General features: G+C 40.6%; 5 protein-coding genes across 7 annotated transcripts; 1 reads left to right on the top strand and 4 right to left on the bottom strand.

The window, feature by feature from the left end:
- Positions 1-29,244: 29,244 nt before the first annotated feature.
- Positions 29,245-42,205, bottom strand: dalrd3 (DALR anticodon binding domain containing 3). Its single transcript, XM_085261067.1, has 13 exons — positions 41,754-42,205; positions 38,963-39,270; positions 38,350-38,660; positions 37,251-37,309; positions 37,036-37,137; positions 36,891-36,955; positions 36,522-36,580; positions 36,352-36,434; positions 36,140-36,266; positions 34,988-35,046; positions 34,721-34,837; positions 34,571-34,639; positions 29,245-32,751 (listed from the first exon to the last, which is right to left on the bottom strand). Exons 1-13 carry the CDS (start codon positions 41,988-41,990, stop codon positions 32,632-32,634), a joined length of 1,716 nt encoding a protein of 571 aa, XP_085117193.1. The 5' UTR covers positions 41,991-42,205; the 3' UTR covers positions 29,245-32,631.
- A 3,573-nt stretch (positions 42,206-45,778) lies between these two features.
- LOC146550345 (uncharacterized) lies at positions 45,779-55,986 on the top strand. The gene is made up of 4 exons (XM_085261070.1): positions 45,779-46,113; positions 47,192-47,271; positions 48,620-48,702; positions 53,659-55,986. The coding sequence occupies exons 1-4, from the start codon at positions 45,925-45,927 to the stop codon at positions 53,676-53,678; spliced, it is 372 nt and encodes a 123-aa protein (XP_085117196.1). The 5' UTR covers positions 45,779-45,924; the 3' UTR covers positions 53,679-55,986.
- On the bottom strand, positions 54,883-75,654 carry impdh2 (IMP (inosine 5'-monophosphate) dehydrogenase 2). 2 transcript variants are annotated; one of them, XM_085261068.1, is made up of 15 exons: positions 75,157-75,654; positions 73,495-73,543; positions 70,969-71,070; positions 70,806-70,880; positions 70,344-70,550; positions 70,161-70,248; positions 67,752-67,951; positions 67,294-67,384; positions 66,887-66,982; positions 62,197-62,268; positions 58,812-58,955; positions 56,737-56,881; positions 56,200-56,343; positions 55,480-55,563; positions 54,883-55,261 (listed from the first exon to the last, which is right to left on the bottom strand). In XM_085261068.1, the coding sequence occupies exons 1-15, from the start codon at positions 75,252-75,254 to the stop codon at positions 55,240-55,242; spliced, it is 1,617 nt and encodes a 538-aa protein (XP_085117194.1). In that variant the 5' UTR covers positions 75,255-75,654; the 3' UTR covers positions 54,883-55,239. The 2 variants fall into 2 exon arrangements, with proteins under 2 accessions (XP_085117194.1, XP_085117195.1); XM_085261069.1 differs by lacking the exon at positions 62,197-62,268.
- A 3,452-nt stretch (positions 75,655-79,106) lies between these two features.
- On the bottom strand, positions 79,107-99,679 carry arih2 (ariadne homolog 2 (Drosophila)). The gene is made up of 15 exons (XM_085259515.1): positions 99,532-99,679; positions 93,013-93,557; positions 90,734-90,801; positions 90,192-90,264; positions 89,683-89,824; positions 88,275-88,396; positions 84,333-84,442; positions 83,568-83,685; positions 83,316-83,366; positions 82,975-82,996; positions 82,401-82,552; positions 81,965-82,108; positions 81,386-81,454; positions 81,083-81,199; positions 79,107-80,665 (listed from the first exon to the last, which is right to left on the bottom strand). Exons 2-15 carry the CDS (start codon positions 93,274-93,276, stop codon positions 80,594-80,596), a joined length of 1,524 nt encoding a protein of 507 aa, XP_085115641.1. The 5' UTR covers positions 93,277-93,557; positions 99,532-99,679; the 3' UTR covers positions 79,107-80,593.
- Positions 99,680-101,470: 1,791 nt separating this feature from the next.
- xpc (xeroderma pigmentosum, complementation group C) lies at positions 101,471-111,989 on the bottom strand. Of its 2 annotated transcripts, XM_085260265.1 has the most exons (14): positions 111,697-111,989; positions 110,251-110,550; positions 110,033-110,129; positions 109,410-109,494; positions 109,166-109,320; positions 108,861-108,981; positions 108,669-108,758; positions 106,578-107,444; positions 106,112-106,272; positions 105,812-105,893; positions 104,350-104,481; positions 104,056-104,225; positions 103,395-103,488; positions 101,471-103,225 (listed from the first exon to the last, which is right to left on the bottom strand). In XM_085260265.1, the coding sequence occupies exons 1-14, from the start codon at positions 111,806-111,808 to the stop codon at positions 102,893-102,895; spliced, it is 2,799 nt and encodes a 932-aa protein (XP_085116391.1). In that variant the 5' UTR covers positions 111,809-111,989; the 3' UTR covers positions 101,471-102,892. The 2 variants fall into 2 exon arrangements, with proteins under 2 accessions (XP_085116391.1, XP_085116392.1); XM_085260266.1 differs by lacking the exon at positions 106,578-107,444.
- Between the last annotated feature and the right edge of the window lie 9,907 nt (positions 111,990-121,896).

Raw genomic sequence — 121,896 nt, forward strand, 5'->3', positions numbered from 1 at the left:
TCTGCTGCCGTCTGCTCTGCAACCCATTAATAGCTGCATTAATGCACACATGAACTGAATATCTAACAGTATTCTCTAAACAGGAAAGTAACGTGTCTTTCACGCAGTTTCATCTGATTGTTTGATGGGTTTGAAATGGCCTGATGTTTTGTTAACTCCTACAAAACAAAAGGCTGCTGACAGAAACTATTTTATGCTGAAAAAAGCGCAAGTGTGCAATGAGAGACGTGCTATGAACCCACATTCAAATTGAATCAGTAGAGGCAGAGAGCAGGCGTTCATTTGCGTTTCAAAAATCGCTCTGCTTGGGGGGAAGCAGTGCTGCATTTCCTGTATGTTACGCACAACAACAAGAAATTTCATGAACTGGAATTTTCACATGACTTCGGGGACTTTTCTTTCATTACTCAGCTGTAACATTTTCCCGCATTTCCTGGGAGATTTTGTTGGAATGATCATTATGAAAGCTTTGCGGTTTTGTTTTGTTTTTTTCCTCCACCCATACATGGGCTGGGAAAGTGACATCCAACACTTAAAATACTGTATCTCTAAACAGCTTAGAGACGCAGCTGGTGGGATGTTACTGCTTATCAGTGATGACTCCTGACATGATGTTTTGTTTTTCCAAAGTGCGACTTTTTACTGCTCTTAAACTCTGGTAAAGCTATAACTGAGGACTGTTTACGTGGATCTCTTCTTCTGGCCAAAGTAGAGCAGTGTGTGTGTGTGTGTGTGTGTGTGTGTGTGTGTGTGTGTGTGTGTGTGTGTGTGTGCGTGCGAGCGAGCGATGCAAGTAGGCTGGTCTCCATGTGGTGATGGATCAATAACCGTCTGACTCCTCATGGGAAGTCTCCTCGCTGCCTCGAGCCTCCAGGCAGAGGCCAGCGTTCTTTCTGTCGGTGTGGGTTTCCATGGGAACAGCCAGTGAAACTGTGCGCGCACTGTGCATGTGTGTGAGGATGCACAGATTGGAGAATTACTGCTCTTGTGTGCATGCGTGCATGCATATGGGTGTGTGTGTGTGTGTGTGTGTGCGTGTGTGTGTGTGTGTGTGTGTGTGTGTGTGTGTGTGTGTGTGTGTGTGTGTGTGTGTGTGACTGAAACAGAGAAAGAAAGAGAGACAGGAAAGATGAAAAGGTGAGCACGGAGGTCAGGAGAGATGACAAAAAAAGAAAGCTAAAAAAAGAGGAAACACGAGTACAGAAAAACATGAGCCCAGACTCACACACACAGTCATGCATAGACACGCACAAAGAGAGAGACAGATAAGCATCAGACAGGAACAAAAAAAAGAAAGGGACAGTCTTAAGGTCGTCTGGCGTCCTCATTGCTTTTTTTCCCGCTCGCATACACTCTGATTGCCTGCTGCCCTCGGCCTTTTGCTTTTCCGTCGATCCATTCCACAGAGAGAGTATGAAGGGGGGGTTGTGAATGTGGTGGGGCAGGCCATAGGCTGTTTATAACCCTGCCTCCGCCTCCCAGCAACCCCCCCCCCCCCCCCCCCTCAAAAACCCTACGAGATCCTGAGGAGGCCAGCAGGTGGCCACTGGCCGGCTGCTCATCTGTCCAGTTTGGAAGTGATGCAGTAGTGATGCATATTTAACACAGGGTGGAGGTGACAGAGGTGGCACAGTGTGTGTGTGTGTGTGTGTGTGTGTGTGTGTGAGAGAGAGAGAGAGAGCGAGAGAGAGAGAGAAAGAGAGAGAGACAGAGGGAGTGCGAGGTGAACAGGTCCTGCTATTCAGACAGGCAGTCAATGACAGAAGAGCCACTTGCTGGAAAAGCCCCCCTCTAACATCCTTCACACACACACACACACACACACACACACACACACACACACACACACACACACACACACACACACACACACACACACACTTTACATGGCATATGGCAGCAGCTGCCCAGTGTGTGTTGCGATTGTATGAATTAGAAGCAGAGTCGAGCACATGAATAATGAGCCTCGTCTCTTTTCGGGGACGCGCCTCTCATAATGAAAAGAAGAAAGAATGATGGGAAGGAAAGAGGTGAAAGCCTCCCGTGGAGCTTCTCCTGTGATCCATAACTGTGATTTACCAGCTGGCTACTCGTTTCTCTCTGTTCTCAGTTCATCTTTTCTCATTCTCTGCCTTGTTCCCATTCAGTTTAAATGAGCTCACTTTACTCAGTGTGGATGTAGTATCAGGTGTCCTCTCAGCCAGAAGCAATTAGGTTGCAAAACTCGTTGTCATTGCAAAAGCGGTCATCTTTTTTAACTGCTCCATAACCTTGTCAAACTAATGTTTTGTCCACTAGTTCCCAGTGTAGGCACTTATCTGCACTGGGAAAAGTAACTCTTCATATTCGTAATTACTTGCCTGTATAACAAATTAGTTTTGTCCTCTAAAAAAAATTACTCACAGTCTTATTAGATTTCTACAGAGGTGTACACTGCATATGGCACTCCTCCACACGCTGTCTGTTCAGTGATGCATTACCTGAACTGGGACTTACCTTAACATGAATCTGCTATAATAGTGTTTAATATTAATTTAATGAAGCCACCCTACAGCACACAACTTATTTTAAGTATAATCAATAATAAAAGTTTGTATTATTTAAATGAAAAATCCAGTTTTTGTAATAGCTCTGCTTTGTTATCGCCCCTTTCTAACATTGCTCAATCATTTGGCAAGATCAGAGTTAAAATACAAAAGAACGCATCTATGATTGTGAGGGTTACTGTTAATATTCCATTTATAAATTCCCAGTTTCTTCTGTAATTGGCTGTAAAAATCGAACATGATCAGATGCTCCGACATCCTTTATGTTTAAATTAGCTACCATGCTAATCCATGCTAATTAAACTCCAGGCACTAGCTAACTGCTAGCTAACATTATGTCAATTTCTCTCATGTATGTTGCTATTATTTTGATGGTATGGTGTATATTCTGATATAAAACACCCTGAAATGACTTGATGGGTATGAGAGGAAAAAAATAGTTTTAATCAAACAGTTCAAGTAATAGATTTTCCACAGGCAGCATATCTCTGCAACAGACTGTGTGGTGCACCAAAGTAATAAAAAACAGTAAGGAATATCTAAAAAGCCAGACATTTTATTGTTGCTGCAGAAAAAAAACACTGAATGTACTAACAGGTGATGAGACTAAAGAAAGCTGCTCAGTTGCTGGATGTGTGAGTAGTAGTACCTTAATGTAAGTCATTCATTTGACTATGACAAACTACATTCAGGCTTAGCTGTCGCAATATTGTTTTCTGTTCCTTTTCTGCTTGTCAGAATTAATTTATTGCAGCTACTGCAACTGCATAAGTTGATTTTCTATTTCTGATTATGTGCTGTTTTTTCTCTATTTTTTTCCGAGTTTTTTTCTCGTATATGAATTTTTATTCATTTTACATATGTCATAGGTTTACACCACACTTCCTGCCTTACCTGGTCCTTTCCTCGCTTCACCCTCTCTCTGTAATTTTAATTTTCAGACATGCTTCCTTTGTTCCCATTTTCATCCTCTGTCTCTCACTCTCGCTCTTTCTTTATTACCTCTGGCGTCCAACTGGCCGCCATTGTACTGGCTCCAACCAAAAATGATGTCATTAATTATTCTGGTAGAGATTATGTGATTAAGTGTGTGTTTGTGCGCCTGTGCCTGCGCCCTTGCCTGCAACCGAATGTGTGAGTGTGTATGTGTGTTGTATCTGGCTAACAAGTTATTGGATTTAAATGAGGGTGGAGAGTCTGCATGTACGGGCATGTATGAACAATGTAACTGCTGAAAAGACGCTGAGTAAATAAAAAAATAAAGACTCAAAAAGCACTGGCATCCAAAGATCAAACCTCCAGACCACCAGCTGAGATCTTTTAGAGGGGAAAAAACAACACTACAAGAACAACAAGCACACACTCACAGAATTTCTATACACTTGTATTCAGGTCATAAAGTTTTGTTCATGAAAAGAGAGATAAGGAGAAATCTAAGGGAGTATAAGAGGAGAGGACAGAAAGACATGAAACATTGAAGTGGGGAAGAAAAGTAAGTGGAATGACAGGAGAAATGAATGCAGATTGAGGGTGTGAGGTTGAGAACACATGGCTGAACAGATAAACAAATGTGTTTCAGGACCCCGTCAGTGTCAGAGGAAGACTGTGATTCATCATCCCGTGTGTGAGAGACAGAAAGGAGGGGAGGGGACGGAAAGGAGGGTTTATAGGCCAGCTGTGTGTAGTCTTTTAGTCAGTCGGTGACCTAAATCACAGAATAAAAAGAGAGAGAGGGAATAATAGGAGACTGGGTGAGAGGGAGAGTGAGAAGAGGACAGGTTATGGATACATCAATATGGGAAAGAGGTAACTTAACAGGGAGTGAATCAAATGAAAGAAGGAGGGGAAAAAGGGATATGACATACAGGTTTTTTTAAAAAGGTGTGTTGACAGAGAAGGAAGGAAGATTTGGATGGGGGGGTGAGAATGAGAGAAGAGAGTGAGAGAGAGATGACATTTATGCAGCTGAAATTATGCAGTGTAGATATAAATATCTGGGCTTGTTATTCATTCTTTGCCTCTTTTACATTTCCAGAGCACAAAAAACTTTCTAACCAGCTCACAACACAAACACACAACTGCTCCCTGCAGCCAAAGCTCTCTGTTTCTGTCAACGCAGCATCACAACATAATATGCATAAAGAAAGAACAAATATTTAAAGCATGCCAGGCTGTAAATTGAAGCCATACAGAGAGATAATTAGTTACATTAGGATAGTAAAGTGCCCTTGACACAAAATGCCATATTAACTATTTATCACCGCGTTGCAAATTAAAGAAATTCATCTTTTTAAATAAATAAATTGCTGGGATAGTGTTGGGGCTCATTATACAGAAGCATTTGTACACATACACAACCTACACAGATGAAAAGAGACAGAATCAGTGTTTTTCTCCATGTAAATAGCGCCATGGTCGAATAATTATATTTGTGATTCAGAGCAGGGAAGCTAAGAGGAATCAGAAACAAGGGCAGAATCCATTAGCATCACTTTGAGGCTTCGTATCTTCTCGTTGCCCCACAAGCTCAATACAGCATCAGTGCCTATAGGCGCCAGTTCTCTAAGGCGATAATTCAGCTTGGGCCACGCAGAGATTTTGCTCTGATGATAGTAGAAAAAAAGAAAATGTGAATTACGTTTGTTTGACTGAGATGTACTCACACACTTGAAAGCTGGTTGGTTGTTGAGATCAGAAGTTGTCAGCTTTAATGGACTTTTAATAGCTGAATACAAGGTTATTGTATTTATATGTAGACTGTATAATTGAATTCAAAATCCTGCTCCTCACATTTAAGGTCTTAAATAATCAGCCCCATCTTATATTAATGACCTTATAATACAATATCACCCAATTAGAGCACTTCGTAGAACAGGAGGGAGAGCCTTCAGTTTTCAGGCCCCTCTTCTGTGAAACCAGCTTCCAGTTTGGATTTGGGAGACAGACACTATCTCTAAGAGTAAGATTAAGCTTAAAACTTTTCTTTTTGAAAGCATATAGTTAGGGCTGGATCAAGTAACTGAATCCTCCCTTAGTTATGCTGCAATAGACGTAGACTCCTGTGAGACTGCCATGATGCATTAAGTATTTCTTCTTCAGTCACCTTTCTCACTCACTATGTGTTAATAGACCTCTCTGCATTAAATCGTACCTGTTATTAATCTCTGTCTATCTTCCACAGCATATCTTCTATCCTGTCTTCCTTCTCTCACCCCAACCGGTCGCAGCAGATGGCCCCGCCCCTCCCCGAGCCTGGTTCTGCCAGAGGTTTCTTCCTGTTTTCTTTCCCACTCTCGTCAAAGTGCTTGCTCATAGGGGGTCATATGATTGTTGGGTTTTTCTCTGTATGTTTTATTGTAGGGTCTACCTTACCACATAAAGGATATACAGGAAATATACATGAAGTGGACTTGATCCATTAAATTCTGATATTTGCCAACTTACTTAATTTTATTTTATTGTTGGTCCCCTGCACTAAATTTAGCTATGGTAGGTTCACTTTCCAATAAACGAAAAGTGTTGTTGCATTAAAAAAAAAATAATAATAATAATAATATTAATAATAATAATAATAATAAAGTGAGAAACATTACTTTTATTAATGTAGTTTTTGAAAGAAGTAAGCTGCAAAATGGGGTTGTGTAAATAAAAAATAGGAATTTTTACATTATTTTCTTATTTTTGCTTTTAAGGATCATTTCTCATGTAAATTTGGTGATAGTGGACAATCAGTGAGTGTTTTATATAATTTCTCTCAAAGGAAAAAAAGTGTTCATGGTCACACGTGAGAGATGGCAGGGTGTTCTGCTTTTCATGCAGAAAAAGAGATTACAGACAACAACCTTAGTCATTCTCCACACCCACGTGTGCTGCTTTCTGCCATATTTCCAGCTGAGCATTCAGGCGCAGTCCAACGGTTTGGGGAGCAGACCAAAATCTGAGGAACCTTCTTCCCTGTTTCTGCGCTCAGGTTGGAAGAGCTTGTGAAGTCTGTGACATGTAAGGCTTCGTGTTATTAAAGTTTGATATTCATATAAAGTGTTATTAGCTTTTTCAGACAGGTCAGATGATGCAAACTTATGTCATCAGATAGATTTCAGTGCCAAGTGAGGACATGGGCAGCTTGTGTAATGTGTTAACTGGAATTAGTCCAAAACAGCCTGTAAACACAGATGGATTTTTAACAGTTCGAGCCAAATCAAATTTTCATTTAATGGCTTCACTCGTGTGATTACTCAAAGGTGAGGGGGTTCGATTGTTATAATAAAGCCTCTTTAAAACAAATGAAATCATTTGTAATTAAATGTTTTCAACAGGATCACATACAGCAGTGGCACACCTCACTTAATATTCAGCAGTAATTTGACCTCCAGGCAGTGGATGACATTTTATTGTCTAAAAAGGAGAGCAGCAGAGATCTTTTAACTTTTTCTCTTTCAAGCTAAAATCCAATAAATATTCATACTGAGACTGTTTTAAATATTTCAAATTTAAACCCCTTTTTAACCAGTACAGGTCTTTACTTTCTTTGTTCTTGCTTTTTGCACAGGTTTTAGTAATGACAGATAATGAGATGTAAAACCAACAGATTCATGTCATATTTATTTTTCCTTTCATTTCATGATGCATCAAATCTTTTGAACACATGGTCCATTTTGAGCTTATGTGGCCTAGACAAATACAACTACCCTTCTGCCAGTGTACAGAGGTTTAACTAAACATTCAAAACCCGAGATATTTTATTTTATAAAAAAAATGAAGTATTACCACAACTCTTTGGGCTTAAATTTTAAGAAGTGTGTAAAATTACAGAAATCTATAGCTTAATTACTTTGGTGTAGCATTAATGAGGAGGTCTTTATCAGCACAAAAACCTGTAAAACTTATGAATTACAATTAAAAAGTCCCAAATTTCTGTTCTCCTTTGCCGGCCCATTCTGGCCCCCAGGCCTTGTGTTTTACAGTGTTGCTATATATACACCCTTCAGTATTGGTGGTGCCTTTACAGATGTAAAGTTCCTAATTCCATAGGCACTAATGCACCTCCATACCTCCAAACCTTTGAGCTGAGCACTGATAACAAGCTGGATGGTTCCTCTCCTCTTTCGTCCAGATGAACGCAATGTTCATGTTTTCCAAAAAGGAATTTCCAATTTCCATTGGCCCAGAGAAGATGATGGTGTTTCTGGATTATGTTCAAACGTTGCTTCTTGTTTGTATAATAACCTGTATTTTTGGCTGTGATGGCAAACTGTGTTCACAGGCAGTGATTTCTGAGAGCGTTCCTGAGCCCATGCACTGATTTCCATGATTGAATCATGCCTGTTTTTTTAATGGAGTGCTTCCCGAGGGCCTGAACATCACAGGCATCCACTATTGATTTCACACCTTGTCCCTTGTGCAAAGAGATTTCTCCTGATTCTCAGACTTTTAGATGGAGATGAGAGATTTAAGGTGCTGGCGATTTTACATTGTGGAAGAATTTCAGAATAATGTTTCTCAATTTGCAGATGCAGGTTTTTGCTGCCCATCTTTACTTCTCAGAGGCTCAGAAATTAACCAAATTTTTAGCTGTAAAATGTTTCCCCTGTTCCCCTGTTTTTTTTTTTTAGCATCACCTCCTTTCCCAGACTTTTTTCACTCCTGACCTAATTGTTTTGAGACATGTTGCTGCCAGCTAATTCAAAATGACCTAACAGTTTTCATGACATAGTAAAATGTCTCAGTTTTAACATGTGTTTTGTTTGTTTTTTTCTCTGTGATCTATTATGAATAAAATGAGGCTTTATGATATTTGCAAACATTTTTTGGTTTTATTTAACAAAGTGTCCCCATTTTGGGGGAATTGCACATCTTACCTGCAAATGCAGACTGAAGTTACCTTCCTGTCACATACTAATAATTATTGAAATAGATGCGTTTTTGTTTTTTTTTAAATCAACTTTCATCTTTTCCTATCAATAGTCTAAGCTTGACTAAAGTGGTGTCAGTATTCTCTCTGTTCTCACTGTTGGTTGATCAAGCCTGAAGTCCAATGATTCCACAAGAAACAGGGGAAGCGAGTCTTTGGAAGGAACCTGACATTTTTCCATGAAACTGGTTCCAATCTGTGATTAGGTGGCAGGCCTCATATCCCACTGAGCAAGCGTGACATTCAGGAACCCAGATTGGTTGTAAATTAATTACACATGGTTACAGGGACAGCGCTGTATGATGGACAGAGCAAGAGCTCTCTACAAGGAATCTATGTTTGCAAAGATTATGCATATGACAGTAATGCAATGACACTGTGCAAACAGTTTTTTTCTGAAACTAGAAAATAAAACACCTTCAGAGGATTATCTATTCAGTAGTTCATTAGTAATTACCTCTTTTATTAAATTCCAAATAAATGTAAGTCAAGAATGTATAAAAACTAAAGCTGAAATGCTTCTTCAATAAATTATATATTTTGGCTGAAAATTAACAATCAATAGTTACAACTGTATTAGAAATATAATATATACCTATTATAATCTACAACAGCAATATATAACCATTAGTTATTTTATTTCATTTCGTTTTATTTTATTCTCTGTTCCATCTCCTCCCTTTAAAGCACACAAAATAGATATGGTTTCTGCATTTCACTGGTCATTTATGGAACAATAGTCCACAAAAGCTTTCTTAAGACTGTTCTGATTTTCTCTCAATTTATTTAAAACTGCAGATCACAGGAAATCCTCTCTCTAACACATATCCCCTTTTGGATTGGTGGATAATTTCCTTACTGCTTTACTCGCTCCTGATTTCACCCAGCATTGCTTCACATCCCTCCTGCACTCAGAGAGAGAGAGAGACACTCACAGAGAGAGAGAGACACTCACATCAGACAACCAAACTGGTAATCAACCTCTAAACTAGATCTGTAATCTGAGTCTAAGTACCACTCATCACTGGATTCCATTCAATTTCAATTTGTTTCAGTCTGGACTTGAGTCAAATATCATACATATTCAGATAAGCTTAGCTTTGTGCAGCCCTGGCTCTGTTTCCATCACCCAGGCTGTCTGTTTGGCATCAGCCGAGTCGGTCTGCAGCCAGAGCTCAGATGGAAATCACACAAAATTGGATCAATAGTGAATCCAAGAGGGAGAGCTGTGTCTTATTACATCACAGTATTGGAAAGTTAGGCTCTTGATTACCTGCAACAGGATTACAGTCGTGCACAGGGGAAAGAGCTAACTACACTTTTAGCAATTTATTTTTGCTCTCATGGTTAGATACAGAGCAGTAGGTGGTATTGCACCGGACTGGATTCGATCACTATTTACTCCAGCTGCAGGAATATGTATTTTTAGCTGTAAAGAATTGGGAAGTTACTCCTCATGAGTAATAGGATTACAACATTTAAGGTTACAAAAATAGTTGAATACATGATCTTTGTTTTTTTTTTTTTTCCAATACTGCTCTCGCTGCCTTTAAACTTGGTGTAACATCAGTGAGTCTAAGTTGTGCTTTGTCAGCAGTGATGATTTATGGAAATGTTATCATCAAAGGGTCTATGCTGGCCCTGTGCTGACTTTCATGTATCTGCCAATTTTTTGGCCACCGAGCAGCAACTGCTAATCACATATGCTTTGGAAAGCCAAAATGGATGCTGATATGGAGAAGAGCCTGTGTGAAAAAAACAAAGGCTCTTATACACAGACACGCACATATGATTGAATGTAAAAGCTGTACGATGTCAGCACATAGAATATACACACTAAATCAAGGTGAGCTTGTGGTGGTGAAGCCCAACTCACTTGGCTAAGCAGGTGACGCATGTTTCAGAAGGCTGCAGATCTGATGTTGTTTCTGTGGTTTTTTATGTCTAATAAATTTGGAAAATAGACTGTGGTCACCTAGGTTTATATAAGATGTTATATAGTGAATAAAGAAACTACTCAGCCACTCTATCCAATCCTTTTTGTCCATTTCAGATTTCTTTATAGAACTGTGATTTGTTGCAATGTCTTAGAAAAACACAGAAAAACACAGAAAACACATCTCTCTCTATATATATATTTGACACGTCATTTGCAACAGTTTAAATATCAGAGATCACTTTTGGGCCCAGTTCTGCCCTGGGCCATTTACTGAATGCCATTCTGTCTGCTAATAAAGACTAAAAGGGGGGGGGGGGTCTAAATTAGTGGGATAAACCATGACTTAAATCACACAACCTTGCTTTATCAGCTTTTGATGTTTTCCATGTGAAATATTTATCTTTAAAGTTTTATGGTCCTTTAAATGCCCTCTAATAGCTTACCTTCACAGCTCAGTGAGAAGTCTCTTTCTCCAAAGACAAGCTGCCATTCAGCAGAGCACTTATGAACCACCAATTCAGCATTAGCGGCTTCCAATTTTGAAAATAAAAGACACAGTAATAGACATCCCATTATACTTTTTTACAGTAGACCACTTACATATAGAATATTCCAATCATTCACTTGACAGTATAATTGAAGCCAATAGCAGTGTTCTTGTTATGGCAGAACAGCAGCCCCCCCCCCCATAGGGATATACAAGGAATAAACTTCACTTTTTAACATGATCACTGGATGAGTGGGCATGGTTAGGCCTTGAGACATGCATTAGAGCAGAACAGAAACGAGTATTCAACAAGAGTTGGGGAACGGCTCATCATGTATTCTTTATAGGTATCCCTAGACTGCAAGGCATCACAGTGCATTTACATTTCCACATTTACATTTTAGCCCCATTACCACACACAGCAACTTAAGATAAGTGTATTCAACAGGACTTTGGTGAGACTCCAAAGATTGCTGTGTTACTGTAAAACCTTTCAGAGAAATAATTGAGGTTTTCATGCAAAAAGGGAGCTTTCCTCAAAAAAAGAAAAAATACGGGTGTAAAGTGGACTCATTTACCTGGAATTTACCATCTATCATCTCAGTGTCAGAGTTAAAGAGCCTTACCACCTCTCTGGTTATCTCCATAACAGAGGGTTGTCTTGGTAACAATATCCTTGCCATCATTTGGTCCAGCAATTCAGCACAATTTTAGTTAATTCAACCAAATAATGACAACTCAAATGGCATATGACAATCCACTTTGATCAGCTATTTCTTGAGCAAGGATGAACGTCTTGCTTCCTTGCAGTGCACTCATCTGCTTTTACGCTACAGCTGTCACAGAGTCATAGTTGACTGTCTGCAGCTTACAGACTACTTCTGTTTTAGAGGTTTCCGACAGTCCTTGTCTTACTCTTTTCTTAGCAGGAGGAGTTATTGAAAGAGCAGTCTTATGGTCACATTATAAAAGTCCAGTGTTTTTTTCCTGACATTTTGAGTTTGCATTGTCTTTTTTTTTTTTTAAGCTGAAAAGTGTAACAGGTATTACAATTAAATAATATGAGATACGCATTAAATTATTGTCTCGACAACTTTGGACTAGTATCAGAAAGTTCTAGGTAAGACTATGGAGCCTTGAAAGGATCAGCAGAGAAGGAACCACACAATTATAGATAAGATGTGATTTGAATAGAAACTGTATTGAAAGTTGTAAATTTTACAAACCCTGCCTCTCTAAAGCCGGCGTCCTACAGTGCACAAACGCACATTAAAGGGCTCAAAAATAAAATCAAAACCAAACATCCTCTTTAAGGAAATTCTCCAAAGAGTTTCAATTAAAGAGCTCCTTGTGTGTGTTTCTGTCCACTGGTTCTAACACTACCCGGGTAGATTTTTAAAGTGTTAGTCTTATCTGTGTCAAGGAATGTAGTTATAGTCCTGAGGTTCGCTGAAGATGGATCCCACTGCTGGCCACACTCTGGTCCGTCTACAGTCACTCTCTTGGGATTGGCTCGCCACTGAACCCACAGGGTTGTAGTTGATACTAGAAAGTAATATTAAATAAATTATAACAACATCTTATCAAGCTTAAACGTGCTGCTGTTGTTTAGCGCCACGATAAACAAACGAGACGGGACTTAGGACAGCAAAGCCGATCAGCTGATCATTGATCAGTTTCATGATTGAAGTAGCAACAGGAGATGGAGGGAGAGAGAATGAGAGAAGAAGAGGCAGCTGCAGCGTAAATTTTTGCTGAAGTTCGGGACAATTCGCGTTTCTTTACACCTAAATACGGAACTTTAAAGTTCGACCTCATCGGCTGTAATTGGTCCTGCCCAGAGTCGATCATGACCAATTGGCCAATCCACCACCTTTCATTGTTTATACCGTTACAAAAAAACAAACAAACAAAAAGACGTCGGCCCATAAAAACGAAAAATCACCATTGGCCCACTGGGCAAATGCCCGGTATGCCCGATGGCCAGTCCAGCTATGGCTGGCACGTATCCTTGTGTTTTAGGAAGGTGATTTGAGGAGGTCCAATGATCATCTGAACACAGTTGCTGTGCAAGGCAACACCTGTGAGTGCATCTATGTTCACGAATCAGTGAAGGACAGATATCCTTGACATGGGTGATTTCTGTGTGTGTACATGTTTAGACATCTTTGAGAGGACAGAAAATTAGCATGCTACTATTTTTGCGGGGACCAACTGTCACTTATGGGGACAAAATGCCCGTCTCCAGGAGTATGAAAGCATTTTGAGACCCAAAATGTGGTTTTGTGTCAGGGTTGTAATTAGGTTATGGTTAGGGTAAGCAGCTAGATATGAAAACGTGTGTGTGTGTGTGTGTGTGTGTGTGTGTGTGTGTGTGTGTGTGTGTGTGTGTGTGTGTGTGTGTGTGTGTGTGTGTCACAGAGATTTACCAATGATACAAATGTTAACATTGTTTAAATCATACGGGCTTAACTGATTACTTGTACTATCCTGCTGCTGATTTTTCTATATGGCCTACATACACGTAGCCAGCGGTCAGCTGTCCTATAAATAACTGCAGAAACTAGGTGACTGTAGAGAATCTGCGCGTGTTTTTTCCAGTAAAGAGCCCCGTGTGCCTCACTGCTTGCTATAAGTGGCTGAACATATGACAAAGTGTTTACAGTTTGATTCACACTTAAGAGACAGCTCTGTGTAAATGGCTGCGTATGATCTGTGGCAGGTGTAATCAGATCCCTGTGCCCCAGTCCAAAAGAGGAAATTACTCTATGCCCTCAATAAATCTTCAGACATTAGTTGGGCTGTAATAGAAGCCAGAGGAAGGTGTGTGGAGACCGTTTTACATGCGTCAATGATAACAGTGTCCATTAGACCTGAAACCTTTTGTTGATTGGTTGATTAGTGAAGCCAGAAATGATTTACACAGTAAAATACAGCAAACGGCGAGCAGCTCCATCTGCAGATTTGCTGTTTTTGTGTTGCGTGTACTGACAAACCATTTTAATCTGTTTTCCTGTGAAGAGGATTTACAGGACTATCTGATGTTAAACTAAAAAAAATATCACCAGATGATAACAGTGTTTGTATGCTCAAGTGTGTGTGAGAGAAAAGAGGGCAGAAGTCCATTAAATAAAACAAGGCGCGTTCAAGCTGAGTCCATGCTGAACCTGCCAGTCAAATTGTCAGGACATCAAATCTAGCACCGACTTGCCTCCACCCTGCTGTTAGAGTTGCTCTCCTGCTGTTCCTGAGTGATGTGGCCAAGACTTGAGGAAGTCCTGTCCTAACAAAACACAGTACACATTTACAAGAGGTCTCACTGACTCTGTGACTCCGGATCTTCATTTTTCATTCACCTGTCGAAATGATATCTACACCTGATTTGATTTTATTAGGTCAACACAAAGGAAATGGGTTTTTGCTGTTCTGTTGTTATTTATTACTCACGCTATTTTCCCCTCTGGTTGCATCTAATAAGAAACGAGAAATGCCGTTTACATGGCAAGTTTGGGGAGAAATTGGGTTCACAGGCATGCATGCACAAGGTTTCTGGACTGATTGTTTGTGCTCTGATCTCAGGAGTTAGTTTAAATAAATAAAAAATCAATTCTTTGTGGTTAATTGAACTGTAATTATTCAATAGAGCTGATAAAAATGTAAATGAACCAGGGATCTCTTCAACTTCCCTGGTAAAATCTGGTTTAAACTTTAATGAGATTTTCTTGTACAATTCACTTTCACTGGTAAATGGCCTATACTTGAATAGCGCTTTACTAGTCCCTAAGGACCCCAAAGTGCTTTACACATCCAGTCATCCACCCATTCACCCATTCACACACTGGTGATGGCAAGCTGCATTGTAGCCACAGCCGCCCTGGGGCGCACTGACAGAGGCGAGGCTGCCAAACACTGGCGCCACCGGGCCCTCTGACCACCACCAGTAGGCAACGGGTGAAGTGTCTTGCCCAAGGACACAACGACCGAGACTGTCCAAACCAGGGCTCGAACCGGCAACCTTCCGATTACAAGGCGACCACCCAACTCTTCCGCCACGATCGCCCCCACTGCATCGACAATAAATCTAAACCAGCTGTTGCTATGCTCACACTGGAGAAAACAGTGGTTGAGACCACACTGTGACCAAAATTATTGCAATTGCAATGGTTTCTTCAAAGATGGGGTCTGGTGACTGTGATGACTCACAGTTGCCACTTTTAAAAGGACTTTGTTAAGACAGTGATAGCAATATGTAATGGCAATAAGAGGGAAAGGGTCTGCTGTCTCTGTACAGTTCACTTGGGTCAAGTTGGCAATTACATGTAATCTGTTTGTGACAATATAGTGATTAACTGTGATAAACTGCTAATCTGTTGTCATCTCTATACACAGAAACTGATATTAACTACTGACAGTCCGAGTTCATGGCTTTGCAGCAGAAATGCAAAAATTCCACAACAAACTAACACCAAAGTAACGCAGGCACCCTCTGCTTGCTTTGTATAGCAATATAACCAAAGTTCAATACATCATCAGTGCAGACTGACTCTGACTGATTGCAACATGTCTGCATTTATAAATTAATGACATTATTTGTTAAACCTTTAATCAGTCAGTCCACAACGGCAACAAAAATTTCAGTGCAGCCACTGATTATTTCTCAAGTTACAAAGAGGTTTCTGTTCGATTTTTTTTACTGACTAATGTGATACAATATTACTATTTTAACCAAAACTGCTATTTAAATTAAATATTTTACCAAAAATTATTTTTAGCAAACTGAACTGCACCATAGTACAGCCATAACCTTTAATTACTTAACCTTTGAATCTTTCGCACTCTCAATTAATCCAAATACCCTTAAACACTTCACCAATAACGATAATCATCTTACTCAGTATGTGTGTAAATAAAGTCTACTTTCTTACCTGGCTGGATCTTATTAATTATGCTGGACACAGTAACTCTGTCCTATTGAGAGCAGTCTGAAAGTGGATACTGGAGTGAAGTCTGTGTGCATGTGTGTGAGTGTGTAGAAGCCTAGTGAGAACTGTTGTATCGCACTGTTTCAGGCCAGGTTTCTGAAGCCTTCCATGCATTCACACACGCACACACAAAAACAAACTGCAGAGCACTTTAAGCTCGATGGGACTTCATTACATACTCGTGCACACCCCTCGACTCCCCACTGTTAGTTCCCAAATTGCTAAAGCTGGATATACTCTTTGATAGAGTTAGTGTGCGTGTTGTATGTGAGGGAATAGGAGCTGGAAAACCGTGTTCATTAGCATACATGCGTGCCAGTGAGCACGCGTTAGCTGGCAGGAAGCTTAGATGTTCAGTTCTAGAGACACATCATAATCAAAGGAACTGAAGAGACAAATTGAAGATGAGTTGGGACACTGAGAAAAAAAATAGGCTAAATGCAATTTCATAGCTTAATGGCATGTAATTCTAGGCTAAATGGTATTTCAAAGTCAAGGACGTCCAATAAAAGTAGTGAATTTTTAAATAAGTTGCCCCAAATTTCCCTGAAATGACCTCTTCTGTTTTTTGTTTTTTTAACTGAGTCACTGATTTCAGTGATGCTTCTCCCTTGTTGTTTAGAATCAGACTTCATGTTTTCATGTGCCCAGCTTCTCTAAATGAGCTCCTTGGTGTGGAAAACAGATGTCTGTAGTTTTGCATTGGCACTTGGAAGCTTCTGCATCTGAGTGTGTGGAGTAAACTCAGTAGAAATACTAGAAAAAATTGCATTTCCTGCGAAAATGCTGTGTGGATGCCTTACGCTGAAGATTTCTGCTGAAAAAAGCAGAAAAAGTTGAAAAAACAAAAAACATTGCCCTGAGCGAGATTCGAACCTGGCCTTTCTGATCTATAGGCGGCGTCTCACCTTACTGGACCAAACTGATTCTTACAAAGAAGAGGTGGAGAGACTGACAATTCTGGTGAAATTAGCAGAAGCTGCTTAGTATTGTGCTAATAAGAGGTGAAAAGGCTAAACATTTAGCAGAAAAGAGGTGAATCAGAAGAAGTTCTGCTGAAAAGAGGTAAAGAAGCAAAAAGATGAGTTGAAAAGAGGTGTAGAAGTGCTTGCTGAAGATGGCTGTATGTGTAATGACACACTGGAGAGTGTCAAGAAAGCAGAGCGCATGCAAGCAGGGAACATGTGTAGCAACTGTCACAGGTAGGATTCGAAACTCTGCCCCCGGGTCTCACGGCAGCTGCCCTACCCTCTGAGCCAAATGAGTTCTGGTCTCAAGCAAATTTATGATGAGAGAGAAAATGTGCACTGTGGAGCAGAAGCTCAAATTAGCAGAAAAGAGGTGAAGAGGAAGAACTTTGTTGTGAAATGAGGTAAAGAAACTGAAATTTGTGCTTAAAACAAGTGAAAAAGCTGAACTCTGAAATCCTGCTAAAACAGTAGTAGAGGCTGATATTTTTCAGCTACTCACTGAGCCAAACTGGTTCTCACGTAACTGAAAAAAGGTGGAAAAGCTTAGAATTCTAATGAAAACAGCAGAAGAGGCTAAGTGCACTGTGGAGCAGGAGCTCTAATTAGCAGAAAAGAGGTGAAGAGGAATAATTTCTGCTGAAAAGAGGTAAAGAAGCAAAAAGCCGAGTTGAAAAGAAGTGTAGAAGCAGAAGTGCTTGCTGAAGATGGCTGTATGTGTAATGACACACTGGAGAGTGTCAAGAAAGCAGAGCGCATGCAAGCAGTGAACATGTGTAGCAGCTGTCACAGGTAGGATTCGAACCTCTGCCACCGGGTCTCACGACAGATGCCCTACCCTCTGAGCCAAATGAGTTCTGGTCACAAGCAAAGATATGATGAGAGGGAAAATGTGCACTGTGGAGCAGCAGCTCAAATTAGCAGAAAAGAGGTGAAGAGGAAGAACTTTGTTGTGAAATGAGGTAAAGAAACTGAAATTTGTGCTTAAAACAAGTGAAAAAGCTGAACTCTGAAATCCTGCTAAAACAGCAGAAGAGGCTGATATTTTTCAGCTACTCATTGAGCCAAACTGGTTCTCACGTAACTGAAAAAAGGTGGAAAAGCTTAAAATTCTAATGAAAACAGCAGAAGAGGCTGAGTGCACTGTGGAACAGAAGCTCAAATTAGCAGAAAAGAGGTGAAAACAGCAGAAGAGGGTGAGATTTGTGCTGATAAGAGGTGAAACTGCGGAACCAATCAGAGGTACTGCTTCTGTCTGCTTCATCAGGCTGTGTACTTGTATGTATTTCTGCCATAGACTGTTAACCAGAATCTGAGGTCCATATTAGAAAAGCTGCTAAAATCATTAAACTTTGCAGAATTGTAATAAATTATCAATATGAATTACCGGTCTGTGATAGTGTATAAATTTGTAGTTAAAAAAAAAACATGTGGGCCAAGGTGGAATCGAACCCACGACCTCTGGTCTGAAGAGCGGTGTCATTACCAATCGCGCCACCTCTAAGGGGGCGGGCGCTTTGAAAAAAAGGGTGATGAGGAGTCAGAATTAGATCGCGGTGAGACGCGAAAAACGCCGTTTTTTGGAGTTACAAAACGTCGTGTAACTCAAAAACTAGGTGGGATAGAAGCATAATTCTTGCACTGGGTGAATCAGCGGACTTTGGTGTACTTTGACTGCGATTTACATAGCTCTTTGTATCTCCGTCGCGGAGATATGACGAGAGAAGAAACGGCTTCATTTTCGGAATTTGAAAAATGAGAGGAGGACAGATTTCCACCCCTCAAACAAGTCTAACTCATCTCAGAACGGTAATAGGTGAGAAAATAATTCTTGAATTGTGAGTGTCAGGAGTGTCTGAAGATATACAGGGACAAGCCTCATGTCTTAACTTTGCTTCGTTAAGGAGATATGACGATTTGAAAATGCCTTCAGTTTCAGTATTTCAGCTCTGAGTTTCACAACCTCCCCATAGACTTTGAATGGGGAGTTTTTAGACCATGTGTCACTTCGAGGCAAATTGTGAAAAAAACGTAACTCTCACAATAATTATAGTGACACTGTCTTAAAGCCAGCAAAAATACCTACGTTTTGATGTATAATTTGTGGAAGTTGAGTGGAAATTGAGCGAGTAGCAAGGAGTTGTTCAGACATGAAGAGAAAATTCAGAACGGACGAGTGTGCAGTGGGAGTTAATTGCATAGCAACCATAGCAACACATGTATTTTCTGAAAAATCACAAAGTTGTAACTGAAAACTTAAAGAGTCATTACATGAAAACGGTAACAGATATGAAAAAGCTGAATCACACAGGAATAGCCCAATCATCTGAGAACGTTTTAAAGTTTGAATGGAGTTTCTAGGTGAAAGTATGAGGAAGTAGTTAAGTTTCAAAGACAAGCAAGTTTTAGCAGAATTGTAGAAGTTTCCCATTCATTTCAATGGGACAAATTAAAGGAAAAAAGTGTAATATTTTAAAAAGTATAATAGTAATAAGTACCAAAAGATATAGCAGTCGAAAGCAGAAATAGCAGAACAGTTTAGAGTTTGAATGGTAAAAATCGGCTGAAAACTGAGGGAGTAGTTAAGCGGCAAAGAAACGGAGCAACTAGAATAATAAAGGATAAAGAATAAAGAGAAACAGGATCTCAATAGTGTGGATGCCTACGGCATCCACCCAATTAAAAGCATTACTTACAATCCAGACAGCTGTGTAGCTTACTGTGTTTTTCCTTTAGTGAGTTAGTTAGTCTGCTTCTTTCTGACTAACCGCAGATAAGGCTTGAAAAAAAGGAGGGGGGTGGGGGAGAGATGGGGAGGGCTGTTCAGGGTTGTTCATTCTGACAGACTGAGATACAAAGGAAAAACACAGTTTCTTATCTTGGAACAAGTCACAAACTCACTTTTTTTTCTTACCACACACAAAAATAATCAAAACAAATTCAAACCTGTAGTGTTACTGAGCAAAACCTTATTTACTCGTCTTAGCATAGCAGTCAAAAAATGCTATGCTGTTGGATTATCATTATAATCATTATAATCCAACAGCAGTGATAAGTAAAGCTCACTGAGCATGGATAAGCAAAGGTCAAACGTGCAATCATCTGAAATTTGTCCTGAAGCAAGACACTGAATCACCTGTAGGCCTAATCCCCATGTAGATATTTTATCAGAACATCTGCTAAACTACCACAGAAAGAAGAAAAAAAACAATACATGTTCTTGGTGTGTCGTCGTGTTTGTGTTTCCTCTTCGTTGGTAAAGAAATGTTTACTGAGGAAGATTCTCAGATGCTGGATTAGAGACTAAGATGGACAATGAATGCTACGTGACCAGTACTCTGACCTAATGTGTGTGTATGGGTGCATCCATGTTCGTGTAGCTAAACTTTGATGGGTTCGCTTATCTGTCACAGTGAACAGGTCTGGGTACAGAGGGGAGATATTGAGCCATTAAGTGGAGATGAGAGACGAGGAAGAGGGGTAGAGAGAAAGGAAGGGAGGAAGGGCAGGCGGGGAGATTGGGTCATAGACAGGTCGAGTCTGGTCTGACAGCTGGTTGTATCAAGAGTTTATCAGATTAAATCTGACCATCTCCGCTGTGGGAGGGAGGGATCCAGTTAACTGATGCCCTAAACACACAGACACCATGGTCGACACATTTTACGCTTTATACTGTGAGCTGTCCAATTGTTTAAAAAAACAAAGAGAGAGATATTTATCACATGATAAAGAGCTGAAATTACAGAAGAAAATAAGTTCCTGTCCTAGTAAATTAACAAAGGAAAGTGTGTTGCAGTCGCTCCACTGATGGGGTAAATTGTGATAAATTAAAAGTTAAGAACTGCTCAGAATTTTGTGCAGAAGAAGCTAGACGCAGCAGCGACATTAAAACTCTTTGTTGTCTCCGTCCTGCGTGATGAGATTAGTGTAGCACGTAATATCATAGTGTCAGGATATTAAAGTAAGTAAAAACGCAGACAGGTCCACTCAGGTGTACTTTTAAAGTCAAGATAACCTACATTTTGAGCATGTGGTTCTCTCACTGGTTGATTGAACATCGATACACGAACTCAGCATCATTTATTCTGCACACACAACTCCATCTCCATACTAGCACTGACGTGTGCCCTGCATGTCGTGAAGGCTAAAAAGGAGACAAATCTGTCCTGCGCCAAGTATTTCCTATTGAGGATGGCAGCTATGGATGATGATGTCACACAGGTCAGACTCTAACCCAGTAAACAGCTTTAGATGGCACAGCTGCTCTATAAACACCCCATTACACCACCACTCTCCTGGTGGTGTAATGGGGTGGGGGATATTTTCTTGTTGCACTTTGGGCCCACTTGTACATTCATTGAAACACCACAGCCTACCTGAATATTGTTTGCTGATCACGTCCATCTGTTTATGCCCATGGTGGTTGCTTCCAGCAGGATAGCACACCGTGGCACAAAGCTCACACTAGTTTCTTGAACGTGAAAATGTTCACTGTACTCAAATGGCCTCCACATTCACTGGATCTCAGCCCAATGGAGCACCTTTGGGATGTGGTGGAACAGGATATTCACATCATGGAAGTGTAGCCAACAAATCTGCAGCAGCTTTGTGATGTTATCAAGTCAAAATGGACCAAAAACTCAGAACAATGTTTTCCAACAACTTGCTGAAGGCATTAAAAGAGGGTCCAACCCAGTGCTAGCAAGGTGTGGCCAAAATGTGAACGTTGGGTTCTTTTAGTATCTTTACTCAACTTATTTCAGTTCAGCTCAAATTAACGTTATTTAGATTGCACAAATGCACCAGAATCTCTCCAAAATAATTTTATGTGGTAATGCATAAAGACCCTCAGCAGTCTTCTACGACTTATCACTTGGAGAAACTTGGGTGAAAAAACGAAATTTTAATAGGAACCAATCCAGCAGAATCAGCGAGCTGAGGTGAGGGCAGAAAAAGGAATTTAATTATCATCTATTCATATTTTTAAATGAATCTCTGAGAACATGTTGAATATCAGATATTTGCTTCAGTACAACAAACTTGTTATGTTTAATGAGAAATTAACAGGAATTGTAGAAAAGTCAGGCGACTACTCAAAATGCAACCTGTCCTCCTGCCTTCGTTGGATTCTGGTCTATATTTATGACTATCAAGCGGAAATTGCTTTTATGATGGAGTTCTGCTCCATATGATTGCTAGACATCAGAGCCAAATGGCCTCTCTGGGAAGCCCTCACTGTTTAAATCTGAGGGTCAGACCTTTTTCTTTTACCAAAGTAAAAGTAATATTTCTTTTTCCAAGCACTTTACTCTTATCTGTGTAAATATGACAGCACAGCTCTGTGGGGTATTCTGCAAATCTTATGAAGTGGATTTTTCCGTTGACCCTCTTTAAACCTATAATGAATGCATGACAGGCTATTCCTTTGCCTATTGATGCCTTTAATGGAACAAACTACTGCAGAATAATTTCTCCCAAGGGCCAGTCATCGCTACCAGTGCTGGCACCCAGCCCCTGTCATGAGCCATAGCCCTAGGCAAGCAGCCACAGTTCATAGCAATTTGGTATAGCCAGAATGCTAATTTGTATGATTTAATTTAATTCCATTCTCAATTTATTCAATTACTGAAGAACAAAGTCCCTGCCTCTACAACCCTGTCTCCCCTCCTCCATTCTTGACATGACCCCCCACCCCTCCCCACAACAACCACCAATCTCATGCCTGTCGCTCACACCGCTGCTGCTGCACTTGACATGCACATTTGCGACTGTTTTGGGAATTGACTGGAGGGGCCGAGGTTCAGAAAGCGCTCCACATGTTGAATCCTGTCGAGTGCTGAGTCTCTGCTGTGGAAAGATTTAGCCACACCAGCACCCACAGGGATCTCTACAGCTTCCCATCAGTCCCTCTGTCATCCTTCTACCAAATCAGTTTAAGTGCAGAGCTGTTTCCGCTGATTCTGTGTGTGCTAGGCCTCAAATTTGTCCTTTTGAAAGGGTTATTAGGGCATGCAGGAGGTCTGTGTGTTACGCAGCACTCCTCGAACTCAGTGCTCCAGCGCTTTGCTGCCAGCCTGCAGCAAAATCAAAAGCTGCACACATGACAGTACGTCAAATGTATAACAGTTAAATATTTAAAATAGGAACACATTCATACAGATTCATAACTGAGAGAGTTAATTAGGGTGATTATCTTTCTGACACAAATGATTATTTAGAGTGGGCACTTTTTACAATATGGCAGTCAATAATTAACATGTGCTGATCTCTCATCCACTGCCCTTCTGTTGTACTGAACTCATCACCTCACCGAATGTGCACTGCTTCATGGTTTAAATCCCGAAACAAAGGCAGAGTAAATACCTGAAAATCCGTGAGAACTCCCCATCAATTTAAAGGTAACACTGCTCCTATAAAACAATCCAAAAGTACAAAAGATCAAGAACCAGTCATAATGTAAACCACTGTAAAAGTTAGGGAGTTCTTTTCACATTAATAATATTTGATGGATGGAAATATAAAAGTACAAGAAAAGAGTTTCAATCTCCTAAATCTTCATTTTGTTCATTTTCATGGTTTTATTCATTTTTGTCTTTGGCTCAAGGTGGAAAACAATTTATCATGTGAGGTGTGTGGTCCGGCCAAACCCAGTAGCAGTTGACCACCTGCCTGACTAACTGCACCAAGCTACCCACAACCCCCCCTCCCATCTCTCTCTCTAAGCTTTCCTGCTGAGTCAATAAGGAACTCTTTGGCTTACAGAGGATGGAGGCACTCAAAATAGAGCGCCTTAGCTTCTACGCCAAAAAAGATATGAGCTGCGTTCAGTCTCGAGGAGTGCATTAAATCTGTCGACGTGAATGTTTCACAAACCTTGACGAGGCGGGCGGCGCTCCCAACTGCGTGTCTCCTCGTGGGAGCAGAGGGGAGATAAATCTGCTGCCTGTTGGCTGCAGGTTGAGATCAGAGTGCGTGCACTTTAGTACACGCAGTTCTTTCTTTTATCTTGTGTCTCACTTGCTGCCGTGTGCACAGTACTGGATACACATGCACGGGAAACGGAGGATGTAGTTAAAGCACTTACAGCAGCACGGTTTGATCTTGGGATGGGTTCTGAGAGGTCTGCAGCCAAATTTGCCTTGTGAAATCTCATTATTAAAGCCAGGCCCATCATGAGACGTCATTAACGAGTACTGGTCCTCTAGCCTTCTAAATGGAGCGTAGAGAAGAAATGCGATATGCTAAACGCCACAGCAGCATTAAAAGCGAGGGGCAGAGCCCAGCGGTAGGGCCAGAGGGGAATTAGGATTGGACCACGGTCTCCCTCTGTTAATCTACCTGCTGGTTTTCTTCAATACTTTCATCCATCTTCTCTCTCTTTCGTTTTTCCTTCTTCCCAAACTTTTTCCAAACACTTCCCATCATACCACCCGTCCTCTCTTCTTTCCCTCCTTTTTTGGAAATCTGCTTCCTCTGTGTATTTGATTATCCACCCACTTACACTTGCTCTCTCACTCTTCCCTTTTTTATCTTCTACTTCCCTGCCAGCTTTTACATTCTGTCTTGCAACAGAGTTTCTCTCCTCATTTCCATGTTTCCCCCCATGTCTTATTCTTATTTAATCCCTCACTCCCGTCACCCTCAGTCCATTTCCAGCTCGTGCATTTCCTCTATCCCACCTTCTGTTTATCCCTCTTTTTTTCCCTCCCTCTTTCCCACCTCCAATCTTTTCCCTTCCTCTACCTCTTTATTCTCAGGGGCGTCCCTGACCCCATTCATTCATCTCTCTTCAAGACAGTGGATCCGCTTTCAGCGATTACGCTACATGCCCCACTCTCTCAACCCATCGCTGTGTTTTCCAACCACTTTTCACACACACACACACACACACACACACACACACACACACACACACACACACACACACACACACACACACACACACACACATACACGCACACACAATTCCCATTCCCTTTCTCTCTACTTTCTCTTTTGTCTCGCTCCAACCTATTGCCCGAGGGGAGTGATTGACAAGCAAGCGGGGGTCTTGTAAAGGGGAGTTTCTGACTGGTGGCAAGGGAGATGAAAAGGATAAAGGCTCCTGGACCTGCCCCGTCTACACTGCAAAAAACAAAAAAAGTATTAATTGTGACTTATCTTGTGCTCAGTATGAAGGTGTTCCAACAAGCTTCTCTGGCTCACTGGAGTTTTAGCTGTCTGTGTTTGTTCAGGGAAGAACCATCCAAAATTTAGATGGAACCAAAAACCCAAAACGATAAAAAAAGGAGGGAGGCCGGCAAAAGTAAATGTAATATTTAAATGGCTTGGCACTCTCACTCTTACCCAGCGAAGTGTGTGCCAAGCTTGAAAAGATTTATGCTCTGTATGCCTCCCACCGCTTGTTAAATTACACACATTTTAACGCAAGCAGCTCAATTCATGTTGTAGCAGGACTTTTGATTTATACCATCTTCAATGCAACTCGACTGAACTGTGATGCACTCCCAACAAAAGGAGCTTAAAAAGAAGGGTTGTTTGTGCTCTTTTAAGACAGATGTAGCTAATTAAAACTAATGATGTAACAGAATAAGGAAATCACCCTAAAACTGGAGGGTTTGTGGGTATACAATAACAGATGTTGAAATCGGAAAGCCAGCAATTTCTCCTGCCTCGAGAGCTGAGCGCAATAAAATGAACAATGCACATTCAGCTGCTTCTCTGGCTTTTCTTCCCATTTTGCTAGACACCTCACAAAATGTGTAATTTATGATTTCTCAAAACGAATCAACAGTAGTCCTTTTGACACAAAAAATGTATATGAAGTACATGTTACGCATATTATGCAGTGAAACTATATTCTCAGTTAACACTGATGGAAGTGACTAACATCATCTTCTAGGTTTTCTGTGTGTGTGTGTGTCTACCTTGGTTCAGTTAAAACTGTCTGAACACCGCCACCACCTGGTCAAAATGGTGTACGACAGTTTAATTACTTAATCTTCATAACTTAATGCCAGTTTGACCTATGTTGACTGTTAGGGGATATGGGGTGTGTGTGAGGTCGCGACCAAAAACAGAGTGTGCATGCAACACAAACGTAGTTTATGGTATATCCATGTATGTATAAAACAAATTTAATATCTTTAATGCATAATAAGAAATAACATAAGAAATAAAAGAAGAAAAATGCAGTTGAGTGCAGCCATCTTTAATAGAATCAGTGCATAAATATGCAACAAGAGCAAGCAAAGAGGTCTGGAAACAGCTGTGTTGTTGCACTTGCTAAGCACGTCTTCATCCAATGACTCATACAAGTGCAAATACACACAGCAGCCCTAAACATACTCCCTTTGAGACTTAAACCCACCTGTCCCCCACTGCATGAGCCAGAGAAGTGTGTGTGTGTGTGTGTGTGTGTGTGTGTGTGTGTGTGTGTGTGTGTGTGTGTGTGTGTGTGTGTGTGTGTGTGTGTTGGTATTTGCATGGATGCAACATAACAGGGAAAATAACAATTGAGCAAAACTATTAAATGTAGTTTAGTATACATTTTTGTATAACAGCAAAGCGTGCAGAATATAAGCATAAAAAAGTTTTGTATCATTTCTATCATAGATCTATTGGATGGATAAAAAAAATCCATTTTCATTTGAGCTGCAAGTCTTGCGGGCTTGAATCCTGATCAGGTTCACACTTTTGGAAATCAAACTCAATTCCAAGTCCTAAATCCACTTTTACTAAATCACACGAGGCTCGCTGAAGAAGTGCCGAATACACTGATAGCGTTTTGTGTTTAAACCAAATTCAACCTAAACTTGAACGTTTTTACGCCTACATTGGAAAAGTTTCATGATTGTAAAATATTTTACACAGCTACATAGGACAAAATGTGTTGTAAGCATGTGGGATGCATGTTAAATGCAGAGCACATCAAATGCTGAATGTGAAATCTTTCATATTCTCATTTTATTTTTGTGGCATCGATCAGTTAAAAAACAAATGATCTGACAGGACTGTCTCAGCCGCTGTGCTGAATCGCCTCCTCAGTTAAAAACAAGAGGTTTCAATTGCATGAATGGCAGCATATTCCTCAAAATCCTGAACATATTATTTGCCATTAACGGTGCCTTCACAGATGTCATATGAGTCAATCTGAGGTCTTTGTAATCAGCCCTGAAGAAAATCTATCTTCCTACATTCACTGGAAACCTGAGTGTGATCCTTACACATTAACAAAATACTTTCAAATTACCAAGAGGACCTTTAAAAAGTCACCCATGCTTTCACCCCATCATATTTGCATTACTGTAATTCCCTCTACTCCTACAGGTCTCAGCCAAAGTCCATCTCCCTCCTTTGCGTAAAGATCCCAACTGCTCAGTATTAGCGTTCGGCCTTGTCTCGTACTTGTAGCAGTTTTCCTGGACTGTCTAAATTCACACTTTTCTGGGAATTTTCCCAGACAAGTGTAATACAGCGGCTACGTGCTTGCTGCTGACTGTGACTGAACTATGTCATCTATGACAGATAGCGCTGACAACGGCTCATTACAGGAGTTTACAGACAGTTTATGGAAAGTAGGAAGCACATCATTAAATTGCTCCGTTGGCTCGCATTTATTGGCAGGCGCTCATCATTTATGGCTGCAAATATCACGCGTTTATAGCAACTTTTTTGTGGATGAGATCGTGTACTCTGTGAGGCTTTAAATGGCTCAGCACCTCAGAATGATAAACGCTGTGGCTTTTTGTGAAAGTCACTCAGTTGTTTTGTGCTGTGCCTCGACAGGAAGACGCATCGCCACTGCGAGGGCTTTGACCATCACTCGCTGTCCCTATACTGTCTTGGGAGTAATAGTGGAAAAAGCTGACAGTAACAGGAGGTAGAAGATATCTTGTCACTGGAAAAATCCATAAACCAAGTAAATGATTTTTACCCTTAAGAAACAGCGTTCTGCCTGTAAAGCTACTAATAAAAAGATGTGAATATAACCTCGACGCCCGAAAATCAGCTATCCAGAATAATTTGCAGACCCTTAATAATAATGATTCAACAAATTACGTGTTAAAGCCGGAAAATTTGTTTGTTTTTTTAAATCATTAACTCATTCGATTTTAAGTTCCAGCAATATGTTGCAAATAACACTGGGAACGAAACATATTTATAGCTTCTTTTAACAACATGTTAGCTTTCAACTCAATATCCAAAAGGTTGTAAACTGATGAAATTAATTTTAAGTTTATCTGATCATTATAATTATTTCGTTAATCTGTTGTTAAGATGAGATGATCAGGAATCATTTATGTGGTGGAATTTTTGTATTAATGCTCACTTATCTCCATGGAATTTCCCATAATTGACCGCATGGGCTCTTATCTAAGCTACACGCTAATTGCTGACCTAAGCCAATAGTGAAATTCTCCACTAATGGCATTATCATTAATGCGCTAAACCGATTTGTCAGTGCTCCCTCCATTAATTAAAACAAGACCAATTATCCAAGCCATCACCATCACTTCTTTTTACAGATATTTATTTTAATCATGCAGCTATTATATCTACTAACTCACATCCCCCACTCTTTGTTTCACTGTGAAAGCATGTTTTTTAAAAAAAAACAAAAAACAAAAATACAACAGATGCAGTCATTAATAATCTATTGCTCCCACACGTGTAAGCACCACAGCTTTTAAAGTCATGACTACATTTAACAGTGAGAAGGAAAACTAATAGCAAGAATGTGCAGTGTGCAGTGTGCATGCACATGTGTGTGAGTAGACAAACAAATTATTTTGGGTGAGGCATTTCCAGCCAAGCAACAGTTTAATTGAGTTGCAGGCCAGCGTGCAATTGCACAGAAAATCGGATGTGACCTTCAAATTTCCTGATTCGAGTCCACATAGAGGCCATGTGATGACCGCTCCTGCAGCCACTAGATAGTCCCTAACCCCGTGTAGTTATTTCAGTTTTCATAGCCTGAGCTGGCGAAAGTGCACGCACTCTTTACGTAAGTAGAAGCACAGATACTTGTCTTACAGATGGCGGCATGTTTTAGGTCATTGTCATGCTGGAAGACCCATCCGATCCGTAACCCATCTCCAGTGTTCTGGCTGTGGGAAGGAGGCTCTTGTCCAATGTTTGCCACATGGGCACAGAACCAATCTGTGGGAGCCAAAATTCAAGCTGGGTGGGATCTAATACATCTTTCACTCAATGACATTTTTTTCCCATGGATTTTTGGTTCATATTCTGTCTCTCTGCATTAAAAATGAAACTACCATAACAATTAGAGTCTGTTTATTTCTTTCAAACTCAGACATCCATTGCACATTTCTCCAACTGTATTGTGTTTCATAAAGTCACAATCACACATCTGCATCTGTATAGAATTAAAAATGACTGAATGCTCCAGTTTTTCAAACCAGTTTACTGAGCAAAACAAGGATGAGAGTTGTGTGTCATTTACAGTACACAGGTATACAGCTATACATCGACAGCAGAGATATATAAGAAGGCGCGGGGTTAAAGTCGCAAGGTATCAACAAAGCACGGGCCTTATAAAATATCAAGATGGTGTCTTATTTTTCCTGGAGCACTGCAGACTCAATAACTATTTCATAAAAGCAAGTAAAACCATAAGTTTGGCTTGAGTCAGAGTTAACGAACGCTTTTCTTCTATAAATGAGGAAATAAATGATCAGCAAAAGGGAGAGGGGGTCTACACAAGGGAAAAAGACAAATTACACATGACACTAGCGGGGTTGTATCAGTGAAGGATCACTGTTAGCAGCATACAGTGAAGTGTGTACATATCTGTGCAGTGAGCGAGTTATTGTTGAATCCAAGGGCAGCGGGGAGCAGAGCACGAGAGGATTTATGTATAAAACATCAGTATCAGTATCACCATCTGTCAGACACTGAAGCTCAAGACAAACATACAGTGAGAGAGTCTGTCATGCTTATTTTTAAGTCTGCAGAAGGGGAAAAACACACATAAACTGCGGGTGCACAGATGTGTGTAGGCGAGAGTTTGGCAGCGTTATTTACATTCAGATGGACAAATACACTTACGGGGCAGAGGTGCAGAGATTTTCATTAGAGGGGAATTAGTAGGAGCTCGGCTGTAAATAATGCATGCAGCAAATGCAAAGCAAGGTCTCCAGATGGAATTTCACTTGGTATGATCAAAAGGTTCAACAGATGAAGTTAGTGTTTGACTGCATTCCTGACAATTCTGCAGTCATCTTTATAGCTGTCTGGTTTGCAGTCAAAAAGACTTCGTGTCAATTTTTTTATGGGGAAAAATATTGTCAAAGTCCTTGGACTATTTGTGCGACTACACTGTATAATATAGCCCTGAATAAAATAACAAACAGGGCCTATAAGGAGGGAGTCCGCATAAAAGACGGAGAACAGAATGAAGGATGGGTGACCGAGGTCAGGTGTTAGGGCCTGAGGCAGCAAACATGGCAGCAAGAGAAAAATAAAGCTAATGTAAGTCAGCATCGTTCTGTTTAGACATGGTTGCAGTGCAGTAGTGTAGAGTGTAAGAGGAAAACATGACAGTCTCTCTGCAGATCCTCTGCTTTAATACTGTGGTAATTACAGCAGCAGCTAACAGGACAGCTACTAAAATAAAAACAACACATTGTAAACGTCTCATTCCCTTTTCTAAAGAAAATAAACTAACGGAAAAAGTTTGCTTTTTTAAATCATACATTTACAGGGTCAAACAACATTTCATGCAGTGAAAAGTAAATCTGTCAGATATTTGTGATCAATAACACTGGACTGTACTATCATAGAATTAAAAAAAAAAATGCTATGGCACATTTGTTGGTCACAAACAATAAAAACTGAACGATCAATGTTAGATCCTTATCATTTCACTCCCAAAATTTACAAATAGCATTTTTGGCATAAAAGTCATACATATTGTTATCATGCCATTTCATGCATGTCCTAAGATTGTGACACGATGCATTACGTTTGTCCATAACTGTCCGAAACAGCTGTTTCATAGTAACATCTGTGATTTGTCAAGCAGGATAATAATCATGTGAACACAGTGATTAAGACTCAGATGAAGAATATATATTCTGTACATTTCTCTCTATTTTTTATGACAATAAATATTTCTAAGTGTTGATAAATACAAGGTGGTAGATTTCCATGAATGGGGGCATTTAACATTTGGAGAAGACTCATAAAAGTTGATTTTCTTCCTTTAGGCAGTGACTAAACAGTTACATGTGTTCTAAAGAGGATTTAACTGTTGTTGGTGACAGTGAGTAGATGGGTAATAAGTAATAAGGCAAGTCTTAATACAGATCAGTTGAGACAAACACCTTAATTATAACTTGGCACCAAATATAAATTAAAGCTACTGGCTAGTTCAGATTTGGGGATTGTTATGTGAAAAGGACAAATACATTTAATTTATGGTTAGCAAATTCAAAAGGGCATACCAGCTCTGCCAATCTAATTTAGATCCTGACGCCTGCTGTGCTTAAGGGAAAGACATTTTCTCCATCATGTAGTAACAAAGCCAAAATTAAAAGAAACATTCTGACATTATGGGAAATGTGCTTACTTGCTTTCTCGTTGAGAGTTAAAATAAACAACAAACAAACAAAAAAAAAAACCCCAACAGACTAATATCACCAGTAGCTTACTCGTGTCTCCAGGCAACTGGAGGTTTCCAGGAAACCATCCAACCCCTTCCAAATACTGAGTTTAATGCCAAGTTTTTGTACTGAAACAAACAGGTTATAATGTTCCAATTAGAACACTTTAAAAATTCAGAGGTGGACTTTGTTATCTTGATTTAGAGCCAGGCTCGCTCTTTTCTCACTTGTTGCGTTAAGATAATTAGCTAACTAACTAGCTGAGGAAAGCTAACTAGCTGTAGTATCTTCCAATTTCTATACATCCAAAGGGTGCCAAGCAATATGTCTTGCGTAGCATATTATGTATATCATAGTGTAGTATACTATATACCTTAAGTACTTGTTTAGTGTAGTGTAGTGTGTATTGTAAAGTGAATTTAACTGGCTAAGTCTTAAATCAAAAACGGCAAGTTATGCATTTTATGTTAAAGAACATGAACTGCTAGCAGCTATATTTTGCAATCTTCTGACCGCACATATATTGCCAAAATTTCTAATAGTAAACATGACACTGTAACAGGCATATACTCCAAGAAACAGCAAACCATGTCCATCAGAAAAAAAGCTGCCGCTGCTGGCTAGCTAGCAATTGGCATGCCATCACTGTAAATGACTGCTGGTTAGTGGCATCGCCCCTTTTTCTATGTACAGAAGACTGACACAACTGAAATGCTGACAGGTAATTATGCAGCACTTCTGTAGCTGTATTTGTAAGTGTGTGAAGAGATAGTACAAAAGCACACAGCTTGAGACAAGGAAGAATTTCTCATCAGTCAGTAAGAAAGCAAATAAGCAGCAACCCAAATGTCAAAATATTTCTTTTACAGCATACAAGCAGCTTAAATTGTCCAAGAAAATCTTTCAGCCCAGAAAAAAAAACAGAACAGGATCCACTTTATATAATGTAGTTACACTATTCATTGAAATAACCAGACAGTTAGAATATGTCACAATACACTGACAGGGAAATGCAGAAGCGGGACAGTGGGCAAGTGAAATGTCATAATTTGTTTTAATATTGCCAAAAAAGGTATCAGCTAGACACACACAATACACATGGATGTGGTGTGTGCGTAGGGAAGGCAGGGAGGTAGAGCCAACAGTGAAGGGTGGGTGAATTATGTCGGGGCTATAGTTGCCTGATGGGGGGAAGGTTAAGGGTGTCCAGAGCGCTGTGGTAGAGCTCTCTCAATGCTCTCAGCAGATACAAACGACAAAACATTTGGTTGAAGAGATGAGGCAGTGGCTCCTGCAAGCAAGACAGACAAGAAGAAAGACTGAGAATATAGCAAGGGTATGTGAGGGAGTGAAAATACAGAGGAACAAAAATAACAATAAAACAACTGCTGGCTTCAAAATAAACTTCAGTTCTTTTCTGTCTGTTACAGATGTGGTCAGAGGTGGCTCATCATGGGCATGAATATCATGGTAATTTCAGGCTTTCTTTGACGTGTTCTTTTTCCAGAGTGTAATGAATGCACAGCATAGATCTTTAATGACTTAAAAGAAAACAGGAACAGGGTACATAAGTTTGAATTTATCTTGGATTTTCTCTAATCCTCCACACAATTACAGAAAATTAATTATTCCACCCTGGAAAAAGACCAGTTAAAAAAAAAAATCATTAAAAGCCTCAAAGTACTAGGATGTTCATGCATTAACGCAGTGGTTCCCAAAGTTTTTTTGCTAGGCCCCTCTTTGTTTTACAACAAACATTTTCGCCCCCCCACCCCACGCACACTCACGCACGCACGCATGCACAAACACATCCTCCAACCACACCCACCCATATTTTGCTCCATTGCGGTTTATTTCACACCTCAGACATTTAGTAAACAATTAAGCAAATACAAGTAATCTGCAATAAATTACAGGTAGTAAGAAAATAAACTACTAACTCTTTTACGCTACGTCCACACCTACACGGTTATTTTTGAAAACGCAGCTGTTTCGTCCACACGTAAACGGCGTTTCGAATCACCGAAAATGGAGATTTTTTAAAACTCCTTTTTTGCGCTTCTGTGTGGACGAGGAATACAGAGTTCGTCACGCAACGTCAAAGGTATGTGCCTTTTTTCATGTCAGGCTGTGCACCACGTTATTGTTTACATGAGATGAAATGCAAAATAGCAGATAGAGACAAAATACTGTTAATCTGACCATCTGCAGATTTTACACGCTTACATATACACACACAGTTACTGTCCCTCCGTTTAGAAAGGCAGAGGCGTCACGGTGGGATTATTTTATGTGTAGTTGTTTTTTCCTGTGTAATAATATTCAACATTGCTATCAATACATTTTTCAAAAAAAATGCCTCTCTGTGCAAAATGGGTTTAAAAACACGAACAACTGTGGGATACTGTTTGTCCGTGATTTGAACCGGGGAAACAAATTTTGGCAGGATCAGCCTGATATTATTTGTATCCCGCTGTAACCTTACTGTATAAAGAGCTAACATCTCCAAAATGTCACCCCTAGTTAGTCATTACAACAAGTGTTTGTGAACTAAAAATCAAGAAAATTGTTTGTCCGTGATTTAAACAGCCCAGCTGCTCCCAACAAAGGGAAAACCAATTCTGCAGGGAAGACCTACCTCGGCACTTGTGCAGGTGAAGCCAAAGGGAAGATATGCTTCACTATATTTTCTAGTTTTTGGCTTAGAATGAAGTTGGTTTGGAAACATATTCAGCTATTCAGCTTGATCTCCTGCTTTGCAGACCTTCCCACACTTTGGGAAGGTCTGCATTAACGAATGAGTCTATGCAATCTTCTGACCACAACTATATTTAAATGTAGTGTATAGGAAGAAAGGGAACACACAAACACACAAGAAAAATCACATAAACGCATAAGCAAATAGATTTTGCAGCATTCACACATAATCAGAAAACCCTACTGTAAGCATATTTGCTGTGGTAATATATAATTCAGAAAATGATTAAGTGTATGTATACAGACAAATATAAAATCTACTTCTTGTGGGACAATATGTATAATATAATCCAGTTAATTTGTACACAGTCCCCTCTGTAAGTACACACATACATATATGAGTACATCCTTACCCCCAGTACGTGGACCCGGTTGTAGTAGGAGCTAAAGTCTTTACTGAGCGACACGAGAAATTTACAGATCTGAGGAACACAAACATGTGTATGAGTTATATAAACATCTGCAACAGCGGACGTATCCACCTTTTCTGTTATTGCTCTTACCTGTTCAGTTTTTATGTTCACTCTGGCTCCACCCCCTTCGCTATCCAGAGCCTGTCCCGATTGTTCAAGCAGCTCCGAGAATGGAATGAGGTAATTGAACAGGAGAAGCCATTCACCCTGTCAGTTAAAACACAGTCACATGGTAGCGCTGTAGGATTAACACTGCATTACTAAAATTTAGAAGTTACAGTTTCTAATATAATTAAAATTAAGAAATATAATCAAATTGTAGAGAACAGCATATCATAGAAGACACTAAAGTGGCACCTCTTCTTTCAGAGCAGAGAAGTCCAGCTGGGAGTCCTCTGGGATTTCTGGGTAAAGACCTGCAGATAAAGAGTCAGGAAAACTAAATGTAGAAACATTGTGATAGATTTTACATTACATGTTCAACATTATAGACATATTGATTGAACCCAAGAGACCAAGCAATAAGCCAAGTATCCCTTCATTTAGCTGTGGATGAAAGCTTTCATTCTTTTGGACCCTGCATATCAAGGACTGTGCACTTATTTAGGTTTATTCTCATCTTTTAGAAATAACTCTCCCAGTCATCACAGGCATTTACTCTTCATCTAAAACTCATATTACCTTTGGTGTACCACAAGGATCAGTTTTAGGCCACATATAAAATTCTGTTTAAAATGATGGCACTTCAAATCATCCAATGTCAGCATCCTTATTCCCTGCTAGTTTGTTTTTAACCTTTATTCAACCAGGAAGCCAAACTCTTGAGATGGGCCCAGAACCACTGTGTTGCCAAGGTGTCACCCCTTAGAACAGCTGACCCACCTTCTTCTTCAGCAACACACCTGAAAATCATCATTGTTGTTCCCTTTTTTCAAACCACATCTTAACATGGAGTTCACATGCAGAATAGAAACAATTCCAGCACAATTTGATCCAGCTCAAAGCTTAGCCCTACCTAAGCTTTGAGCTGGATTTTCCAGATTTATCAGATGACATCACTCATATCTTGGTTTCTCATGGATTTTAAGATCTGATTGACACACGTGTGTAAAGCACTTTTTTGTCTGACTTGCTTTTTTTTCTTTGCTATTATTTTTTATGATTGTTTTTGTTCTGTTTTGTTCTGGCTTCTTAATATTCATAACAACATTTTGTGTTTTGCATGTCCTTGGATACCACCCTAAAGCAGCTAACCTTGCTTTCTTATAACTGTGACAGAAATAAAATGCTCCACATGCAACATTATCCACCCACTGAGCAATATCGATTTCTGATTTATTTATGCAACAAAACATCACAGTCCCGCTGAACTATAAATAAAACTCGTTCTGGCTTTTAATAAGTCTCTCTTTCTCTTCAGACTGGGTGAGGTTAAAGGAAGACTGCAATCATTGGCCACAATGATCTGAATTACGGGAACATTTATTTACAGAAAAGCACAGCTCTCACCTTTCTCCACTCCTCTCTCGTAGCTGTCGAACAGAGTGTGCAATCGGGCGCAGTTATACATCACAAACACTCCTCCTCTGGGCCCCTTGGTCGACACACCGCCTTCCCTCTTGACGTCCAGCGTCACCTAAACATATGGCTGTCAGTCAGTCTGACTTAGCGCGTTAGAGCATGGCTGCTTGAAAGGGAACAGTGCTGTACTGATGACTCACAGGACTAGTGTGGACAGTCGACAGCAGCTCGAATCTGACTGTAGCAGAGGTCATGACCTTGATGATGTCCTCCCACGTCTGACCTTCAAGAGGAGGAAGCACTTGTCTTCAGTTAATTCAGTTTACTTACAGTCTATATGCACAATGAGAATGCGCATAAACACACACACCTTCTACTTGATCTCCATACTTCATCTCGGAGGCCTCTTTCATCTGACCTCTTCTCAACCTGGAGGAGAGAAGGAAGAATAGAAGGCTCATTAATACAGGGAACCGAGCTAAAAATACACCACAATTACACGCAGACGAAGAAAAACATCAACAGCGTCTTATTCATCACATCTGCAACGTTACGGTGCAGGGAAGATGATGGTAAGAGTGTTATTGGTGAAAACAAACACATCTGGTGGGGATCTGGGCAGGGTGTGTGGAGGAGTAACAGAAATGACATGAGTATGTCACAAAAAGGATGAGAGAGGACAAAGGATAAAAAAAAAAAAAAAAGAGGCAGCACAGACAGAGGAACTGATGTGTCTTACTGCAAGTACTGTGCAGCAGTCAGGTGTGAACCAGGAGTCTTCACAGGCCCACAAACAAGATGCCTCTGCAGAAACAGAAAGCAGAACAGGTAAAAATAGGAACCCTTCATCACTGCAGTGTGTGTGTGTGTGTGTGTTCAGCTACCTGTGTGTGTTTGGCTCCGCTGGCTCTCCACAGCATTGCTATCTGCTGCTGGCGGAACTCATCTTGACAGGAAGTCACATGTAACGCTGTTACCATGGCTGCCTATGAAAGAGGCAGTGACAAAATTAAAATCAGTGCTTTGTCTGCCCGTTTTATTTTGTTTTTTATTAATAATTTTATATTAAAAACAAAGACATGGAGTGTGTTTGTCTCACTGTGCAGTCAGCTGTGGATAGGTCCAGTTGTGCCAATTGGGAAACGCCGTCTCTGTTAACTAAAACAGGACAACAGTCTGTCAGCTGTTATTATACAATATACCCTGGACACAGTCTGTTTGACCTGCTCCCCTGCTCCCCTCAGTCCATTCGCACCAGAACCTCTCGCCATAAGAACAGTTTCTTCCCCTCTGCTGTTGGACACATGAACAATAACCGTATGACTGTTCCCACCACTAACACATGACCCTACGCTGTGTTCACTGCATCATTCCATGTTTGGCACTGATCACCACCTGCACTCATGTATATATCATGTATATATCTATCTATCTACTTAGCACTTTTAATTCTTATTCTCATTTTTATTTTCATGTCTATTTAAGCTTAATTTATAACAGTATTTATAACAGTATGTTTGCACTGAAGCACCGCAGCAATTTCCTAATGTTGTAAACCCGCTCAACATTTGGCAATAAAACCCTTTCTGATTCTGATTCTGATATGAAATCTCTGTTATCTCACTCATCTTTTATCTAAGCTAAGCTGCATCAATGCTGTTTTATTACTTTGGGAACTAAGCTTGCTGGCTTTCTTGGAATAAGTAGGTACCCCTCAGACACACACACACACACAGGAGAAAGTTGGCTTAGCTTAACGTAAACATAAAACAGTCTTCTAAGCTCACTAATTAAACGGGAATGTTATAATTATGAGTGCCGCAAGTTATTCTTGGCCAGGTGAGAAGCTTGCCGGAGCCTCCTGGCAACCAAACTGGAAACATGAAGTTTGAGGTCACTGGCTCAGCAAGAAGCAATTCTGGCACAAATCCTCAGATAAAAATAAAACAGAGCTTGATTTATTTGAGTGGACTGCAATTAGCTTCAGTAAAGAGAAAACTGCCAGTTTCATTTTAATTTTTTTTTTTTGGACAAGCAGGAAGATGAGATATAGAGATTTCTAGACCTTGACACAAAAAGCAACAACTGATGAAAAATATTTGTCCTAGATTTGGATAAACTGATCATTCTTCATGATGAGGTGTAAATGAAGGCCTGTGGTAAGCAAGGGAACAATGGGGGAAAGCACTCAGACTCACCCGTGCAGGTGCCAAGGCTGGGGTCGTATCCCGGCAGCCCCTCCTCTTGAAAAACTTGCTTCAGGTTGATCCTGAGTGCTCCTTCGTTCTCTCCCTCCTCTGCTTTCCTCCCTCCCCCTCCGCTAGCTCTCCTGCCTCTCTCCATTTCCCTCTCTCTGTATTGAGACTTCTCTAGCGAGTCCTGAATCTTCTCCTCCCGCTCTTCATTCGTCCAATTACCCGGGGCTGTCGGCCAATCGATTCCCAGAGCTCGGAGGAAACTGATGATGTCGCTGTCTTCAGGAAGTGTTGGGCAGAAGGACACGGCATATCTAAGACAGGGAAAGGGATTAATTAACAGTTGCATCCATTGATGGTTAATTGATTAGTCTATAGATTATCAAGAAGCCAATGGTAAAATCTTTCAAATGTCCACTAATGCAAAAAAGAGAAAAATCAGCTAATTGTCACATTTGGGAAGCAGAAAACAGTTAATTTAGGGAATTTTCCAGTGTTATGATGACTGTGTTATTAATTCATTTTGAATGAGAGAAAAATTAAAACCAAGAGGACTTTAAAAGCCCGACATTTCTGTCAAGGTTTACAAGGTCCAGGTCCATTAAACCAGACTCACCCCTGTCTTCTCAGCAGTGCCCCCATGTGGTCAGCCAGAAGAACAGTCCTCAGCTGGCCTAAACTCATTGTGTCAGGACTGGGTGTGTTGGACTTAGGGTGCAGTGCGGGGCAGTTGAGCACCACACAGCCCTGCCTCTGACTCAAGGGCTTCAGGTACTCTGCAGCTCCACCCGCCAGAACGGCCCTGAATGTGGCAGCCCGATCCACCCGTACCCTTAGACCTTCACCCATCACCTCCCCACCAGCCACAGGGAGAACCCCACTACCACGAAGGGACAGCACTCTGGACATCACTGCTGGAGGGACCTGGGAGGATGTAAAAATAGATATAGGATGTCACATACAAGCAATAAGAAAAGTATAATGTATGAAGGGCGTTTTTATTGTTTTTATAAGTATTAATGGTTGTCTGATACATGACACATTCACGCAGTTATAATCACACAATCCTCCCCTAGCATTAGCATTGTATTAAAGAATATTTGCAAAGAGGTTTGCAACTTGGGGGGTATTTTATGACTCTGACCTCTAATTTGAGTCTAATGTCATGCAATCCTTCTTCATTCAGCTTAGACAGATATCAAAAATCAATTAATTCAAAATCCTGCTGACAGGCACCAGTCCTTGCAATCATTCTTTGGCTACCTGTTAGCTTTAAAAATTAATTTTAACATTTTATTCCTGGACTTTAAACCCCTACATAGTCTGTCCCCTGCCTATATCTATGAGATGTTATTTTAAATGAGTATGGCTGCTGCCCACTAACAAAGCATATTCTTGTTAGTAGTCTGTAAAGCTTGTTTAGTCACTAAAGATCGAGGCTTTGCAGTCCAGGTCTCACAACTTTGGATTTCCCTGCCTGAGCATCTCATCCAGGCTAATTTTGTAACCTCTTTTAAATCTCTTAAAGCACATGTTTATCATCCGCTTTCTATAACTGCTAATGCGGAATCTTTTTCATTTTTAAGACCCAAATGTGTATAAATGTTTGTTTTTCCTTAATCTTTTCAATTTTTAATTGTTTTTAAATTCCCACTGTAGTCATGCTTAACTCCAACTTCTCATATTTGTTGCTTTTATTATTGCTAAGCACTTTGTAACATTGTTTTGAAAAGTGCTTCATGTTTTATTTGTTCTACACACATTTTTGCAAATAAAAAAAAATGCACACCATTCTCAGTATGTCTCAGTGGAAATACCTCGGTGTTTATATCAACGAGGACCTTAATTGGAACACACATACGGACTTCCTCATCAGCAAAGGCAGACAGCGCCTCTATCATCTGAGGCGTTTAAAGAGGTTTAAGATCTCCAAGAACATCCAGAGGAGATTCTACACCGGGGTCATTGAGAGCATCCTGTGTAATAACATCACGGTGTGGTACGGGAACTGCACAGTACAGCAACAGAAAGCCCTGCAGAGGGTCGTGCGCACAGCTGAACGCACTATGGGAACATCTTTACCAACACTGCAGGACATCTACGCTGAAAGGTGCAGATCCCGGGCCATCAGGATCACTAACGACTCCAGCCATCCCGCTTACAAACTGTTCAGGCCACTGAGGTCAGGGAAACGCCTCTGTAGCCTGAAAACAAGAACTGAAAGGTTCAGGAGGAGTTTTTACCCACAAACAGTGAGACTCCTCAATCAAAACACAAATCGGACAACATGATGGACAATTCCATACACAGTATATAATTTTCTTTTGAGTTTTATCCTTATTTTTATTTGTATTTTATCATTTACATCTGTATTTATGTAAATACGTACACTATAGCTCTTAACTATTACAGCGTAATATTTTGCACGATATTATACATTTTTATACTTTTATATAGATATTTTTTTTTATTATAAGTTTAGTAAGATGCACAGTCGGGGGGGGGAGTACTTGTGTTGTACTAGTTATAACTACATGTGACAAATAAATAAAGAATTGAATTGAATTGAAAAAAACATTAGATAATGGAGTCTGCTTTAGAAATCAATGCCAGTGCATCTCTACACTGTAAACAAAACGAGTGCATTGTGGAACATAACACATGCACAAGGATATAAACAAATATGTACTAATGTGTTTCTTTTTTAATCTTTGCATTGTCGTATTTTATGGCTGAAGAGAACAAGCTTTAAACGGGGTCTTTTTGTGCTCTGTGTAACGCAAGTTGCAGCACAGCCAGCTTGGCCTTTCTGTCTATCTGACCTATATTGTATGTGTCAGTCATGGGTTAATAATTACTGCTGGCTGTTAGTGCCTGGTCGATGATGATGTTGGAGCAAAGTCAGCAACCTGATCAATCCACGGTACCAGGCCCTCTTAGTATCATTCAGATGTACCTACTGTTTTGTGAATTTAGGTGTTATTTATGACTCCGTGTGGCATTCACGGGCAGTCGGAATCACCTGAGCACTTTAAAGCAGACAGTTCGGTCCCTCGCTCCTATTGGTCGAGTCACGTTCGAAACAGCTGAAAACACCTTTATTCGTTTTTAATATCACTGTATTACTGCGCGAAACGAACTAGCACTAACATAAACACACTAGTGCCGAGGAACTACACCGCTTAGCGGAAGAATAAAATGAAGAGCTGTTTATCGGAACTTCAATGTGTTTAAGCAGCGGTATTCCCGCTGTCTGGTGACAGCGTCCGGTTTGACTAGATTTAAGAAGCGTGTTCAGAAAGCGCATTGAGCGGCTTAGATACTATTTAGCGCTATGTTGAAATAACATAAAACAGCATGGAGTCACGCAGAGGCTAATATATCCAACAGGTATCAGTCAAACCAACCTGTCCGTCGGCGTACAGCGTGTTAAGCATCGTGGTCGGCGACAAGAAGTCCCTGTTTCGTAGATTTTTAGCGCTGCTCTCCTTAAACCAAAGCTTCTCTGGTTCAGGGAATACCCTGTCACCGTTTACACGGCTGGAACCGTGGACATCTTCACGCTTCCCCCGCAGCGCGGAGCTCAGAGCACGGACTGTAGGGGTGATGCGAAGGGGCGAGAGCTCCTCGATGTTCTCCATCATCACCACCACCACAGCACAAACAGGTGAGCTTTCTACCAGTCAGCTCATTCACCCTCTCCTCATATCTTGTGTCAAGGCGTCGTCCCGCTGCTCGCGTTGAGACGGGCGAAGATGAGCCTGATTTTGGGTTACGCTAGCCGCACGGTTGCTCGCTGGTTGATGTCAGATGTTGCGCTGCATTGCCTGTTTTCTCTGCGGAACTAGTGAAATGTAATTTGTGTTTTCCTACGACATACATTCGCGTGTCGGACCAGCATGGCGCCATCCAGTGTTAGGTGAAATAACTGCAGTAGTTGTGCCCCAAAATTTGTGCATACTGCTCTCTGTACTGAGACTCTGGAATTTTGTTAGGGTTTGAGCTCGCCACCTCTTATCCAGTGAGGGAGAAAGGTCAATCATAAGGTGAGCCCACAACTCAAAAGTTGACCCTGGTCTTAGAAACCCAACATCATGAAATCCTTCCATCAGGGGTGAAGTTTAGTTAGATCATTTTCTTATTGCTTACTTTTTTTTTTTTTTTTTTTTTTTGCTAATACAACCATAAACAGCTTTGTGTGTAGAAACTAAACATGCAGCAATTTTCACATTGATCATCTAAGCAAATGTTTTTTTTAAAGATTGTAAATAAAGTTATGGGTAGCACAAAGGAAGGTCCTTACAGCAGTTCAAAGACATGCAGTTAGTGCGGTTAGGTGAACTGGTGATTCTAAATTAGCCGTAGGTGTAAATGTGAGTATGAATGGTTGTCAACCTAGCAGAGCAGCTTTTCAGTTATTAAATACAAAGCTGAGTGCAGAGAGAACCACAAACAAGTAGCAGCTGAAGACAGCTGCAGCAAAAGCCTGGCAGAATATCTCAAAGGAAAAAACACAGCATTCGGTGATGTTCGTGGGTTCCAGGCATCAGGCAGTTACTGACTGCAAAGGAATTTCATCCAAGTATTAAAAAAGTAACCCTTATATTTAAAAGTTTGTAATTTTGCCCAAGTAATGTTTGATCATTTTGATAGGTGTATAGAGGCAAAATTATCAAAAATTGTCTCTGTCAAACAAATTATGGACCTAAAGACATGGAGATCCCATTATCTCTATGATTTAAAGAGACGAACTGCAGAAAATGTGTCATTGTCCCATTAATGACACGCTGCATTTTGAACAAAGAAAAGGAAAACAACAATGATGAAGCTAGTGTCAGTGACGGTCACCTAGCTTGGAGAAAAGTCCTCCTGCAACTGCACACAGGTGCTGGAGGACATCCATCTGCAGAGGTCAATGGACCATAACAGGAAAATGCCTTATAATGTCAGCTCACAACCGTGACTGAAATAATCAGTTGATGAAACTACAAGAAAAATCATGAGATCTTGGAGTGCTACCTAGTTCCCTGCACTTTCTGCCTCATCAGACCACCGACTGTCTGACAGCTGTCAAGTGTCTCAGTCCACATTTCTTCTTATTATAAACTACTAAGGTGATATTCAAGGAACTTTAATTGTCTGAGCTGCTGTTGAGGCAGATAATGCACTGCACATTACGCTTGGAAATTTGATTTCACTCCAGAAATGACAGACAAAATGGATTTAGTAAATGTGAGCAACAAACACGACTTCGTGTTACATGGCTTAACACCTCTCGTGTGAACATGCAGCAACCTTCGGTTCACAGGAAAGAGATGAGTCAGTATAGCGCTGACGTCTGGATGTCCTGATGGTGTGCAGTTAGACGTGCAAAGTCTTGTTTTCCTGTGTCCTACAAACAAAATGAAGCTTAATGGTTTAGTGTTTGGCTAGCACTCTGGCTGCATTAATCACACTGAACTGAAATAAGGTTAAAAAAAAAGTGTCTTCTGTTTATCCCGGCTCCCTTAAGTGCTGCTGGTCAGATAAATATGGCAAACACTTTATAGTTCTTGATGTTCTAAAGCTGCAGCAGAGAGCTTCGACACTCTCATCTGATACAGGCAACTCTAACATTTAAAGTTTGTTCAAACAAAAGAAGACTTTTTAAATGTAAAGTAGGGAAATGAGCCCATCTTCTATTAACCTCTGGCTACATTAGCCGTAGGCTCAGGGACAAAGACTGCCCTCTGTAGGATGAGTATAGCTAAGAAAAAACTACTGACTTGAATCACACACTTGGTTAGTTTAACCCTCACTGTCACTCATAACTGACCGAGAGCTCATAACTAATCTGAGAAATGAAGGGATCATTTCAGGAAAAGACTCCGTTCCCTTATCCTGAAGGTTTGTTATTTTGAAGGAATGATTTGGAACCAGGCAGTGCAGAGCGACTGCAGCAGCTGTGCTGTAATACTGCTCCCGCCTTGATTTTATTTATTTATTTTTTTTGGGGGGGGGGGCTGTCAAGTTATCTGGTTCTGCATTTGCATGATGTCCAAGCCTGTTGTCCTATATTTACTTTTTTGCCTTGGGGCAGTACCTGATCTGTTAACCGATTGGTTCACAAAGGTCCATCTACAGTACAGTGGATTACACAATACAACCCTTCACTTTATCACGAACCTGTTTTAGCCCAAGCATTGCTGTAACATAAGACTTGCCTTAAAAGCACATTAAATAACATGCCTAAACTTAAAATGCAACTATTTACACCAAGTAGGTGTGCCATGTGTTACCATACACCTGCAGACAGACCTGCTCTGATTGGATGATATATGTGCTCATCATTGTTAGGTTTTATTGAACCTTTCCAGTGTTGTTTAGACGGAGAGTTAGACTTTGACTTCTTTCATTCAGAGTCAGAGCACAATCAGAATACATATCATAAACAATATGTGATACTGGGATGTCCTTTGCTTAGCAACATAAAATCCATTAGGCGAACATGTTATAGTTAAATAAAAGTAAATTAAACTAGATGTGAAGAAATATTTTAGTTTGTGTGTTGTTGTGTGTAATATTTTTTAAATGACTTTTGAGAGCAATTAAAACTAACTGAAGCAATTTTGTGCACTACAATAATTAAATAAAGTAAAGCTGTGAAGAAAATATCCCTAGTTTTAGTATCTGTTAGTTTAGTATAAAAATAAAGTATTAAAACTTGAGTCATGAGGTGTTGAGAGACTGTTGGAGACTCTGAATGTCTACAATACTATGACACAATTTGAGTGAACCGCTTTCCAAAAGTTGTTTTTATTCTAATACCTGTACTAAGTTTCCTAACTCTAGCCTCTGACACATGCCCTCCATACAATAATAATTAGACTTAAACCAAGAGGGAAACTAATTAAACCGAAACTAAAACAAACCTTTTTTTTTTTTAACGATAAAAACAAACATGAAATAAGGAAGCACCCTCAGCAAACTAAACATAAATTAAAGAACAATAATAGAATCCAATAAATACGAATAAGACTACATATCTGTGATAACTTGGCTAGAAGGTGAGATTTGTAAATGACTATTTGTTTTCGCAATTTTTGGCTGTTTATCGGTGTTTTTAGTGTGTTTACTAGGGTTGAGAGTGACTGGCGTGACGTGGATGACGGTATCAGGAGTTTAAAAGGGGGGATGAGGGGGTGGGAGACAAATAATCCTCTATTTGCACGTCGTCTTCCGGCGGAGCTGTATGACGCACGGGGTGCAAAGATTAAATAAATAAATAAATGCATCTTTTTAAAACGGTGTTTGTGTGATTTTTGTTTGTTTGTTTTTGTTTTTTAGTAAGTTGAGACGTGTTGTTGGGGTAATTGAACGCAACCCCAGGATGCACAACTGGCAGGAGAACGAAATCCGAAGACTGCTAAGGATCCGCAACTTGATCGCGGGCACGGCGAGAACTCCGCGGTTTACCGGCGGATAAACAGCTGCTGGCGGAGAGGGTCGTCCGCGGGTCACTGTACCACGAGCAGAAGACCCGCTGCGGGACCGAGCGCGTCGTCTAGCTGATACGTAGACAGCGACGTGATCTTCGAAATGCCCAGGGGGGGGAACCCGGTGAAGCGCCATCCCCAGCACCTACACCCGCCACGCCCACCTCCGCACCGAAGTGCAGTCAGGGACGAAGTGGACGACAGAGGGCTCAACAAGCACCTGGGCCCAGCGGAGGTGGATGACGACGAGGACCAGTACAGCCCACCAGAACACGTGCGCACAATCAGCCCCGTGAGTTTGATTCTGTTGCAAGTTTGCAGGGGCGGTGCTAGATGCTATCAATCAAGCGCTGGTATCGGTATCAGATCGATTCTAGTGCAACAGGGTCAATACTTAGTTTCTGTCCTCGAAGTTCAGTACTTCTAAACCGAATTGTTAATTTTTATTTTTTAAGAATGGGGGGAAAAAAACTTTAAACTGCACTCTAAAAAATGTCTGAACCATTCTGTTGAATGTCTTTATTTGTAGCCTTGAGCACACTGAAACAACAAGCTTGTTTGACGTTTGAACTTCTATGGAGACCAGTGCATTTAGATTCCAGTAAAAATCACTAAAATAGTATAAATAGTATGTGAATTGGTCGTGAGGTGCAGATATCACATAGACTGGTTTAAACACACTACTGCACAGGAGGTTTTGGTCCAGTTACACTTTACTCTGTTTATATTCTCTATACAGGTCTGGCTCCACAGAGTAGCTCAAGCCTTTTACAGCAGGTAGTGAGGTCTGTGGGAGCTACATCATTTTTTCTGTGCACATTGAAAACCTACAACAAAGCCCAAGCGTTCATGGCTATTCTTCAGTTTTCAAATTATCAGCAAAGACCATGCAGAGGTGTTTATTATTATCCCATATACTTTTGATGTTGGGGTTTAGTGGAAAGGACTTTCTGAAATTGATCGGCATGCCCTTGGATGTTCTTAGTATTTAGGTGTAGGTGGGCTTCATTGTTGCACACACATTGTCTTTGAACACAAATTTTCACAGTTGGATCCACTCTGTCAGATAAGCTAGCTTTTAAAAGAATGCCATCAGATTCCTGCATGCATTTAAACTGACCTCTGGCCAGTATTTGGGTCTCCAGTTCTTTATCTAATCTGTAGGAAATCTGCATAAGGATCAGTATCACTTATTCAATATTCTGTCCTTATCAGGAGGCTGTTTTATTGCTGGAGTTTGTTCTATTCACCAGAGTAGATTTGAAGGGATGGTCGACTGTAAGACCGGTGGCCATAGTTTCACTTTGAGCAGACAGATGAAAGGGTGTCACTGTCTTCTAATTGCATGCTGCAATGTCTTTGTTTTACAGCACACGGTGATGGAGGAAGTCTCCACATCAGTGTTGGCGACGGATGCCCAGATCAGAGAGATGGACGCCTGTTTGCAGAGGTTAAAGGAGCATGAGAGGGAAATGAAGAACAGTCTCATGAGCCAGTTCATAGCCATGAATGAAAGAATAGGACGTGACACCTCAAACTTGTGAAAGACTACTGTCCAAGTTTCCTTTGCCTTTGGCTCCTTCAGGCTGCTGACTGACTCGTTCTTGTGTGAATGGCACTTGTTCACCACTTGTCCAGTGCCTCAGCCCAAATTAACCTCAACTCTGTTCAGTTGTAGCTACTACTGATCCAGGTCATGTTCACACTTTTGTTTTCTGTGAATTGATTTCAGTCGTTAGTTAACCAGTACATATTTTTAGATGCATACTGTAATTCAATTTTATCGTACTAGCAAAGTAAACGTAGAAAATGAATAGCTGGTCTTTCTGGTTCTGCCTTTGCTTTTTGATAACACAGCCTACTGTGGAAGACTAAATAGAGTGGCTTTCTTTGTGTCAAAGAGTGCTGTGTGTTTTCTTTTCTTTTAAATTTCCCTGAGCGCTCTCACCTTCTGTGTAGCTGTGTGTAACTCAGATTTTCATCTTGTCTACAATTGACTAAGCAAGAATGTAAATGCAGTAGGCATGTTTGGCTTTTCTGAAAAATTCTTTTCTATAGAAATGCGGGTGGTTTGATCTACATTCCTCTTCACTCTCAGTGCTTTTGAACCTTTTAAGCTTCACCATCATGCTTCTGGGATCTGAGTTGTGTGAGTCTGAAAATCTGCATTTGGTGGATTAATACCTGCAGCGTGAACAGAAAATAAAAGATAGCTGAGTTAGTCTAGTGTCTGACACGCGGGTGGGTGTATTCCTCCACCATCCAGGCCAGACATGTTTGAGTGAACACTGAAATGTAACACAAAGTAGGAGTGCGCTCAGCTCCAGATCTTAAACATGTATCGCGTGCCCGGTCTTGACAAATATGAAAACAAACAGAATACAGGCACCAGATGGGAAACATTCATTTTTCTTACCAAATATTGAAAGCATATTTTGGCTGAGACATCATCAGGATAGTCTGATGTATAATAAGATGAAATAATATTTTAGAATATAGTATAATAATTGTATAGAAATATGAGGTGAGGTCCAATCAACAAAGAGGACACACCGGCACGATAGAGAGCAGGCTAACCACCCAGATGAGAAAACTGCCATGAAAGAACAAAACAAAAAACATCACGTCATCATCCACAGTTAAATACTACAATAAGTTATAGCAGAATAAAAGTCTAACAGACTTGTATGAAGCTTTATCCCAATATGTTTGTCTTTATTTTGAACCGACCAAAACAGAATCTCTTATGAAGCCAAATATGTGCTCTGCTTGTTGAAAGGTTTCACCCTCTTTCACAGGGTCGGTGATGGCAGGTGTGGACTCAACACGGAACCTGCTGCTCAGTCATTTCCTGCGATCTTGTGGAACTGTCGAATTACAGGTACTCCTCTGTAGGTGATGCTGTTTGGTGTAATTGAGGGCAGTTTTTTCCTCACTCTTATAGATTAAGCAGCCTTACCCAACAATGGATATTAAGAAGAACACGTGTACATATTGTGTGCTGGTTTGTGGAAACAGTGGGCCACACTCATTTGTAAAAGCAGAACAAATTGCAGCTGCTGCTTTGTGATGTGTTTGGAGGAAATGGTAAAAGCTTGTAATGTGATTTGACATTTACAGGACAACATGGGTTGTCACGAGCTTTCTGAGAAAGCATTGTTGTCATACATAAACCAGGTAGTAGTACCAAGAGGACGAGAAAAACCACTGTTATTTACTGTACATATGTACCACTGAAACCGTCGGTGGTAGAGCGCATCATAAGCAACGTGCCACAATGGGCACTGCAAGAAAAATAATAACTTTAACTGTCAGTTTAAAGTTTGAGGTTTATTAGAAATACCTGTTTAGCAATACAATTAGTTTTTAAAAAAAACAACTACTACACACATTTTAAATATTGAAAGTAAAAAATAATTTTCAGCTGCCTCCTCAGTTGCTGTTTCAGGTGTCATTCTTGGCTGACACGAAATTCCCGGTTGCGTTTCCTGCTCACAGCAATCCGGGAGAAAACGTGTCATTGAGGAAAAACACCTCTGCATTAATCAGTCGAACCACTTTTGCAGACCGGCGACAGAGTGTCACATGACCTTACAGGCGTTAGTTTCACTTTCTTCACTGATTCAACAGAAACAAAACCACAGGTCTGCCCTGCGTGGGCCGTGATGGTGAACAGCGAGACAGTAGCTGTTATCAAAATGGGTTTTCTCAGTGACTCAGCTGGGTATTTTTACCCCAGATGCTTTTATAGCGTTCTTTACTGCCACTGGTGTTTTGCTTTTACTGTTTAAACATGGTTTTTGTTCTTCGTGTGAGAGTTTTGAACTGACGTGACATGAATTCTGTCTTAAAAACATTTCAAGGTGACCTGCAGTGTTGAAGCGTAATGTCTGATGTGTGGAAGGAAGGAGGATGCCCCACCGGGCTGATGGGTCGGGGGATGTCTTGTGCGCCGTGGGATGGAAACGGACCCCATAACCAGCTGGGGCTCAGAATCACAGCTGCATTATGGGTTCCGTTACAATCCCACCCACAAACAGAGGGTTTCAGCAGGGCTGGCCTCAGGTCAACACGGCTAAAATAAAAAGAAAAAAAAGAACAAGTTAGAAACAGAAAGTAGGTGAATTTACATGATATGTTTGAGAGCAGTGATCAAACTCAGACGACCTGAAACGGAAAAACATGAGTGAGCTTTTCGATGCATTACTTCATGTTTGTTTTGCACTGACAAATGAGTAAGGTGCTTTTTAGTGATTTGAAATTGAGAATTGTGGCTTGTTTCCATTGTTGGGCTGCGCGAGCAGCTGAGGGTTTAGATGATTCAGTGGCAGTCGCAACACTAACTTCCGCTGGCTCGTTTTGTTCTGGTTTTTGGGCGCTGACACGACCTGATCTCAGACCTGCAGTGGTTCACAGTGGATCTGAATGGAAATTGTGTAACCTCCACCCTGATGTACTTTAAGTTATTTGGCTGAAATGTGAACAATTTAAAGAAAAAAAAGATGTATTTCATCAATGAACAAGTGAAAACCCACTTTGTGATACATTTCTTTTTTTTTTTCTTTTTTTTTTTTTTGATAAAGTTTGATCATTTTCAGCCATTTATTCCGACTCTCTAACTGCTGGTTTATGCTTCTGCAGAAGCAGACATTTAAGCCTATAAGGCGATCAGAGTCCAGTGTTCTTTATGCTGTAACATAAAAACAACCATTAAAATCACCCAGCCACTCAGGTCTAACTCGGTGATTTAAAAGTCCCACACAGATTCAGACCGATGCAAGGAGATTTAGTTTATCACTCCAAACACGACACACCTCCCAGTCACACAGCAGCTTGGCTCATTACAGTAGCTTAAAAAAAAATTACAGGCTCACCATTAAATTTGTAATAAAATGGACAAAGATGTTAGCGAGAGTTATGGGATACAAACTGCTTTTTACAGAAAACTCTTATTAACCAAAACTGGTTTCTGGAACTGATAATAGATGCTTTTGTAAAGTCTTCTGTTCTTTTAAGTTAGATAATTTACTGTGTTGCTGTCTGATTGAACGCTCTTAAACCAGAGTGCGTCTTAAAGAAATACTCCCCTTAAAGGTTTGGTCTGCTTGAGGGGGAAAGGTAGCAGAACAACTGTACGGCTTTCCTGAGAGGCAGGAGTCAGAAGAGGAAAAAGTCGTTTTTGTTTTGACCCAAATAAAGCATATATGTTAAAAAAACAACGTGAGGTTCAGCTTGTCAGCTTTAAATCCATATCCATATATCCAGATATTGAAAATAGACCCATCACTTACTGTAACTACAGTCATAAATAAGACTATATAGGTATTCTAGCTTGAAAAACCAGTTTTGTGTTATCAGTTGTCAGAAAGAAAAAGAAAGCAAACAACAGAGGGGGCGCGGGAGGTCAGTCTGACAAGGAAGAGCTGATAGAAACGATAAAAAGGAAGAAGAGAGCAGACGAGAAAACTTTAAGGAAGAGATTTCCATCGTGGGACTCTTCCTGTGAAGCCTGAAATATGCCTCACTCTGCCCTGTAATTAACAGCTAATCCAGGAAAACAAAAGACGAAGTCACTGAAAGAAAGATGCCTCGCAAAGGAGACAAAACAGCAGCAGCTCAAAGATACTTTCAGTTTGTCTTGTCGGCTTAAACCCCTGATTTAAACCTGACGACTTTGTAGCTCTTCTACAGTGTGTGGGAGAATTAAACAAACCCATCCGTTGCAATCAATTTAAAAAAAAAAAGCAAACTGTGTGTGGGAGGAATGTGAGGAAAGAGTTAAAGTTAAACTGAATAAGGAGAGAGAGAGGTGGAGCCATTCAGAAGCCAAGCAAGAGAATGAAAGCAAAGTGAGTGTACACAAGGAGCTGTCAGACACACGGCTCATCATTAGATTCAGTGTTGCTGAAATTTAAAAAGCTTTTACCTAAATGTCGAGCGGCTCACCTGCGCGTCTGAGTGCTGCGTCGTCCTCTGCAGTCCCGTCTGCCAACAGCTCTGGGACTCCAAACTTCCTCTTTAAATACTCCACAGATTCATTTCACTTTCACTTCTCCTGAGGGCAAAACTCCTCCTTTCCTTCCTTTATCCACTCCCACTGCCCCAACTCGCCTCTCGCCCTCCGCACAGAGACGGCAGCTGGTTTTCTTTATTTAAAATGCATTCTAGGCAAACAAAAAAACACCCACAATTGGTGTAAAAGTTCACTTTTATGTGCCTTTTCTATTTAAAATTGTTGTACAGTAAGCACAACCTCAGTGTATTTAAACTTTAACTGATTCAAATGCTTTCATTTCTCATGAAACAGCCATATGTTTTATACAATGTTTTATTGTCTGTAGTACATATAAGTGACACACGATCAGTTTTTATGACTTAAATACATTTATTTTCATTTTCATTCTCCTGTAGTGACTGTAAATTAACATATTTTTATATTTTATAAAGATCAGATTATTCAGATTAAAAAAATACAAGTTTAAGTGCATGTAGGTTTTAGTAGCTGATGTAATTTTTAAAAAGTCAGATTCATATCTTTCAAACAAATTAACTTTCTTTTCAGTGAAAACACTTCTATGGTGCTTAAAAAAAATAAAACTGGAAAAATCTGGATTATCCAGGACCAGAAGATATTCTACTTTTTACCTTTTTTTTTAATGCTGTGAGCCTACACAAGAAACGTTATTCTCTTTCACTTTGTTTTGGTGGATGGTTAAATCTCCACAACTTAAACCTACTCAGTCCTGTTTGGGTTAACAAATAGGGCATAAGAGTGTCGTAAATAAGTAAAGGTGCATTTTTAATTTAATCTCATGAACTGTTGTTGTAGATCAGGTTTTAACACCACGCACAGATAATCAAACATCATTTGTAAAATAATTATTGGACTCCGTTTTTTTTTTTTTTCAAATTTTATACAATAAAACAACATCTGATTGAAATTATACTCAATTGTTTCCACTGCAAGAGAATGCAGTGTGTATTATATTATATATCATTTTCACACTGAAAGTAGGGTAAGGAAATGAATCAGTCACTTTAAAAAAACCCAGTCATAATTAGAATCTGAAACACAATATATGAGAGATATAGTTCTTTATGTGACTCATTTCCTTACCTTACTTAAATGATATATAGTTTAACCAGTATGTAACCATTAAACATGTCAACTGTATACCCATTTGTTTATTCCAAAGACTACATAAAATGCATTATTAGTTTTCTACAGCTATGAGTAGCCGTAGTAATGACTTAATACTCATAATAGTAGTGACAACAAAGGTGGTGTTAATTGTAACTATTAAAATGGGCTAAAATCAGTTAATTTGGAAAGTTTAATATTGCATTGTAATATCGTAACCATTGTTTTATCTGTGTATGGTTTGGGTATGTCTCACAATGTCGGTAGAATGCTGCTGAAAAGGATGTAACATGAACATACAAATAAGCTTAACCCTTTCAAACGTGTTCTCATCTGAAGGTTTCTTGTAACCAGAGTGAGCCTTTGTACCCGACGACGGTCACTCAGCATTAAAGGAGGCATTGTGGGAGTTGTATCGCCTATTTTTACAATTATTTTGGAACAAATGAAAACCTTAAACAAAAACAAAAAAAAAACAGCCTCTGCCATAACCACTGCACCCTTACCAGAAGTAGTAGGAGAAGTCACAGAAGTGACTTTAAGTACAAATGGTGGCTTTATTTCACAGATCGGGGTTCGGTTTCACATGTAAAACCTTCATCTATCCATTGTACTAATTGAGGCATGTAAACTGACTCTTTCCTGTGTGTTAATTACAAACGTCTGCGTGCGACATGATGGATGAACCGAGGGCAGGTGTGACCAACAGAGTGTGACCGGACAACTCCCATCAGACAGTCTGCGTTTCAGCCTGGAAAGTCCGGGAGATTCAGAGGAATACCTGATGCTCTCTGGAGACCTTCAGCAGATAGGAAGATGTGGAGGTAGGCGGAGAAAGGGTGGTGGCTTTCTATGTGATGGTGGAAACCACGGTCCTCGAAGCAAGATTGGACTGAGTGGCAACAAACAGAGCTTCTCTGGAAACTCTAGGTGGGCAGATCCATCCAAATGTTAACACTATACCCGCACAGATGGAAAAGAGTATTGATCTGATACTAAGTTCACTGAATTGTGTTAAACTATTTTATTAAAAGGATTTAGTGGTCATTAAAATGTGTTCAGAATTTGCAAATTGAGGATTTCTTAAATTATGACACACTGCTCTCCCCTAAATAAGCTGTGTTTACAGGTTGAAGTATCAGTACCTGTGTTTATATCGGCAATACTGGCCCTGTATTTGATAGGTATCAGATTGATACCAGAATTTGCAGAATCACACAGGACTACTGGAAACCAAAATAAATGTCATGATGCTTTGGTGTGTGTGTGTGTGTGTGTGTGTGTGTGTGTGTGTGTGTGTGTGTGTGTGTGTGTGTGTTCTCCTTAACTTTACAGCATGTACAGATTGATTAATATTCTCTGTCCCGATGCAAACTGCAAAGAATTACTTTGAAAGGCTTTTAACTGTTTGATACATTAAGTTTTGAAGTTGGATGTTTAGTTCCAGTTCTTCAGTGCAACCTACTCAGGTCAGCTAAGTATATAAATGTACAAATTTTAAACAATTCTTCAAATCAGATTGAAAAAGAATATTTCGTATAGACCCCTTTGACCTCTTTATCAAACATAAAATTAGAAATTAATCTAAAACAAGCCTGTTTTTAAAGTCTGACTTAAATGGAGTAAATTGAGTGGATGATGATATAAAGTGTGTAGAAACTGGCACACAGATGGCCGTCAGCTCTCGCTACTAACGAAGTTGAAATGAATGGGTCTGCTTCACTGCTTCCCTACATTAGATGAACAGAAACTAAATGGTCGGTTTAGAACAGACAGTTTCTCATCTACAAGCTGCAGCACATCCTTTTCTTTTCTCTTCCCTCAGGTAACATGAGAACATGCAGGGCACAAGTTACTAGATAAGGATTCTTTAAAGTTTTAGCAAAGTTGTTCAATTAAACAAAAACAGACCACAGCCACTTATGGAAAAACATGCTTTATTACTGGACATTTTTCATCTTGAAATGGACACAGCAGGGTTCAAATACTTTGAAACAACATGAAAAGCACTGGATATTTTCATGACACAATCACCCGTGCACTTATTGAAATGCTTTAATTCAGTCCTTCACATTTAAAACAGACTATGCATAGATGACACCGGCAGGAAGACTAATGGATCACTGGAAGAGTGGAGTTTGCGAGAGGTTGATTTTTACAGACTACTCTAATGAGAAGTGTGGGTGTGCGTCAAATACAGCTATCAGATGATCTGGCAAGTAGTGTTTTTGCATAATGTCTGTTGGAAGGATTCTCCATCAGAAGACAAGCTTCTCCTTAAAAGAGACGTTTCTCGTAACTGTGGGAGAAAGAGTATGAGAAGAAAAGATCACACGACTTATCCACGATACTCCCTGAGGTTTCCTGTTAAGACAGACACAGCAGTAGCCTGATTACAGGCGCTAAAGAGGAAGTTTAACTGAAGGCTTGTGTGGTTGTGGTAAGACATGAAACTAGGAAATTTGAAGACCATGAAATATGAAACTGAGGAAAACCCATGTCTGTGTGCGTGTGTACCTGTGCAAGCTGTGGACTCCGCCTTCTTTCTGAGCTGATGTTGTTCTCTTTTCAAATTTCAGGTCTCCAGAGTACATCATGGCTCTGGAGAAGGAAAAAAGAAAACAGCTGTTAGATGACAGCAGAAATGGTGAGAAATTAAGTACAATATAAAACTTAAGGAAATAAGAATAAAGCTGGACATCAAATTTCTGTGAAATACAAGATAATGGCCAAGCTATAGAACTTGTAATACACCTGACTGTACTTGGTCAGCCACATCACACTAATGTGATTTACAAAATGTGTCAAGTACATCAGATTCAAACTTCGTAATGAATTCCTTTCCCCCCCCCTATAACTGTCAATGTATTTGTCGTCAAAAACATTTCTGCAAAAAAATAAAAAAAAAATTTGTTGGGCACCACTTTGGTCCCCAATCTTCCCCCACACTCTCTCCCAGCTGCCCTGTCTACTCCCTGCTGTGCTATCTGATAAAAGCAACCAAAAAAAAAAAAAGTTCAAAAACCTTTCTGTATGATGTACAAATGAAAGTGTTTATTTAGACAGTAAAATTCATACTGCATATCGATCATGATTTATGCTTCAAATATCACTGGACATTTAATCACTTTTTTTATTGGCTTGCTTCTGAGTATTTAAACATTCATTTTTCTTCTCGTGTGGCTGTTTGAGTTCTCTCAGAGTGCAGCGTTAACTCTGACAGGTTTGTGTTTTTACCTGAGTTGGGTTAGGCTTTTAGCTCCGATGTCCTGGCAGGAGTGCTGAATGCCAGCGAGCAGGTAAGGAACAAACTTGTGGATGGAGCCTTTGTCCTGCACAGCTCCGGAAACACCCTGAGCGACTTTAATCTTATCGTTCTCACTGGGAGGGGAGAGGAGGGAGAAAGGAGTGAGTAGTGTGGAGAGAACCCCTTGTTAGGCAACCTACTGCTCACTGATAGCATATCAACTTCAACAGCCTGTTTAGACCAGTTTGTTCAGTGAACATCTTTGTAAGCTCGTTAGAGGTTGTCTATTAGATGAAGGTTTTTTTTTTTTGTTTTTTTTTTTAAAGTGAAATGCCAGTGCCATACTTTTCTAGCAGGCTCATCATTCTTTACCACCACATAGCAGTACAACAGCTGTGTTCTGCAAACCACTGAAAATGAAATGAGGAAGTGTTGTCTGCTGGGGAAAACTGGCAAAGAAAGGCCCAACAACGTGACAGGCAGACTGGCTGTGTAAGGTGGACAGCCCCTTGTTGTATTACGGATACCTGAAGTATCTGGTCTGGGACCCCAGGTTTTTGTCCATGGCGTCCAGGGAGCCCATGCCACGGTATTTCTTCAGCCTGATGCCATCAGAGAAGAAATATTCACCAGGAGCTTCACTAGTAGCAGCCAGCAGAGAACCCATCATCACTGGACACACAGAAAAAGAAAGTTACTGAAACATTTAACTCTATCATATATATAAAAAAAAAAGTCAAAGATAAAATTGTGCCGAGATTACAACGAGGTGATTGATTTTTTTTTAAAAATTTGCTCTTTCCACAGTCAGACTTTACCTTCTCACTAACTGTAGGGTGCAGTTAGTATTAGAGATAGATCGGTCCGTTACTGACCTAAATTACTGGATCGGATATCGGAGAGAAATAAAAAACGTAATCCGATCCGAAGTATCACAAAGTCACCTCACAAAAAGCGCTACTTGGCGCATCGGAGCAGTATGTGTCACGTGACAGAGCGGCTGTTGTCTGCGAGACCTGTCGGCGGTCTGGTGGAGTATTTGGAGCCTCGCTACATGCTTCCTAACCGCGGCATTTCATCTCGGCCAAAACTATCCCAGAGAAGTAAAGCAAGTGTGTAAGTTCATGCCTAAATGTTTGCATAGTATTTCCACGTTAAGCTTAACAACTGATATATTGAGCCACAGCTGGACTGGCGATCGGAGTTCCATACTGAGGTGAAAAGGAAGCGATTTGTCCCGTACTTCAGCTAGAATTAAAAAATCAACACTACTTCTCTCATTCACTTCCCCTCCCTCCCCTGTTATTACTTCAAGCATGAAAATGATCAATGATCAGCTGATCGGCTTTTCTGCCACAAGTCCACTCTTTCTCGTTTGTTTATCGCCCACTTTGTGCTAGAAAGAGGAGACCGGCGGATAAACAACAGCAGCATGTTTAAGCGTGATAAGCTGCTGTTAGAATGTATTTAATATTACTTTCTAGTGTCAGCTGAGGTTTTGGTGGAGCCACGGCTGTAAAAGCTGCTGGTCACGATATCGGTTTGGATATGTGGTGAGAGGGAAACATGAAGATGGAACTAGGAGATGTTCTTACTAAATCATCAGAGCTGAGCAGGGTGATGGAGAAACAGGTTTACCTTTTAGGTGACATGAATGAGTTGAAGGGAAGTTATGAACTGTTTCTGAGAGACAAATAACACCAGGATCCTTTCCTACGTAGCTGACGGCTGGTAACTGTGCAGGGGCGGGTCTAGCAAAGTTTTGTCGGGGGCCAGGGGCACAAAGAATATTTTTCTTTGTTATGTCATTTAAAAACTTTGAATAAATAATTATCTGAATCTTACAACAAAAGTGGTCATCTGATTAAATGTATAGAAATCCATTATTGTATATAGTAACTAGTAAGTCTAATATACACTTTAGTAAGTTATAGTACTTTTTCCTTTGGGAAGGTACCATCTGTGCAGTCTGCAATTCTGTTGAAGAAAGATGCTGAATCTATTTAATTATTGTAGAAAAATAAGTGATTTCTGTGCATTTGTTTTACACTTGCATTAAATTAAAGTTGATTACATCGATTAAGGGGCGGGGGGTGGTTCTCTAATATTTTTTCTGGGAGTTGGCAACCCTATTAGTTAGGTAGGCAAGTACTCTTTAAAATACCAGAATAGGGAGGATGGTGTAGGTTTAAATTTATTAGATTGATCAGTGTTGCTGAACTATAACATGTTTTGGGTGGAGTGTATTTTTTGCATACAGGTATAACAGAATAGCTTCAGTCTCTTGTTTTTTTTTAAAACTTGAGTATGAACTTATACAAAATGCAGCAAGATATTTATAAAAAAAAAAAAAAAAAAAGAAATCCGTTATTGATTACAAAATACGCTATATCGGATTCATATCGGTATCGGCAGATATCCAAATTTATGATATCCGGTATCGGACATTAAAAAGTGGTTTCGTGCCATCTCTAGTTATTATGTTGCATCTTAAAATTCTTTAATCAGTTCTTCAGTAATAAAACAAGAAGATAAAAATCAAGTTTTTCTTTCTCGTTCGACATGGCTTCAATGCATGTTCACCTGATGATCAAATCCATACCTGTGGATGCTCCAAGTGCTAGGGCCTTTGCGGTGTGGCCAACGGTCTGGATGCCGCCGTCAGCGATGACCGGAACGCCAAAACGCCTGGCATACTCTGAAACCTTATAGACAGCTGTGGCTTGGGGTCTGCCACATGCCAGCACTGTCGAGGAGAGAGGAGGAAAAAACAGATGAAGGTGGATTAAACAGGTACACAACTGAGAAAGGTGCCCTGTAAAGAACCTCTGTACTACTGTAAATACACAACTCGAGCCAGATGCACCAACTTGTCTTGACTAAGCTTGATCCTGAGGTTTCAGCTAATATGAGCCTTTTAAAAATCTTATGCAGCTTGAAACCACCAAACCAAGCACAACTCAGCTATCCACATTAATGTATTGTGAGTAAACCTAGCAGTATGCGCCATCTTGCTAATGTGTCCTTTAGCAGCAAGCTCAGGCTGATAAAACCTTATGAAAAGTAATTTTGTCATTAAAATAAAAAACAAATTGAATTCAATTCAATCTGTAAACAATGTAGGGGATTGCTTCAGTCGGTTATTTAAAAACGCAGAATGTTGTCTTCAGTGACAGAGGCTGTGTGATGATGGCCAACATTTTTACTTTACACCTGCTCTTCACTTGTTGTATGGAGAACTAGCTTTAAGCTTAAGTGGTTGAAGTTGCTTAAAAATCAGCCGATAACACCACGGTATGACATATTTAGCTAAAGAACTGGCCTCAGTTTGGAAGATTCAGCTTTTCCATCATTTAGCCATTGTTCTTTCATATGTCTGACAGTTTGAGAAGGCAAGAGGAAAGAAATCTCCACTGACTAATAATAGGACAAACTGTTCAACGTTTAGAAAAAAGAAACAAAGTGAATGAGCAGACAAACTGGGAACATGTCTGTTATGTTTGTTAAATGTGAAAATGAGGAAGTTAAATTTGTCACATCAGCAGAGAAATACCACACTGCTCTAAGAATCAAACTCTCATAATACACGCTGCCTGTAGCTGCAGAGGACTCTTCAGTGGATTTCAAAGCCATTTTTCAAAAGATCAACTACTCTAATATTAAGCAACAGAAGTAAAGTGCCAAAACACAAATATCCCAACATTCCAATTCCTTTTATTAAACCGCTGAACTCGTCATTTCCTTCCAACTCAGGACTGCAAGGTACTTACCAGCACTAATGATTCCAGTGTTTCCCCACACAGACTTTAGTTGGGTGGGCCAGCAAGGTATATTTACTGCCAACCAGGTTTTGGTTGTTCAATCTATCCGGGTTGCCGTTGTTGCAGCCCTCGATATCAATCAGCTGCAGCCCTCGATATCAATCAGCTGCATCCCTCTACAGAGGATCTCGGACTCTATCTTGGACTGCAGCTGGCGAAGAGAGTGCTTCTGCTGCAAGCTGGAGAACCACCAAAACCACAGCCTCCAGCAGGTGAACAACTAGAAAAACTGCCAAGCTCACCAAGGCTGCGGAGCGGAAGGACTCATGTCCCCAGCTTAAGACCAAGACGAGTAAAAATCTAGTGCTCAATAAAGTGGCAGTTCTTTAATCTGATTATGTGGGGAAATACTGGATCCCTATTTATTTTCTACTCTGCTTCTATTCAGTGAAAAACACAAAAACGTTTCAGAGGGAACTGTTATCATATGCAATGGCCGTACTCTAAAACAGTGAAGCTCAATAGGTTCAAGCTACAAATCTTTACTATTCTACTCTGTTTTGACTCATGAAAAGCAGGGTCAAAGCAGAAACGAACCCACAAAGCAGGTGAGTGCAGATTAATTTTCAGCCAAAAACAGTGGCAGCGACTTCTTTAACATCTTTCCCCACATTGTAGACAAAGGTGATTAATTCTTATCATTTATATCCTTAAGCAAAGTCTGTCCCAACCAGCACACAAACATGACCACAAGTGCTGAACAGAGACACCCTGTGGTAGCTAGTCACACCATCTAGTAATCCTCTGCTTTTTATTTTGTTCCAATGTTAGGAATGTGTGTTAGACATGGATGAGACGCCTAACACAATAAGCAGTGGCCTTTGAACCCAGCCACTATCTCACCAATAGTATCTTTACATTTGTGTCTCAATCTGATGGCTTCAAACAGAAATCAAAAGGTCAGGAAAGTGGGTGGAAGAAGAGCAACATTCACTCAGCATTAGGGATGGGTATCGTTTAGGTTTTATCCGATACCAGTACCAAACCGGTACTTTTGAAACGGTGCCGGTGCTTAAAGAATGGAGAACACAAAATTGGTTCAAAAACCTCTCATGTTCAGCTGGGTTTTTTTGTAAAAAAAGATAACAACGTTAGCCTTTTCTGCAGCTATAGGGGATTTATGGTATCACTCTTGGCTGGAAGTGATACCATACTTTTTCAATGGAAAAAAAAAACAAACTTTGTCCAAAGACCTCTCGTGTTTAGCTGTTTTCCACTTTTTCTTTGGTCATTTTAGCCTTTTTGGCCAGGGTGAAGGGAGTATCTGCCATCAAACAAGAAGACAGCCGCATGTAACTACGAAGGTGTTTGCTAGTTCACCTTACATGCATTAATTCAATAACGTGGTTAGTTTACACACAGACAACATTAAGCTACTCACGCAGAGAATAACGGCTGCTGCCATCATCATCCGTCATCATTTCTGCTACACTGGCAGGGCTAGGGGCCAGGACTCTTGGGGTTTTTGGGGGATGTTGCTAACTCCGGGTCCGATAACAGGCAACCCACGTGCAGTAGATGTGCACGGTGTGAGGTCTCGCAGCAAGCTATCAAAAATGGCGCATTTCTTGGCTTTTAACAAAATGCTATATGTCGCCAGGTGTTTGATCAGATTCGAGGTGTTACCTCCTTTGCACGGTATCACCTTAAAGCACTTGTTGCAGGCTGCTGAGTTTGCATCTTTTGCTGTGAAGTACAGCCAGATGTTGACCGCTTCGCCTTGGGCATTTTTAATCTGTAGCTCTGCTCTAAAAGAACGTACGTACCTGGGCCCGCCTACTGCGCTTGCAAAGATAAAATGATTGGCTAGAATCCAAAGTGTATGACATCTCAGGAAGAAGAAAAAAAGCACCGAAATAAAGCACAGAAATGTGCGCTGCTTTTCGGTCTGGTTATTACCGTTTATGTCAGAACCAGTGCCATAATGGCATCGGATACCAGTACCCATCCCTACTCAGCATAATCGACAAATTAGTGTGGACACACGAACAAGCAAAAACCCCAAAACCCCAAAGGCCAACTTCTAAAACTCTAGTACACCTACAGATGCAAAGCTGAACCCCAATTAATGCAGCAGGCTGTGGGGGTGGGTGGGGTGGGGGGGGGAAGACACACTGTGATGATGGAGCCAAACCGAGCCTAGTGCACACCAGCAGGGGAACTTACTGGAGTATCCCGTAACAGTGGTTGGGGTTTTGGGGCTGTGGAGCTTTATAGCTGGTGGTACACTGAGGGGAGCTGACACACGCACGCACGCACGCACGCACGTACCAGGATGAGAAGTAGGGGAGAGAACAGGAGGCAGACAGAAATGAAGGCAGAAGGTAAGAAGATGGCAAGATGAAGATGATAGCAAAACAGAATACAAGCAAAAGGAAATGAACAAGAAATGCCTAATGATATCACAAGAATCATAGTCAACATAGAGACAAGTGCAGTCAGAAACAAGGAACAGAGAGAGCCTCACTACAGCAGACAAACAAAACTCATAAAAGTGACAGACTGATTCAGTTATAACATTTAAACTGAGTTTAACCCTTTAAGACCTACCATAGAACCAAGTCCGCCAGAGCTTATATTATATTTTTACATGCTGTGGAGCCATTTTTGGGAGCATTTCAAGTTGCTATACATCAATACAACCATTATAGCCCAAACTTTAATAATATGTCTGCATTAGGTGCATAGTAATTACATAAATTGCAAAAAAGTGCAATAAACTACAAAAAAATTGAAAATCGTTTTTGTTTTTTTAACATATATTTCTAGTTAGAGAAATTTAAGAGGCTCATCCCTCAAAACTGTAAATACAAAAAAGTTGCACAAACTAGTTTCCCACCACAGGAAATTTATTTTGAGTGTCTTCATAGTTTTATTTTTGAAATACACCAATTTTTATACACTGCAGGAAAAACGAAAATAAATATTATAGTGCAAATTTGCAAAATAACAGCATATGCATCAAAATAAACTATTTCCAGCAGTGCAATATGAGTCCTAAGCATCCCAGAAACGACACAGAAAGTCATAAACTCAAACATAACTTTTTAAAACACAAGTATAGGCTCATAAGGCCCCGATCGTAAAAAAACTACATTTCCGCAAAATGACGTCACTTCCGGTTTCGGGCAGGTCATGCGGTCATGTGATAGTTCGCGCTGATGGACGTAGGAAGTGTTACAAACAGCTGATCGGATCGGCGAAGCGTGTTTCTGGAATATCATGTTTTTGTTGCTGCAAGTGATTTTTATGCAGTTTTTGCAAAGCTATATGTGGGAGGAAACTGTGACCGAGGACAAGCTGATGGTATAAGATGTAAGTACAACTCCTCCGGTTTCATATGCAAAAAAAATTATTGCGCTAGCTTACGTGGTTGCAGAGCTACCGGGATTTAAAAATAGTTACGCAAAATGGAGCGTGCCCGCTCCGATCGGCTGTAAAGGGTTAAACAAAAAGCTTTCCTCATTTCCAAAAGGCAAACAGTCAGGATTAGAGCTGCAGCTAGCAATTATTTTATATTCTCCATATTCTATCAATCATTCAACCAATTAATCAAATAAGTAGTTGTCTCATTAACAAAAATATTTTGTAATTATTTATTTACAAAAATAAATCATTAGAAACATAGCAATATGTATGTATGTATGTTTAACCTTTAAGCCTCTATAGGAGCATGTGCTGTGTGCAATGAAGAAACACGAGCACATAAAAATTCTCAGATTTTCTGAGGCCCTGTGCTTTGATACTTTTTCTGCTGCAGAAAGCAGACCTTCAGATGAGTGACGTTAATAATAATAACAATAATAACAACAACTACTTATAATTCAGTGTCCAAGCTAATAATGCCAGGTCAGTGGCTGAGAGTTTTAGTGGCTTGTATATTCTTAGTGGCCTATATATATTAAGAAAAAGCTTTCATTTGTATTCATATATATTGGTACAATTTAAGTCGTAATTTATATTTTATATTAATCTAAATCTGCAGTATAACGTCACTTTAGTCTTGAAATAAATATGCTCTAGTACACCCCATACCCCCCTTTAGACGCACCCCTGTTGTTGCAGGTATTGCTGCCATATAAAGTAGGACAGCTGCTGTCAGCCTTCTGCAAGCTGCCTTATAAACATACCAGGTTCAGTCAGTCTGCACTCGTACGCTTTTTAACTTCTGTAGCTTTACTGTAGATTTTCATTGTAGCACCGCTGTTTGTTTTACACAAAGTTTGCATTTCTTTACATTGGAGTTTCCTGATCAGCTCGTACGTTTTTGTTTTGTTTTTGTTTTTTTAAATACCAATTATAGAATTTTCTTATCTAATCTAGTTTGACATATCAGGCCCAACAAAAACAAAACAAATAAAAAGGTATAAATCAATACAGTTCAAGCCATTAACATTGTGAAGCTTTTGTGGAAACCAAATTAAACAGCTTATCCAAACCAATCCCCATCCCAAAGTCTAACCTAATATTTAAAAATAAAATAAAAATAAAATAAAAATGTGATACTCAAAATTAGCCAGGTGCAAATGTTTTCAAGGAATTAAAATAAATGATAAAAGGCTGCTGCATCTATAAAACCTCACTAGCATACCCTCTGAGTCTGAATTGGATCTTTCAGCCAAAGTGATGTAGCTGGAGGGTGAAGAGCTTTCGAGGAACACTAAATTCTATGATGTGCCAACAAAAAGTCCAGTATGATTGAAGTGTAAGGCAGACGAGTTAAATCACAGAGAGGTAATACATCTGCCGCACAGGTCGAGGTTGTCAGAATATACTTTAGATAGTCTTGATTTTGACAAATACAATCTACAGGGTGGGCCATTTATATGGATACACCGTAATAACATGGAATGGTTGGTGATATTAAAGTCCTGTTTGTGGCACATTAGTATATGTGAGAGGGCAAACTCCTCAAGATGGGTGGTGACCATGGTGGCCATTTAGAAGTCGGCCATCTTGGATATAACTCCCCCCCCAAATAGGAAGAGGGCCATGTGACACCCACCCTGTATTTACTGTCTTAAACTAAGTAAGGAAGAGTCTTGCACATGAGGATGAGGTATGAATACTATCAATTACTTTTTCCAAGTAATCTTCCCCAAATTTAAGACCCAGTTCCTTTTCTCAACTGGAAGTGATCTTTTTGGTTGAGTAATTGGCCAGTGCAGTAATGAAAGTATATATTCATGAGATAAGAGCCTTACTGTGAGACTTCAACTCATATAAGTCCTCCCACAAATGCTTGGGGGGCTGACATGGAAACTCTGGGGAAGCAGAGGATGCAGTGTGTCTTATTTGAAAACAGCTGAATAAATATGAGGGCAAATTGTACAAAAGACATATCACTAAAAACTGAGAAAACTGTTGTCTTTCCAAAAAAATAAACAAATAAATAAATAAATTATAATGAAAACATTGACTCCTTTTCTTGCACATATATGAAAGGAAGAGGGGGGCTGATTATTACAGATTGGGGTCAGAGCAGAGGCAGAGACAAAATTAAGGTGGCACTGGAATTGATACCAAATTTAAAATAAATAAATAAATAAATAAAAAAATTTCCACGGAGGCAATTACAACAGGGTTATCACAACAAGGGATTAAACTTGATATGCACTCCTAAATACTTAAAGCCAGAAAAAGTTAGACGGAAAGGTAGCTCCGTTTTGTCTAAGCTCCTGTGTATCAAGGTTTATGGGAGAAAGAGACAAAATTTTAAAGTGATTCCATAATAGCAGATAGGGGAGTCGTTGGATTTGTAACATAATAATAATAAATCATCTGCATATATAGCAATCCTGTGCACTATGCCACAGGATTGCACTACACCACTACAAAGACGTTCTGAGAGGTGGCTGAGAGAGGCTCTACTGATAAAGTGAAAAGTAAAGGTGAGAGTGGGAAAGCCTGCCGTGTAACAAGTTTTAAGTAAAAGAATCTCAGTCTTAGTACAAAAGTGATGCTAATGGGGTGATGCTGATACTCTTCACCAAATCAATAAAAAAGGAGTGTATGAAAAGCAGGCTAGATTTAGTATCATGATTAAAGAAATAAATGAAAAATAAAACAAATACAAAAAGCTAAACAAAAACTGAGGAGTACCTCTCACCCCCACCCACTAGGCCCCATTCCCCCAAAAAAACAACAACTTCAACTTTCTAACCCAAACTCCTGCTACACAGTAATAGCAGCTCCACAGAACCATAACTTAAGTACTAAATAGATGTCCCAGTGTAAATAAAACATCTCAATGAACATTAGTTTAAAACCATAATCATGTACCGCATTGTCTAACTTAGAGGACAAGTTCACAAAGGATGACTTAAAGTCCACTAGCACTGCAGCTTTATGCCCAATTTGAGTAATCAGTGCAGAAACCATAATAATTGATTGTTATTTTCTATAATAAAATGAGGCTGCAGCATAAATGTTTCACAGCCTATGATGTACAAAGATGATCAGACATCAGATAGTAGAAAGGGTCAGAACTGTCAACAACAGTTACCCCTGAATGCAACAAATTGTCAAACTAAGCAACTGGAAATGCTCACGTTTCCATCAGGAATCTCATAAAGTACACAAAAATACAGAATTAATTGTCCTTCAATACGATATACTACACAGGGTGAAAGTTTAGGTTTCCATTCTTGGTTTGGTCCGTGCTTTAGGATTCAACAAGCAAAGCAGACTTTAAGTACTGTTTATTGCTGCAGAAGAACTTTACTGCTGCCATTTTGTAGCAGAAGCTGCTACACCATACAGATCAAAGGCTTCAGACTGGTTTAGAGCCGTTTTATAAAAGGAAGCAGGAAGTGATGTGCCTGTTGTCTGTACAGTTTTGCCTTCAGTCACTCACCTTCCTGCGTGATGCAGATGGAGCCGCTGCCCATCCCCACTCTCAGTGCATCCACTCCTGCATCAATCAGATTCTTGGCCTGAGCTGCAGTCACGACTGCCACAGACCGGGTGAGACACAGAGGGGGGAAAAAAAACAAACAAACAGTAATTTTCACCACAAGCAACAGATCAATGAGCAGCAAATACAATCAAAGACATGAATGTTCAACACTCAAGCCCACTGGCTGTGAACAAATGTAGGATGTGTCGCTCCCCCTTTGCACGATACGCCTTTATCATGGACCATTCTGACAAGTGCATACATAGAAAACAGCATCCATTCTATAGTGAACACTTTCTTTTTAGAAAATACTTTCTCTGAATACTTTACATATGAAAATATTAGTGTGTGTAAAGTGAAGTTACCATTGCCACCGATGACCTGCAGGTTGGGGTACTTTTCTTTAATATATTTGATCATATTGATCTGGAAGATCGAGTTGCCCTGAGAGGAGTCCTGGAGGTAGAGAGATGAAACATAACATGATCTTCCCATTCAAAGACATGAAGACTCACCCAGATTGAAGATAACCCCTTAACAACAAAAAACTGTGTATTCTAAACAATAATTGGCAGGTCTACTCTGTCCTTCATCCAAGCGACTGCTTTTTCTTTTCAGATTCCATGGTTATGCACACTGTTTCATTAAGTGGTTTTAGTTAAATATTTGTCAGTAGACCAAGGCAGGTCTCTTACTTGCATGACAAAACCAAAAATTGGTCCCAGTTTAAGCCCCGTCCCCAGTTTCAACACGACTTAATTTACCCCCAAACTCTGCACCTGAAACATTCCATGCCTTTAAAAAGCACATTAGAAGTCCTTACTAGTACAACCGCATCCACTCCGCTCTGCACCAACAGGTCCAGTCGGTACTTGTCGTCATCGTGTGTGCCGATGGCTGCACCACACAGCAGCTGTTTCCGAGAATCTTTGGAAGCTAAGGGGAAGTCTCTGTTCTTCTTCAAGTCTGTGCGAGCGATGATGGATACCAGGGACCCCTCTTCATTCACTATGGGCAATTTACCTGCAGGAGGAACCAAAGGCATGAAAGCATGCTCATGCTGTGCACTTAGAAGCAGCTTACCCTGTTCCTTGGTACATTTTTCCCCATCATAGGGCTTCGTGATAATAGCCAAAATTATGATCACGATTATTCAGATTTTTGCGCCAAAAACTTTTATTGCACTGTAATGTAAACAGAGCACTGCTTTAACATCAACACAACAGTGTTGTGCTACATTCCAACTAATGTACAAATCATTACAGAAAAATAAAACTGATCCTCATCAACTAAAGTCATGGCATCTCTTGGAAGAAAAATAAATCATTTTATAAACTTTACACAAAAAACAGAATACTGCTGTCACTTTTACACTGCATTATATTCCTATTAAAAATCTTTGCAAAACAATAAGACGTTTATCCATCTCACCTAAAGACAAAATAGTCTCATTCTACTCACTGTACCAGCATGACATATGTGAATAAAATTTAGCAAAGAGAGCCCAACAGATACAAGATTTTTAAGAGCAATAACAATATTTCTACTCTATATTTGGCGGTTTAAAAATCCAACATTGGCTGATTTTGTTTTTCCCCTTTCAGACACATGAAACTGATTCCCATAACAATTATTATGTGTAGTTATGATCATAGTTTATCCTTACTGAGAAAATAATGACAAAGCAGTTTAACAATGGTCTTGTTTTACTGTCACTACAAGTCATGGGTTACTCATTTACACTCTGCAAAATTCTGCTTAGATCAGCTTGTTCTTAGGTGCCCCCAACAAGGACGTTACAAAGTGCCCTCTGGTGGACAAACAGTGCAACATCAACATTAACATGGCGGAAAGTTGTTTTTTAGTTTTTACAATTTCATCTATCAGCCAGCTGATATATCGGTGGAGCTCTAGCAGAACACAGTGGCTGTGAGATCCCATTTGTTCCCCCTTCCACAGTTTGTTTACAGTGCAGCTCTATCCCACATTGAGAAAATAATTGCATGAGGGGATAACATATCTTTTGTCCCCTACACTGACTAGACAATGCAGTTGTATTGGTGATTTCAGTGAGTCTTTGTAACCCGGATAGATGTGCTGATGGACTCCTCAGGTTCACCTTTTATGGATGTCTGCACTGACACTGGATAACGTGAATCATCCAGTGTTAGCTTAGACAATGCATTTTCCCCCCCCCCTCTGCCTTCATGAAGTCATTTTACCACAGTTAGTAGAGCAGGACGATATGACCAAAATTATTTATCACCATATACATGTGAAAATTTGCGATAACGATATAACTGACGATATAATTGACACTAGACAAAATACTTTACAACTCCACAACTTTATTAATGCAAAAAAAAAATCTAATAAAAAAAATCAAAAATCAAAGAATTGATTTTAAGTGTGCCGTATTTTAAAAACAAAAAACAAAACCCAAAAACAAAAAAAACCCACAGTAATAACGACAGCCCGCTAGCATGCTCTACCAAAAATAGTGCTTTGTTGTGTATCTGACGGATGAAAGCTAAACCAATTCCACACCACTGAAGTTGCAGCATTTTTACAAACCAATTCTGGTTCATCTGTTTCATTCAACGATCCGCTTTCGCCCTTCTCATTCTCCGTCGCCGCCATGCTTTTTCCGCCATGTGCGTATGAAATCAAAGGCACTGCACATGCACGTTTTACCCATATTCTATCGCGATATTTCATTTTCTTATCATTGCCCAACATTACACCGGTATTACCGTGAACGGTATGATATTGCCCAGCCCTAACAGTTAGTGAAGTGTTTTCAGGTGGTTGAAGAAGTTAGTTTGTTGCTTTGCAGATCGCACTAAATCTAAAGTATTTCCAAACAATGGATGAAGATCTGTTTAGAATAACAACCTCTTTGCCTTTTGCTGTGCCAGACTTTTGCTATTTGTTTTGACTGTTTGATATCTGTTGTTTATCTGTCTTTGTACTGTTTCTCATTCAGAGTACATCCAGGAAACTTTAAGCTGCAGCATGCAGGAAACAGCTGTGACTGGTATGTGCTGGCACACCGTCAGGCAGTGATTTAGGGACTGCTTTGTGTTCAACCAGCAGGGCACACATTCACATTAACAGTCAATCATGTTCCCGCAATTGTGGAAAGCCAAAATTATGATCAAGGACAAAATCTGATCAACTGGCCCAACTTAATCATCATATTATCAGGTCTTACACGAAACAACCTACACACCTTTCTTACTCCTCTGGAGGATTTCATTGGCTTCTTTCAGAGTCACCCCAGCGGGGGCAACCACCAGATCATCTCGCTTTGTCATCACCTGTGAGAAAAATATTACAAAGGTTTCTAAGAAAGTGTCTCTATAGCATTTTGAGATGTAAATTTCAAGATCAAACCAATTTTTTGCATGCCCACCTCACTCAGTGGAAGGTCGTGGTCCTCCACCTTCAGAAAATCGATGTCTCTGGATGAGATGATGCCCACCAACTTGCCGCCCATTTTGCCGTTATCTGTGACAGGGATGCCACAGAACCCATGGCGTGCCTTGGCCTGGAAGACATCCCTTACTCGCTCGTTGGGGCTCATCACCACAGGATCTGTGATGAAGCCCTGCTCATATCGCTGGAGAAGGAAGGGGAGGAAGGAAATGAGGAGGGGGAAAAAACAGGATGGGGATGTGGAAAAATAAAGATTGAGCAAAAAAAAAAAAAAGGAGCGGTGAAAGGAACATAAAGGAATCATTGCCTATACTCTATAAGCTGGGAAGCAGACAAATACACTGCTCTACACATGCACACAAAAAAGACACGAGTTAAGAAAGATGAAAATAAACATGCATAAAAAAGACAAGAGACAGACTGAACACAGAATCACTACCTTGACTTTGCGAACTTCATTAGCCTGGAACTCTGGAGTGCAGTTGTGGTGAATGAAGCCTATACCACCTGTTAGCTGCAAGAAGAAATAACACATGCGTGTGTGCCTGAGGATGGCCAGATGTGATGACAGAACAATAAATGCCTTTGGTTGTTATACTCACTGCCATAGCGATGGCCATGTTGGCTTCAGTGACAGTGTCCATAGGAGAGGAGACGAAGGGGGTCTTCATGGTGATTTGTTTGGTGAGCGCCGATGTCAGGTCCTACATACACAGAAACACTCAGTTTAACCTTTCAAGCCTCACACAGTGGGGTAAGCAGAGGTGGAAATATTTAACCAGTTTCAGTTTAATGGCTGTGACATTACAACGTCACATTTTTTTGGACATTAAAACACTTGACACTATGTATCAGTTTGTTACAACATACCAGCACAAAACATGTCATGTTTTTAGACATGTTTTTAGAGTGACACAGAGTTTTTAGACTGTGTGTGTTTAGATAGTTAAATATTTGGAGCGAAGAAAGGCAACTAAACAGATTTATGAATGGCACTGACATTTCTTTCAACTTACAGGACAATCATGTCGTCTGAGGTGTTTCACCACCATCTGACTGTTTTCCAGCTGAGAGAAGTACTTCTACTTACAGCTATGCTTCAATAGTATATGTCAGTAGGACACAACATACTGTTTTTAATCTGAGTGACTGTGGAGTAAATTTAACATGTTCTCATGGTGACAGACAATATTTTTTTTAATCTTCTGATACAAACTATTTTTGACAAAGTGGACTAAATGCTCAGTTTCAATTAAAGCCACATGAGAGATGCAAGTGACTTTTATCCTTTTTGAAATACATTGTCCATTACTTACTTTTATTTTAATAGACATTTGTGCAAAACTCTTGAATTATGCCCAAAAACCTGTTTTGTGGGGTCATGTTGACCGTAGGCCTCCAAACTCTAACAGTCCTAGTAAATGCTTGCTCAGTGAAATGCAAGAGCAATGCATCAGTCACCCTAAAACTAAAAGAACATAAGGAATGCTTATACAGCATATCTCAACATGCTGAGCCACCTAAAATCACCATAGAAGAAATTCCTTCGTTACAACAGTCCAGTCCAAACATGAACACACCAAAACTAGCTGAAAAAAGAAAAAAAAGAGAAAAGAAAATAGTTCAGAGCTACTGTTTAAATGTGCATTGTAAAAAGGATGCATATTAACCAAGTTACACATATATTTGGTCAGACTGTTGCTTTCTATGTCAATAACAAAAGGAAACTGCAGCTCTGACACAAATGTGGTTATGATGTTGCATGAACTAAGTCTAAGATGAACAAGACAGACTCCAAGAGCGCAAACCTCCACCAAGGCAGCTCACTCTCTAGCCAGTATTTACTTTGGGACTAGAATTGTGTGTTCTATGTATTCATTTTTCTCCTTTGTTCTTTTTCAACGTACTGGAGTGTGTAGTACAGTAAAAACAAGTGCAAAGTGCATGCTTTTGGTTTTTGCACTGTTGAAACCCATTTTAATATACTTCACCTACTTTTGAGAATAATTGTGTTTTTATGTGACTATAGTACATCTGTAACATTCATTGTACGGTTTGGTAAAATTAGTTTAACTGTTCAATAATAAAGAGCAAATTAAAAGCTTTAGATCATGAGTTTTTGCTTAAAAAAGAAAAATGTATTCAGGAATGCTGCACATGTATTCTAATTGTTTTGTATTAAAACAGTTATAACCTGTTATTGTACTCTACAAAAAAAATGAATCACTGTACTCAAAAATATCCCAAGTCGACAAAATGTTGCCTGCCATTTTATGTAGCTCTAGACCTTCAGATCAATCTATTGACCTAGAAGGAGAAGTCAAAGGACAAATGTGACATAATTTAAATCTTTATAATGTACTTGCTATATGTTAAGAATACACACCACACTTGTAAGAATCATAGTTTCTAAGTTATAAGGCTTTTTGTCAATTTTCAACCAACAAATCATTAAGACAATGACTAAGCTAATAACATGACCCCACTCTACACCTCTGCTAAGAACTCATTCGATACTTCTACAAGTTATTGTGTTTACAGAGAGAAGGACAAAAAGTAGAAGTAATAAGATAAAAAGAAGTAGAAGTAACTTAACCACCTTAGAGAAATGGTCATTTCAATCAAACACACTATTAGATTTCCTGCCCCCCCCCCCCGACGCCTTTAACCTTGTGAGCCACGGTGCTGTATGGGTTTATGCTGGTGCAGCCTTTGGTGACATTTCTCAGAGCACAACATTCAAGAGCAATAAACACAGGCGTTTCTCTGCTACAACCTTACTTGGTCTGGTATGACCAGCAGCTCATGAAGGCTAAAGTTAGTAAACATTAGATAGGTGTGCCCCCACCTCGGTTTGCCAGTTTTGTAGTTAGTTGGTATCCCCTGAACGTCACAGTGACAGCATTTAGAAAAAGTTACAGTCTCTTTAAAGTGAAAACAAACTGTGCAATTTATGGAAGCACTGTGAGATAACATTAGAGATGGGAGGCACACAGCTCATAATCCTCACTCTCACCTCATATGCTCCCACCCTGAACATTATCCAGCTTGGATTAGTATAATACTACAACATCAGCTTTAACCAGATTTTGCATGTTGGCAATTATTCGTCTGTCGACTCAACTCACCACTTGATCAGCAGTGAAGTCAATGTAGCCTGGCAGAATCAGGAAGTCACTGGGGGAGAAACAAAAACAGTTAAAGTAAAAGAAAGTTTAGATCTTTTCAGCCTACAGTTCTGAAGCTTCCTTTGAGATGTCAAACACTTTAACCCCCGATGTCTGACTAAACTGGCTTCACTCCAAGAGTTAAAAGGAATAATACACTAATTGTAATTGTAAGTATTTTTTGTAAATAGTGAACATGACAGGTTAAATATTGAGCAGGTGATTTTTAAGCTCAGAAATAGTTATGGCATTTGAGAAAAGAACACATCTTATGCAACTGCAAATTGGACATAACATGAATTTCTTGGACGGGGATCATCAGTGAGTGTCATGTTCACAAGACTGCATACATGGAGCAGAGTAGAGGCAAAGAGGCCCAGAAACAGACTAAGGGTATGAAAGCATGTTCATCCATGCGACCTGAGAAAATGTGTGTCATTAAGCCACAGCACTTTATTATGCATGAACAGCATTTAAAATCGATTAAACCTGGGGTTCCAGTGGGTCAAAGGATTCGCTGATACAGCTTTATTTTCTTACCCATTTAGAAAAAAAAGAAGAAACACTAAAACACAATTTGTTTGCTTTCCTTTTATTTTGTTTGTAATATATAACAGTTTTGAAATCTTTAATTGCTTAAAAATTGTTTTAATTCATCATTGGATTTTGGATTGCTTGGTCACTGGTTGGTTGTCAGAAATAATTACATTCAGATTTTATTTTTATTTTTTTTTGGGGGGGGGGGGGGGGTAGAAAAAGCTGAAAAGTTTCAGAGTCATCTTGTGGATGATTTGATAATCAGTGAATCAGATTCTTAGTTTTCCCTGCTGAGTAAAAAGCAATTTCATTAAAGAATAAACAGTTTTGTTGTGCAGAGGACTACCGGGCCGACGTTCTAAATATAGCCAGGGTCCACAGGATCCAGCTTAACAACACAGGACTGCATGAGCCAGAGCCTAAATTTAGGGCAAGTGTGTGCACCGAAGGACTGTTCACCCCTCTAATTTCCAATAGGCTTCAACTCAGATTGGTCCAGTATTATTAGCTGTGAAGGGCACCAGTGATCCTTTGACGCACAATGCCCGATTTATGAAGTGAAAACAATTAAAATTTATAGAGACTTTCAAAACCTCACTGAACAATTTTGCTGGGATTTCCCTGCTAATACATACAGCTGCACAGTTACACAGAGGCAGTGGATTCACCGTGAAACGTTCAATCCTGCGTACAAGGCAGATTTTCAAAAGGCGCGAAATTTAAACAGCGAGTTCATATTTAAATGCCACTAGATTTGCTTGAAAACAAAACAAACAAAAATAAAACCATTAACAACGCAAAACACAGGCACACAAAACAAATTCTTGTTCTTGAAACTGACTGCATTCTGGGAAATGTAGGATCCTCTCTTTTTTGAGGGGGCGCTATCCCCGTTGAGCTAAAAGTAAGCCCTAGCAATAATGCACCTATTACACGATAATAAATGCAACAATTAAGTAACACCCTGATTTTCGCTTCATAATATTAGTAGAATGTCTTGAGAAACATGAACCACTTACGTACAAACTTAAGTAGCCCAACTTGGCCTGCTTACCAGGGATACAGGTATAGAGATAAGGTCCTTACTTGTATGTGAGTCCGTCTCCTCCGTTGAACAGCTGCTGTCCCGTCAGCCCGTCATCGGGGACGTAACCGGTTTGCCCGCTGATCAGGTAGTCCGCCATGCTGTCCAAACAGCCTTCACCAGTCCTCTTATCAGCCTTCGACTGTAAATAAATCACCCTAACAAGCTGCCGAGGTGCGCATACAGAAACACAAAAACACTCTCTCAAGCCGCACCGGCTCAGACACCGACAACTTTCCTCTTTCGCGCCGCGCGAGCTGCTCTCCTCCTCGTTCAGTTACCCTTCAGTGCGTCGTCAGGCTCCTCCGTGCGCCCTCTTAGCAGCCTGAGCATGTGCTAATGAAAAGAAGAGGACCAGAAAACGGCACCGTGAGAGATATTCGCTGCTTTTTCGAGCCTCTTCAACCTCAACAGACAAGTGCTCATGTTCTCTCTGCAGCTAACTCCAGCACGTGCATCACTCCCGTCTGACAGCGTTTCCGACACTGCCGTCACATCCGGAAGATCCGCCCCCTCATATATATTATTTCATTGCTGTAGAATTTAATGAAGCTCCTCTTCAGTATTCATACAAAGTTGTATTTACTCTCATACTGGTGACTTGTAGACCCTTTGAAGATAACACACAGATTTTTGACATTTTTAGGGCTCCAATGCTGCTTAAATCCAGCTGCACTGATTTCTGTTGTGTTTCTAGTTTGTTGCCTACAGGGTACACTGGGAGATGAAACATAGTATGGCAAGGTTATCCCAACAGAAAATAATTATTTCAATTCATATTATTTAAATGTAATGGTGTCTAACAAGGCTGGAGTTTACAAGTTAACGAGTGACACATTAAATGCGGTAGCGTCTTTCCCAACCTTTTTTTTCCCCGAAGGTGTTCAAACCAAAAGAGTCCCCAGGTATTCTGAGCACCTTTTAAAAGTTCCAGGTGGCAACAAGAGTTGCTAAGGAAGGACATGTTAAAATAAATGCTTAGACTACAAGTTGTAACCTATGGTGGTTACATATTTTAAATTATTACAATAGTAACAAAATGTATTCTTTAATCTGGTAAGTTTATTCGTCAAGTTGACAGCTCATACAACGAGCTTGCTGGTCAGTTAGTAGTCTATAAATGACTGGGGTTTTAAAATTAACTTGATCTCCAAATCTTCTTATCTTACTGTAAGCTGCACTGGTATAGTGGACAAAATTGATGAATTTCATAAAGCTAAATGAATCTCAGCTAATCTGAGCTCAATCATCAGCCCCACACACTGTTGTAAAGTGAAAAATGTGCCTGCTCCAAGTAAACACTTGAGGGTTCCCTCTTCCTCCTATACAAGCTATGTTACTGTGTAAATATGAAACCAGGACACATGCAAGGTCAAGCGGGGCAGTGGATATCATCTTTGCCCACTACTACACTTATCTATTTTAGGCTGTAGCAGACGCTGTGGGCCTTGCACTTAACAAGGTGCCAATCTGATAATGTCAGAGTAGGGTTTCTGCACTGTGTCAACAATGCAGTGCCCGAAAAATTACAGTGATTGTGAATATATAATTTTAATCCTGTTTATATGTATATTTATTAACAAAACGTGTATGTCTTCATTGAAAGACTCTTTCAAAACATTTTTTAATTGTCAAGTTTTATGTATCAGGACAAAAATAAAATCGTTTGAGTTAAAAACAACTTCAGCAGTGTGTGAAAGAGTGCATGCTAGGATTCAGTAGCTCATAGAAGCTTTGGCAGCCATAAACTTGAAGCATTCATTCTCTTTATGGGTTTATTAGTCTCTCTCACATTGTTGTGGAGGAATTTTGGCCTACTTTTTTTTACAGAGTTGATTCAGTTCATTGAGAGTTGGTAGCATTAGTTCATGCATATCTCTCTGTAGGTCCAGCTACAGCAGTGCAGTCAAGAGGCTTCAGATGAGGCACCTTGATTATTTTGTCAGTCAGTCTGTTGTAGATTAGCTGCTGTGCTTGTGATCAGTCATGTTACAAGATCCTGCTACAGTCTCAGCTGAAGCTTTTGTTTAGCAGCATTATTTGTTTTTGTGTTAATGGACTGAATGTTTGCTGCACTTTGTATTCTCACTGATGTGTGTCTAACCTCACATCCTACACTAGAATACTTTGGTATACAGAGGAGGCAATTGTTGACTCAATGACTGCAAGGTGTCCATGTCCTGGGGACGCCAAACTCCTTCTTACCTTCTGTATTTTTCCTAATAATTAGAAGATTAGTTTACCTGAGGTTGCATTTATCAGAATTATTTTTTATTTTTTTTAAATATACCAATACAGAAAACCTTTGAACCTTAAAAAGGTTTTTGTTGTTTTTTTTGTTTTATTACCAGTATGACTGTGTTGGAAACAAAATAATGACACACTGCAGGTGTAGGAATGACCTCTGGTAAATGGACTTGTTCTTATATAGCGCTTTTCTACTCTCTGAGCGCACTCAAAGTGCTTCATACAACACGCCTCATGCACCCGTTCATCAGCATTGTTTTTTGTATGCCTAAGTGCTTTCTATCTAACATTCTCACACACATTAATACTCTGACGGATGCATCAGAGAGCAACTTAGGGTTAGGATCTTGCCCAAGATATTTGATACGAAGACTGGAGGAGCTAGGGATTGAACCACCATTAGTCGATCAAAACTTCCTGTTAGCAGATTATCCTCTACCTTCAGAGTTACAGCCATCCCCTGCTGTGTACGAGACTCCTCTAATTCACATTGACAGCACAGTGTGAGGGAAAAAAAAATTTTAGATCTTAAGTCCTATATAGATCAATCATGTCACTGAAATCACTGGCAGGTGAGGTAACATTACCTGGTTGCTGTGTCACCCCAGGGTGAGATATAATAGGCAGCAAGTGACTAGGAGGTTCCTACTGTTTTGGAAGCAGGTACTAAAACGTTCCAGGCCCACAGGAGTGCTACTGTAACACAAATAACCTTGATGATAGCTATGAGGTAAAAAGGTCAGTGGATTGGATTCATCGAACTGTTGACACGTACCCCACACATCAACATTGTGGCTGACCACAAACAAGTCTTGCTTGCAGTGTACACCCTGATGGCAGTTGCCTTCTTCCAGTAAGACACCATATGCTGGCAGTGTCTATAAAAACAAAGTGTATTTATCCATTTCAGATGTTTTATTTGTTTGTTTTTAGAAATCAGAGTGCAACTTCTTGTTAAGGATGGATCATTAACTCAATCATATTTTCTCCTTTATCCATCCATCTTCTTCCGCTTTATCTGGGGCCGGGTCACGGGGGCAGCAGCCTAAGCAAAGAGGCCCAGACCTCCCTCTCCCCAGCCACCTCCTCCAGCTTATCCGGGCAAATACCAAGACGTTCCCAGGCCAGCCGAGAGATATAATCTCTCCAGCGTGTCCTGGGTCTGCCCCGGGGCCTCCTCCCGGTGGGACATGCCTGGAACACCTCACCCAGGAGGCGCCCAGGGGGCATCCTTGTCAGATGCCCGAACCACCTCAGCTGGCTCCTTTTCGATGTGGAGGAGCAGCGGCTCTACTCTGAGCCCCTCCCGGATGGCCGAACGTCTCACCCTATCTCTAAGGGAGAGGCCAGCCACCCTTCGGAGGAAGCTCATTTCCGCCGCTTGTATCCGCGATCTCGTTCTTTCGGTCACTACCCACAGCTCGTGGCCATAGGTGAGGGCAGGGACATAGATCGACCGGTAAATTGAGAGCTTCGCTTTTACACTCAGCTCCCTCTTCACCACGACGGACCGGTGCAGCGTCCGCATCAGCGCCGCATCACTCTCCTTTCATTTAGTAAAAAACTAAAATAATTAAAATTCCTTAAAAAAAAAAAAAAAAAAAACAACAACAACAAAACAAAACAACTTGATTTTTTGTCCTTTAAACCTTTAAGTGAAATTCTGTGTGAAGTGGTGTTTGTAATTAACACACAAGAGACAGGATCCGGTTTAAAAACTCTCTCAGTAACTCTATTTCTGTATTAATGTACAACCGTTGAAAATTACAGCTTTTTTTTGGTATTTTCTTTTTTTTCAATTTTTTTTAAAACAATCTATCTATGAAGAGCCATTTTCCAGAAGAAAAGTGAACAATGTCAGCAGGGAAAGGAAAAAGAGAAAACGAGGGCAAAATAAAGTATAGGGGGATGATGGAAAAGAAAGAGGAGAGCATGAGATGGGACGAGGAGAAAAATTAACAGTTTGTTTTCTGCAGCGGAGTGTTTGAGCGTGAGTGTGTGGGCGTGTGCATGCCATGTCAGTGGGAGGTGCTGTAGTGTGTGTAAATGGCAGAGATTACACTCACAGCTTCATAACAACTTCATGATCTGATCAGCGGAGGTGCTAATGCTAGATTTGCAATAGAAAGGGATCACGCCGGCTTGGATCTAGATTAGCTGAGCACAACTGAGCGACAGCATCAGAATGCGGAGACCAGAACGGGACCGATTCGGTAGTTTTACTTCAGCCATAACGACTCTTTGCTGGCAGCGGTTGCTAGAGCAAAAGACAAAACAGTGGAGGGAAGGTGTGTTTACTTTAAAAAACTAGTGACTGAATCTAAAGAAGTGAATGTTCAAACAAGTGTTTGTTAAAGAAATGAAACCTTCCCTCCAGCATGATGCAGGTTCTTGCATCATATGAGAGGGCTGTGGCACCCATCATTGAAGATATCACTCTCCAACAGTGAGAAGATGATGCACTACAAACCCCAACAACAGAACTTCTACACTCAGTGTTTTCTTCCCCCAAAAAATATCTGGAGAGGAAACTAAATTTCAGCTTCGCATGTGCAACTACCATCAAGTGGAATCTAGCCATTATGGTCGCTGTAACACCACCCATCTGCACCTTCTGCTTAAAGAAAAAAATAAATAAAAGAAACAAAATCCTCTTCCCAGCTTTTCCTCATCTCTATCAGAACACAAGCTTCTCCATTCATGGCAGTTTGACTAGAGATTATGCCACAAAAGGTCACCAGCAAGTTTTTGCAAAAAGCAGCTCTGCTCTCTTTTCATAAGGCTTCACTCTGCTTTCAGGTGCTGGTGCCAGTGTCTCTGTTTACTGACAAATAAAAAGCAAAGCAGCTGGCAGAAGACCTCTGAGCTTTGACCTACATGATCAGATCTGAAATGCTGAAACCAGTGTAACCGCGGTAAATGTGATGCTTTGAGGCAAAAACCTGTAAACGGGGTGGGGATGATGAAGAGGTACGGCTGATACAATCGTGCCACTCTGTGGCCCTGCAGCCTTATGGAAGTGAGGGGGAGGGAAAGATGGAAGCAAACAAGTGAATGCAGTGAAGCAAAAGGAGGGAGGGGGTAAAGTATGACTGCACCGAGGCGTGGTCATGGAAGGAAGTAAAGGTTAGGAGGCAGGGAAGGAAGAAAGTAAAGAGGAAGATGCTGGTGCTTTGCAGTCGCGATGGAGCTTCAGGTGTCGTGGAAATCCTTCAGCAGCGTGCGTCGCCTCTGCTCAGCAATGTGCATCTGATTTTCCAGATCCTGCAAAAAGAAAGAAAAAAAAAAAAGAAAGAAAAAAAAAAGAAAAAGAAATCACTCACTATTATTTAAAAAAACAATACTTTTCTGTCAATAAAAATCATATGAAACACTGAAATCCAAAACTCATCAATGAACTGAACCATCTAATGGATCTCAGTAGGATCAGTTATTCCCTTGTGTCTGAGATCCACTGTTTATCAAATTAATGAGCCATGGACTTGCCTAAAACAAAAAGTCACCTATTTTACTTGGGAATCAACTCAACAACAAATAAATACTCCACCATGCTTCATGTGCTGTCATTACTTGGATGTAATGAAACCAGCAACAGATTCCCATGGCTCATCCTGTAGTTTTCCCTGTCTTACACACCTAATGCATTTCCCCTCCCTCCCATTGTTTAGTATACTCTCTCACCCCTCTGTCACTGGCGCTGAGCTCCCCCTCGCCTCCTCTCTCGTAGCTGTCGGCTCGCTCGACCTTCCACGACAAGTTTTCTATCTCTGCTTCCAGTTGGGCCTGCTGGTACTCAAACTACAGAGGACACATGGAGGAACACAAACGTCAGGTCAAAAGAATCACTTCCCTCACCCAAAGAGAAATCTGACTGAAGTCACAATTACATTTGTTGAACAGATACAAAGTCAGTGGTAGGACAGTAAAAGGAAGGCACTGAAATCACAGCTGATATTAGATCATTTATTGAAGCTTGTTTCTCACCAGTTTCTTGCGCGGGCCCGACTCCATGTAATAGGCGTAAGGGTAGGTATACTGCAGTGTGTAGCGACACTAGGAACAAGACAACATGCAATCACAACACTGCACAGGCTTACTTGAGTTATTTTACTTTGCACACAAAAACTCAAATTTGTAAAACCTTGATTTAAAAACTTTAAGCATCACAAAGTTAAACTTTATCACCATCTGTATATACTCAACCCAAGCAGCACATATGTTGCATGTGAGGCATTTTCATAGACATGTTACAAAGCAGATTTTCACTTTGAAATCCTTTAAAAGCAGAAAGGAACCAGTTGATCAGTGCAGTGTTAAAAGTGTATTTGCACATTTACACTGATATGCCGGGAGACCACATGCTCAGTGTGTTTGTGAATTCTAGTTAATCAAAGATGTTGAGTTATTTGCAGCTCAAACTTAATTGTAACTGTGATTCAGCCCAAAGGAAATGAATAAATAGATCACGGTTGATATTTTTTTTCCCCTATGTGCATCTGCTTCCCCATTTCTGCATTTCCACCTCTGTAACTCACTACCCATGCATGCATGCAGCCACAGTACCTTTGCCAGTAGCTTTGCAGCGTTATGCAGGTACTGCCAGTCGATCCAGGTTCCCAGATTGTTCATTACTCTCTCCTGGATCTTCTCCTGAATCCTCTGGTATGTCTGAGCTTCCAACTGCAGAGATTTGTTGTGATTCTCCCACTGGTGGGAAAAAAATTAAATATTAGTTTGTTTCTAGCAGTACGACACTTTAGATGGGGTGCAGAATCTTTTAATTTCCAATGTCCCACAAAGCTTTTATACAATGTTAAGCTCCCTCTTGTCTAAAACTGTAGGTTTGTTGACAGTGTAAGAAGCTGTCAACCCAATAAAACTTCAGAGAAAATGAAATTTACAAAAAAAAAAAAAAAGGTTTGTATCAGAGTGTTTGGAAACAGGACATAAAAAGTCAGGTTTGTTTAACCTGGAGCCTTTCTACGGAAAAACAGCTTACCCTCTCAAAGTAGAAGAGATATTTCTTGAGGGCCTCTCTGGCCTGAGCCTGCTGGCTCTGGTTGACTATATCAGGATTTTCTTTGTAGCGACTGCACTCGTAGTATTCACTGCCATGGGTCTTCCAGTCTCCAAGACACATCCAGCAGAAGTCTTTCACAAGAGGAAAAACAAAACAGATTTATGGACTCTCCACAGCACATGTTGACTTCACAGTACACACAAGTAAACCAAAAAAAAAAAGAGAGAGGAAAAAAAAGCCATAATTATAACTTCAGTTCTTATTTCTAGTAGTCTAAAGAGGATGATGTGATAATATATTGTTATGTCAATGAATGACAGATTGATTTAACCACATTTTTGTGTAACTGATAATTGGAGTAGCTCAGAAGAAGCCGTGTCTGCTAGTCCGCCAAACCGCAGCTTCTAACGTTTTGTTTTCAAGAACATAGTAGCAAGCCGTGACTGGAAATTTCTTGGAAATGCAATCATTATCCCAGATGGATGCAAATTGCTCCACAGAATCCTCCTCTGAATCATAGAAGAGGTGTGACATTTTGAGACAGCCAACTTACCGTGTTTGCACTTGGAGCATTGCTGAAACAAAGAAAGAAAGAAAAAAAGAGGAGGAAGTCAAATTAGTGAACCAGAAACCTGAAAACACAATTTAAGATTCACTAGGACCGTGAATCAAAGCCATTCGGCAGATCACACAAGACTAATGAACACAATGCTGTCACACATACAGCTTAGAGACTTTAATAAATGAAAAGCAAACACAAATAAGTAACATCTTTCTGGAATGATTCACGCAAGTGGCAAATGATTAGAGCTGAGGACAGCAGCTCTCAGAATGTGAATGTATTTTTAGTGTTTCCTGTGTTCTGGGAAAGTGTGAATTTCAGCTCTGACTCACCATGTGATTGCACCCTCCATTCTTCTCAATGCAGATATTGCACTTAGGACACTAGAAGACAAACAGAGCTCTTAACTTCCTACTCCGAGCTGAAAATCTGCAGTGTTTATACAAATTACATTTTCAAACTGTGCAAGATTTGTGACCAACGGAGAGTTCAAAACGAAAGTAGGTGTGCAGGCGCACAAGTGTGTGCAAGCAACAGTTACAGTACATGCGCATATCAGTGTGTTTACATGCAGATGTTCTTACATCTTTAGTGTGGGCGCTGATGTAGTTTGCAGTCTCTGAGTCGTCTGCACATTTGGTCAGCCATTTCCTAATTGTTGCACAGTCTGTGGGTGCATGATACATCTGACGGCATTTGAAACTGAGGAAAAGATAACAAACAAAGACAGTGATAAGCTTCACTGATTACAGTGACATAAAAAACAGACCGAAGTTAAAACAGGAAAAACAATATGAACCAATTACAGTAGCGACATAATTCCACCACATAAAGTCTGAACAAGTAACAAATTCTGCAAATAATTCACCCCATAGCTTTTGGATTCATAAAATAAAGATTTTAATAATAATTTAAAAAAAAGTCACATAAGGGGAAAAACTTCGGAGGATAATTTTTAGTTAAACCTCTGTATGTGAAACAATGATCCAATTTACTAATTCATGAAAGACTGTTAGCTCTGTGCATATCTGTAAATGTGCAAGTTTTTAATGTTTTGAGCCTCGATAAAAACATATTTAAAATCAAGTTTCAGAGTTTCAGTGAAATCTGTGAGAAAATAATAGTAATCTGTCTTGTTTTTATTTTTAGCAGCATGTTATTCTACTAACTTAGCAGGATTTATAGCCAGCACAAAAAAAATAAAAAAAAATAAAAAATCCAAAACAACAACACCCCCCTCCCAAACAAACAAACAACAGTATAGTAATGAGACTTTTAATTAGACAGCAAAAGAAATGAATAATCTACTTTGTGTGAAATTCTTACTGTAACTTCAATGTGTCACTTACCAGAAGACTTCACTGCAGCGGCTACACTGCACTCTACGTGCCCGTGGCTCCTGCACTTTGATGACCATGGGACAGTCTGCACCTGGACACAGCTGCAATTGGAAGTGACTCTGCAGAAAGCACAAAGAGACAATTAATGAATTCACCTCCAATGTAGGCACAAGTATCTGACATAAGACAACCTTGGTAATTAATTTCAACTGATGATGTATTTCTTTATCATCTGAGGGAATGATTGCTGGAAATGACTGTCTGATTGAGATATAAGAATTGGCATTAACAAAGATACCTAGTTGGTGAGACAGACATATATACAGGAAAGAAGTCAGATTTCACGCTGTGTGTGGAACAAATTCAAATTCAAATTTTATTTGTCACGTACACAGTCATACACAGTACGATATGTAGTGAAATGCTTGGACAACTGCTCGTGACCTAAAGAAAACAAAAAAGGAAAAGGCTATGAATAAGATAGGAAATAAATATGAAAAATTAAAAAGGGTAAATTTAACTAGGAAGGAATAAAATATAAATTAAGGTTAAAAATGAAATAACTGTACAACACAAATTAGAATGAAGGGTAAATTTAACTGGGAGAATAAGATAAAATATATAAATTAAAGTTGAAAATAAAATAACTGTACAACAAAATACACAATATAGAACTATATAAGAATGTATGAAGAAATATAAATAAATATATACACAATAACAGCAGCGTGATTTAAGTAATGAAGTGAAACAATGTCCAGAATGTCCAGTGTGTGTAAGAACTGTATGTGTGGGTCAGTACTGTGTGGTGGTGTGATTGAGAGACCGTATCGCCTGCGGGAAGAAGCTCCTCCTCAGTCTCTCTGTGTTGGTCTTCAGGGAGCGGAATCGCTTTCCTGACCTCAGCAGAGAGAACAGTCTGTTGTTGGGATGGCTGAGGTCCTTCACGATCTTCCTGGCCTTGGTCCAGCACCGCCTGCTGTAGATTGAGTGCAGGTCAGGGAGCTCGGAGCGGATGGTGCGCTCAGCTGACCGCACAACCCTCTGTAGAGCTCGTCTGTCCTGCATGGTGCTGTTCCCGAACCAGGTTAAGATGTTTCCCGTCAGGATGCTCTCTATGGTGCAGGAGTAAAAGTTCCTGAGCACCTTGGAGGGCAGTTGGAAGTCTCTCAAGCGTCTGAGGTGGTAGAGACGCTGACGGGCCTTTTTCACCACGGTGTTGATGTGACAGGACCATGACAGGTCCTGCGTGATGTGAACTCCGAGGTATTTGAAGTTGTCCACTCTCTCCACTGGGCACTCGTTGATGACAGGGGTCTGGTAGTTCCTCTCCTGCTTAGTGCTGAAGTCCACTATCAGCTCCTTTGTCTTACTGACGTTTAGAAGGAGGTTGTTCCTCTGGCACCAGTTCTCCAGATTCCTAATCTCCTTCAGGTAGGCCGTCTCGTTGTTATCAGAGATCAGGCCCACCACGACGGTGTCGTCAGCAAACTTGATGATGGTGGTGGAGCTGGTAGTGGCCACACAGTCATATGTGTACAAAGAGTACAGCAGGGGGCTCAGAACACACCCCTGGGGGGCTCCAGTGCTGAGAGTGGTGGAGGCTGAGACATGTCCGCCCATCCTTACTGCCTGTGGTCTGCCAGTTAGGAAGTTGGAGATCCACAGACACATAGATGAGCTGAGTCCCAGATGCTCCAGCTTGGTGGTGAGTGTGGAGGGAATTATGGTGTTAAATGCAGAGCTGTAGTCTATGAAGAGCATTTTAACATAATTCCCCCTTCTAGTGTCCAAGTGAGTGAGTGATGTGTGGAGGAGATGAGAGATGGCATCGTCTGTGGAACGATTTGGACGGTAAGCAAACTGTAGTGGGTCCAGTGTGTCTGGTAGTGAAGAAATGATGAAGTCTCTGACCAGGCGTTCAAAGTACTTCATCACTACTGAGGTGAGGGCTACAGGGCGATAGTCATTGAGAGAAGCAGGGTGGGGTTTCTTCGGGACAGGAACAATGATGGACTCTTTGAAGCATGTGGGGATCACCGACTGAGATAAAGAGATGTTGAATATCTCAGTGAACACAGGAGCTAGCTGGTATGCGCAGTCTCTTAGGATACGACCTGGGATGCCGTCTGGTCCTGCTGCTTTCCTGGTGTTCACTCTCTTGAAGGCTCTCCTTACTTCATGCTCGGAGATGACGAGCACGTTTCCGGTGCTGGCAGTATCTTCCTGTCTGCAGCCGTTAGCGCCGCTAACACTAGCATTGTTGGAGTCCTTAGCTGCAGCCTCGAAGCGAGCATAGAAAGTGTTCAGCTCGTCTGCCAGAGTCATGGCCGCGTTCGTCATACCGGTTGTTGGTGCTTTATAGTCCGTTATTGTCCTTAGTCCCCGCCACAGGCTCCTAGAGTCACTCTGTTGGAGTTGTGACTCTAGTTTCCTCCCGTAGCGCTGCTTCGCCTCTTTCACCGCCCTCCGCACGTTATATGACGCGGCTTTGTACGGGTCCATGTCCCCCGTCGTGAGTCCCGTGTTGTAGGCAGCGGTGCGGGATCTCAGAGCGTCGCGGATGGTTTTATCCACCCACGGCTTCTGGTTGGGAAACGTTGTGATAGTCTTTGTCTCCACGGTATCATCCGCTAGTTTCCCGATGAATCCCACAACCGCTTCCGTAAACACGTTGACGTCATCGTCGGAGCTGTTTCTGAACATGCCCCAGTCTGCGTCATCGAGTGCGTCCTGTAACGCGGCCACCGATTGATCCGTCCAGCGCGCGACCTTCCTCTGAACCGGAACTTCCTGTTTCAGCCTTTGTTTGTATTTTGGCATGAGGAAGATGGCGGCGTGATCAGATTTGCCAAACGGAGGGCGGGATTGTGCCTTGTAGCCGTCCTTGACCGTAGTGTAGCAGTGGTCCAGTGTCCTTTCACCTCTGGTGGGGCAGGAGATGTGTTGATAAAAGTTCGGCGCTGCGCGTTTGAGGTTGGCGCTATTAAAGTCCCCCGTCACAATAAGCGCAGCGTCCCGGTGTTGTGTCTGGTGCTGTGTGAGTGCCTCATGCAGCTCGCATAAGGCGGTGACCGTGTCCGCTTGTGGTGGAATATAAACGGCACTTATAATGACCGATGTAAATTCCCGAGGTAGATAAAAAGGACGACACATGATGGACAGTAGTTCCAGATTTGGTGTGCAGGAGCGTGTGAGAGGAACAACGTTCGCACTGTTGCACCAGTTGTTGTTCACCATTAAACACACGCCGCCTCCCCTTGACTTCCCCGAGTCCCGTGTCCTGTCCATGCGGTGAACCGAGAAGAACTCGGCCGGCTGGATGGCGTGGTCCGGCACCGCTGGGTTCAGCCATGTCTCGGTGAAGCAGAGGAGATTGCAGTCCCGAATGTCTCTCTGGAACTTTACCCTGGCCCTGAGGTCGTCAAGCTTGTTCTCCAGTGACTGGACGTTGGCGAGCAGGATGCTAGGCAGAGGTGTGCGGTGTGCACGAGCTCTCAGCCTGTTCCTGACGCCGGCTCGCTTCCCTCTAGGCCGCCGCCGCTTCCCTTTGTTCTCCCTCAAGATCTCACTCGGCCAGCTCGGATCCAGAGTTAAAAACTTCGAATTGTGAGTACATTGTAAACCAATAGAAACAAGAGTGTCACTGTCATACCTAATGTACCCAATGGTGGTGATTTTGCTGATTTAGAAACGCTGAAAACTAACTTAAAAAACAAAGACAAAGAAAAAGTGGTCGGAGCAGTCGTGACGGCAGCCGACCTCACCGGCGCCATCTTTAAATCCATTCACTGATTCACTGATTCAAACATTCACTGATTCAACATTCACTGATTCAAAGCAAACACAAATAGGCCAACTCAGTTCTCACTGCCTCTCCAGATGCTTCTCATTCACTATACATGCAGACTTTGACACAGTATCTGAGCAAACACAGAGACTGTCACAGACCTCGACATAGTCTCTGAAGAGGTAGCGTCTGTATTTGTCCTTGAGCTCCTCTCCTGGCAGCAGTGGCAGGACAAAGTCTTCTGGCATCTGCAGGGAACAGTCCTGAGCCATACACGAGATACCTGAACACACAGACACATGCACATTTATTACAGTCCTAAATCACAGACAGCGAGACAAATAAGATGTAGACAGTGACTTCTAACACCTCTGTGTGCTTAATAGTACAAATAAACCCACTCTTTAAATTTAATTACAGCCATCCAAAAGTTCCACTGCAGCCATGTTTGGCCTAAGTAAGCTGGTTTCTTGTGTTACACTGACCTACAACTAGACTGGGGTCATCTGTCACCACAGACCCTTCCTTAGTGCAGCTGACATAGAGACACTTATCAGACTGAGAAGGACTTGGTTACATGGACTGACTTTATCAGAGAGACTGTTAAAGGCAGTACAGGGACGTGCACACAAACATCCTCACACATTTCACTGCTAAAGCATTTGCACTCCCACACACATGCAGCTACAGGGAGCCTGGTAAACTATGCACTTTATCACACATAAAATGTACAAGAGCTGAACCCAAATATTGGACTATTCTGATCATTTGGATCTCAGCTTAGGTGTCTGACCTCTCTCAGTCACAGGAGCGATCGTCAGGCTTCACTTCATCTAGTTGTTGCTAACATAGGTTTGTAACTAGATTTACCAACTTTTTGTCAGAGTGTAAGGTCTTCCTCTCGTCCTGCGGCTACACTGGTTTCTCTTTTTCGTCTGCTGAGTGAGTAACAGTGAGGAGCAGCAGTAACCGTTCATGGAAAAGAAAGGTATCTGGCACAGGTCTACAGTATAATGCTCAAAAAAAACTTAGAAACGATCAATGTACACACCCACACACCCATCTGCCATCCTGCTGACACAAGCACACTCTTTCACAGACACACACTGATAAATGAGGCTTCTGCAGGAGCATGTCTGCCTGTTTAACTCCACACCAGATGGAAATCATCAAAAGGTCACATTACACCACCTTTATCTTCCAAGTCCAAAGACATTCTTTAATTTTCCACACGTGCAGAAGCACAAATAAATATGGACATCCGGGATTTGCAGTGTTTTCTGTTAGTAAACATGGTATTGCTGGGTGGCTGATGTAGCGCAAATTAAACACCACTCTGCAAACTACGCTGGTTTGGCAGTAAAGCAAGGCAGATCAGAGGCTGAAACTGTGATGAAACCCTTAGTGGACAAATACACATACCAGCGCATAAATATACAAAGTGCAGACATACAGATTCTTGAACAGACGTTTGGGAGCTCTGATCAAACAAACTGTGACTCACTCCCACTCTAATAACCGCTCTGATGACTAGAGAGATGCTTACAAACACGCTTGCTGTGTACTTACCCACTCCCGTGCCATCTTTGACCAGTACGGTGCAGTGCTGCTCCCAGCATGCTTTACAGAAGGAGTGCTGGCAGGGCAGTGCCAGCAGAGAGTCTCTCCGTACGACCTGTAGACACACACCACACTGGAGGGACTGAGGGGCCTGAAACAGAAATCGAGATTATCAGCCTGATGAACCAGAGAGCTTGTTAGTAAGCTCAAAGTTTCTGACAAGAGCAGTCAAAGGTCATTTTTATTAATATAGTGCGTTTAAAACAACAAATACACATTAAAAGACAATAAAGAAAATAAAAATACATTGAGCTAAGAAGTTTATTGTAAGTAGAAGTTATTTTTTTAAATAAAGATTTAATAAAGACAAAATTTCACGTATTAATATAAAGCCAGAGTACTCTGATCAGCTGTGTTAGTACAAGTGGATTATCTGGTGCATTACAATCACAGTTACTTTGATGCAGATATGAGTACAGAGTTGAATCAGTGACAACAAATGATTATACCCCACTCACAGTGACTGATTTGCACGTGCTGCTGGGCTGGACCAGAGCGTCTGACAAGAGCAGAGACGAGTTGGACTTATATCTGTGGAAAGCAGAGGTCAAATGAGGAACTCAACAGCACATTAAAGTTGATCAACAAAGAAGTGGATGTTAAATGCCTGAAGAGATATCAAGTCGAATGTGTTACTAAGTATCAATGAGTACTAAAAGTAACTGTAATTTAAGTTTATTAACTTTTTTGATACCGTCTGCCATAAGTTGTTAAAAAAAATGATGGGCTTAAAAAACAACAACTACAAACAAACAAACAAAACAAACATCTAGTCTGTGCAGTTTAAACAACACAAAATGAAAAAGAAAAGAGTGTCAGAGCGAACTAAAAATGTGTGTGGGGGGGGGGCAGTTGCAGAGTGATATTACACAGGAAGATGATGAGATAAAAACAGTGAAGAAAAGAAAGTGCAAGGGCAGAAAATAAATTTGAGAAATGGATGTGAAGAACAGACAGTGTAAAAGAAATTCTGCAAAGATGAGAAGCAGTGGAGACATACCTGTCCAATATCTGTGAAACCTGCCAGTGGAAATGCACTAGGATCAGTTTTGCTACTGACGGTACAACCTGTGGGAAAAAGAAGGGACGCAGAGATGTTGAGATGTTGCTTCGATGATGTCCAATTCTAAGAAATAAAAGATTGCTTAAACGATTGGTGCGTGACTCCCTTTGTTGAAAGACTGCTACTCGAGTTCTGTGTGTAATTCTATAAATGACTCAGATCCAAGTTTGGCTGATGTTCAAAACACTGCATTATAGGTCCTGACCTACAAAGGTTTCCTCCTTAGTAAGACCTCTGCTACATAACAAGCGACTTAGTGGCAAAAGTAGACAGTTCGTTCAAAGTAGTGAATGTCGAGATTTGATGAGCTGAGCTTACGATAAAAGAAATGCCATTACAATTTTATAATAAAGAAAAGACACTCCAAGTCTTCTTAAATGTAACACTGTCTTTGTGTTTTAAACTCTTAAAGTACCCCTTAGGACTTATTCCAGCAAAGGCACTGAGACATACTTGTTTATTTCACCTAGTGCCATCAAGAAAAACACATGCCTCAGCTCTGCTAACAGGGGACTGCAGTTGTGCTGTGCAGCTGTCAAATTTGACTGTGTGGAACTGTGAGCAAAGTAACATGTTGATGGAAAACAACCTGTCGACTTAGCAATGTTACCCAAAACAGGTGACCTGAAGGGATAAAGATTTTTAAAAAAAATCTTTTACAGATTTAAAAAGATTTACAGCCCAGACCAAAAGTGCTACAAAGTTCTCCGTTCTTTATAGCATCCCACTGACAAGTATCACAGTTTGTAAATGTTTTCACTTCTTGTTTAGGGAATTTCTGCCTGTTTTTGACTGCAAACACCTTCTGAATGATTCTTGCACTTTTCAGGTCTCTCCACTGATTTTTGATCTGCAACCCTGCCCCTTTTAGACTTCGAAGTATTTTTACAACAAGAGCAGTTGAAGCCATTGTCTTTTTTTTTTTTTTAAACACATACTAATAATTGCTTCAAGAATTTATTGAAATACGACTGAAGTAAATCCACTGCCTCTAGTTCCAACACACGCCCAAATCCATCCCTGCACTTAACAGCAGAGGAGATGTTTTCAATTAGTCGCCCTTTTTCCTACAATCAAACCTTCACTCATTGTCAAAATGTTTTACTTTACATTCCATCAGTTCAAAAGACTGGTATTGGTGATTTTTTTTTTTTTTTATGTTTGCCTGGAACCTTCTGACAGCAAGTTTTGTGATCTAGACTTTCAAAAAGGTCTTTTGCAGTTAACCTCCTAGGACCTGGTGTCCACATATGTGAACATCACATTTTGGGTTATTTAGACCAAAATACTAAATTTTGCTCTACAAGAGCCTGACATCCACTTACGAGAACATTATACTGCCACTGTTCTATCGAAATTTAAAGTGAATGTCCTCATATGTGGATCTAATTTTTCTCAAGAACAAAAATCATGTTAAAAAAAAAAAAAAAAAAAAAAAAAAAAAAAAAAATCTTATAAGTCTTTGTTTTTACATTCATCGGGCCCCAATCAGCCCAAATAGCAAAAAGAAATTAAAAATGCATGCCATGAAAGATTTTGGCTGAAAACTACATCTTAATGGCATTAGGAGTAGAGTAAATGGCCCCTGAAAAACGCTGTGCCATCTATTTTCACACATGAACATGTGAAACATTGTTCTAAGGTGTGTTTTCCCACGGGTAACACATACCACAAGCTAGTCTGCATCAGCTGAATTCTAACTACTGGAAACACTGCCTTTTTCTTTTTTTTCCTTTTGTTTTTAAAGCCAAGGGGGCTGCATGAGTAAAGCATGCATGAGGAAGGATGCAAGACTGCATGCCACCGCATGCCTTCCTTGACTCTTCTGCAACATTTCCTGTTTCTCTCTTATCCACCTTTCCAATAGTTTCTGCTCCAATTGAAAAATAAATAAATAATAATTTGGTTCATTAGATAAATTTACCCAACTGCAATTTTGTTAGTGATCCATGATAACTTTGTACCTGCGATTTACTGTTTCTTATGAAACTTTGTAAACAAGAAAGAATTAGATTTGTAATATTTTCAATAACATGACATATGAGGCATGACAAATGAGGGTGACCCATACTGAATTATCTAACTTTGGGGGGGGGGGGGGGGGGGGGGGACAAAAAAAAAACCAACCAAAACACACTTGCACCCTGCTTTTGCCTTTCAGATTTTGATTTCACACACTAAACCAATGTTTTTGAGAAGAGTGCAGCTCCACTCACCTTCAGTGCGGCAGCCACAGTGTTAACCTCCTCCATCAGCACCCGCTGGCTCTCTTTGTAGGTCAGACAGGTGAATTGGTACTCCTCTGGATCGAAGGAGTCGGCGCCTTGTTGCTCCACGTCACTGGCCACTCCGTCGTAGTATCCTGCAATATCACCCGGATCCTCCTCTTCTCCTCCATCATCCTCATCCTCCTCTTCTGAGTTCACCCCGAAGTCTTCCTCGTTGCTATCCGACGCCTGGCTATTCATGTCCACAGACATCCAGTCGACTGATTTGATAACCCGGACAGGTAGACTACCCGCCTACCTGTCGGATCCTACTCGTCCAATGAGCTGAAATGGCTTGACTGATGCGCCACCTCCTCGTTTCTCGCTGCCCTGTTTCCACTTTCTCGTGCCACTTCACTCTACGAGACACCGTGCCTTCCTGTCTGCCTGAAGCGCATACACAGCGCGTTCAGCAGCAGCGGAAGAAGCAAAAGAAGTCACACTCCCCGTCACTCATTTGGAAGGTTTGTTTGGATAATCTGAGGAGAAAAAGACTGGAGAAAAGGGGAAAAAGAGAGTTGAATAAGGAAAATGGAAAAAAAAAAAAAAAAGAAAAAAAAAGAGAGAGAGTTAGAATGAGCAATTCTAGCTTCTTAATCCAAAACAAGCCGTTTGTCCACGCCTGCCCTCTCCCTTCAAGTTTCATTTACAAACACCATTTGTGTACATGAAAGACAATAAATACATAAGTAAATCTAGAGACGATGCCTGCATTATCACATGGTAAAATACAGTGACACAACATGTGCACTAAGCCACTCAATGTTGACTTTCTTACTTTGGTGAGAGTCTCTAATGCCATTTTCTCCATTTCAACAAAGTAAACACGTACAATGAAGTGAGCACTAGGGCTGGGCAATATCATACATTTTAAGGTAATGCCGGTATAATGTTAGGCAACGATAAGAAAATGAAATATTGCGATAGAATATGGGTAAAACGTGCATGCGCAGTGCCTTTGTTTTCATATGCACATGGTGGAAAAAGCATGGCGCCGACGGAGAATGAGAAGAGCGAAAGCGGATCATTGAATGAAACGGATGAACCAGAATTGGTTGTAAAAATGCTGCAACTTCAGTGGTGTGGAACTGGTTTGGATTTCGTCCGTCAGATACACAACAAAGCACATTTTTTGGTAGAGCATGCAAGCGGGCCGTCGTTATTACCGAACCTATTTTATGTGGTACCCGGCACTCAAAAATTTGTCAAAAAATGTTTTAGTACGACTTTGCTAAACTACGAAGCCGCACCGCTTGATGCGTCGTCGGAGCGTTACGGCTACCGTAGTCAGGAGGCTCACGGAGTACTATGTACTTTGCTTCAACATAATATTACCGCATTGTGTGTGTGTGTGTGTGTATAGACTCTAAGTTTTGTGGATATTATACATTAGGGGTGGGTTTTGATTATCGATTAAAATCGATTCTGGCACTGACACTTGCAGTGTGTGAATGTGTGTGTGTGAATGGGTGGATGACTGGTTGTGGAAAGCGCTTTGGGGTCCTTAGCGACTAGTAAAAGCGCTATACAAATACAGGCCATTTTACCATTTGGATAACGTGATATTGATTCATTAAAATCCTGAATCGATTTTTAAATATTTTTTTTGCCCTCAGGTTAAACCTCACAAAATTTCAACAACCACCAAACAGCTAAAACAGTAAATGAGAGCAGGTACACGGACTCTGCACAAAGATGTAAACACAAAGCGCGGACCCGCCGACGGATCAGAATCAGTGAGATGTCGCCTTTCTCACCCGACGGCACGGACACGGTCGGGGCTGAAAGCCGACAGCTCAATGTCTGATGTTTCGGCGGGTCCGCGCTTTGTGTTTAGGTCCTTTTTGCGCTAGATTCTGAAGCTACAGGTTTGATCTCTCTCCAAACAATATTGACTGAACCAGCAGCAAAAGAAGATCCAAACTACGCTTCACATAAACATCATCATGAATTCCCTCTTACTTTTCCTGTTTTGCTTCCACCACGATAAAAAAATAAATTAATTAAAAAAAAAAAAAAAAAAAAAAAAAAAAAAATCACACTTCATGCAGAGCTCTTTGTCTCTCTCAGTGTACTTCACGAACAGTTTCACATCTAAAAATCTGTTTTCTGCATTATTCGCTTGCTTATTACGCACAAGTCTACCATTGTTTATAGCGCTGTCGGACGCTGTTTTTTTCCTTTTACTTACTTCCGACAAGAAAGTCTCATTTCTGCTGTTCAATAGGCCTGCTGAACAAATTAAAAAATTTTAAAATTATGCAAAATTGCAAAACGCTTAGCTGCGTCTCTAATAAAACCTCTAACTTTGCTCTGCTTCACTTCAGCAGCATCAGGTAATGTTCATATGTTGATTAATGGTTTTCTTTCATTTTTGATCTACTGCAGAATATTTTTAAGGTCATCTGCTATTAAATCCCAGGCCAGGATTTCTGTGTTTTATCCTCAGTTACTTTGACAAAGGCATCTGCTGTGATGCTCACACCTTTGATAAAGTCTCGCAAGTGTCAGCTTTCTTTTTATAGACAAAAAATATGGAAATGTACTGATGTGTGATCAGAATTATAATATTTCTGACTGTCTGAGTCACAATTTCCCCGATTCAAATCGATTCGGGACCTTGTGAATTGGAATCGAATCGATTGTAGAAATCAGTGACGATACCCAGCCCTATTATGGTTATGCTCAGGATATGTCGGCCAATTTCCACTGGAAATGCCTTTTGGTTAAACTGTCAGTGAGGAATTTGCATTTGCACTGTTAAATGTTTATATAGCTTTAATGCACATAAAAAAAAAACAGCTGCTTGTTTATGTGAAAATACATTGATGGGGTTTTTTCTTTGCACTAATAAATTTGTGGAGTTGTAAAGTATTTGTCTCGCATCAATTATATCACTATGGAAAATTTTCAAATATATATTGTGATAAATATTTTTACCCATATTGCCCTGCCCTAGTGAGCACGTAAATAATCTATAGTACTGTGCAAAAGCATTCAGCCACCCATCATTTCTTTATTTTTTCATTTGAAGGAGCCGGACTTTCTTGTAATTGTTTAAAGTGCTCTCGAGCAATAGTTCTCCAGGTTTTCTGAAGATCTTTCAAAGAATGTTTTGTGGGGGTTTTTTGGCTGCTTTTTCACTTATTTTCAACCCAGTCCTTGTGCTTGACTATTTCCAGAAGATTTTTCTGTTTGTTTGTTAAGTTTCTTAACACTGACCTACAAATCATTCAAGCATTAAAGAAGGCGCCTAACTCAGGATATGAACCAGTGTTGTGTCTATACATAACAGACAACTTGGCAAAAACTAATTGTACCTGCATGCACTTTGATACTAGCATCCTGTCACAAAAACACATAATTTGTTTCCTTATAAAAAAAAAATGCTAAAGATAACACAGTTTGTCAGGCATAAAAATAATATTTTACCCCAACTAGGTGATTCCCAAAATGCTATAACCCAAAAACCTGGCATAGATTGGCAAAAACATGAGGAAATTAAACAATTTGAGGACCAACGAACAAGTGGCAGGCCGAAAAAACGATTAATGACAGATGAAAAGTATCTGATACACAGCGGAACACTGTCAGTCATGGACCAGCCTCCCCAGAGCCCGAACCTCAACATTACTGAAACAGTGGGATCATCTTGACACAAGAGAACAAAATGAAAGGCATCCAAGATCCAAAGAAGAGCTTTGAATGTCTTCAAGGAGCCTGGAGAACTATTTCTGAAGACTACTTTAAGAAATTACAACAAAGCATGGCTAAGAGAGTTCAGACTGTGTTGACAAATAAACTTGATTTCTGCAGACTACTGTAAATAAATCCCTTCTATTTTTTTATTACTACATAATTCTGTAAACAAATTACATACTGCAAAGCTAAATTAAACAAAACAAACAAACAAAACAAACATGTATTGACAGATAAACAATGATAAAAATAAAATTTAAAAAAGCCTGAGTAATAAACTCTAGTTGGGGGAAAAAAGAAAAAGGGAGGAACCATAAAATAATAGAAATCATATTTGAAAACATAAAAGCTTATAAGCTGCAGATAAGGTTGAACAGGGCTTTCACCGCTGTCAAACATCTACTACCATGATATCTTTTCTAGGAATCTCTGAGTAATACCTTGGAACATTGGCTCACAAGGTCAAAATACAATACAATGATCAGTTATCATCCTCAATGTGGTAGAAAGCAAATGTCCCATAATCTCTAGAAAATTGTGTTCTGATAAAAAGGAAATAAATAAAACACAGATTAAAATGTTTCCCCCAACAAACCAATTGATTTAAAATGATTGTTACTAAATAAATAAAAGACAAAAAAAAAAACAATGAAAAAATGCCTGTGCCAAAGTTTAATGACAAACTGAAGTAAACTGGAATGAACTAATGAACCACATAACCTAATCACATGTCTTCTTCCTTGGGGAACACAGATGGATGAGATAGCGATACTGGGTCAAATGAATTTGACCACCATTACTTTTGACCGTTAACAATACTGACTTTCCTAGAGTGTTGTGAACTGCATCAAGCTGGCAACAGTCTTTGTGAGATGTGATTAAATACACTTTAACTGGAAGGTAGATGGTGGATTTTAGTATTAATTTGTCTTCGTTATGTGTGGATGAAATGTTGACTTCGTGATTAAAGTCATTCTGAACAGAGGACCTGGTGGTTCACACACTGAGGAGAGCCTGCAATGACTTTTTGTGAAAATTTCTCAATAACACACTTAAATGGATTCATACCTCACAACAAGTCAGGAAGACCAATTGCTAGTTTCCAAATTTGGTTCATTTACAAGAAAATGTGGTCTAATGAGAAAATTAAATCTTGTTATAGCTGACAAGCTAGAAAACAAAAAAAAAGGAAAATGATGTTAAGATGAATGGCTGTGACTGGATTAAATCCATGGTCCCTAACTTCAAGGGTTCATAGTTCAGTTACACTTACATGACTCAGCTTCTCACATCTTTCCCAAGGATGAACTTTCCTGATGTTTCCTGATGTTTCATTAGCATCTGTTCAGTATAGCTATGCGTTTACTCTCCGTTTAGCTCTGCTGAACATCATCAGCTGTTTATGTTAGTGTTTCCAAAAATGTGTGTTGCCAACAGTGAAGTTAACAAGTCCCTTCTGGTGGTCAAAGTATGCAACGATAACACTCATAACAGAGGTGAAAGGTGTTTCATCAGTCTCTTCTTTACTTTTTACATTTTCATTTATGAGTCATAAATATGCAAGCTTGTTTGCACCACTGGGCCAGGCACAGCTAAGCCATCATTTCAGGTCATATCAGAATTTCGAGTTCTGGTATGAACTGATATGAACAACTACAAATTTTGGAGCAATGCCCCAAAGTTTCATTATCAGTGCTGGAAACAAGCTTCCATATTATAAACACCAATACGCATAGATAACTCCTACCTAATTCTAGCCACTAATATTGGACCCCCAGTATATCGGCTGGGGTCTAACACAGACAGATGCTTTATATAAACTGCATTTACTTTCTAAAACCAACGCTGCACAGAACTTTACGTTTTTTAAAAATATGGGCGAGAAGCTTGCGTTTTTTTTTTTTTTTTACTTATGGAGAAAACGTGTGTCTTCGCCGTGTAATACAAAGTAATCCCCCACTTCTGAACGGAAAATACATTGAGGATAACTAAAACAGAGACAGCACAAAGGCCCCTCTAGTAGGCTTATTTCGACATGTGATTTGATCAACAGACACGGGATCAAAGACGACTGCTGGCACCGGTGTTCAAAATGTGACTTTGTAAATAGCCACTGGACAGAAAACAAGGTTAGCCGGGAAAGCCTGCCAGTCGGCCCCGGCAGACAGACGAACGCTCGCATTCCACCCGATCCAGGATAAAAATAGGCAGCAAACTGGGTGACACACATCTTGCTAGGCTAATGTATTACAGCGACTCAGCACAGGTTTGATAACAGGTCTTGTGGGAGGATGAGGGTAGCGGAGAGTCGAGATTAAATTACGCAAATAAGCACCCGGTCGTTCCTGGACTTCAGCGTTTCGGCTCAAAGCGCCTCTGAAGTTAAATCCACACAACAGCTGGCTAACTTACCGTTAGCCGGATTAGCTCCCTGGCTAGCGTACTGGTATTTCTGTTGAGCAGAGGAAGTCACGCAATTGCAAAGCCACGACTCGGACGAGTTACGACTGTTGAACACCTTCATAACACACTTGCAAAAGTTTTCAAGCAACACTTTTAATGTATTCCCCAACAAGAATTGACAACATAAGAGCTAGCCAGGTAGCCACCCCTCCTCCTCATTCCCCTCCCGCTGTGCCTCCGCCTCTCATCCACTCTAGTCCGGGGATCGAGATGTAAACAAGGGCCTCTGGAGAAGCTCGGGAGCAAAGAGGCACATTTACACAACCGCTGCGTGAATTTCCACTGTTTAAAGTCGGTGGGGTTTACCTCTTAGTGCAGAGTCAAGTCAGCCCGCGGTGACAACCAGAGGCGAGTTTGGAGTAAGGAAATCCCAAGAGCGATTTACACGCTTTTGCTTGGCTGGTAGACGGAAGATAGACCGTTACAGGGGTACTTAACAGTGACGTCACGTCCGCGTTTCTCTCGCAGCCTTGCGCTCTCTCTCTCTCTGTAAAGAAAGATGCAGCACTTCTTGTTTTGTCCGGTAGTATCCAAGCACCAAAGATCTGCCTTGTTTTGTTCCAAACATGCATCTGGTTAAATGCATGTTTTGATCAATATAATTTGACCTTCACTATGCAGAGAGATTGATTTATTGATTTCATGCTGAAAAGAGGATTAATTCTAAATTAAAATTTCTCAGGATACTGTAGCCTATGTCCACTGTATACAGTCGATGGTTTACACACATAGAAAATTCTCTCCCGGCATATTGCTCTTATAACGTGACACCTAAATCCCATCCACGTTATAAAGATTCCATAAGTAACTGTATAGTCTGGGACTGTGTTTCCTTATGCCCGTTCAGTAATCTAAAAAATAGTTACTTTTGGAAACTTCATGTTTAACAAACGCTTACAAGATTAAAGCTCTCACACAGTGCAACATACAACCTTCGTAATTGAGCCAGGTTGACAGAAAACTGGCAACTGCTCTTGTTATCAACCAGAGTACTTGTGATATTTCTCAGTATTTATTAAAAATCTGATTCATGTATAATGCAAGTTATCATTTGTTGCAGCTAGAAATTGCCTCTGTTAGCTATACAGCACAATCCTGTTTTACATTAATGCACGATCAATAATAACCTAATTAAATATTTTCCCACACGGAGAACTTTTTTTTTTATTATTAGTGGTACTCTGGCGATGATATACGGGTTGCTTTTATCTATGTAACTGTAAGAAGGCTTTTACTTGCACCCGAGTAGTTTAGGATTCGAATACTTCCTCCACTGCTGTTAGCAAATGGGTTTTCAATTGAGTATCGTTGTGTTAAACGTGTTTCTAGTTTTACGCCCTTCTACAACCCCTACTGGCCGTGCAGCGGCAGTGTGTGTGTGTGTGTGTGTGTGTGTGTGTGTATGTATATATATATATATATATATATATATATATATATATATATATATATATATATATATATATATATATATATATATGTGCATATGCATGCTATTTATCCTGATCCTCGAATGTCACTTTATGAAATTTGATCGTTTCATGCCAGTAACTGATAGTCTTTGGTATCAAATGCATCCTGGCATCATAAAGCTGCATTTCTAAATTGCTCCTGCTTTTGTTTCCATTCCTCCTAAAGCTGTAACTGCAGGCAGTCTAATGCAGCTCTTCAGCTAGACTGAAACATTAGACTTACAGTTCTTCTGCTATGAAAGTATAGGAGTGATGGCTTGATAAACTATGCATTATCCTCTGCTGTGCTTCTCAGCAGTGCCTGAGAGAAGTCGAGGGCTAAGCCCCAGAGGGAAATGGTATGGTAATAGGGTGGAATTAGAAGATGGATCTTCTAATGGAGCTGATGTTCAGTGAGCTGTTACTGCTGCAACATGACACATTTTACCTCTGCAGTTTACACTGATGTTGTCTTTACTTTTAAGGAATGCCTTACAGTCTACCTAAAAACAATCATTACCTTTTCATAAGAAAATTAGAAAAATCCAAATTTGAGAGAAAAGCAAGCCAAAGTCAGGCCCTCTTCTGGCAGTCCTTTTGTAGGTAAACACAGGCAGTTCACAGTGATCAAGACTCTGTGCCTAAATACAATTGAACCTTCAAGAACATAATTAATATGGCATTAGCAACACCTTTGTTTACTCACCATTTCAAGGTGGTTAATGGGGCAATCTTGATGATCTTTAAAAGTGTCCAATTAATAAGTATAGATAGCATAATCTATAAGAAATCTACAGCATTGTTTTTATTTCAATATATTTAAACATTTATTACAAAAATAAATTTCATACAAGAACAATTGGCAACTTTTAAATGGTTTGAAGACATGTAGTACGGAAAATCTTCCAACAATTACAAAACATTGATTACAACCCTGTAATCAATGTTTTTTCATCAATTTGTCATTGTTATGTTATTATCTCACAATTTACAGTCAGGCATCTCAAAATTTCTATTTACCAACTCAAATTTAGAAGAAAATATGATCCTAAAATTTGAACTTGAAATTTTGACTTATGGATGGTATTTTCTTTCTGTCTTTTTTTCAGTGTCGGAAACAATAATATACAGCCAAAAGTTATAAAATGGTGCCTAATATGTAAAATAAATGAGTGTAAAAGAAATACTGAATGCAAACAATGACAAAGAGAAGAGGAGATATAAGCAAACCTCCTGCTAAACAGGCAAAGAGGACACGAAGCACTAAAGATAAATCAAAAATGAAAGAACAGTTTTAGTGATTTTCAAGTTATACACTTATTAAAAACTGTCATATAGTCTGCATATACTTTGTTAGATGAGGAGTCTATATCCATAGATCAACTTAAATGTGCACAGTGGTTGGTTCCTTACAATGGCTCTGTCAGATCTTTACCCAACATGAGTATTAAAAAAAAATCAGCTGACAAAAGTAAATAAGCGGAATGACTTTCTTTGTAAAAAAAACCCCAAAACATTTAGATTGAGCCAGTAACAGAAGCTATGCTCTTATTTGGTCAGACCTGCAGGTTGGGGAAAAAACTGCTAACATGAATGTGATAAAACAGCAGCAGCTGACAGGAGCACAGATGCTGTGTGCTTATTTTTACCATTCATTATAATTTGTAGTGTTAGCACAGGAGGTATTGTGTTTAATTGCCACGCAAGTTATCCATTCATGTCAGCATAAGCTCTAAATGCCAACATTAATGTGCCCAGCAGGTTCAAACCTGTCTGTACTGGTCAAAGTTTGAAGCACTGAATATTTAAACCTGATATCAGTGCCCAATACTCACCTAATACACATGAAGATGTAAGGACACTTCCACAGTCTCCATGACAACCTATACTGTTGCTGTACATATGCATGTTTTTTTTCCCCATGTCCATGAAGTTCTCACATAAAAATCTTACAATACAGTGTACACCAAAATGGAGCTATGAACAGTGAGGCTTTATGTCGTCACCTTCTCCTCGCTTCCCGTATTTCCTTTCCTTTCCTTCCAGCGTTACTTCCAAAGGCTCCAGGGTATTTCAGTGACCCATGCAGCATCCTGCTTTGAAGTGATGTGAACATCTTCCAAACTAAATGTTGCAAGAAGTCAGTGAAAGTGCTTCTCTAACAGCATAATGGAATCAATCTTTGCTTTACAAAAACCTGAAGGTGGTCTCCAACATCACACTTTCTCAAAGGGGAATAAATGTTGCTCTTGACCCTTCTTCTCTCGTTTTGTTACTTTCTTCTTCTTCAGTCCGCTGGCATTTCCACCATCCTCCTCTGCTTGTCTGTTCTGAGGCCAGGACATTGCTAGAGTCTCGGATGCCGTCTTAGCTCCCGGACTTTCACCCTCAGCAGCCTCCTCATCTGAGGAAAACCCTTCGGCGTCACCTCCATGAGCAAGGCTCCCCAATCCCTGGTTCTTCTTGTTGTAACGCTTTTTAAGCCTTTCTCTGATCAGGAGTCCTTTGACCAGCAGAGTCCAGTTGGAGATGGCCCTCTTCTCTTTTTTCTAGATGTTGCAAGAAAAGAAAAAAAATTAAGCCTGTCACATACAGGTTTCTACTTGAAAGTAACAGCTGATACTTTGTGTTAAAGTTCCCACCTAAACTACATAATCTGGTAATCTTACAGGGTTGTAATCAATAATTGTCAAATTCGTGATATAAAAGAAAACACACCTCTTTCTCCTTCTGTTTCTGAAGCTCTTGTTCTTCCACCCACGCAGCTCTGAGGACCTCCTCGTGCTCCTCACACGCAATGTAGCCATCAGTGCTGAAACACACACACAGGTGAGCAAATATCCCCTTAGCTTTGACATGTTTGTAACAAGTGCATTTATTTCATTTCTTTCTTTAGGAGTAAAAACATCCTGATTTTGATCTTTTTATTTTAAACACTGAAATGATTCAATGCAAATGCTCACAGAGAGGGATTTTACCCAAAGCCAACTAATGAGATGAAAATAAGCTCGCTGGAAACAATACAGATAAATTTGGAAAGCAACTAATTAAGCTTTCAAAAAAAACAAAAAAAACAAAACAAAACCAGCAGTTGTGATTGAAATTTGAAGATACTGTTATCAGTATCTGCCTTCACAACTAAAACTTGAAAACAAACACAAACTGTTTTTTAAGAAAATATCACGATTTAATGAGTCTGTCTAGGAATCAATAATGATGTGCACGGGTCAAAAAATGCATGATTTTGTTTGAAAGTCCCTCAATATTGTGAAATTCTAACTCTCGGTGCAGTTGTTCATCCTGAGATTCTCCTGTATGACCGTATCCATCTGCTTAATTGTGTTTACACCCCACCGAAGGCTCCTCAGAGTCATCTTACACAGCGTGCGAGTATCCTCCATGGAAGTCGAAACCTGTGACTGCAGGCGCTGCGTCAATGTTCAGTTTCCTGGCCACGCGGTGCAGGTTGGGCAACCTGATATGAACACAGCCCACCGGCAACATACAGGGTTTAAACAGGTAGACATTACCGTAGTCATTACGTGGGACCTGAGGAAAACATACAAAACCACAATGACACTGACGCTTTATCCTGTTGGTTCTTATGTTGCTCATAAAACTTTGTTTCGCTTAATCTTCTGAATGTGATGCTCAATCCCACACATATACATACCTTCCCATCCACGGCTATCGGCGGCTGGTACTCTTCAGTTTGCCATTCTCCAAACAGAGCCAGGTCATTCTCATCCTTCAGCTCAGACGTCATCCTGGCCTTACGGGAACGATTAGAGAAGCCCTTCACCATCTAAAAAGGAAAAGACGTGTTTATATTGTGAGTTCATAAAGTCACCAAAGCATTTCATGTTTCCATTATCTGTGTGTCTATTCAGTATGCAGCAGCCTCAGTCTGTTATGATTCCCCCTTCCTGTCACCTTGACGATGCCATTGATCCAATTGATCCAATTAATCCAATTAAGCCAAACTAGGATTTAATAGCATCAGTGCTACAAGAAGAATTCAATACATCTGCACTCAGCAGAACATCAATGACAGGAAAGGAAAGGTTTGCAAGATTTTACACCTTATATCATTTCATAATTACATCAGTCATTCTTCAAGACAAATATATCTCTAGCAATAACAGTTTATTCATGGGGTCAGGTTTAAGATCTGGGAGCAATATTGGTAGCATTCCATCAATTCCATATTATTAGTCCTTGTCCATGTATGCTTTATTCCTGTTGCCCACTTCTCATCAGTATGTCCTGGTTCCTAAATGCCTGATGTGGACCTTGTTAAGCTGGGCAATGTCTGAGCCGGTATGGCTTTGGCTCTATATCTCTCGCTCATGTTCTGAAGTAGGCTTGGGCGGGCCTAGCTAGGGGCCCTTACTGCATGCATGCCCTTATCGAGATTTGAACCCCTGGCTTATTGTCAGACCCACAATCTGGGATAAACCATGGAGCATCGGCTAATAGATCACGAAGATGGCCCCTGAGATGAGCTGCTACAAGAACACCTCCGGCAGATGAAGACAGACGGTGATGAGGAAAAGGAAGAGTAACAAGCACGGCCCATTGACAGATGGGAGGCACATCCAAGTGATTGGGACAGTGTACTGGAACATCTGTACCACATACACAACCAAAGGTGTGTGAGAATAACAGGGATAAAGTCCAGTGGGGGTTTGAGTTCCAGATTGACAAGCAGCTAGTGGTAAACCAACCTGACATAGTGGTGATTGACAAGAAGCAGAAGACCACAGTTGTGACAGATGTGGCAATCCCAGCAAGCAGGAACATCAAGAAGAAGGGGCATGGGAAAACACAGAAGTACCAGGAGCTGAAAGAACAGCTGGAGCAGATGTGGAAGGTAAAGTCCAAAGTGGTTCAAGTGGTAGCAGTACTCAGTGCAGGCTTGATCACAGGGCTGGTTCATTTAGAAAAACTGTGTTTTCATTACCAGGATAAACTCTCCTCCTCAGTCATGAAACATGCTAATGAACACCGCTCAGCTACAACTGCCTTCAGGTCAGAGTGTGACTGAGTTAAAAACAAACTGATGTAACAGAGAAACTAACCACAAAATGTCTCCTTTTGAGGAAGGGAAGAGAAGCAAACAAAAAAGAGCTTGCCTTGTATGGCTCCTCCCCTAACCGGACAGTCCTTGCTTCTTTCAGCCACGTGTCTCTGGAGTGCAGGGTGTGCACACAGTCCCTAGAGATGGATAAAGATTTAAACAGGACATGAATGACGACAGTCCTTTTTTTCCCCTCTCACACTGAAATCCCAGTTTTCCCTTGCTTTTTGGTTTAGCGATAAGACATAACTAACTAGGTTAACACAGACTGCACAGTATAAAAAGCATTATGTGCGATGGATTTCGAGGTATACTTGAACTAAAATGCATCTGTGATGAAAGTTTAACTAGTTACCGAGAGTATACTGGCTCCCCTCTGCAGTATCCCAGCACAGTGGCTGTAGGAGGATAGATGGCCTCATATTTCAGCAGGTGTCTCTTTAAGGCATACAGCGGGTGGTTCTTATACTCCGCTACAGACACTGGCAGGGGTTTGTTCAGAAGAGTTTTCTGGAGCTGGGAGAGCAGAGCAAAGAAAGAAATTGAAGTAGGTCAAGACATTGTTTCCTTTCATGCCATTCTTGCATTGTTAACGATGGGAGTAGCTGATGGGCCACAGCAATTTCTTGACTAGGAGGAAAGAATTCAATGTTAAAAATAGAGTAAAATCCCGTGTACATTGAACATTTCCTGCTAATCCATATGATGCATACAGGACATGTGATGTGGCCACTGGTTTTGGTAAGAAGAATTGTGCAGAAAAGTAAAAAAAAAAAAAAAAAAATCGAAAAAAAAAATCGAAAAAAAAAAATCGAAGTCACCTCCTTGTCTTCCTTTATGTCTTTCTCGTCCTCGGGTCCCAAGAATGGCTCAAGCGTTTCCTCCCACCAGTCATCATCCACCCGCCTCTTCCTGGATGATGTCATCCAAGTCGGGTCATACTTCTTTCCCAGGTCTTTCACAAACCCGTCCCCGTCCACAGACACCACATATGTCACCGGTGTGGTTGCATTCCGGTAGCAGAGTTGAGGAACTCCAACACCGTGATCCACATCTACGCAAACCCAGGAAGCTGTTTTCTCCAGATACACCTCTAACCACTCGTCTGCACCTGGGCCTTCTCTCTTTGCCCCACTCCTCCTTTTTGTTCCATTGCTCGTTGTTCCTTCTCCTCCTTCTTCTTCCTCTTCTTCTTCCAAGTCTCCATCCTCCTCATCTTTTACCTGTTTTTTACCTCCACTGCTTCTTCTCTTTGGAGCTGCAGTATTTCTGCTGTGTGTGCCCTTGGCCTTCCCTTTCCCTTTATTCCCCTTTTTAGATTTAACCCCACTCTCTGAATCCTCACTGTCATCCTCACTGGTGGCTTGAAACTCATCTTCGTCACTAAGCCCTCCATCCTCCTCCCCTTCGCTGTTGCTCTCTTCCTTGTAGCTGACCTTTGAGGCAACACTGCGGCGTTTTGAATTCTTTGGTCTCTGCCCCCCTGATACTACAACTTTCTTCTCTTCCTCCTCATCCTTTTCTTTCTTCTTTGCTTTCTTTCCTCCTACATCTCCTTTGATCGTTCTCCCTCCTGCTGGTCTCTTGGTGCCAGGAGAAATCTTTGGCTCAGGGGAGTTTGTCTTGGATGATTCCTTGCTTGTGTTGCTCTTTTCTGGGGCACCAGCAGATGTTCTAGCCCCTTTGGCCTGCAGAAATGAGATATTTCCAACAGCATGTTTGTAAGAACAGAACAACCTTAAAATCAAATGGCAGACACCACTGCATATGCAATACTGCAATGAGTTGAAATACTGTATATAGAGGCATATGTAAGTGTGATAAAATTGGTGGCTGTATCCTTTTAATAAGAACCTGACACCACAGCTTAGGCTGTACCTTTTGTATTTTCACTTATATTACAGTTTATTCATTTTTTACAGGCTAAAGTATTAGGTAAAGTGCAAAAGTATTTGCTCGTCTGCCTTCACATGCATATGAACTTGAGTAAAATCCCATATGATGTTTTTTCCACTCTTTCCAGCTACAACAGCTTCAACTCTTCTGGGAAGGTTTTCCACAAGGTTTAGGAGTGTTTATGGATATTTTTGACCATTTTTTCAGAAGTACATCTGTGAGGTCAGACACTGATGTTGGACGAGAACGCCTGGCTCATAATCTCCGCCGTTACTCATCTCAAAGGTTTTCTTTTGGGTTGAGGTCAGGACTCGGTGCAGGCCAGTTCCTCCACACCAAACTTGCTCATCCATGTCTTTGCTGACCTTGCTTTGCACTTATGCATTTCCATTGTTCTAGAGTCCAGTGGTGGCGTGCTTTACACCACTGCACCCGACACTTTGCATTGTACTTGGTGATATTAAGGCTTGTATGAAACCGCTTGGCTGTGGAAACTCCTTCACTGAAGCTCTCTACACAGTGTTCTTGAGCTAATCTGAAGGCCACATGAAGTTTGGAGATGTGTAGTAACTGCAACCACCGACCCAGCTCTGTGATTTTATGAGGCTTACCACTTCACAGGCGAGTTCATAGCTGGGATTAACAATCGCCTGTGGAATATTTAGTAGAAAGTACATTTCATGACTGGACTTGTTGCACAGTTGGCATCATATCACAGCACCACACTGGAATTCACTGAGCTCCTGAGAGCGACCCATTCTTCCACAAATGTTTATACAAGCAGTCTGCATGCCTAGGTGCTTGATTTTATACACCTGTGGCCATGGGAGAGACTGGAACACCTGAATTCAATGATTTGGATGTGTGAGTGAATACTTTTGGCAAAATGGTTTATTTTTTAATAGAAGGCTTTAAAAAATGTGTTCTATACATTAAACTGCAGCAGTTATCCAAACGTGACTGTTGTAATTATACCGCAGTGTCTTCTTAAAGGAAAAACAACAAACTGTCAGTACCTTGGCTGATGGGGCTTTGAAAGGAATCGGCTGCAAAGAAAGGACCAATCGGCAGAAAAGCTGCAGAGAGCGTAGGACCAAGAGAAACAGCTGCAGGAAACACAGGTGCATAATTATTTATTTTTCATTTGTACGTCGAACTAGGGGCACTGTTTTATAGAAAATGGACCGGTTTCATGCCAAACTACTAACGTGAGTCATCTCCTCGTGGTTTCTGGCTGAGAGGCTTGCCAGTCGCCTCTCGAGGAGCCTCTGGGGGTCCGGAACCTCTTCACAGGGAAGACTGGAGTTGAGGGTAAATGTTGCTCTAAACCTGGGAAAGAAGAGAGCCGGATGGATGGAAATGGAATCATAAGATATGGCGATAATTATAGAAGGCTACCAGTGACTGATGGCTTCTGAATAGTAGCTCTATTGTCCCTATTGTACAAATTTCTTAGTTTTACACATTCTAGCATTAAAATAGTTTCAGGAACTTCACATTTATAAGTACATACCATTTAAGCAGCCCAGAGAGGTAGTTTTGGTCGATGCGCTTAGCTGCCATGGTGAAGTGGACAGGCAGCAGCGACAGAGTGATGGCCAGCAGGTCTGGTTCACTGCACAACCTGTTGTGGAACATGGCGCTGGCAATCAGGCACATGAGGTGGACCTAAGAGACCAATCAAAGGTTCGGAACGTCAGGGATGAGCTAGAGAAGCACCATGAAAGGAAAGGTAGAACTAAACAGCGTGTTTTCACCTTGTGGGTGTCTATCAGCAGGTCCTTCTTATATCGGTTCACCATTCGCCTCAGATACGTCTCAAGTTCCGCCTGCTTTTTTTGCCTGGCCAATCAGAAATCATGATTATTGGGTTAAAACAAATATACCATTAACTGCACACCCATAGATAACGCATTTTCCACAAACTAATCACATAAACACACAATTACAGGTCCCTCTCCTGACACCTGTGGAGAAAATTCATACTAATGTACATTTGAATGAAACTCCATGACCCAAAAATGTTTTCCTGAATATAATGAGAGGATCGGGAGTTTGGAGACATCAGCTAACAATGTCTGGAGCTACATTCAGATTGTTTTGATATAAACAAAATCTAATTAAACTCAGAGCATGAACACAATGAAACTTTATTTAAATTATGCTAGTGATTCCTGAGTTTTAATAATGAGGTTGATTTGTTTTGATTGACTTTTGGATGTCTTCCTGTGTTCATTTCATTTTACAGATTAACACCTCAACTGTTTAAGAAATAATATCACAAAAAAGTCTGTTTTGCAACTCTTTTTTTAAAGAGCTATTTTATTTTCAAAAGTTTAGAATTTTATGTTGAGCATGTGCATATTCTATATTCACTTACCTCTTTCTGACTTCTGGGGTCTCGATCTCAATCTCCACAGGCTCAGAGGGCAGGACGGGTTCTAGAGGCTCAAGTGGACCCAGCGGCTCAGCTAGCTCTGATTAACACACACACACACTATTCATTTCCTTTGTTTTCCATTACTCCCTGCTTAGCATAGGAATAAAAAACAAAACAAAACAAAGTGTTATTACAAATGTTACGGATTTTACACTTACCTTCCACTTCTTCCCAATCATCCTCATCTTCCTCCTCACTGTCCTCCCCTTCTTCTTCTTCTTCTTTCTCTGGTTTCTTGGTGTTCACCTTAAGCCGTGGTGGGGAGGTCACCATATCAAAGTCATCTTCGCTATCATTCTCCTCCATAATGGGTGACTCAAAGTATTTGCTGGTATTGACAGCAGAGCTGGTGTCAGATTGGGAAGACAATTTATTTCCTGCTGCTCGCTTTGAGGGCGCGCGGGGCTTAGGGATGACCTTCCTCTCTATCTTTTCCTCTTTATCTTTGATGTCCTCACCTGGTAAAACAGATTGAAAGATGTTTTGAAGCCTCTGTGCTTGACTGAGAATAAAGGAAAACACGTCAATACAAAACAGAAGTACAACCACCCTAAAAATGTATTATATTGCGAGCCAATTTTCTGAATGAAGATGTTTTTTCTTTCTTTTTTTGCTACAGAAAATTGACAAAAGTGCCTTAATTGTCTGGAGAATCATTTTTGTGCCACTGTAGGAAGTGCAACAGCATTGTTTATCTGAATGAAAACTACAGTTTATGAATGATTTACCGCAAAGCATGAAGGGAAGTGCTGATACTGGCCTATGAGTACATAAGATGGATGACCTAAATGCCTCTAACACTGAAGAATAAAGAAATCTATATGAATTTTTGATTCTTTAATCCAACGGAGGAAAAATCAACAATAAAAATGAAAAAAAAAAATTCCAGAAAAAATATTGGTTATTTTAAACCAGATGCTTGTATTAGCCTAAAATCTGAAAATTGGTTTATCACTACTATATACACCACAGAGATAATGCTCTTATTCAAATACACGTCAGAGATCACGTCTGAGAAGCTGCAGATAAACCAGCAGGATTAAGAAGTTAACACACACACTTACACCATCTATGCACAAAATATGGTTGGTGTTTTGGTATGTGGAGCACAGATGTGCATCCGGGCCAGCAGATCCACTTCAGCAACCATGCACATCCTTAAGCAGTGCACCTGGATGCTCATACAGTGCCTTTATGGTTATGGCCATAATAGCTCGATATTATGCATTGCCTCCAATAAACCGAAGCTTTGCATTGATGTGTGACATAAATTATATTTTTGTCACGTTATAACTGCACAAAAACTGCTTCTCAGAGCAGTCAGAGGGAATGGATGACAGAGGATGTGTTTTACATTTCAATTATTTTATAATATTGTGAAGTAGTATTTTTCATTTACTACAACTAATGCTGATGTTAGTCATCTGTGTGAAACTCTTCCTCAGATGAACGTGTGTAAGTTTATTCATGAACCCAGGCTCACTGTGCACAGACCGCTTAGCTAACCTCCCCTGTACTTCACTTAATTTCCTAACTATTGGGGGCTAGAGGTTCCATTTATTTAATGACAGACACACATTTTAGGCAACTCCGACTTTTCATACCAGCATTTTTTTTCTTCGCTCTTGTTTTTGCCCCGCAGCTCTTCGCTTTCAGCACCTGCTTCAGTTTCTTTGTGTCGCCCCCCGTGTTTGCGCACTCTCTCCTCCTCGCCATGCTAGCTGCCGTCAGTGGAAGAACTTTCTTTGAATAATAATATCCAGAGCTAGACGAGCAGTAGTCCTTCAGAGCTCCACATGCTGTTGTATAAGGGCGAGGAAACAGCAGTTACCCAACACTGCCATTCAGGAGTTTTCATAATACAAGAAACTGCACCCGGTTGTTGTGGAGGCCGGACCTTGACGTCATATCCGCTCTCCTGTCTTCTTCTTCTTCTTCTTCTTCTTCACTAAATAGATCCAATTCAGCTCCCTATAATTACAAGTTAACACCTGGATATTTATAAGTAGGCTGACACCAACATTTGTTTATAAATGGCTTTATGGTCTTATACATATATATACATATATATATATATAAAATGTGGTGTTTCAGGGAGGTGTAATACCACTTTTGGGCACTAAGGGGTGGTGTTGTGCTTTCCATAAGGTTTTCAACTTCGACAAAGGTCAGCTCCACATGCTCCTGGTAGTTAGGTTTCATATTAATACTCGTTTTTAACAGCCAGTGATCTCTTTTAGGTTATATAAGGAAGCATTTAGCCAGAAGCATGTTCAGTGTGTTCAACAGTAGAAAAACTACAGTAGAGACACAGTATCAGAAGAACCTCTAGCTACTGTACATGTTTGATGTAATTTAGTGGTAGCTAAGCATGTTTGAAAGGGCTGATGTTCAGTGTTATCAAAGAGGCTGTAACTGAGCATGCGGTGTCAGCAGTGGAAGTCAGTGGTTGTGCTGAGAATGAGAGTGAGAGGTTGAAAAATGAAAAACACTGTTATCCACTGTGTAATGCAAACCACTCTGAGCTCCACTCAATAAAAGCAGCCAAATATGATTCATGAAAACTTTTTAAATGGTCTTCCCTTGATAAATGGATTTTTTTCCCCCCACAGACCCCAGTGTGCCCGGAAGCATGTGTTGAGACGAAGCAACAACCGGAAAGAAAACAGAAAAAAGTCAGTCACGAATTTGGATTGGACTTTAATACATTGCTGAACAGATTCTGCATGATCACCAGGGACAGGAGACCATTAACAGGCCCGTTCAGCTGTCTGTCAAAATCACCTTGTTTGCAAAGAAAAAAACAATCCTTGGCAGAAAGGTAGAGAAATAAGAAGCAGAAAAGCTGGTGTCATGTCATGTGAAGCAGAAGTAAACTGTGTTATTCTAGGTATTGTGAACAGGGATTTCCTCACAGTTATTTTCTAAAACTTTACACAAGCAGATATCAGTGGTTTTTTGGGAGGTTGTGTCAACTGTGTCACTGCCTTCCACCGAGCAAGATGCTGTTTTTTGGGGGGATTTTTTATCCCACTGGAGCCCTGAAAAGACTTAAGTGGGTAAACGACGATGCCTGAGCGCATTCTTCATCTTGTTATTTTGCGCCGGGGTCTGCGTGACTTCCCTGAAACAAGTTCTGCCTCTTGATTCTGAATCAATTTGGCTCATTTCAGTTCAATTTAATTTTCATTTAGCCCCGTTGTGATCTGTATCGATCCCATTGAGGTTCTGTGGCAGATGTGTGTGTGTTTCACTTCAGAGAGCCATCTGTCAGCTGATACAGTCAGACAGCTTCAGACTGACTCACTGCAGTATGAGCCTCCTGAAACCAGGGGGCCCTTTCCATAGGTACTGCATACACCATACATATGCATACATACTGCATGCATACGCATAAATGAATGCGTGTTTATGTGTGGAGCGCGTGTGCGTCCATACTTCTGTTAGAGGCTTTGCCTTGACCATCATGTGGATGTGTGCATGCATATGTGAGCATGCAGGCTAGGCTAAGAGTGTGCTTATACATATAGTCTTTAGCATGTGGATGGGTGAGGTGACATGGCAGGAGTCCATGGTCGTGCGCGCTTTGCTCCCAGCGCAGTGCATGGCTTCCATCCCTATATGAACCATAAGTACAGTCAGATAGGAATAAAAAGCCATACAATGCACGGGGCATTGAGAAGACTGAGTTCTATGAACAAGGACACACACACACACACTGACAAACACGCATGGAGTCGGATGATAGATGGAAAGAGATTCAATTGAAACCCCCTTGAGCGAGAAAAACTCGAAAAAGGATAAGAGCAGGTGAAGGACACAGAAACCAAGAGAGAAAAACGAGCTTATAGGAGATGACTCTGCACGGCACTCCAGGTATGCTGAAGATCACACCGAGACTAATCAGAAAACAGCCTGCAAGTCAGATGGGGAGTACATGAAGCCTCGTCAAAGGCAAGTGGTGGTGAGGTGTGGCAACAGGTCTGACATCCACAATGCAAGGACACGGGCTATTTTATGCCCACGGTGTTGTCTCCACGGCAGCTGGATCTGTATTGATGATGATCAGAGCGAGCTGTCCCGGTGTATGGTGTACAAGATTTTTATAACAACAGTAGTAGTAGTAGTAAACGCCATGTTCGAAAGCAAAGACCTTCTTTTTGGATTCTGAGTAACCACACGGGGTCTTTGCTTTACCTTACCCTGTATGTATCCATATATATGTATATATTACAAGGACATCCGTTTCACCCCTTAAAGCGTTCCCAAAGGCAATTCATGTGAATTTGCAACACAAGTACAGGAAAGTGTTTGAAAATTCTTACAATGCATGTTCATTTGAAATTTTTTCTTTGATTAAATGAGGCAGTTACCTTCTTGTTAACTTATATAGGTTTAAAAACATAAAAATCGACATCACCTGCTAATAGATTTTGGTCGTTTGGTGTTATGTAATTGGAGCATACGTTCTCCATATGATCTCTCTTCACACGCTCTAATCTGTGCTGCTTCTTACATGTGGATTTTTTTTTTGAGTAAGTTATAAAGGGGGCAGATTTTCTTCCATTGAGCACCTGTTGTCCGCTTGGACACTTTTGGTTTTGAAGCAGCTTGGTACTTTTTAAGTCCACTTAACACAATGTATTACTTGATAGTTTTTGAATCCCCCACTTTTTCTACCACATATGGTCATTTCTGGATTATCCCCATAAACAAATGTCTGCTAGCACATGTAAGACTGAGATCTGTCTCAGTAACAGACATATTTTTACAGTGGAGTTTATGTTTTAATGCTGAAATATCTGCTGTCTGATATATCCTCCTAAGCCCCAGGAAGGATTTAGCAAAAGGATTGAGAATTTGGCAAGAAACTGTAATAAAATTAGAATCCCTCCTTCTCCCTCTTAAAAAAATCCCTACAAGTCTGGAGTAGGTATGTTATTATTGATTTCTAAAGAAATAAAGCCCCAGAAACCATTCCTCTCGTGCCTTAAGAGGCTTCGCAACTTCAAGGAGCGGATATGAAATAAATCCAATTACCGAGCTGTCAATCAGGCTGCTAATTAGTACGACTCCAGCACACTAAGTGGTATCAAAGCTGGAAACTCAAAATAGAGGCGACAAGAGGGAGAGACACACACACAAACACAAATTCACAAAACAAGCAATTCTTAGCTGAAAACATAACTACCGCAAATAAACCCCACATCTCAGACGCTTTCTCATACAACCTCCAGACAAGCTGCTGCTATTTCTGGATCGCCACAGACGAGCAACAGCAGCTTGAGGGAGGAGGAGGAGAAAGGGGAAGGTGGGGGGGTAGAAGAAGATGAAGAAGCGAGCATCCGTGCATCCGAGCCGGGACCCTGCAGGTTCTTCTTCTGACTCAGTACCCGCGTTCCCTGTGTCCTCTCGGGCTGCTGCTGCTGCTGTGGCGTCTTCTGAGCTGTGATTCGAGCAAACAGTGTCCGGCTTCAAACAGGTGGGCTCCGGGGTCGCGCTTGGGCTTCTCTTCGAGGGCCTGAAGAATTGTCCAAAAGAATAGTTGTTCCCTGCTCCCGTCCTCTCGTCCTCAAAGAGATAGGGTCAGTGATGCTGCCGCTGCCACCGGTGGATATGTGGAGTTTGACCGCCCCTTTACGCATCTGTGCGTATTTTCATTCAGCGGCAGAGGCAAACAGACGGAGAGAGAGCAGGGAGAGAGAGAGTGAGAGGGGAGGGAGGGAGGTGTGGTGTGGTGGAAAAGGACAGTAGTAGGAGGAGGGGGTGAGGTAACAAAAGCCCACAAGTGAGGAGGAGCTAACAAAAAAAAGAGGGATTGTGGGGGGGAAGCGAGGAGGAGGCATCATCATACCTGAACAGGAGACCTCCCTCTGTTTATGTGTGTGTGTGTGTGCGCATGTCTGTGTGTGTGAGTGTGTCTGTCTGCAACAGAGAGGGTGCGAGGGAGGGGAGGCTTATGTCGCCTCAGTGACGCGCAGTGTTAATAAAAGCCAGGCAGAGGGGCTGAATAGGGCTCTTTTCTGTCTCATTCAAATACTGCCAGAAAGCACTTTCATTCTGCTGATAAAGTAGAGTGTGTGTGTGTGCGTGCGTGTGTGCTGGAGCAAGAGAATGTGTGAATATGTGGGTTTGCATCTCCGTGTGTTTGCCCTCTCTCTCTCCCTCTACCTCTTTCACTGCCATTTACACTGCGAACAGCCAGACAAACAGACAGATGAGTGTACAGCCCAACTGACGCCTGATAAACACAAGCCCCCCAAAGTCAGACTTCACATGGAAGATATATCTCTATCTATCTATATATATCTATATCTATATATATCTATATCTATATATCTATATCTATCTATCTGTAAGGCAAAAGATGAGGGAAGAGACACATTACTGAGCAGACAGGGAGAGACCGATCAGCAAAGAAGGAGTCCTTGGCACCTGCTTTCCTTAAATTAAGTGGGAAGCGAAAGGGAAGAAAATTAGTATGTCTACAGACGAGACACATTTAGAGAATAAAAAACAAAAAAACAGGGCAATAAAGGTCAAGAAGAAACGAAAAAGAAAGAAAAAAGAACTGGGGGAACACTGTGCGGGGATAAAGTAGAAATACTTGCTCTCGACCTCTTCCCTCCTCCTCCTCCTCCTGTTCTCAGGGACTCGGCTGGAGTCGCATTCCAACGCGTCGCTCTCAATCCCTGTTACTCCCGGCAACACAGTTCCTTGATCTGGTCCCACGTCATGCCGGGCAGAGGAGGAGGAGGAGGAGGAGGAAGAGGGAGTAGGACGTGAAGGTGGATGCCTCAGAGAGGGAGGGTAAGACAGGATGGATGAGAAAATGAGTGTACGCAATGGGAGGAAGAAAAGGAGGAAGATGAAGAAAGACACAAGAGAAAAGCAAAGAGAGGAGAAGGTAAAGGAAGAAAAGAAGGAGAAGAAGGAAACAAATGAAGGGGCTGGGGGTGTTAGGGATAGTCACAGATGAAGGAAAAGGTGTGAGGAAGCAAAAGAGGTGGCAGAGGATATGAGAAGAGGACAGAAGAAAAAAAGAAGTAGAGATAAGATCAAAAATTAAAGCGAAATGGGAGCTGGTGAGAGGAGTCAGTCGGACAGGTGAGAAAAAATAGGAGCAAGTAAAAAAGAAACATTACCACCCTCCCCATGGCATTCCTTCCTAATTCTGAAATTAAAAAGGACAATCACTGTTAAGGCTCATTTGCTCCTCTTGAGGCCATTAAAGTCAGATGGGTTTGCTCTGGGCTGCCTGCTTTATTAAGGTTCAATAAACTCGTGTTAAGGAGAAGCGAAAAGTGGAGACAAGGGTAGAGTAATAAAGAAGACGGAGCGGTGACACGAGCGCACATGGCTGACGTAACATCTGGAAAGTTGTGGCGTTAGTTTTAAAATGCTTGCACCAGCAGACAGGTGGGATCCTGCCCCATCAAAATCACACGTAAAGTTCACACGGTTCAAGGCAGCTCTAATCCTTTTATTTTTTAAACTTTTTTGGACACTGTCTGGCAGAATATTGTGCTTTGGTTGAATACCCAAGACGAAAAGATGACTTAATCGCTTTTTAAACCACTTTGAAAATGTTTTGAAGCACATAGATCACAGCACAGCTGCCCGACAGCTAAAAGCGTGCTAATATATACAGTATCATTTAATAAACGAGCTCTAGAATAGGGTTTGTGGCCACTGGACGGCAGTGGAAATAAGCTGTGCGTGCAACACTGACAGTTAATCACTTTTTAAAAATGTGGACTCGTTGCAAACAGTTGCTGGTTGCACATCCGGCAAATGGGGAGGAACATCGTCTTTCATCCATCTCATTTACCAGGAAGGCTGGTCTAAAAAATGGGAACGCTGCAGTGCAGTTTGGCAACCCTGAAAACTAAATCCACAAAAACATGACCTAAACCAAAACAAAACAACTAGCTGAAAGACACTAAAAGTTCCACAGAGCTAAAGGGGCAGTATTTAGCCCAGTTGGACACAAGCAGTCGAGTGATTATTAATGTCAACCCATGGAGGCTCTGACCCTCTCATAGCTGTGGAGCCGTAACCTGTGAAGCAGACCAGCAAGACGCCATGCTATTACAGTGACCTGAACGTAGCAGTAACACATCAAGACATGCAACAGTTCTCTGAGAAGGGTGGGAAAGACAACTGTGAGCTAGAAAGCTCTGAGGTAAACAAAGCAAGTGTCAAAGCCTTTAGGAGGAAAGGACCAGAAATGCACACTTTTGCTAGAGCTCAAGGATACACACCAAGGATGTGTTTTGGTGGGAGTAAAGACACCTGTTGTTTCTTTTAAGGCGGCATCTTTAAAATAACAATACAGACTGCAGCGGCTTTAAAAACAGACTTCATAGAAATACCAATTTCCACATGGCAGTCTAAGAAGCAAGGGCTTGCTCGTAGGGGTCTATGGGTTGGCTCGCCACGTGTCACAGAGAGTTAGTCTTTTTTTCTGTCCAAAGACTGCCAACAATCCTTTAAGCAGGGCAGAAGAAGCAAGCAGGAAAATCACCCGCAGATGAAAATGTGAAGATCGGCGGTACGTTTGACCTGCTGTGCCCCAAACACGAAAACATATAGGTCTCTTAAAAATAGCATTACATGGAAGTAAGTCTGCTTTAATGGTTAATAATCTGGCACAAAGACATGACAACATGAAAATGTCCCCAAAGATGTGCCCTGATTACACGTTAAGCAGGAATCAAAAGCAACTAATCTCATGCATTCAGGTAGACCAGTTGTTTTTGGTGGAAGTAAATACGAGATTGTGTGAAAGTGTCCATCTGCAGTGAAACACTCTGCACATAAGTAGATGTGAACCATAATGAGACCAATTTTGGGCTGCACAATGGCCACAATGGGCAGACTATTCAGCAGTAATGGCTGCTGCGTGCTTCTTCTGAGGATCCTAAAATAGTAAACCACCTATCCAACACGCCAGGAAGGGTTATAGCAAACAGGATTATTGCAAATGGTATTATTGATCCACGGGCGTGTGTGTGTGTGTGTGTGTGTGTGTGTGTGTGTGGGGGGGGGGGGGGGGGGTGGATTATACAAGGGGTGGACTAAGGTTAAAGGGCAACTCATCTGGCTTTTCACTCATTTATCTTTATCGTGATTACGCCACAAACAGTGACGGGTATTCAGGCATTTGCTAGGAATCGTTTCTTTTCTCAGCTTAAAAGCTTTAAAAAAAAAGAGCAGAGAAATTACAAAAGAGTAAATCCTCAGAGAAAAAGGAGCAGAGTAAAAAAAAAAAAAACCCGGGGAAGCAGGTGTGACAGGAGAATCAGATTCCTCCTGTTGACGACAACCAGTCAGCTCCAAATGTCAAATGATGTCACTATCCAGTTCTCATTTTAAACCTCAAACACTTGCATTGGTTCGTGCATCTTAAGGAGCCGTGTAAATACCAACGTTATCTCAAATAAAATGATAACTTCAGACGTATGCAGACCTGAATTGGTGAGCACGCTTTTTAAACTTCACAGCTGCTCAGAAATATTCATGCATGCTTCACCAAGAGTGTATTCTGTATCACTGAAAGGCCACAGACAGACTTCTCTCACATTTTGACCATCTTTTCAGAGCAGTAATGGACACCTTAAAGTGGCCTCTGCTTGGATTCATCACAACAAATAGCTCAGTCGCCCCTTCATAGATCAAGTGCAAATTGAAGAAACCGTCAGAGATAAGAGATGAGGGACTATAACAGTCCACTGATATTCAGGGGAGTCCATTATGATCATTTGTAGCGTCAAACAGGCAGTTTGTAGTGATAACATTTACCGTTTTGCTACGGGCTATTCACAGCATCACTAATTTAAGCTTTCACAGCTGAAGTCCTAAGGCCTGTAGTTCAGGATACCCCAGGTATCTTTTTGTTGTCTGGCTTCACTAAGCCTAATAACTGCAATGGCTCTTGGCAGTAGATATCAACTCAATGAGTCAACTCAGGTTTTCTGAAATAACTAAGAGGGAATTCATGTGAAAAAGGGCTATGTTTGCTGCATGTGACCAATCACAAACGTGCACGTCTAGCTTTAGAGCAGCATATGTCACAAATGAAATGCATAATCCAGGCCCAAAGCAAAGAAAAAAAGGTAGGAAAAAAGTCAGGAAGTAAAACTGTCAAAAACTGCTCCGTCACTAAGATACAAGTACATGTGAATATAATTACAGCTGTGTTTCCATTAAATTCCTGTGCTTGGATGTGTTCTGATGTCACAGTTTTTCTGACGTGGTTTTAATTTCATTCATCTTGCTGCATGCATGGTAGTGTTAGCAGGTAGAGAACAAGTATACAGTACTGTGCAAAGATCCTGACCCCTCCCTCATGTGCAAAGACAAAAACAGAGTTTGTTCAATTCTAACAAGTTTTACAGTCTATAATTGGTCAACTGAAGGGCTAGATGCTTCTCTCAGGACCTGCCACTTCTTCTTTGTCCTCAAATTTTTTGAAGACACACTGCACACCACACTGAGATATTGCTCTTTATGAATCACTTTTTTGGTGCAAAAATATAATTCTATGCTTGTTAAACTGCGTTATGTTTGGCTTTTTTTAAAATAGATTCAACAAAAGAAATGAGGAAAAAATTCGACATTTTGTAATAGGCTGTTAGTAACAAAGTGCCTGAAGACACAATTTAAAACTGATTGAGCTGCCTCTTATGTGTACACATAACATTAGTTTGTGCCTTTAGTTAATTTTATAAAAAATTATTTGAAAGACCTTCATAAAGTCTGGCGAACTGTCGCTGAAGAAGAAAAGAGGGGTCACTCACGATTTTTGCAAGGAACTCTAAAAGCACAATTTTAACCATTAGGTAAGCATCATCTTATGGTATCAACAGAAACTTTTAGCAGTTGACAAAGAAAAAGAGTCTCCTCCATCTCTCATTTTTAGACGGTAAAGAAAAGTCAAAGTATTTAAACAGCCTCAAATTTTTCCTTTGTAGTCGAGGCATCTAGTGTCCTTTGTGTGTGTGTGTGTGTGTGTGTGTGTGTGTGTGTGTGTGTGTGTGTGTGTGTTGTGTGAGTTTCTGGGCATTATTTTGTCATAGAAACCAAGACGGAGCAGCCTTTCCACTAACAGACTGGGTTGTTAGCAACACCAGCACATAAGTCTGACTGGGGGACGGAAAAAAAAAACAGAAACAAGGAAAATCCCAGGAAGTAGGTCACAGATACACATCACAACACAAGCTGCCTAAATCTAAAGGAGACACGTGAAAATTCTGGGGTTTAGCAGCAGTGCTAACATGAGGATGCTCAAGTGAAACTGAGGATGATGCAGGACTTGGTCACAAACCAAAGTACTACCAACAAATCATAATGCTGATTCAATTATATTACTGAATCAAAAGATGATTTTACATCTGCTTAAAATTTACCAAGACATTCCACTCAAAACTAAAAACCACTCACGTATGTGATGGTCAGCAACTCAACCACTTCATGGCTGATTTGCTGTCATTTCCAATCGCTTCCACTTTGTTATAATACCACTAACAGTTGACTTTGGCATATTTAGAAGTGACGAAATTGGTGGCATCCTATCATGGCACCACTCTGGAGTTCACTGAGCTCCTGAGAGTGACTCATTCTTTTTGCATGCCTAGTTGCTCGATTTGATACACCTGAGGCCACGGAAGTAATTGGAACTCCAGAATTCAAAGATTTGGATAGATGAGTGAATATTTTTGCTAATATAATGTATATTGCATGTATATGTCTCTAAACAAAAGTTGGACACACACATCCATGAAGGAAACATAAAACATAAA

Source organism: Mchenga conophoros, linkage group LG20, assembly GCF_057382185.1.
Source record: "Mchenga conophoros isolate Kocher_MC1m ecotype Shallow Benthic linkage group LG20, M_conophoros_male_GT1.1, whole genome shotgun sequence".
NCBI lineage: Eukaryota > Metazoa > Chordata > Actinopteri > Cichliformes > Cichlidae > Mchenga > Mchenga conophoros.

Bases quoted from the DNA above. Each gene is read 5' to 3' on its own strand.
- arih2 (XM_085259515.1), bottom strand. From the start codon at position 93,276: ATGTCTGTGGACATGAATAGCCAGGCGTCGGATAGCAACGAGGAAGAC. The intron at 90,802-93,012 runs GTGAGTGGAGCT...TTTTTCCCACAG, and splicing joins CTGTGGCTGCCGCACTGAAG to GTTGTACCGTCAGTAGCAAA. The intron at 81,200-81,385 runs GTGAGAAACAAG...TGTCCTCTGTAG, and splicing joins CGGGCCCGCGCAAGAAACTG to TTTGAGTACCAGCAGGCCCA.
- impdh2 (XM_085261068.1), bottom strand. From the start codon at position 75,254: ATGGCGGACTACCTGATCAGCGGGCAAACCGGTTACGTCCCCGATGAC. The intron at 66,983-67,293 runs GTAACTTCACTT...GGTCTGTGGCAG, and splicing joins GCAGGTCATCGGTGGCAATG to TCGTGACTGCAGCTCAGGCC. The intron at 56,344-56,736 runs GTATCCGTAATA...CTCCCCTCCCAG, and splicing joins TCCCAGACCAGATACTTCAG to TGAGAACGATAAGATTAAAG.
- xpc (XM_085260265.1), bottom strand. From the start codon at position 111,808: ATGGCGAGGAGGAGAGAGTGCGCAAACACGGGGGGCGACACAAAGAAA. The intron at 109,495-110,032 runs GTAAGTGAATAT...CTGATTGGCCAG, and splicing joins ACCCCAGAAGTCAGAAAGAG to GCAAAAAAAGCAGGCGGAAC. The intron at 103,489-104,055 runs GTAAGATGACTC...TGTGTGTTTCAG, and splicing joins GGAGGATACTCGCACGCTGT to CACTGATGGCTACATTGCGT.
- dalrd3 (XM_085261067.1), bottom strand. From the start codon at position 41,990: ATGATGGAGAACATCGAGGAGCTCTCGCCCCTTCGCATCACCCCTACA. The intron at 37,310-38,349 runs GTGAGTCTGAGT...GTCCTGTTTTAG, and splicing joins CAGCCTTGGCACCTGCACGG to TTAACAGAGACGGCGTTTCC. The intron at 36,956-37,035 runs GTAGCTGAACAC...CTGTTTCTGCAG, and splicing joins GCGGAGCCAAACACACACAG to AGGCATCTTGTTTGTGGGCC.
- LOC146550345 (XM_085261070.1), top strand. From the start codon at position 45,925: ATGCCCAGGGGGGGGAACCCGGTGAAGCGCCATCCCCAGCACCTACAC. The intron at 47,272-48,619 runs GTTAAAGGAGCA...CCTCTTTCACAG, and splicing joins ATGGACGCCTGTTTGCAGAG to GGTCGGTGATGGCAGGTGTG. The intron at 48,703-53,658 runs GTACTCCTCTGT...AACCGAGGGCAG, and splicing joins GTGGAACTGTCGAATTACAG to GTGTGACCAACAGAGTGTGA.